Source organism: Arvicanthis niloticus, chromosome 11 (genome assembly GCF_011762505.2).
Source record: "Arvicanthis niloticus isolate mArvNil1 chromosome 11, mArvNil1.pat.X, whole genome shotgun sequence".
In the NCBI taxonomy this organism is placed as follows: domain Eukaryota; kingdom Metazoa; phylum Chordata; class Mammalia; order Rodentia; family Muridae; genus Arvicanthis; species Arvicanthis niloticus.
This window is the reverse complement of record NC_047668.1, coordinates 389,861-506,078: the sequence shown is the minus strand read 5'-3', so window position 1 is coordinate 506,078 and position 116,218 is coordinate 389,861. Positions and strand designations below refer to the sequence as shown.

The window sequence follows — 116,218 nt, the reverse complement described above, 5'->3', positions numbered from 1 at the left end:
CTTTGGTGTCTTAAAGTTTTAATTATTCTAGTCTTTCACTTGTTTGGTCATTTTTTAAAGGCTATTGTGAAAGCTATTGTTTCTCTGATTTCTTTCTCAGTTTGCCATTTGTATATAGGAAGGAAGGGAACTGATTTTGTGTGTGTGTGTGTGTGTGTGTGTGTGTGAGCGTGTGCTCACACACGTGCTATATTCTACTACTCTGCTAAAAGTGCTTATCAGCTGTAGAAGTTTCCCAATAGAGTTTTTGGGGTTATTTGTTTCTTATACAGTCATATCACCTGCAAATAAAGAGACTTTGATTTCTTCCTTTTCTATGTGTATCCCCTTGAACCTTCAGTTGTCTTATTGCTCTAGCTAAGATCCCAAGAACTTTATTGAATAGGTATAAAAAGATAGAACAACTTTGTCTTGTTCCTGATTTTTGTGGAAATTTATTGAACTTTTCTCTGTTTTCATTGATGTTGTTTTGGGTTTGCTGTAAACTGCCTTTATCATGTTGAGGTTTGTTCCTTATGTACCTTGTCTACTCAGGACTTTCAGCATAAACAGGTTTTGGCTTTTGTTAGAGGTCTTTTCTGTGTCTAATGAGATGACCATGTGGTTTTGTATTTCTGTTTATGTGGTGGATTACATTTATCCATTTACATATGTCAAACCATCTCTGCCTCTCTGAGATGAAATCTATTTGATTATGTTAGATGATCTTTTTGATGTGTTCTTGTATTTGGTTGGCAAGTATTTTATTGATAATTATTGCATCCATGTTCATAAGGGAATGTGGTCTGTAATTTTCTTTTTTGTTGGATCATTATATGGTTAAGTCAGCAGGGTAATTGTGGCCTCATTAAAAAGAATTGGGCAGTGTTCCTTCCGTTTCTATTTTGTGAAATAATTTGAGGAGTAGTAGAGTTAATTCTTTGAAAGTCTAGTAGAATTCTGAGCTGATTCCATCTGTTCCTGGCCTTTTCTGGGAGATGTATTGGAGGACTTATAATTACTGCTTCTATTTCACTATGGTGTGGTAGTTCTGTTTAAATTGCTCATCTGATCTTGATTTATCTTTGATAGGTAATACATAATCATGAAATTTATTCATTTCTTCTAGATTTTCTAATTTGGTGCCATACAGGTTTTTAAAGTGTCTGGATTTCCTTGGTGTCTGTTATGTACCCCTTTGTCTCTAATTTTATTAATTTGGATCTTCTCCCAATGTCTTTTAGTTAATTTGGCTAAGGGTTTATAAATATTACTGATTTTCTCAAAACACAACTCTTCATTTCATTGACTCTTTGTATATTTTGTGTGTGTGTTTCATTTTACTGGTTACAGCCCTGTGTTGAACTGTTTTCTACCACCAACTCCTTTTGAGTGTTATTTCTCTTCCTTGTTCTAGAGCTTCCAGGGGTGCCATTTGGTTACTAATAGGAGATCACTTCATTTTTTTTAAAATGTAGTTACTTAGTGCTGTGAGCCTGCCTCTTACAACCATCTGTGTTCCATAGCTTTGGGTACATTGTATTTTTCGTTTTCATTTAATTCTAAAAGATTCTTGTTCTCTCTTTTATTTAGTTTTAGTTTTAGTTTTAGTTTTAGTTTTAGTTTTAGTTTTAGTTTTAGTTTTAGTTTTAGTTTTAGTTTTAGATTTCCCAAAGCAAGCCATATAGGCTTGTTCCTGGCTGTCCTGGAACTTGCTTTGTAGACCAGGTTGGCCTTGAACTCAGAGATCCATCTGCCTCTGGAGTGCTGAGATTAAAGTGTGCACCATCATCCAGCTTAAATCTCTTTCCTAATTTCTGTCTCAACCCAGTTTTCATTCAATAGTGAAATGCTCATTTTCCATGAGTTTGTGGGCTGTCTGCAGTGTCTGTTATTGTTGATACCCATCTTTAATCCCTGGTAGTCAGGTAGGATGTAGGGAGTGATTTCAAATTCCTCATATCTGTTGATACTTGCTTCATGTCCATGTATGTGGTCAATTTTGGAGAAAGTTCCATGAGCCACTGGAAAAAAGGGATGTTCTTTTGTGTTTGGATGAGATGTAAATATCTGATAGGTCTATTTGACTTATGATGTCATATAGATACAGCATATCTCAGTTTAGTTTTTGTCTGTATGACCTATTGACAAGATTTGTATATTGAAGTCATCCACTATCACTGTGTGAGGGTCAACATGTGATTTTTTTTTTTTAGCTGTAATAGTGTTCCTTTTATGAAATTGGCTGCTCTTGTATTTGGTGAATAGATGTTTAGAAATACAACATTTGATGTTTTTTCCCCTTATATGAGTATGCAGTGTCCTTCCTCATCTCCCCTCATTAGTTTTTGTTGAAAGTTTAATTTGTCAAATAAAATGGCTATACTGGCTTGCTTCTTGAGTCCATTTGCTTGGAATATCTCTTTCCATCTTTTTACTCTGAAGTGACGTCTATTCTTGCCATTAAAGTGTGTTTCTTGGATGCAACAGAAGGGTGGATCTTGTTTTTGAATTGAATCTGTTAGTTTGTATCTTTTGGGGGAATTTTAGACCATTGATATTAAAAGTTATCAATTAACAGGGTTTGCAGATTCCTGTTATTTTGTTGTTATGGTATGGTTGCCCCCACCCCTTCTAATTTGCTGGTCTGGATTACTTATTTCTTGTGTTTTCTTGGGTGTGGCTAATTTATTCAGGTTGAAGCTTTGCTACTAGCATCTCCTGTAGAGCTAAATTTGCAGATAGATACTGCTTAAATTGGGTTATTGTGTGTGGTTTTTTTTTTTTTCCTTCATCTATAGTGACTGAGAATTTTGTTGGGTATTGTAGTCTGGGTGGGCATCTGGGCTGGTAGTCTCTTAAAATGTGTAGGTCATCTATCCTGACCTTCTTGGCTCTTAGCATCTCTGTTGAGAAGTCAGGTGTTATTTTAATAGGTCTGCCTTTCTATGATGCTTGTCTTTTTCTCTTGCAGCTCTAATAATCTTTCTTTGTTCTCTATAATCAATAATGCTTTGATTATTATATGACATGGGCATTTTTTTTTCTGTTCCAGACCATTTGGTATTCTGAATACATCTTATATCTTGATAGACATTCCCTTCTATAGATTTGGGGAAATTTTTTTTCTATGATTTTGTTGAAAATATTTTTGTGCCTTTGACCTGGGTTTTTCCTCCTCCCTCTCTTCCTGTCATCCATAGGGTTAGTCTTCTCTTGGCTTCCCAGATTTCCGGGATGTTTTGTGCCTGTATATTTTTTTAGATCTAACATTTTCTTTGACTGATGTATCCATTTCTTTTATCTTGTCTTCAGTGCCTGAAACTCTCTTTTTTCATTTCTTGTATTCTGGTGAGGCTTGCCTCTGAGGTTCCTGTTCAAGTGCCAACATTTTCCATTTCCAGTTTTCTTCAGTTTGGGTTTTCTTTAATGGTTCTATTTCTATTTTCATGTCTTGAACTGTTTACATAATTTCATTTTATTGTTTGTGTCTCCACAGACTTCATTAATGGATTTAATCATATCCTCTTTGGGGTCCTTGAGCATATTCACAATAGCTGTGTTGAAGTCCTGTCTTTTGCTTCAACTACATTGCATTTCTTGAGGTATACTGTAGTAGGATTGCTAGGTTCTGGTGGAAGCATATTGTCCTGGGTGTTAGTGAGGTGTTAGTGACTGTCTTTTTTTTTTTTTTTTTTTTTTTTGTTGTGGGTTTGGGATGATTCTAATTGTAGGTATTGATATCTAATCTGGTCTGTGTTGGGTGGGTATTCCAGTCCTTGGTTTCTGTTGCTCTCTTTGGATCTTAGGAATGTGTGGTGCTTGTGGGTTCCTTGGTAGGAAGTGCTTCTGAGTTCCTGCATCATGTGGGAACAGGTTTTCTGGGTAGAGTGTATCTTGGTATTGAAGACAGACTCAAAGGTATGAGGGTGGTCTAGAAGAGGGGTAGGACTAAAAGGGTCACAGGAAGGAGGAAATCTGGGTCTGCTAAAAGGTTAACTGTGGAATCCTCAGGAAGTAGAGTCAGAGAGGGAGGGCAGACCTATCAGATCACCATGGACTAAGGCTGGTCTTCAATAACGACAAAAACAATAGAAATCCCACATTCACATGGAAACTGAACAACACTCTACTCCATGATAACATGGCCAGGGGAGAAATAAAGAAAGAAATTAAAGACTTTTTAGAATTTAATGAAAATGAAGACACATCATACCAAAACTTATGGGACACAATGAAAGCAGTGCTAAGAGGAAAACTCATAGCTCTAAGTGCCTACAAAAAGAAACTGGAGAGAGCATACACTAGCAGTTTGACAACACACCTGAAAGCTCTAGAACAAAAAGAAGCAAACACACCAAAGAGGAGTAGACAGCAGGAAATAATCAATCTCAGGGCTGAAATCAACCAAGTAGAAACAAAAAGAACTATACAAAATATCAACAAAACCAGGAGCTGGTTCTTTGAGAAAATCAACGAGATAGATAAACCATTAGCCAAACTAATCAGAGGACACAGAGACAGTATCTCAATTAATAAAATCAGAACTGAAAAGGGTGACATAACAAGAGAAACTGAGGAAATTAAAAAAAAAATCAGATCCTACTACAAAAGCCTATACTCAACAAAATTGGAAAATCTGGATGAAATGGACAATTTTTTAGACAATAACCACTTACCAAACTTAAATCAGGCCCAGATAAATTATCTAAATAGTCCCATAACCCCGAAAGAAATAGCAGCAAAAAAAGTCCAGTACCAGATGGTTTTTAGTGCAGAGTTCTATCAGACATTCAAAGAAGACCTAATACCAATTCTCTATCAACTGTTCCACAAAACAAAAACAGAAGGAACACTACCCAATTGATTCTATGAAGCCACAATTATGCTCATACGTAAACCACACAAAGACCCAACAAAGAAAGAGAACTTCAGACCAACCTCCCTTATGAATATCAGTGCAAAAATACTCAATAAAATTCTCACAAACCGAATCCAAGAACACATCAAAACAATTATCCATCATGATCAAGTAGCCTTTATCCCAGGAATGCAGGGATGGTTCAATATTTGGAAACCCGTCAATGTAATCCACTATATAAACAAACTCAAAGGGAAAAAAAATCACATAATCATCTCACTAGATGCTGAGAAAGCATTTGACAAAATTCAACATCCCTTCATGTTAAAAGTCTTGGAAAGATCAGGAATCCAAGGCCCATACCTAAACATAGTAAAAGCAATATACAGCAAGCCAGTAGCCAACATCAAACTAAATGGAGAGAAGCTTGAAGCAATCCGACTAAGATCAGGGACTAGACAAGGCTGCCTACTCTCTCCCTACCTATTCAATATAGTATTGGAAGTCCTAACTAGAGCAATTAGACAAAACAAAAAGCAGTCAAAGGGATACAAATAGGAAAGGAAGAAGTCAAAATATCACTATTTGCAGATGTTATGATAGTATACTTAAGTGACCCCAAAACTTCCACCAGAGAACTACTAAACCTGATAAACAACCTCAGCAAAGTGGCTGGTTATAAAATTAACTCAAACAAATCAGTAGCCTTCCTCTACTCGAAAGATAAACAAGCTGAGAAAGAAATTAGGGAAATGACACCCTTCACAATAGTCACAAATAATATAAAATATTATTTGTAAATAATAGTCACACAAATATTATTTGTAAATAATAGTCACACAAATACCTTGGTGTGAATCTAACCAAGCAAGTGAAAGATCTGTATGACAAGAACTTCGAGTCTCTGAAGACAGAAATCAAAGAAGATCTCAGAAGATGGAAGGATCTTCCATGCTCATGGATTGGCAGGATTAATATAGTAAAAATGGCCATCTTACCAAAAGCATCTACAGATTCAATGCAATCCCCAACTCAATTCTTTACAGAGTTAGAAAGAGAAATTCTCAAATTCATTTGGAATAACAAAAAACCCAGGATATCGAAAATTATTCTCAACAATAAAAGAACTTCTGGAAGTTCCCTGACCTCAAGCTGTATTACAGAGCAATAGTGATAAAAACTGCATGGTATTGGTACAGAGACAGGCAGGAAGATCAATGGAATAGAATTGAAGACCCAGAAATGAACCCATACACCTATGATCACTTGATCTTTGACAAAGGAGCTAAAACCATTCAGTGGAAAAAGGACAGCATTTTCAACAAATGGTGCTGGTTCAACTGGAGGACAACATGTAGAAGAATGCAAATCGATCCATTCTTTACCTCCTTGTACAAAGCTCAAGTCCAAGTGGATAAAGGACCTTCACATAAAACCAGATACACTGAAACTAATAGAAGAGAAGGTGGGGAAGAACTTTGAATACTTGGGCACAGGGGAAAAGTTTCTGAACAGAACATCAATGGCTTATGCTCTAAGATCAATAATTGACAAATGGGACCTCATAAAATTGCAAAGTTTCTGTAAGGCAAAGGACACTGTCAATAAGACAAAATGGCAACCAACAGATTGGAAAATGAGCTTTACCAATCCCACATCCGATAGAGGGCTAATATCCAATATATACAAAGAACTCAAGAAATTAGACTCCAGACAACCAAATAACCTATTAAAAAATGGGGTGTAGAGCTAAACAAAGAATTATCAACCAAGGAAACTTGAATGGTGGAGAAGCACCTAAAGAAATGTTCAGCATCCTTAGTCATCAGGGAAATGCAAATCAAAACAACACTGAGATTCCATCTCACATCAGTCAGAATGGCTAAGATAAAAAACTCAGGTGATAGTAGATGCTGGCGAGGATGTGGAGAAAGAAGAACACTCCTCCATTGTTGTTGGGATTGCAAGATGGTGCAACCACTCTGGAAATCAGTCTGGCAGTTCCTCAGAAACCTGGACATAGCATTACCTGAAGACCCAGCTATACCACTCCTGGGAATGTACCCCAAAGATGCTCCAACATATAACAAGAACATATGCTCCACTATGTTCATAGCAGCCTTATTTTTAATAGCCAGAAGCTGGAAAGAACCCAGATGCCCTTCAACAGAGGAATGGGTAAAAAAAAAAAAAAAAAGTGGTACATTTACACAATGGAGTATTACTCACCTTTTAAAAACAATGAATTTGTGAAATTCTTAGGTAAATGGATGGAACTAGAAAATATCATCCTGAGTGAGATAACCCAATCACAAAAGAACACACATGGTATTCACTAACTGATAACTGGATATTAGCCCAGAAGCTTGAAATACCTAAGATTCAACTCACAGACCACATGAAACTCATGAAGAAGGAAGACCAAGTGTGGGTGCTTCGGTCCTTCTTAGAAGGAGTAACAAAATACTCAAAGGAGCAAATATGGAGACAAAGTGTGGGACAGAAACTGAAGGAGGGGCTGCCTGGAGACCATTCCATCTGGGTACCCATCCCATGTGCAGTTACCAAAGCTAGACACTGATGTGGATGTCAGGAAGTGCATGCTGACAGGAGCCTGATAAAGCTGTCTTCTTAGAGGTCTGCCAGAGTCTGATATATTCAGAGACGGATGCTCACAGCTAACCATTGAACCTATCACAGGCTCCCAATGTAGGAGTTAGAGAGAAGACTGAAGTAGCTGAAAGGGTTTGTGGCCCCATGGGGAGAGCAACAATATCAACCAACCAGAGCTCCCAGGGTCTAACCACCAGCCTGGGAGCACATAGGGAGGGACCCATGGCTCCAGCTGTGTATGTAGGGGAGGATGGCCTTGTCGGGCATAGGTGGGAAAGGAGATCCTTTGTCCCATGAAGGCAGGACGCCTAGTGTGGGGGAATTTGAGGGTGGAGAAGTGGGAGGGGGGATAGGTGGGTGGGTACATCCTCATAGGATCAGGAAGAGGGGGGATGGGATAGGGGGTTTCTGGGTGGGAGGGATATGGGGTAAGGGGATAACATCTAAAATATAAATAAAATATCTAATAAAAATTAAAAAAAGAAAGAAAAAAAAAAGAGTTCAAGTTTACAAAATAGGTATAGTTTCATTCCATTAGTTTATAATAAAAATAAGCACTTATATGATGCCAAGATATGAGAGTTAGAAGGAAATACATCAAAATAGCAGAGATGGACTTTTTTTTTTTTTGAAAAAAAAAAAAAAAGACAAGATCATATAGTATTAGGTCATACAGGGCAAAATTAATCAAAAGAAATCATAAACCCTAAATCTCTAAGAGCAATGCAGATGCTCTCAAAGGGAAGGGAGATGGCTCAGATCAGTGTTTTTCAACAAAGGACTTTTCACCGAGCCCTGGTGCTCAAACCTTGGACAGGACCAAAATAGCAATACAATACAGGCAGAGGATCAGAGTGGTGCCCCAGAACTGGGAGAATAACATCAAGATTAACAAAATGAGCTCAGCCTGGCAAAAATGCTGAAGGATGCCCAAAGGACATCTGTGATGTAAGACATCAGCAACTTGAAGAAGAGAAATTGATCCATTGCAAATGATGAGGCATGTTTTCATGTCCTCTACTCTGGAGAGTTGGCTCCATGGTTAACAACAATTATGTTCCTGCAAAGGACCCATGTTTGATTCCCAGCACCCACACAGTGACTTATAACCATCTATAACTCGAGTCCAAGGGGATCCATGGTCATATCTGACCTTTAAAGGCACAAGGCACATACATGAAAGCCAATACACTCATACATATAATAAAAAACAACTTAAAAAAAAACTGCTTTCTCCTTATAGAAAAAATACTTAAAACAGGAAGAGATAATATTGCTTTCTGAAAATATGACACTGTTCTAAGTGAATCCAGTGATGACTGATGGGGCAGGCACACTGTTGTTATGGTAGCGGCTCCGGTAGTGGTATATTTACTGCAAAGAGACATGAGGACATGAAATAGGTGTTAGGATTAGAGCCAGACAATAACCAAGGCAGTAGGTCAGGAGGAGGTCCCATTGTGAGTGACCTCTCCTGGGGAAGTGACACATCTGCAGAGAACCATCTAGTGTCTATGTCCTGGTTATATTGCTTCTTTGACAGGGAGATCACCGAGTTTATCTTCCATTCACCATTTTTTTCAGATTTTCACTACAATTCTTGGGAGCAATACAGTCAAAAAGTCTTCTCCCTAATATCACATATCCATCTGTTCAGTTCTCTCTATGGTGTGAGGCAAGTCTTACTTCAGGGTCAAAATGCAGTCAATGGAGTATTATTTGAAAAACAGAATCCAGGGCCTAGCGTATTAGAGGTTAATATAAAAACAAGATAGTTGCATTTGATTAGGTTTTGACACAGTAGGCTGTTGCTCTGCCCTCTCCAAGTTCCCCCTCCCTCATGCTTTTCTGTTGGTGTTAGCTCTCACTTCTGGATGCAAGCCTCCTTAAAGCATTTTTCATACAGTTGCTCTAGTGTTGTGAACTCCTCAGAGTTGCTTGTCTTGAAAGGATTTTACTGCTTTTGTATTTCTGCGGGATGGTCTTGAGTGAGGCTTCCTTGTAGCTGTTCTATTTCGGAGCTTGGAATGCACCTCTCTACTTCGTCCTGCCCTGCACTGCCTCTGCTTGGAAATCTTTAGTTTAATATGTCCACCCCTAGAACTTTTGTCTCGTACATTTGACAGTTTGACTATAATATGCATACTGGAGTTCCTTCTTTCACTTGCCTTGCAGTAGCTTGTTGCTGTAACGACTGTGGGTGCAGTATATGCCATGGTATAATCAATGGTATATCATACAAATGTATCTATACATTTATAAACCATGGTATAGGTCATGGTATAATCTATAATAGGAAAGACCTATTGTGTCTGGGGCCATTTGAGATAGGGGATATTGGCCAGGTGTGGTGACATAGTATGGTATTTTCTATTGGGTAATAGAGATTTCTTTAGGTACTCTTGACAGCAGCTCTGCTGGTAGTAAGGGCATCTGGCACTACTGGCATCCTTAGCAGAAGTGACAGATCCTAAAGCTCTTGCCCTGCAGACAAGTGTGTGGTCAGATGCTGCACTGGAGAGGTGGTCATACACACTTCTGACTGCAGTGTGGTCAGGCGAGGTGAGGTTGAGTGGCAGGCTGTGTGATTGCTCTGTACTGGTCGTTTTCACTCTTTTGGAGAAATGTTGAGAACTCCTGACATTTTGGATATTCTGTTCTATTGTTCCTAAAGTACTATTCAATGGTAGGTACTATACCAGCATTGATTAAATACTGTTCTGCTACAAGTATCAACTGATATTGTGGGATTTTAACAGCAGATTTTGGACCATGAATCCCGACTTCCCTATTTGTGGTCAGGGTATCCTTGAGTTTCAATTTTTGCAAGCTTCAATTTTTTTTTCATATGTAAAATGGGGATAAATAGTTCCTGTCTCATAAAAGCAGTGAGTGTGAAGTTGGTATAAAAGTTTTGACAATGAATGAAACAGGGCTTAGAGATAGGCCTAGGTCAGCCAACATTTCCCCTGTACATTTCACGGTTTGTTATATTAACAGTGTGCTCTTGGTTTACTTTTGGAGGTCTTTATCTTCTGTATCATCATTTTTGAGCAGCTCAGTTAAAACAGTCTGAACTACTCAGATGAAGATGGCCAAGTGGCTCCACTTCTGAATCATCCTGGATGCCAAGCAGGGCCTTCTAAGGTTAAGTCAGGGTTCTGTGTGAATTAACCACTGCTAGAGAGTGCAACTACCACAAGCTGGCTGGTCTGAATTACACCACTTCCTTGATGGGAAAGGAATGAATCCCTGTTCTAATTTACATCACATTTCCTGGAGGAATCTTTTAAAAGATTTACCTAATTTATGTGTATGAGTGTGTACCTGCATGAGTTTATGTGCACCACATGCATGCAAGTGCTCTTGGGGCCCACAAGAGAGCACTGGATCCCCTGGAGCAGTTTTGAGCTGTCTGATGTAGGTGCGGGGGACTGAATTCTCAACCTCTGCAAGAGTAGTAAACATTCTTAGCCACTGAACCATTTCAAGTCCCCTGGTCCAGTCTTCTTACAATGATGATTCTGACTTAGCATGGAGCATGGGACCTGGATTCTGCATTTGTAGACTTGTTTCCTGCATCATTTTCATGGTTTCACTTAAAAGTCTAATGATAAACACACTAAAACTGCTCATCAAAACTCCAAGACACAAAACCAGAGGCATGTTTGCAAAATTATTTATTTACATTTTAAGCTCACATTAAACTCTGGGATAGAATGACTAAAATGAAATTATAAAACCAATATAAACATATTTACATTAATCTTGAGCAGAAAACAATTCTGGTGTTAACTCAAGTTAATCTTGGTTTGCTTTTGGGTTTTACTTGACTTTTTGTTTGTTTTTTGTTTTGTTTTTGACCAATATTCCTTTAAGTCATGTTATGGTAATGTTCTCACAATGAAAATAAACTTATCTTACATCATGCTATTAAATAGCTGTTCAGATGCCTGAAACTGAGTCTTCACAGTGCTAAGATGTTCAAATGGGGGCAGCCATGATCTCTTGACTGACTTTCCAGTGAGTGCTTTGGTTCTTAAGCTTTGACCTGGTTTTTGGCTTTGCTTAATGACTCACTGGGATGCTATACAATTGCAGGCAATCCACTCAGAACAGAACCTGATTAACACTGTATTCAGAATTCTGTGACTAAGAATGCCTTTAAAAGATGCTGACAGCAGCAGTGTGCTCTCTTTTTCTTTACTCAGCGAAGTAAAGGGGGAATTCACAAATTTATTTTCCACACATTAAAAAAATATTTCCCATGAAGCCTTAGCTTTTTTTTTTAAAAAAAAAGTTTTTCAAATGTTTCTCCTGCCCTGAATATTGACTTATTACTGAAACACTAGACCTGTAAGATGTCTTCCTATACCTTAAAGTTTATGATTTCATGATCTGTTTATATAAAACATGCTGATAGTCAAATATACAAACAGCACATTGCAGTTTCAAGGAGGTATTTACATTTACAATGGCTTAGCTGGAATTAGAGTTTTTGAAAAGCAAATGAAAATACTGTGGTTCATCCTAAGCCACATGGACTTCTCTCCCCTCACAGACTTACTTTAAGAGTAAAGACCTTTAGATAAAATAAATCCTTTCTCCCCTTAGGGGAAACAACAGAGTAAGGCTTTAAAAACTAGAAGACAGAAAACAGGGCAATAGAGACCAGTGCTAAAAAAAAAAAAAAAAAAGAAAAGAAAAGAAAAGAAAAGTAGCTATGGTCATAAAATACCTAACTTGCGATTTTGGAAAGAGCCACTGGAAAGAAACTCCGAGAGTCGAATCTGCACATAATTCTAGGATTTTACATTTGATGCTTTTAAAACTTTAAGCTATATTCTTTTTTTAAAAAGATTCTATTTATTTATTTTATGCACATGAGTACACTGTAGCTGTCTTCAGACACACCAGATGAGGGCATTGGATCCCATTGCAGGTGGTTGTGAGCCACCATGTGGTTGCTGGGAATTGAACTCAGGACCTCTGGGAGAACAGTCAGTGTTCTTAACCACTGAGCCATCTCTCCAGTCCCTTTAAGCTACATTCTACACGGGCAGTTAAACTCCCACTCTAAAAGTCTTCTGAAAAATAAACTGCTGCATGAATGTATAAATTTGAGATATCTATAGACATTTCTCATATTGATCTTCCCCCCTATCTAGTTAGTGGGATACAGCAAGAAATTAACATTTTACTAAAGTAGCATTTTGATTTTGGGTGAGATAATTCTAAATGAGCTCTAACACTTTTCAAAAAATCATATTTACAGTCATTGTACAGCACTTTATGTACACATAAATACACATTTATAAGAAACACTAACCTACACTTTTCATAAAATAAAATTAAGAAGCACAACAAACATGGCCTCATGCCAGCCAACTGTTGGAGAAATGTGCTTACTGTTCAGTTCCAGTGAAATTAACCTTCAGAATCCGAAGCATCTCACAGAAGTACTTCATATAGACTTAGTTTACCTCTCATCTTAGCCTAGGCCTACCCACAATTTTCTGCTAAAGTTAATACCATATGTAGCTGAGTGGGAAGATTTAGAGGAGGCATAATACCAGAGGCCAAAGATTTGATGTATAATTATAGGGAAGGATTAATTCTTTCCCCAGTAGGAGATCAGAACTTTCTGATACGAACAGTAGTGCAAAACCAGTGTGAGATACTGGAGCACAGACAGTGTGCTGTGTCACACTTGGTAGAGAGAGCTCTGGGCTGGAGGCACTGGATAGTTAGGCCCTAAAGAATTCCAAAGAGTCATGATGGAAATGGCTCAAGATTTCCTCATATCATGTGACTTCTCAGCCAATCTGACTTGTCTTGTGTCTCTTCCCATACATAATGGTTTACTTTTCTCTTGTATCTCTTATAAAATGAAACACTCTGATTTCTCTCCTTTACCCCTGATAGCATGCCAATGTTCTCCACAGAATGAGATTCATAAGTTCAGATATGAAGTATCAAAAGGTCAGAAGCATGGAAATCTTGACCTGTATTAAACAAACAGTAAAAACTCTTTGTAAGTAAGAGAGAGAGGTGTTTAACTCTACAGTCAAGGCCTTTTCAGATAATTAAGTGCACTAAAACATAGAAGTAAAAAAGTCTATGGCTGTTAATATATAAGACAAATAAGGTTGTATGGTTTACAGATCTCTAGTTCTTTGAGAGGCCAGGCAGCAAGTAGTTCAGGAAGACAGTTCAAAAATCGTTCCCTGAGCTTTTGATGCAAACTCAAAGGTATGTCCATGAACTCCAGGGCTTGGGAGAGATGAAACTCCTGCATCATGCTCCACGGGTGGCTGTTTACTCCAAAGTGTTCTGTCTGTCCATGGTCTCCCTAAAGTTCAGTAATGTTAAGAGTGCAGTTTTATCAATTTGTTTAGAAGACAAGGTCCCAAACAAAAGCTTTAGGGGGAAGAGAAAGGGCTGTTTAAAGAAAGTAAAGCTTTATTCCTATTTAAGAGTGCAGCTGGGTAAGTTAGTTCTGAATCTGCTATACAGCAAGAGTAACAAGACCTGGCATCAGAAGTCAGAGTTTTACAGAACTTGGACTTCTCTGACCTTGGTTGCTACCTACTGGCCTTCTCTGAACAGAACTGCAGTCAGCCAATTAATTCAAAAAGACTAAAGTACTGTAAGCAGAATGAGTTCAATACTTAAGTGTTAAAAAAAAAGATAATAATATAATAACCACTCTAGTTAGATATCAAACTTAAAAGGAACCTGGATTGCATACACAGATAATATCAATTTAAAAACATTAAAAACTGGGATTTTAAGGTTCTTAAGTTAATTTCATTCTTGGTAGCTATCTAGAACATACTTTAAAAGTTCAGTGCTTATGAGTAGTTTAAATAGTGAAATTTAAATAGTGATTTGTGGAATCCCAGTAAGCACCCATTTGGAGCCTCCAATTCCATTGCTGGCAGACTTCGGGTAGGCTTGATTTTAAGCCATTGAAAGTTTTTGAGTTAGAGGGTTCAGAGAACCTACTAACACATTCCAATAGTGTCAGTAAAGTGCACAAATGCAAGCACATCCTTTGGTATGCATCCTTTGGGATGGCTATGACCTCAGAGGAGGCATAGAAGTCAGTGGTGCTGGTGCCAGGTTCCTGACGATGGTACTGAGGCTGGCGATCTTCTCTTCTAGGATAAAATTCTTTTTCTCTGCTGTCTTCTGTCGCTGTTCAGTCATCTCCAGAGCTTTCAACAATTGGGCGTTTTCAACATACAAATCCTTCACCATGGCATCTGTTTTTGTATTCTTGCAGAGCTAGGACAGAACCAGAAACATCTTGATTCCATTTGTGTCCACTACTCCCAATTTAAAACATAGGAGAAGTTACTTAACAATGGCAAATCAGTTCTGCTAGCTGTGTACTTTGTATCAGTAACTTTTACCAGTATATATGCAAACAGAAATGTGGACTTATTTTGCTTGTATTCCCAAATATCAAGTCTGATGCTAAAGCCATATTACAAAACAAAGGGTGGATTATTTTTTAAGGGCTCCAAAATGAATTTTCCCACCTAAATATGTGCTATTCCTTTATCCATTTTTTAAAAATACCAAAATACTTGTCCAACATAGCATTTTTGAGATGTCAACTGCATTAACATCCACTCTTAACAGACGTGCTTCACCATTCAAAACTACAACCTATAATATTTATAAACATAACAAGATAGTTCAACAGGTAGCTCAGGAATTATTTTGGCAATTGCTTCCCTTAACTCCATTTTCCTCTCTTCTCTACCAACCCTTCCCCCAAAAGTATGCCCCCTCTTATGGTTGGAGTCTGGCGTCTACATTGAAAAGGCACATTTGTTAGCCAACCTTGCTACCTTAACTCTTGCTCCTGTTCCTGCCTTCAATCTCCCTCTCACATCTTATGCTCATCATTTTTATAGCAGACTCAAGCAGGTAACAGAATAACAAGTGGCTACAGAGTGGCTGATTTACCACCATTTCCAGGATCATAATAATTTAGGCAACTGGCAGGTATAGTACACCTCAGAACTTACTTGTGACTGAAATGCCATAACTCACCATTCCTTCTTTCCCTCACTCCCTTTTCTTTCAATTAAGACATTTTAATGACCCTTAATTTCCTAGAGAACCAGATTCAAACTACTAGGCATAGAAATAAATGCTTTCTCCTTGGCTGACTCTCCTCTCTTTTCTAGTCTTTTCTCTTAGGACAGCATGAGCTAGCAGTGGCTTGCATTTATAGATGCCCACACTTGGTGTGTTTTCCCCATTCTTTGAAGTTACTGCAGCCTAGACTGCCTCCCTACATCTCTCCACCCTGCTTTCTAGAATTGCTTTAAGAGGGCTTCAGGAAGCTCTCTTTAGGCTTCTAGATCTTATGTGATCCCATAGAGTTATCTCTTGTTTATTTTTAAAGCTTCTATCTGGAAAAATTCTTGGCATCTTCTAGGCATGCTAGAATTTACATTTCACATGCTCAGGAGCTTCACTTTGTTCACAGCTGCGTTTCTAGTTCCCAGAACAGGATGTGACACATAGAAACTTGTGCAGACTGTAAGAACACACAAAAGGCTGCCTGAACAAATGCTCACAAATGGGTTTTTCCTCCCCTCTCCTCTGTTTAAGATACGGAGCAAAGGAAAGTTTCTTCATGCATCTGTTCTTGCATGCATTTGCATTCAGACCTCTCTCCTGTGATTGATGTTCTTAGGTTTTGTGTATCTAGAAAATCAGGGTTAGCAAATTCTGCTTTGTACCAGTTTGTTTCAGTCTCAGTTTTCTGGGGGAGTTTCTTGCCCACATTTTTCTTTTTCTTTTTTCTTTTTTTCTTTTGCATACACAGGCAATTTTAAACAGCGTGGTCATGTCTGTAATTAGCAGGTGAAAAGATCGAGTTGTTTAATGATCTAGAATTGGGAGTTCAGACCCTATTCAAAGCATATCCTTTTGGAGCCTGGTGATAGTAATAAGATATTTAAAATATGTATTTGTTTGCTTCATCATTTAATGTGTGTGGGGCCATGTGTATATACATGTGTGGAAGTCAAAAGACAACTTCTGGGAATTGGTTCTCTCATTCTACTGCCTGGGTTCCAGTATTGAACTCAGGTTGTCGGGCTTGGTGGCAATACCTTTACCTGCCAAGGCATTCCATCTGTCCAAGGTACTTTTTGAGGTTTCCACAGACTATTGGGAACAGGAAAGCCAACATTACATTTATTACCCAATTTTAAAAAACAAATGTATCATTTTCTGTTTACTTAGAGATGTGTATTTCATATCTTGGATTAAAAAAAAAATCTGTATTTGGTATTTGTATTTGAACTTCATTAGGAACACTTTGGATAAGAGCCACTGTTAGCAAATATACATTTATAAAATTGTAGACAATTTTATAAGGCCTCAATTGAGTTTTGAAAAAAAATTATGGAATGCAGAATTCTTATTTTGGGGCTTATATGAAAGTGATTCCTAAGTTTTCTAGACATCTCTAGTAGAATTAACTTTTATTAATAACACAAATTAACAGCAATAAAAGGATGCAAAATCTGGAGTTAAGACTGGAACACTGGGGCTAGAGAGATAGCTCAGCTAATAAAGTGTGTGCCTTGCAAGTACGGGGACCTGAGTTTGATTCCCACATGGTAGAATGAAAAAAAAAATCCCCATATAAAGAGCTGGGTACAGTGAGTGGTGTGCAGAAGGAATCCCTGTGCTGAGGAAGAGACAGGCCTAGCCTAATCAGAGAGACCCAGGTTCTCTAAAAGAACAGTGGATAGCTCCCAAGGACCAACACCTGTGCACACAAACACAAACACCCTGCATACCCATACAAACTGAAATGCCAAGACAGACAGAAGTGACAGAGGCTTACTTGTTCTTTGAGCTGATTCACTTTTTCTTGAAGAAGCCTTTTCACCAGCTTTAGTTTTTGTTCAACTTCTATCATTCGTTCTTCCATGAGATTTACAAGGTGTTCCTGGCTTCCCTAAGGAGAAGAGGGAGAAAGAAGTGTATTATCATTTGAAAAATCATGCCAACTAGAGGTACTAGTAGTGACTCTCCCCATAAGACACTTAGAAAAGGACAGTCAATGCTTTCCTTCATAGCCAGAGGATGGGTTTCTAATGTAATGGGAGTTCTGGGCACTGCACACGTTGACAATACCTTAGAAAAGTAGCACTATCATAGAAAAATCCAGGAAAAAACAAGGCTCTTACCTTGGTTCATCATTCCCTGATATCAATACTTAAAACCCTAACTGAAACCCATGTGCACTTTCAACACAGTGGCTATTCAAAGTAAATTAAAGCCGGGGACCAACCTTCCACTGTGATTTGTGTCTTTGTGATCCTGTGGGCCTCTGAACATTACAAACACTGGGTTGGTTATTTGGGGTCACCTAATGTTTCCAGTCAGCTGCAACACACACCTCTCATTTTCTTTTGAAATGACTGGTGCCCATTCAAGGGTTAGTTTTGTCTTCTTCATACTGAATTTCTTCCTGCCAGTTATCCTACTTATATGATTCCCAGTGACTTGTCAATGTGAAACAATTGACTAGATTGTGAATGTGAAACATCTGACTAGAGGATGCATTTATCATCAGAGCAGGTTAGAAGCGAAAACATCTTCTCACAGATATTCAAACCCAGATAAAACCACAGGACAGAAAGAAGCATGGCCTTTCCTCTCCTCCTCATACAACAAGGGTGAGAGTTGAGGAAGCAAAATGACCTTGAGAGAGATGACACTGCTCATACCATTGCGCTTATAAAAATGCTCACACCAGGAATTTCACATTTTAGGAGGTACTTCAAGTCCTTAAGATTATTATTATCAATTATTATTGTGGTTCAGGTATTAATGATTTGGGTGATAGATTAGTATTTTTTAAAAGGGGTATTTTGAAAAGAATGGAAGATGCTCAGATGTGAGCTGAAACCAGGTGACTGATTTGAAGACAAAAAGTTGTATTTAGTATAAGCTTAATATACAAAGTAAACTTCAATACATAGGACCATGGAAGTCTGGCCTTTTAAAAAAGGCCTATATTTTAAAAGATATAATGACTTTTTAATGTTTATGCATAATGAATAATGCTTGCTTCAGAAAACAAAACAGAAAGCCACCATGGCAATTAATTCAACAGACACTGAGTGCTACAAAGGAGAAGGCAGAAGAAAAACAAAGAAGACAGTTATACATTTAAATTTTATTTTATTGTTGAATCAAAATTTCCCTTTTTTTCTGTCAAAAAGTATGATACATCATACAAAACAGTATAAATAACCCTGATTTTCTTCAAATTCCATATATAAAAGTAGTACCTTTTTAAAAAAATAATTACAACATATGGAATGAGAAAATATATAGAATATATCCTTTTAAGAATCTTAAATCCACTCTTTAAACCATATAAATAAGCTGATTTGTAGCAATCTGAAGTTTGTGACTGATTCACAAAGGCTACATAAATAAGAGACAATACCGTGAAGGCTTTAACAGCGAAGGTAACAGTCAAATAATTTAAAAGAGCACTTGATTCCAACATGTCCCAGCTTGTATCTGTGTGTGGTGTGCATGTGTGTACATGTGTGCATGTGTGCATTTGAGACTCTGTCATGGTAACAAATGCCATCAACAGCAGCCCAGTTTTCAGAGGTGCCCAATCCTTCTGTAGGAATCTGCATGCACTGCTCGCTGCTCCGGTAGCAAGGCCTAGAGAAAGGAGGCAAGTGGGACACTTCACCCTGGTGACAAGATTACAGCTTATTTTTAGGGGAGTCTAAGTTCACACACTTGTAATACAAACACATTCTTAGAAGCACACACAGTCACACTACACGTGCAAGCAAAGCAACACAAAGGCAGAGGAAACTCCTCCCTCTGTTCACAGGCACCGTGCAGATTTGTATAAAGCGCAGTATCCTTAAAATTAGAGTCAGCTCAGCAACGAGAAAAAGGAAAAGCCTAGAAGCCATTCTCCTGTGCAACAAACAGGCTCTTTTCTGGCTGAAGGATTTTTTTCTTAATCGTTTCTGTCTAATACTGGAGTTATTGGCACAGAAATTTGTTCAATTCTCAAATATTGATGGGCAGATTAGGAAAAGCATACTTTAAAAACAACGCGTCTGGCAGAGCAGTGAGTACATCTTTGCCACATCACTAGGAGAGCCTTAAGAACAGAGGCCAAGGCTTCAGATTTCAACTACACAATGAAGAACTGAAGCTTCCCTTTCATGCTGAACCATAGCCACTTCTCTTATAAACTGTCCCCTTAATTCTGGGGAGGAGAGCAGGTCTGTGGCCAGCTGGAACACAGCTTTAGCAGTTCATCCTAGCAGTCTTCATCTTAGAAGCTGACTCTAATATTGGGAGGTGAAAATGGTACAGAGAAAGCTGCTAAAACATGGAGTTTTAAGGCACATAAAGACTTGAAGGTTTTGTTAAGAAGAATGAGTGGACAGCACGGCACGGCACGGCACGGCACGGCACGGCACGGCACGGCACGGCACGAGACAGCACAGCTATCTACCAATAAGAAGAGAAAGCAGAGTGGACTGTGGAGCATGCTAAGCTAATGTGACTTGCAAAGCTCCTCTGAGGGGGTTAAGAAACTGGAAAACTCCTTATCAGATATTAACTGGCCCTCAGTACTTCTAAACTAGAAAGAACTGACTTAGCTATAAACAAAGGAGACATTTTAATTTTTATTTCTCATTAGTAAGTATATGGGTAAGAACAAATTTAGGAAAAATGAAGATTATGGACTAAGGAGAAACAACTATTTGAACTTAAGTAGTTTTTCAAATCTGATTCTTTCAAGTACTGAGTGAAATATAACTAGAAACACAGCACTAAGGGACTGCACACTTTACATCATCAGTTATAAAGAACCCCCTGTGACTTCTCAGACCTTGGCAGGCCACACTGCACAGGAGAACTGAGATTCCTACTCCAGGATTGAGTTTGTGACAAGACAGTTGGGCCAACTCTGTACAATACACAAGTAACCTTCATCCTCTGTCAGGTGCAAGTGTGCAAAGGAGGCCCAGCATATGGAATTGCCTGACTTACAAGCAGAGAGCTTGGAAGGAAACTGTAAAACCAAAGCAAGTGCTGGCACTGCGGTTCCGTGGACTGTACTCAGGAAAGGCAGAACAATGGTGGGAGATGGAGTTCCTCATCCCCAACTTAGGACTGGTTTATTTTTCAAACAAAGGCAAAGTGGATGGGATGATGTGAGTTTCCCCATGGAGAAGAACACTCTGTACCTGTGGTGTGTTGGTTTCGGAGGTCCTGTTGTCAAGCTCCTCCTGCAGGTGCTGGCTTCTCTTTTCTGCCTGCAGCAGCTGCTGTTGAAGCTGCAGAAATTGCTCCCTGGACACCATCGGACAGGCTTGCTGCTGGAGCAACTGCAGATCCCAGTGAGACGACGGGCTATGCGTCACAGTGGACCTCAGGGGCTGCATCTGAGGGACAAGGACAAAGCTTGGTCAGTGGAGGGCCTTCTGCCAAGGAAGGTGCCAAGCAGGGAGCACTGAGCCCAGGATCCCTTCATGGCCACATAGTCTCTGATCACTTAAACAGGACAAAGCCGGTGAAGTGTGTGGGAAGAGCCCTTTTGTTGCCTCTTGGAGATAATAAATTAAGGCTTTCTTAAACATTTTAAGACATGAAAAAATAGACCTTCCTGTCTCCTGAGAGACTATAAAGTCATGAGGTCTATGATATACACAGCATATCTTAAGTGTATCTATGCTTTTATATTCTAGAACATTCAACTACCTTTCCTCCTTTCATTGAAAGTGAGACAGGAGCTGGGAAGATGAAGGGAGTACTTTTGCTTTAAGCTTTTCTCATTTTCTTTACCATCATGAAGATCTGTAAAGAAATCTCCATGAAATCCATAATCCATTGGCTATATATCTTCTGACCCCAAATTGACATTTAAGATTATTGTACCTAAAATTATTTCAATCTATCTTAGTTTATCTATTGGAAGTTATATCCTTAAATAGCAACAAGACAGGCAAATGTGGGGCATCAGGTCATTGCCCAGACCACCCAGAACTGAACTAAAAGTACTGTTGAAAATGGAAACAATATTATCAACATGCCAATGAAATTTAAGGAATGGAAAGGAATGTATTTTAACTGAAAGAACATGCTACTTTTCATCTGTCAACACATTCAGCAGACACAGGGCCCAATGGAAGGCATGCAATACACACGAGCAGGAACTGAACTCAAGAGGAAGCACCTCCAGGCCTATGGGAAGGGATAGGGACCTCTCAACTCAACTATAATGAAATGTTAGGAAGTTTCAGAGCCACTATCCATTTGTTTTTAATTCTAAGTCTCTGAGGTCATTATCCATTTTGAAATAGTAGTAGTAGCAGTGGTAGTTGTAGATATGAAAATATTACATTACTTATAATAAAGAACATGGCAGATTATGAACCCACAGGTTTCTAACAGTGGCACACACTTTTCTTCAAAATGTCTTAAATATTGAGGAAAACCCTTAAGTAAATAGATACATTCTGCATTAAAGCAAAGTGAGAAATGAATACTGGCTCTTGTCCACGTACGTATGGACTGTCATAATGAACATAAATGACTGCACGGACACAATGTCGAGACGTTCTCATGCTGTGACGGTTCACTGAAAGAATGCTCTACCTTCACACACTAGCTCGGGCACAGAAGTATGCCCCGCTCTGCTACTTCCAACCACTGAGCTCTAGGGTAGAGGTTAGCCACAGACAAAAGAAAAACAAAACAAAACAAAAATTACAGGAGCTACTGGAAAAGTAAGAAAAGTACAAATTACAAAAAGAAAGAACAGGATATTGTGTACATACACACAACAAGGTCACCTTTGCTGCATGTCAGCTTACAGTAAAGGACCTTACAAACTGCAGTTCTGCAGTGGTATCCTCACTGGCTGTAATCTGGTTGGCTGTGAACTGGTGAGGTTTACCCATACCCAGATCCAGTAAGCACAGAACCTGGGGTTAGATCCGGTGCTGAATGGCCACTCAGAAGAAAAGCATTTTTCTTCAACCCTCTAAACTGAGCTGTCAAATGATCCAGCAAAGAACAGCTAAAGTAGTGTTTGAACCTTTCTTTGAGTGTTCAAAATAAATTGCTTACTTAATATTCAACTACATATGGCTGAAAATGCCCAGGAACAGGAGTCAGTTTCAGGCCAGAATTGTTCCATTTTTCAGCTTAATTTGTAATCTTTAATTACACCGGAGTGGGTATGTGTTCACGTGTGACCCTTAAACTAGTTTGTAGAGATGAAGTAGACTTCTTCCAAGGAAGTATGTGCATCAGGTAAGAATCATCTAGAAAGATTTTCTCAAAGTTTCTGACCCCAAAGATGTGGACACAGGAACACTTCCTTGCCTGCACATCATACCTCAGCCCCACCCGTGGGAAAACTGCCAGAGAGGAAGGAATGTGTGGATCCCTCAGGTGAGTACAAAAGACAGCGAAAGCGTCTGTACACCACCCACTACAATCATACTGCAACCTGACTTGACCAGGCTGGTGGGAAGAGTGGTTACCGCTTAGGGTTAGAGCTGAGAGTGATGAAAGGTTTCAGAAACAATGGACTTGATGGAAGAAAGCCATTGGATTATAAACGTAAAGATGGGTAAAGTTGCAAAGTTGTTCTATACATGTATGTCCCCAAGGTTTAAGAAATAAAACCACACCCCAAGTTCAACTGTATAATTTAAACCTGTCAACTGTACAGGTTGTGAATTATCTCAGAAGAGCTGTCAGAAGTCCAGTCTGGAATGAGATGTGGTGATGAGTGCCAAAAGCACTCGGGAGACTAAAAAGCCAAGGAATGGTAAGTTCAAGGGCAGCCTGAGCTACATGGCTCAGAAAAGCAAAGAAGGAAAAATAAATCCAGTCTGTATAACTATAGAATTGGTAACTCAGTCTTACTTCCTAATGGGAGTTTCATTAAAATAGTATATAAAATGTTCTTTTCCGTGTTTAAATTTATGCTCTTTTCTTATTCAGTTCCAGTACCAAGAACATTCATTTTCCTTATCAGCAAATATTTACTACTAGGGAAAAAGAATGGCAGGAAATGGCTGATGCCTGTTAATAATAGAAATGAGCCTGGAAGAAGGGAGATTCCCAGGCTAGGGCAAAGAGGTGAAGCCCCAGCTTACTGGTAGAGCATGTGGACCAAGTCCAGCAGTGAATAGCATATACACCCTGTCACCCTTCAGGTTCTTACCAGAGCTCAGCTTCAGACATCTTACTCATTAGAGCCTCTTAACTATTTCATATCTACATCAAAGCACAGGCTGAACTCACAGTTCTGAATCCACTTATGGAGATTTCACCAATCTTCCCATTAGTGGATAAATCAGAGAACATAAAATTGTCAGAAACCTCAGTGGTCATTTAAATGTCATTGTGATACCTTTGCCAAATTTCACATTATTTTAAAGCTAAGCATTAAAGCCACCTTGCCATATATCCAGCTTTATAAGGAAAATACTTTGCCAGGCATGGTGGAACATGCCTTTGATCCCAGCACTTGGGAGGCAGAGGCAGGCAGATCTCTGAGTTCTAGGCCAGCCTGGTTGGTCTACAGAGTGAGTTCCAGGACAGCCAGGGCTACACAGAGAAACCTTGCCTCAAAAAACAAAAATAAAATTAAACAAACAGAAAATACTTTGAAACCTTCCTTCCTATAATCCTGCCTTGAAAAAAACAAAAAAAAAACAAAAAATGTGTGTACACAGTATTTTAAGAAGATAGCAAGATACATTCTATGTGTATTTCCTTATACAGCTTTTATAGTTCATTTTATGTTAGATTAATTTTTCATCTACCCACAGCAAAACATCTCTGTCAAGTCTTCACTTTCTGAGGGCTATGCGTTTGTTCATTTCCTATAATGGTACAAAGCACCCTGGTTGCCAGGGCTCAGTGTACACACATTGGTCAGTTTTCCAAGTCAGCTTAACATTTGTCAGTAGTACCTTTATCAAGGTACCGCTGAGTTACAAATGTAGCCATAAGCCATGGACACTGCTTTTTGATCACTAAGAATCCAACCCAAGGTTTCACACATGCAAGGGAAGTTCTGTCTGTGTAAGAAGGCAGTGCCTGGGCTGGAGAGCCTGCTCAGCAAGAGCCCTGACTGCTCTTCCATAGATCAGAGTTCAATTCCCAGCAACCACATGGTGGCTCACAACCATCTGTAATGGGATCCAATGCCCTCTTCTGGTGTGTCTGAAGACAGCAACAGTCTGTAAATAAGTAAATAAATCCTTTTTTTTTTTTTTTTTTTTGAAAAGAAAAAAGATGGCAGTTCCTGAAACCTAAATGCAGATGCTCATCTGGACAGGTAGTCAGAGAGTGATTACATCATCAAACAGTGCTGGAGAGGATACATTGGAAAACTGTTACATATATACCAATGACAAGAGAGCGCTGGACCCCTCAGGCAGAGTCCCTGTGATCCACATTTATTGGCGTATACAGGTCTTTACATTTGGGGTTAAGGTTATTCTTCATTCTGCAAAGCAGCACAGACACCTATGACTGTAAGTAACTAAGCAAACTTGTCTGTTCATTTTGGGAAGATAGACCAAAAAATCAAGCCTGACAATTAGACTTTCCCAGCAGGAATTCAATGCCATGCCTGGTCTCTCTTGATAAGAGGCTTGTAGGTATTCTCCACAGTTTAGATAATTTACTAACCTCCATTAGCTTTTCATCCAGTCTCACCTGTTTCTTCTTCAGACCTTCATTTTCCAGATGGACTGTTTCTAATTCTCGATCAAGGGAATTCATCTGACTGACCTGTAAAAAAAGAAAAAACAAAACAAAACAAAACAAAAAAAACTAAAATAATAATTTTAAAAAAACTTTTAAAAAACGAGTTGTTCTCTTTTATTTTGATAAATTTGCATTAGAAACCTTTAGTCTTGGAAGAAAGCCAAGATAATTCTGCAAAGAAAACCAACAAACAATAATTAAGTGCATATCAGTGCACAGCTGGCATTTAAGCAATCTGGATTTAACCACCATGTCTCACAAAGACCAGATTTTTCTAAGGCAGCTGGCTTTAAACTTCTCTGCCACCCACTGTAAGAAATACACATTGCCCTACAGCAAAGCGGCTGAGCCCCCAAGTGCCTGTACGCACATCCATTCCAAATGCATACTTACTTGGAAAAACCACTTAAGAAAACACAGCCCCTCCCCCTGCGTCAGCACCGCCTGGCTTGCTTCACTTACAACCTCATACCTTTTCTCACTCCCGATGCCTGTTTCCCATTAGGGTTTTATTAATAATCTCCATTTTTCAGAGACTTCCTCTTTGCTCTAACCCACTTAACTTCATAAATACGAGTGAAGATAAAAACCAAGCGCTTTTCTTTATGGATTTCTAAGTAAATTCTTTCTATTCAGATGCATATTTCTTTCCAAATACTTATCAAACATTAACTGGGAGATAAGGAATTTTCCAATTTCTTAATCCCTTCAGAGGAGCTTTGCAAGTCACACTAGCTTGGCACACCCCATGGTCCACTTTGCTTTCTCCTCTAAGAAGATAGCTGTGTGTGCCGTCTGTGCCCTGCCGTGCTGTCCACTTCTGTCACTCATTCTTAACAAAACCTTCAAACTTCAAAAAGTCATTTTTTTGTTGTTTGTTTTTTTGTTGTTTGTTTCGCTTTTGGTATTGCTTTTAAAACCTAGGTTTTAGAGGCTAGAGAGATTGCTAAGTGGTTAGTAGCACATACTGATCTTCTAGATATCCTGAGTTCCTAGAAACCATGTTGTGTGGCTTACAACAGCTAATAACTCCAGCTCCAGAGGATCTGACACTCTCTTTTGGTCTCTACACTCATGTGCACATACCCACATACAAACATGCAACTTAAAATGAATTCTTTTAAGGTGATATATGTGTGTGTGTGTGTGTGAGAGAGAGAGAGAGAGAGAGAGAGAGAGAGAGAGAGAGAGAGAGAGAGAGAGAGAACTTTCTCCTAAACGCTTAAATTGTTCTTGTTTTTTAAAAACTCTTTACTCAATAAAAAGAACGATGATACTGTTTTGACAAGATTATGAAGGCATCAAAGGATCTAAGGAAGGCTCAAAGCCTGCCACTCTTGACAAGAAGCAGACACTGGGGATACACTGGTCAGAACATAGGTACATTGTTATACCTGAGAAACCCACCTTCCTACTAGTAGGAGGTCGTTCTTTCTGAGACTGTTCACACTCTCTCTTTAAGGTCAATTTTTCTTGTTCTATGGGCTTCACAGTACATGATTGATTGAGTTGTTTTTGGTGTTTGGTGGGAAGAAGGTTGGATTCCAGTTGACAGACCTAGTAAGAACAAGGAAGAAATGCTTATATAACAAGCCAGCCAGGAAAACAAATGGCAAACGGAATGTTTTATTTACTACTTGGGTTTCATGATATTAAAAAGCACTTATTTAGCTGGTCAGGGTGGTAGGGGGCTGAGGTCTCAGTTACCAGGGAGACTGAGGCAGGGGATCATTAGAGTCCCTAAGTTCAAATCAACCTGGGCAACATAGCAAAACCTAGACTCTCAATTCTGAAGCCTATTTTTTGTTTAAAATTATTTCTAAACATCCTTTCTAGATAAACCTGGTTGAGCATACAAACTCAACATTAATGGCATGTTGAGGAGATTTCTCTGTCAGCTAGGTCTCCAGGAGCCCAGAGGGAGTGTGAAGGAGAGCTGCTGAACAAATAGGACAGCAGTCTTGGGTTCTGTGGCTCTGTCGTGGGCAGAACATTTAGAGGTGGCTGAGGCTGACTCCAGAAGAGACTGCTGTTGGACCCATGCATCTGCATCTGCCAGTCCCACGAGGACAGGGGCCACAGCTGTCCTATCCCCACTGTAGATCCAGTCACAGCAGGTTCTTCTGCACACAGTAGGTGTTCTCAAGGAAAATTCATGCTGCTTGGAATTCCACAGCAAACGTGTTGAGACACAGGTTAAGTAAACATGTGTCAGCTGCGTGGTTATCAGAAACTTTAAAAATTATTCTGGCCTTGAAATGCTAAGTCTCTACAAAGCACCAAATTTTCTCTTACAAAGAGTTAGCCTGACCCTTAAGATCTGAGTCTGATTTTGCCATTTTGTTGTTATTGGTCTGGGCAGCTAACCAGTCTGAATGAGGAATATATGGATATCATAATTTCTACCAGTTGGTACTTTTAATGTGAAGGTTGAAGTCACAGATGTATTTTAATATACAATGCTTATATAAAAATAGTTTAAATAGCCGGGCGGTGGTGGCGCATGCCTTTAATCCCAGCACTTGGGAGGCAGAGGCAGGTGGATTTCTGAGTTCGAGGCCAGCCTGGTCTACAGAGTGAGTTCCAGGACAGCCAGGACTACATGGAGAAACCCTGTCTCGAAAAACCAAAAAAAAAAAAAAAAAAAAAAAAAAAAAAAAGAAAAGAAAAAAAAAGTTTAAATATATAAATATATTTATATATTAGTAAATAAAAACTTATTCATCTCAAAATAAGTCTGCCATCACAAGGTACTCAAATCTACCCAGCAGCTCATTTTCATGTCTAAGTGGTCACTTCCAACATGCAGCTTTCAAGTTACCTTCTCCCAGGAGTGTGTGAGGTCTGCTTGGGTGTTCTGTACCACAGTCTGGAGTCTCTTGCTTTCTTGACAAAGCAGCTCTGGTTCCTCATTCATCAGATGGTCCAGTTTGTCCCAGGAGAGCCCTTTCTGCTGGCTCTGGAACCCTGAGAGATGGGGAGCTGTTTCTGAGGCCCAGTCCTGAACAGAGAATTGGAGCATTAAAACTTACTAGTGAACACTTTTCAAGCTTATGTGCATATACATAGGAAGAAAATGATACTCCTGGATTTTGATTTTTTTTAAAAAGGTTCAAGATGATCACTGGTAAAGTAGCCCAGCTGACTTCAATAGAAAGTCTGATGGATGGGTTCTGACAAGGTCTGCAAAGGATTCAAGTGTCAAGAAGTTGGTGGTTTCAAAGTTGCGCCCTTCTTGGGAAGCCAGCCCTCTTTGAACCTAGATAACACTCTTGATTCAACGGAAGACACAGAGAACTCAGAAGCACTGCATGCTTCCACAGGCTGACCCTACCCGGCTTTCACACAGGCAAGCTTGCTCCATTTTAGACTCCAAAGTACTTATTGTCCTTGCAATTGAGGCTTGAATTCAAGAATATACTTTTACGGTACCCAAGAGACTTTTTTTTAATCCTAAAAAAAAATAATGTTAGAAAATTTAAAAAGGTAGCAGAGTTAGATAAGCATCTGCCTTTTAAGTCAAACATGAAAAAGAAAGAAAAGTTTAAAAGGTTTGAGGGAAAATGTCAGACCCTTGGTATTTTTAAAATTGAAAATCCTACCTTATTTTAAATATTATCCACCAAGAGATAAAATAACCGAATCATGGGCTAGTTCTTTTATTATAGAATAAAAATTTAACATCTACTGGACATGCAGGATGCTACTAACAATTTGTGAGAGAACACTAAGCAGCTCTGTAATATTTAAAATGAGATATGTTTTTAACAGCAGGAAGGGCAGCCAGCTATTTTTTAAGCAGCTTTTCCTATACTTTCTGTTAACACAGAGGCAAGCCAATTGGCAGTGGTGACTCATAAGTCATTGCCATTGTCTTACACTAGAGGTTTCCTTTTCTGCACTTTTACTTTTTTTTTTTCGCCCCCCTGTAGATGGGTGTTCCTAGCTTAATTTCTCTTAATGTTTTTCTTGGCTGGTTTCCCATTCATGCTCTTGTTTAAAGTTTGAGAATGCTTTTGTTTTAGTATTATAAATCTCAGCTCAGCTATGTTTTTTTTTTTTTTTTTTTTTAACTTCTTTGGTCTAAAAAAAAAATACCTTTTGTACCATTATAATTCCATTTATATGTGGTTCAGAAGCAAACATCCCTGACCTATAGTGGCAGAGAATACAAAACCAGGTCCCTGGGGTTATCAACTGGAGGGGACAATATAGACAGAAATGTTTTACTATTTGGTCCAGTAGTGGCTATACAAACAAACAAACAAACAAACAAACAAAACTATATATAAAACCAGTCCAACTAAATAGACTAAAATAATTTATAGTATAATTACAAAGAAAGGGGTAACCTTGTCAATGGCATTTTGAAGCTGTCTGTGTAATGTCATCACTTCCTGCTTTAGAGCCTCCTTTTCCTGTTGAGTCACTTGGAGGTCTGATTCAATCTGGGCCATTTGAAGGTTTACATTCTGTAGGATATCTTCTAAATTCTGAACCTGTGTGTTGAGAACAATCGTATATGGTGACACAAACAACCATGGTCTTACCTCTTGCATATCCAGGAAAGGATAAACAAAGGAATACCAAGGCCCCTTCTGATATAATTTGCTATATCCAGTTCTCTTTCCAGCAATTCAGTGGAAATTCAGAATGCTACATTATTTACAGTTAAGTTATATTTAGGAAAAAGACAAAACCTTTTTGGAGCCAGGTACTGCTGATATGGGCATCCACCAGACTGTCAGGAGCTGGGGAACAGAACTGAGGAATGGCTGGTGCCATTGCCAACCAGACTTGCACTGAGTCTTGAGAAACTACATTTGAGTCTTTAGTGTTAACTTGTGAAGGACCTCTTGGTTGAAAATAATAGTTTATATCTGCAGAATTCTACTTTACACTAGTATCTAAAATGTATCTCAATTCAATTTAAGTTTGTAAAAGGCAGGTTGATATCTTGGTCTTTCAGCATTAGAGGGCATGGACTTGCTTTAGAAGTCCTGTCCTACATTAGGAACAAGCCTCTCAAAGCACTGTCCTTAATAAGGAAGTACTGCAGGGTTAATGGGCTTCAATGGATACAGTATTTTTTTTTTTAATTGTTTTGCAATATTGTAAAGATGTGTCAAATGATGTCCCATGGGATTATTTTGAGGCTCCTTGAGCCAGTCTCATCTTGAACACTCTTTCTACTGGGCCTTTCTTTGGAAGGTAAAAATACTAGAAAATACTAATTATGGAGATACAGCAAGAACTGTCTACTTGCCTTTTCCTGGGATACGGCCAGCTGTGACTTCAGGCTCTGGCTCTGCTCTTCCCAGGCCTCCTGTTCCTGCTTCATTGTAGCAATTCTGTGCTCTAAGAGGCTTGACTCAGCCAACTGTTCCAAATAGGACACAAAAGGTAGGAGAACATTTGTACAAGTAAGACTGTGTTTTCCATCACTTCCATAGAGAACCCCCCCATCTACCTTATGGAGAAGGCCAGTCAGGGGTAGGGGGAAGTGTATCTCACTATCATCAAGAACCAGTCTACCTGCCTTAAGGAGAAGGCCAGTGTGGGGAATTGGGGTGGGGTGAAAATTTCCTGGGTCTGTCCTACTTAATGTCATGCCTCTCTTCTTTGCTGGGTTTCCCCTTTTATGTCCCCCTCCCCTCAGCATATCCTATTTTGAGAACAGGAAATGGACTGAAAGGTAATTGGAAATCTCAAGACTGTATTTTAACACAAAAATAAGGCAGGAGGAGCAAGGAAAGCAACATCTTTGTATTGTTCATGAAGGTATAATAAAAAAATAGTGTTTGTCTATGATAGATTTCAGAGGATAAAAGCCATATTTCTATCATGTAATACAGTGATTTATTATTATTATTATATGGAATAGCATCATGATATAGTGAGACAAAGTCATGATCTCAATGTCACTAGTCTAGGGTCACACAACTCTATCTATAACCTTGGTCTAATATAGGAAGTCCAGGGGCCATAGCCTGTAGGGGAATGCCCACTGTGGCACAAACTGACAATGAAGGGACACTATTGTCTCTACTACCTTATCTGCACAGCTCTTTAACTCCTCACTGAGAACTTCTTTCTCCTTCAGCAGTTTTTCGTTGTAGCTTAGAATGCTAGACATTTTTTGCTGGAAGTCAGAGAGGTCAGGACATCTGTGCAGCTGTAAGAGATTAAACAAATGAGCCGTCACCTCCCTGCTATGTGTATGCTATAAACTTGAAAAGGAGGTATTTGTAAACAAGGCTCTTGCGTGGCCCTGAAATCTTCCCGTCTGGAAATATTTCAAAGGACATATAAACTCTAGAAGCCTAGAATTAACTTCAACTAACTGTTCTTAACTAGCTTCTGACGGTTCCCTAGCTGACTACTGAAATGTCTGCTTAGACCTAAAGATGCAGGCAGATGCTGCTAAATCATGGTCCTAGCTTTCAATCTTACTGTCCCAGTTACACGACACAGTGCTCTCCTGTCCTCAGTTTAACTTCTGCACGGTACATGTTACATTTTTTTTATCATGCTTTTGGGTATTCAAACTATTTTTCAAACTACTTCAGTCAAGACCATAGCTCGGCTGAGCATGGTAATCCCATGCTAGGGTGTTGGGGATGGATTTAGAGCAGCAGTTCTCAAGCTGCGGGTCGTAACTCCTTTGGCAAACCTGTATCTCCAAAATGTTTATATTATGATTCATAACAGTAGCCAAATTACAGTTATGAAGTAGCAACAGAATAATTTTATGGTTCACCATGACATGAAGAACTGTATTAAAGGGTTGTAGCATTAGGAAGGCTGAGAACCACTGATTTAGCATATCAGTAGCTCAAGGCCAGCCATGAGCTACACACATAGTTGTTTCTAGTTAAACTAGGGCTTTATAATACCCTGTCTCTAAAAAGAAAAAAGAGTTACATGGCATGTTTGTACATGTCTATAATCTTAGCACTCAGGAGGCTGAGGCAGGAAGACTGGAAGTTTGAGGATAGACCAGACTACACATCAAGATCTTGTTTCCAAAACAAAAACAAACTAGGGGGTTGGTATTTCTCACATACAAACATCAGCATGTGGTCAAGTAAAGGCTATGCCTTCCCCTGGGAAGAAACCCAATGGACTACCAGTTGGAGTGGACATGCTGGCTTCCTTCTCTCAGCTCACAGCAAAGGCAAACCAGGCTGCGTCTGGTCTTTTCGGCATCCACGTTGGTCCCAGTGTCACGCTGGATACTTTGTTGCACAGGTCTTTCTGTACATTGCAGGATGCTTCACAGCATGTCTGGCTTTATCTGCTACACTTAGTAATACTGTCTCCCCAAATTGTGAAAACCAAAAATGCCCTGGTGTTGGGGAGCAGTGCTCACCCCAACCTAGTCAGAAACCACTCCTAAGAGCCAATGGTTTCCCATGCCCTTTAATCCTTCCGGGCCTTTATCCATGTTTTAATAAGAGCATTCCTGTTTGCCTTTCACATGTTCAATCCTCTGTAACCATTATGATATAGCCATCTCCCTATCTGAAGGCCTCCCACATAACACTGGAATTAGCTATGACAAAATAGATTTTACAGGTCGGAGCTTGTTTTCAACTGATAGCAGCAAATCCAACATACCCCATAAGCCTGAACAAGTTAGAAGTATATATAGAAAAACGTCCTTCAAGTATCTGCACATCAATGTAATATGGGGCCATTTCCTTAACCCAGTACCTGGCCTCCTTAACTCTCTAACGCCTATAATGTTTGATACCACTTTGGGTATCTATCAGGGAACTTTCTGTGGACGCTATTCATGCTTCTTTTTGGCGTGATATGTAATAAATATAAAGTGTTTCCAGAGCCCTAAATCACATCATACAGAGTGGCATGCTTTCTGGGTCTGAGCTGCAGGGCAGCAAGGATGGACTGGCTACCTAACTGCACCTTACTTTAAATTCCTTGTGACAGAACGACTTCCTACCATGTGCACATAGGGACTTGTAGCTATTTCTATTTACACTAATAGTTTGGAAAAGTATGTAATAAAATGTGCCAAGTGATGCCCTCCTCAGTTGCTTTTCTCCATGTGTGCTCTTTTTCTTGTGCTCTGTAGCTGAGCAAAGCCTCACAGTATGCACATGAATTAGGCATTATCACTGATAGGGTGAGCAAGCAATGCCTTCAAAGCTACAGTGGAGATGGGACACTCTAAATGATATTTACATTATAATTAATTATAGCAATGGCTCGGAGACACTCTCACCTCACAGAAAGACTGTGAACCTTAGCTTCTGGCATGCTATATGGCACAAATGGAGTTTCTACTTGTGTCAGAAAAGATACACTCTGCACTACAGTGCCTGGCATAGAAAGTCTTATAAAATACTTGTTTGGTACCAGTCCTGAGTGAAGCATTACCACAGACACAAGTGCTCTGAGGTCTTATACCATTACTAGGTAAGGGAGTCAGTTAGAGATCAGCTCAAACAACAGTGATGGTTGAGGTGTAGTGCGAGCCTAGTCACACCTGAGCTGCTACAGCATTTGGGAAAAGGCACTTGATGCTTACAGGCCAAACAGATACAGGAAGGAACATTTTATAATGTGATAACACAAATAGGAAAGTAATCAAAGGGTGGGCAAATGAATGGAACAACAAAATTCTATTATAAAATGAGACTGGTGCAATGTGAACCTTCTTACACAAGATAAAAATAAAGAAGATTGGAAAATATCCCATCCATAGTTTTTTGAGGTAGATCCTGTTTTATATTTAAAATTAAGGACATAGGCTTCTAAAAACCAAACTTTTTTTTTCTTTTTTCTTTTTTCTTTCTTTCTTTCTTTCTTTCTTTCTTTCTTTCTTTCTTTTTTTTTTTTTTTTTTTTTTTTTTTTTTGACAGGGCCTCACTAGGTAGCCTGTACTGATCTTGAACTCACAATCCTCCTGCCTCAGTTTCCTGGATGCTGGGAGCACAAGCAGGCAACCTCATACCCATACTGAGCTCTATATGTTAAACTTGTAAATGTGAGAGAGTGTGATCTGAGGATGCTGGAGAACATGTTCTCTTAGGAGGTGCCTCCTCCCACCTGCCACAGGGAAAAGATACAGGTGGGACCAACTTCATTTGGGTCTCCAGAAATCAGAGAACAGTTCTAGAATTCATGAGCCAGAAAGTCACCCTCTTATCAGCCAAACTATTGATACTTTTTCATCTGGCCTGGAGAAATTAGAACAACAAATATTTGAACCTGAAATGATTAGGAATCATAGTAACAGAAGTTTAGAGTCTACCATACAAATAAGCTGTTTCACTAGGGAATTAGTAACAACATGCAACTCAAGTCATCAACTTGTAGCAATAAACTGGTCTAGCATCCATGGTGCAGAGGGTATTTGGTGGCTGCAGAGAAGCCACATCAGGTGGTGCTGCACCTGACTCCACTCTAGCAGCAGACTTACTTGCTTCAGTCTCTCCAGTTCATCTTTGAGAAGGAGGTTTTCCTGCTCCACAATGTGAGTCTGCAGTTTAACTTCAGAAAGTTCTGCCTCCAGAGAAGACACCAAAGTGGAAGTCTAAGAAAGATATCAGGCACATAACAGACACAGTCATTGGCTGGGGAAGCTTTACCAAACCCACAGAAGACTATCACAAGGGAACAGTAAAACCAGCTCAATGGCATTGCTTTGAGACCATTTATCCTTATAGTCAAAGAACTAACCAAATTATCTTCAAGGACTCTCCACGTGTACAGCATGGGTCTGAGGCCTGATCCATATCTTTGGCTGTTTCTCACTACTTACAAAGTTACCTTCTCCTGGGAGAGGTCCTCTGAGACTATGCAGATTCCTTCTTTGACTTTCTGCTTATTCATCCTGTGCCCACCCAGTGCATTCTGGCTACAGTAACTATCACTTGGGGTTTTCCTGAGGATGATATCTGTTTTCTTTCCTCATGTCTGCTTTTGTTAGATTTCTACAAGAAGGAGCAGTTGCTTCTCCTCTAATTGTTTATTCAGTCAATCGGTGCAAATATGTACTTAGATAGCTATTACACTTGTAATTATTTCATTTTATACTATATTTCACTGATCAAACCACTTGAGGCTATGCTAGTAGGAACTCCTTTAGGTGGGGGCCTGGGTCTTTGCAATTTGTCCTATTTTTAATATTTATTTATTTATTTATTTATTTATTAGCACCTTTTTCTGTCTGGCACTATGGGACATTTCAGGTTTGACTTGTATCTTTTCTGTTTTAACCTTGGAATCACTAAGATTTCCCAAGGTGCTTTTATAAAAGGATGATAGCTGGAAATCAAGATCTGGTTACCCCATACAAAAACACATCTACGAGTCTCTAGCTCTCTGAGACTAATGTCTCTGATTCTGGAAATATCAGAGGGTCCCCCTTAGCCCTCCACACTCTGACACTGCAAGTTTTTTCTCCAACAGCAGTGTTTCTCACCACTCTCATCCTTGGCCTATGCTCCATGCACTTATTCATTCACTTCTAGCAGACACGAAACAACCTTGTATGCCTACAGGAATCACAGTTTCTGAGTATATTATTAAAGTGTTTGTGGACTGCTCATTCTTTCTGTCCCTACTGTGGTTATACTGCACACAGTGCTGGTACCATTTGTTCGAGCTTGTGTTTTCTTTTTGTAGTCCTGCACCCGTCGTCATTGATTTGACTATCTGACGTCTGTAAAGCTTGTGTGAAACAGGGCAGGGATATAGCTCAGTGGTAGAGCTGTCAAAAAACTCCAGGTTAAATGACCAGAACTGGAGAAAACCAAACTCATGTGAAACACATAAGAGTCACAGCTTTGTATAAAGACAAAGTCAACAAAGCCCGACTCCTCAGCCTTTCTACACATTCCCATTTCCCCGTCCGCGTCTCTCCCTCCTAACCTCTCTGTAGCCATGTCTTTACTGTCTGGTTTATCGCTCTCATAGTTCCTTAATATAAACAGGCAGACACATTTCTTTTCTAATGTCTCTCATTATGTATGGAAGCACACTGCAGATACACGTTGTGGCTCCATCAACAAATGAACATCATGTCCTGGAAATCACTGCACATTGGGTGTTCTCATTCTTTTTATGTGCCTCCCTTTTTAACAGCTGTATAAGACAACACATTGTATGGCTATACCACAAGTCTTAGATCAATCACGCTTTCACACATGAGCATCATGATTGTTCCAGCAACTTTGCAAACACGAACAAAGCTGCAGTGATTATCCTCATGTGTATGACTTTTCACTCGGTTGCAGGGATACGTTGAGGCTAAAGTTCCTAGACGTGAGACTGTGGGACAAAAGGTGACTACACATGGGATGATGGCAGGTCGTGCCAAAATACCTCCACACGGATGGTAGCAGCACACAGCACCACGACGTTTGAGGATGTCTGCCAACACAGTCTTGCCAGGAGAACATGCTGCTGGGTATTTCTGAACAGACACCAATCTTTCAAGTGAGGAATTGCATGCCAGTACTGCTTATTTTACATTTCTCTAATTATGATTGATTTGGAACATGAGTTCAGAGCTTTGAGGGTCATTTATATATATATATTTTAAAAACTTCTTTGTTCCTGTTTTTTTCCACATTGCTATCAGATTTTTCTTATGTTTCTAAATTTTTTTCTACTTAAAAAAAAAAATTTCACGTTTATTGATCTTGTGTGAGTATGAGGGTGCTTGAGTGCGTATATGTGAACTACATGCATGCAGGAGTCCTCACAGAAGAGTCATGAGATCCACCGGATGTGAAGCTGTTGTCATGTGTGTTCTGGGAAACACACAAGGGTCCTGTGCAGAGTATCAGTGCTTCAAACTCCAGCATGTCTCCAGTCCAGTGCCTTCATTTCAGGTTCTTTTTGTACTGACAGAGACAGCTCTCTCTCTGTGGTTGAAGACAACCTCACCCCATGTGTTTTTCTGGTATCTGAACTGTTTTATTTATTATAAATAGTGTTGGGCTCTCACTTTATGAAATCTGAATCTATTGCTAAATATCTACACCAGGTGCTTAAAACAACAACAACAACAACAACAACAACTTTATCTCAACCCCAGCAGGTTGAGAAAACACTCTGATCATACACACTCTTGACATTTATGAGGGATTAGTTCCAGGAGTACCTCCCCCAGTCCCCCTACAAGATATCCAAATCCTCACATGCTCAAGGTCCTTTATAATTGGTTCCATATTTGCACAGAACCTACATAGTTCACTTAGAGACTTTAACTCATCTCCAGAAATACAATGTAAATGCTAAGTAAATATTTGTTACCTGTGTACTTTAGAAAATATCAACGGCAGCACCAAACAAACAAGAAATCTGTGCATATCTGGCATGAGTGTAATTATCTTTTTAAAAAAAAGATATTTTTTTTCACAGCCGAGATGAATTGGTTCACAGCTGCTTCACTGAACTCCCCATCTGTCATGAGAGAACACTCTATCCCCCTCATGCAGTAGATATATCTGGAGTATATAGTAATATGCCAGAACAATAATGATTAAATTACTAAAGTCTTATGTATAAGACATTTATTTCTTTGGATTAAGAATGAAAATCTGGGGCTGGAGAGAGAGCCCAGTGGTTAAGAGCACTGGCTGCTCTTCTAGAGGGCCTGATGTCAATTCCCAGCAACCACATGGCAGCTCATAACCATCTGTAATGGGATCTGGGGCCCTCTTCTGGCATGCAGCTATACAAGCAGACAGAGCACTCAGACATACACTGTGGCTGGAGACCTGACCTGCACTTTGTAGCGATCCAGTTCTCCTTTGAGGCTTGCATTTTCTTGTTCCCATTTCTCAGAGGTGCAAGTTCCTGGCTCGTCCTTCTGGCTCAGCATCTCTGCCAGACGTTGATTAAGGGTTTTCAGTTCTTCCTTGTTTTGGGAGTTCTTTTGGCTGAGTTCTATATTTTCTGAATCCAACTGTTGGTTTTTGAGTTTTAAATCTGAAACCTAATTAAAATTGAAATAAGTTTTAAAGAATATTGCTGCCCTACTTTTGCTAACAACAACAACACAAATTTAGAGTCTTTTCTCCTCTCTCAGTGTAGTTTAAAGAAATCTCTGTAAGAGACTACTCTGCCACAGGGCAGCCTTGCTTCTAGCCGTGGCCACTCTGCCTATGGAGCAGGGGTTCTCAACCTTCCTAATGCTACGACCCTTTACTACAGTTCCTCATATGGTGGTGAGCCCCAACCATACATTATTTTCGCTGCTACTTCATAACTGTAATTTTGCTACTGTTATGAATCATAATGTAAATATGTGTTTTCTTATGGTCTTAGGTGATACATGTAAAATACTCATTCAACCCCAAAGGGGTCAGGACCCACAGGTTGAAAACTACTGCAGTGAAGGAAGAGCCTACTATATGTCTTTTTTGTAATAAATTTAATTTCCCTTTGTACACTCGCTCTTACCTACACATACAAAAATAAAATATGCTCCTTATTACAAATTCTACCAATTCAGAAGTATATAAAAAGTTAGACACAGGTTAGTCTCAGGCCACAGAGTGCCTGGTTCTTTACTGTTGGATCTGCATACCACTAGATCATTTTCTATGCATATATACTACCATCTTTCTTTTAGCCAAAAAAAAAAAAAAAAAAAAAAAAAAAAAAAAAAGATAAGGATAAAAAGTATCATTGCATATTTTAACAGCCTGCTTTTTCCATTCCTGATATGGTATAGATGTTATCTTTCCAAGCTAGTGTGCCTAGATGTCACCATATGTTACATATTTTAACGAATGCAGGACATTTTATGTAAAAAGATTCCCCATATTGTCGTTTTCCATTCCTGCATAGATAAGAGATATACATTTGTCTTATCGTTTCATTATTAAGCAATAAAATGGTAGCAATTCTGGGTTCTGGGTTCTGGGTTCATTTGTTTTTGTTTGTTCCTTTGTGTAGTATGGCCCTGCTGAGTTAGAAAGGATGGACACACACACACACACACACACACACACACACACACACACACACACGTTGGTGCTTTGGCAGAAGGCCCCTAAAAGTCTCCCTGTAGGTGCTATCAGCTTACTCTTGACAGTGTAGATTTATTTATTTGTACACATTTATTTATTTACTATTATAATATCAATGCTTAACTTTTGTTTAGTAGGTAAAAAAAATTAACCTATTCAAGTTTCCCTAATACCTGGAAGCTAGCCTTTGGGTATGCTCTGTCAGGTCTGTCTGTGATTTGAGCCTCCTTGTTGCCTGTTTTCCAACTGAGTCCCGCCCCTTACTTAAAATAGTACAAGATATTGTTACCTTGGCTATTTCAGATACTAAGACTATTTCCTTCCCAAGTATTTCCTTGCCTTGTGACTATTTCAGATATGTTCTTAAATAGTCTTCCCATACTTGAGTATATGTTGTAAGATTTATACAAAATGAGCATTGAATGGCATAAGCCATCTGAATGAGCTACATGTCTAAGAAATACTATGCAGATCTGCTGGCATTCTGTATCTGTGAATTCTGTATAACATGTTCCACTTTGAATCAAAAAATATAGGCGCTGACATAAGTCAAAATCATTAAGGACTAGAACCAGTACAGGTGAGGCTCAAAGGCATTAGCTTCCCACATGGACTAGACAGAGAGCTTGTATTAAACACTTAGGGTCTGCAGACAGACTGTATATTGCTTTCTAGGCAGGAACCTAGTTTAGAGTCACTATGAGGTGGGTTTCCATGGTCATCCTCAAAATTTACAACCTTACCATCATGTTCAATATATTATTCTAATAAATTATTTATTATTCAATTTGTAAATTTCAAATAAAAAAAAGGAAAATGTCTGAGTCAAGAATCACTGGGGAATTTAAAGTATTTCTTACCTGTTTCTTTAATTTTTCAACCATCTTCTGAATCGAAGCCTTTTCCTGTTCTATGGTTTCTATTTTCTGCCTAAAGGAGTAATGAAGACATGAGTCAGGAGTGAAGCTTTTAAACTTGGACGTTAAATAGTTCCTAGTCCTGGTAAAATCTAACTAAACTATGTCTTACCACAATTCTTCCTGAGATCCATTTAATTCCTCCAATTTCAGGTTTGAGATGCTATCTTCTTCATTTAAAGTAGTAATTTCATTTCTCAAAATAGAATTTTCCTCTTGAAGCTTTTCAGATTCATATCTGAAGTGTAGAGATTTTTTTTTAAAAAAAGTTACAACATGGCAGTCATCTGGCATCTTTGGAAAATATTTTCTAGTAACTTCCAATATAGAAAGAATTTCATGCCAGTTAAAGTAGAAGTTTAAATTAGTAGTCTCTTGTTACTTGGAAATCAAGTTGTAACATATTGATTCGATACTTTTGGAAAATGAGAATCTCACTAAAAGACATCGGGAGGTGTGGGTAGAAACCCTGGAGCGTGGGGACAGGGATCAAAACTCAAAGCCAACTCGGGGTGTTGACTTCTCAATGGCAGGCAGGATGCTTTTAACAACTGGCTTCACTTATCTCAGTCTCAAGTCTTCCCTGCTCTGAACAGACAAAAGCCACATTACTTAGCTGTTGGAGCTTTCATTTAGGTCCCCAGGGAAAATGTACCACATAAAACAGGCACACCAAAATACTCAGTTTACTCTTCTCACTCAATTCTGAAGTTAAAGTAGTCTGAGGAAGAGGAAACTCAATATTTACAGCTGAATTCTTTTGCTTTCTACCACTAAGATACTTTAGACACAATGTAATATTTTGCAAATTAAAGAAAAACCTAACTTTGATTAAAATACTGAAATGCAGTCTTAGTTCACAAAGTCAGGTTGGTAGTTTTTCGAAGTAGTTAACGTTATCTTCATCCTCAAACATTTATTACAACTCCTTGGTAACAGATACTCTATTGCAAAAATGCACTGTTTCTAGGACACTGGCATATACATCAAGTATGGTAGGAAAAATTATGGTCCATTCAATAAGTTTCCTATATTAGTATAGGAAGAGCATTGTTATCTACCAAGTGAGTTAATACTACATAAGAGGAATACATTCCATATAACATGCTTCATTAAAATGACGACAGTAACTAACATTGAGCAAAAGGGTATCTATTCCTCCAAAATGACGTCAGAGCCAGAAGAGGGCTAAGAACCAAGTTAAACAGCAGACACTCGCCATTTTGTGAGTCAACACTCCACGTGGATGACACTAACTTGCTATGAGGAAGGGGATGCCGCCTAGACAAGGTTACTCTAGTTGTTAATACACACAGAAGCAGAAGGTGGCTACAACACTGCTCTTCAAGACTAATAGGTTAGTGTCTCTAGGCATGGCAAGCAGCAGTTAGGTGTGATCAGTTGCTCTGCAGGCTTCCATGAGGTCTAGAAGGCACATACATTACCTCAGAAGCTCAACCTTCTGCTGCATCTCACTGCACGTGATCTGCAAGTCATGCATCATTGCCTTCAGCTCTTCCTCCTTCTCTCCTTGAGAAGGAGTATCTTTTTGCTTAACTAATGTAGTGACTCGCTCTCTCAAACTTCTAGTCAGCTCCTGTAGCTTTTGTTTCTCCACTTCCAACTCTGCGATCATGGCCTCATGTTGAAGATGTGTGTCTTGGAGGCCTAGGAGAGCATCATTTCCCTCCAGGACAACTCGATTCTGCACGCTAGGCTTTTCCTGATGTGTCTGAATTGTTCTGCGGAACCAGGCAATTTCGTGTGCTTTTATTCTAGCTAGGAGCCGGGTGCTTCCCTGTTCACAGCACTGGGCTTCTTGTCTACACTCTTCTATGACATGGTGCATGCTCATGACCTTGGGTGTACACTCTTCTGGAGTCTGATGGAGTTCAAACATCTTTTCATCAGAGGTGACCTCCAGGTTTTCTGAAGGAGCTCCCCACAGGGAGTAGCTGTCACCCTGCAGGGTGGCCCTTTCCAGTACCTTCTCCATCTTCCCCTGAAGTCTCAACACCAGAGCACTGAGCTCCTCGTTTTCCAGTTTGACCTCATCGTAACTCTTCTCCAGGCTGATGAACGTCTCCATCACCTCCTCCATTTTCTTCATCTCATCTTGCAACCTGTAGACCTCAGCGGTGAGCTCTTTGTTGCTGTCTAGCGACTCCTCATAGCGAGTCTCTATGAGTCTTAACTCTTCCTGGAGGCAGGTGTTTTCTCTGGCTGCATCCTCATATAATACCTTATACCTGGAAGACGCCTCAGGGAGTCTCTCCAGCATCTTTAGTTTCTTTTTAAGCACAGAAATATCGAAGAGCAGGTCCTGCTTCCTCTCAGAAGCCCGCTCACAGTCTGCACGCAAGACCGTCAGTTGCTCCTGAAGCTGGATGATCTGACTCTTCAGGTCACAGGATCCAGTCCTGGTGTCTTCACTGTTTTCAAGCTCAGAAAAGCACTCCAGGGAAGCTTCTGACTCCTCGGTTTTACACTCCTGCCTCTGAACAGAGCTTGTCCCTGTACTTCCCAGGTCCCGGGCCTCATGGTCTCCTAGGTCGCTCAGGAAGTGCTTGGTGGTTGTACCTTGTTTCATTATGGGTTCTGCTTGTTCCCTGGAACTTCCAGAAATCTCAGATGTCTGCTCCTCCAAACAGGATGAGATCACTGACCCAGGCTCTAACTTTTTCAGCCTCTGTTGCAATCTAGAAATTTCCATAGCCATTTTTGCATTTTCCTTCACTGCACGCTCGTGAGCTCTCTGCAGGCTGATGAGGACATCTCCATTTTCTTCCAACAGCTGTTCCCCTTGCTGAAGCAGAGACATGGCTCCATTTCCTTCTGCCTCCTCCCCTGCAATTGCCTGGCAGCCACCCTGAAGCACCAAGAGAGAGGCTGCCTGCTGCATGTCCTTGACCGTATTCCGAAGCCTGCGGATTTCTGCACTCATCTCTGCCTTCTCTTGATCTGTTCTCTCACAGTTCATTCTGTGGGCGCTCTCCAGGACGGCAAGCTTGCCCATCATTTCCTGCTTCTCTTGCTCATGTTCTACCTGGAGCCTTTCAAGCTGCTGGCTAGCCAGCTGTTCAGAGACCCCTGTCTGGCATAGCACCTGCCCTTGCTCCCTCAGCTCTCTCTCCTGACTTCTCTTTAACTCAATTATCTGGTCAGACAGGAGGCTGTGCTGGCTCTCAGATGCGTTCCGTAGGTCTTTCAGGTCTTGCAACAGCTTCTCTCTTTCCATGTTGAGAATATTCAAATGTTCCTTGTATGTCTTCTCCAGCATCTCCTGTTCCTGGTTCATGGCCAGAGAGGTTGCCTTCTCCCTCTGGAGCACCTCCTTCAGCTGCTCCTGGGCTTCTGTGCACTCTTGAGCAAGCTCATCCTTCTCAAACTCCCACTGAGATTTCTCCTCCAGGTGCTGGTCCAAGAGGTCCTTCAGCTCTTGGCGGTAGCGACCCTCAAGAGTTTGCAGAGTCTGTTCACAGTGCTCAGTGACTTTCTCACAGTCAGCCTGAAACTGGGCTTCTATCTGAGAGACTCTTCTATTACACTCTGTTTCCATTTTTTCCCTAAATGTGGTCAACATACAGCATTACTGAAACTGCTGCCAACTCCGGAAGCAAACCCAACATTTTCCCATACAAAAAGGAGGCTGCCGGGCAGACAATGGAACCACACTCTACAATGCTCTGATTCCTATGCCATTCACATGTATGGGGGAAGGATCTTTCTTCTGGAGACCATAAATCTTGGAGACTTATCTTTCTCTGAAGCACAAGAGCTTACAAAACCAAATCCTTTCATATGCTTCCTGAATGGACCCATGTGGTTTAATGGATGTCTTAAACTTGGCATTTCACAGAAAATGGCCAAAGACGTGGTGACCTCACTTCTCATCTGGGAAAAATGCTTTCATTTGAATGAAACAAGGCACTATAGGATTTCAGTTGCATAAAACAGGCATATTAATAACTGTCTTCTGTTTTTGCTTAATTAATAAAAGAGCGCCATATTAAACAGAGTGGGAAACTTGAAATCACTCAGTTATACCTGGGATTTCACATAGTAAACACAACATGCCGTTTCGTAGGAGGGAGGAAATTTGAGTATGTCCAGAATCCAGTTTATAAATGGGTTTTCTCAGAAAGCAACAGCATTGCAGTAGGAAGGGTCTAGTCCTCATCTCAGCACAGGAAGACAGTGTCACATAGGAATAGTTCCTCTGACTGCCCACCCTCCCCTGAATACACACACACCAGAACAGTTCCAATGACCAAGGGAGACTTCCTGGTGAACAAGACAAAACTGGTTGGATTAATTTTTAAGGAACCTACTCAATCTGTGGGCTGCTCTGCTCCTCCCCTCCCCATTCCTGACTGGCAGGAACTCCTGAGAAGCAGTGCCCAGTTTTTCACGTTCCCCTCGATTTCTTACCTTCCCTCCTGGAGTTCCCTTTGGTGACATTCTGAGAGCTCTTTCTTCAGCTCTTCTTTCTCAAGAGCATGCTTCTCCATCAGGCTCCTCAGCTGCTCCTGGTAAGATTGTTCCAGGTCCCGAGTCAAGTCTCTCACCTTCTCTTCAGTCCAGGCAGCAGCCTGAGCGAGCCCCTCTCTCTCCTGGAGAAAGCTTTCCTCTGCCTGCTGCAGCCTGGCCTTGAGCTCCCTCTCATGCTCCTGCCGCAGCTCCTCCTGAAGCTGAGTCTTTTCCTCATCAAACACCATTTGCAGTTGTTTCTTTTCCTCCTCGTGCCTGCAGCTGGCCTTGTGGTGGGCCTCCCTCAGCACGGCCGCCTGCCCTTGAAGGTCTGCAATCTCACTCCGAAGGTCACTGATTTGCTTCTCCAAGGTGTGCACTCCTTGCTCATACTTTTGCTTCATGGCCACCTGCTCCTTTTCACAGGCAACCCTGGTGTCAGCCAGCTGCTTTTCATAGTGGCGCACCTAGGACCAGACAGTGAAGCCATAGGGTGACTGGGTTCTGAGCTATGGGAAAGGAATGTGGGCGCAACAAGTGCTTCTGTCCCAAAGGACATTCTCATCTTCTCGCTCTGATTGAAAGTGCAAACTTAGTTCAAAATTACCTAAAGTAATTTTACCACCTTTTTTTTTTCAGATATCTTTCTGGCTCAGAACATACCAAATAGTCTAGGCTGCCTGGCCAGTGAGTTCTAGGCTCTCACTGAACTAACAGTTTCTTCTCCAATTTTGTGTTTCATATGGCACTCTGCATAACTTAACAGAATTCAAGAAACATTTGAAGACTTAAACTACATATTTTAAGATCCTAAGTCTGTAGTAGGAAAGGAGAGTGGGAAGGCGAAAGGGGCACATGTGGAGATCAGTGCTCAGTGAAGTTATTCATAAGCCAGGAAAAGTCAAGTGCACAAGAAAAGTAGAGGCTGGGGAGTGGCACTGAGTAAAGGGGACCTCGGCTTGATCCCCCAAATCTATATAAACTGGGCATGATGGCTCTTTACCTGTGATGACAATGCTAGGGGAGAGGCAGAGATAGAGGGTCCCTGGGCAAGGTAGCTAGCTAGACCAATGGGGGAACTCTGGGTTTAGTGGGGACCAATCAAGGAAGATACTGGATGTTGCTCTCCAGCCTACACACTCATATGTTCTCATTTACAGCATGAACATGCATATCCATGTAACCATGTAAACACATGTAACCATACATATACACATAACCATGCACCCACATGTAAACATGCATACACATAACATGCATACACACATAACCATGTATACATACATAGCCATACATACACATAGAACTAAGCATACAGAAAATATGCATATACATGTGACCATGCATACATACATAACCATGCATACACACATGACCATGCATACACACATAACCATGAAAACACATGTAACCATGCATATACATGAACATGTATACACATGTAACCATGCATACACATATAAACATGCAAACACAATATAACCATACATACACATGAACATACACACATATGTTACCATACATAACAAACTACATGCAGGAAAAAAAAGAAAACCAAAAACATGGTGAAGGTGAGTGGAAGCCACACAGTGAAGGGCTGAGAGGCCAAGGATCAGAACTTGTATATAATCTAGTATGTGATACTACATAAAAGAAAGGCTTTTTGTTTTTCTTTTTCTTTTTTTCTTTTTTTGGTTTTTTTATTTTTTTCGAGACAGGGTTTCTCTGTGTAGCCCTGGCTGTCCTGGAACTCACTCTGTAGACCAGGCTGGCCTCGAACTCAGAAATCTGCCTGCCTCTGCCTCCCAAGTGCTGGGATTAAAGGCGTGCGCCACCACCGCCTGGCCGGGTTTTTGTTTTTCAATTGGGATAATTTTTAACAAGTTAAAAAGACCATAATTAATATATTACAATATGAGGGACTAAGCACATATCACATTCTGGAGACTGGAGAAGAACAAGCCTCAACCTCAGCCTGAGGAAGTGGGTTCCTGGCAGCCTCTGAACTCCAGAAGAAATGCACAGGAAGTGCTGGTCTGTGAGGAAAGAGCGGCAGGAATGCCCACATGCTGACAGGACTCAGGGTCAGGACTTACTTTGTCTTCCAGCTCCAGTCTCAGGTGACACAGGTCCCTGTGGTGCTGTTCTTTCATCTGTTCTATGACCAGCTCGGCTTCAATGCTCATATTCAGTGGGTTGCATTCTTCAGAACCAGGCCCTGAAAACACACAGAACCCACTGAGCCTGCAGTCACTGGCATACTCTGGCATCTGGCCAGGGACATGGCTTCACTAAGGAATCCTTTTCAGCCTGATTTCCCAGGTATGAAGCACTTGGAAACAACAGAGGCCCCATAAGATTCTCTTCAAGCATTAGGACAACAAGAGGAAGAAGGTGAGGAAAGCCTCCTAAATACAGGCAGTATGCCAACCCTTAGTTGAATCCACCATTCTGAATGATAAATGGGTGTGTGCCATGAGGTAGTCTGCTACCCAGTGACAAATTCAGAGGGATGATATGGCAGGGGAACAAGTGAGTGGCTGGCACCCCTACTGCTGTGTATTATGGGGCTAACTTCATGGGCCAGAATCCCTAGTCCATCCCTCATTACTGCACATGGTTTACTGTTGTGAACTTACGGGTGTCTAAGTGAGGGACATGGGTGCAGACAACTGGGAGGAAATTCTCAATGCCTTCATATGGTTTACTTTTCCCACTGCCCACAATAAGCATTAAGGGAAAATTGAAATTATGAGCAGAAGGTGAGGGCTGAGCTAGCACAAAGTCAACTATATTTACTGCTGGATAGAAATCTCTTAAGGCAGCGAGACTCAAAAAAATACTTTTTTCATTTGGAGATACAGAGGCAGACGGAGAATGTTCATGGGCAGAGTTCCAGCAACTGGGATTGACAGGTCTGCTTTGGGCTTTCTCCTCATATATTTGGCTTATTCCCCCTACACCTCCTCCCGAACATCTGGTGATTCCACAGTGGAGAGGGGAGGGAAGGAAAAAGCTACCTTCTTAAAAACACCACAAGGAACAGCAGAACCCACAGGAACCTTGCTCAAATTAAAAACTGAGGAAAGAGGCGGGACCCAGGCAAGAAGCTGGGATTGCATGATGGCTCCCAGGCAGGCCTGCCCAACAGCCTCCCTCCACTTTATCAAAGCTACAAGCATGAGCTTTCTGCTCTTACAGAGGCAAATAAGGCATTGGGCCTAGGCAGCCTATGAAAATCAGCTATGGGTTCTGTGGTGTGTGACTGGCTAACTCTTCCAAACCATCTTCATACCAGGCAGCCATGGTGGGGAAAGAAAAGTCAGCAATATCAGAATCACAAATATATTTTATAAAGACAAATGAAAAACTCAGCCACAAGTAGCCACAAGTAGCTCAATAAATGAGACTGCCAAAGTCTCTCCCTCCCTGAACTCCAGGATGCTAGTGTTGTGCAGGGCTCCACTCAGCCACTGTTCTACAAACTAGGTCAAATGCAGACATCAAAAAGATTGTGTGCAAATGTGTTTACCTTGGTTGGGCTCAATACCACCACTGTGACCTTCGAGCTCTTCTGACAGGGAGTTCTTCAAGGGGAGTCTAAGCACTCTGCCTTGGGCCTGATATTCTTCCAGCTCAGACTGGAGCTCATCCACTTGGTCTTGTAGTAGCTGGAGTTTAAAAAACACCAGTCTTACATGTGGCACCAAGAAAGCAACAAGAAAAACAGTGGATAAAAGCAGATACAGGCTTCTGTGCTTCAAAAGACACCAAGAAAGTTAAAAAGAAAAAAAAAAAGATGGACACTGAAGAGAGAACTTGGAAGTTAAGAGCCTGTCTCACTCACGCACAGGATCTGAGTTCGGTTCCCAGCACCCATGTCAGGTGGCTCACAATCACCTGTGACTCCCAGTCCAGTGTATCTGATTCCTTCCTGTGACCTCTGTGGGGCCGTACTCATGTGCATAAACAACACAGACAAATACATAAACATAATAAAAAAATAAAACAAATTAAAGTAAAAAGTCTATGTAATTGGAGGAAAGTTTGGTCAGTATCAGATAAGGGCCTTGTAACTAGAATTTATAAATATTATTAGAAGTCAAAGTTATGGAATTCAACTTAAAAACGGCCAAAGCCTATATCAGAATGTTCATCAAAGAAGATATGCAAACAATCAATAAGTGTATTATAAGACCTTCAGCAGTTACCCACTGGGGGAATGATAAAAATCTATAATGGGATAGGACAACAATTGTAGATAACAATGTTGTGGATGACGACGCTTGTATGGTAGGGAATAACCTTGGAGGGGGTCTGCCAGTTCTTAAAAGTTAAACATTGGTTTATCTTGTGGTCTAGCAGAATGCATCCTGGTATAAACCTCAAGAGAAATAAAGCATATGTTCCCGCAAAAATCTGCTTAGAGCTATAATTCATGATAGCTCCTGAAACCCTAAATGTCTATCAACCGATTTTAAAATGTAGGACACCTATATGATGGGACTTTATTCAGCCACTGCAAGGAACAGAAAACAGATACATGCAACATCATGATGAACCTGGACGGTATCACCAAGTGAAAGGAGCCCTTCGCAAAAGACCAGTTGTTAGCAGACAGAAAGCTCTAATTGCATTTTGAGAGAAAAGTTTCATTTTAACAGGAAGGGTGACGTGTAGGAGGAGCTAAGGTAGGAGGAGTACTGAGAGGAAGAAAAAGAGTAAGAAGAGGAGAAGAAGAAGGAGAGGAGAAGCTAGGTGATGAAAGAGAGAAAGAGGGGGGAGACAGGGAGGCAGATATTCATGTATCTCCACCAGTCAAAGATAGTTGTTATATCTAGGTTGGTCAGTGGGTTACACCTCTGATTGAACAATTCCAAACTTATAAAGCTTATGATTAACATTATTTTTAAAAAATGTATAAATGCAAAAAGGAAAAGGGGGCATGGGATAGGGGTTTTCTAAGGGGGGGGATGGGGAAAGGGGATGGCATCTAAAGTGTAAATAAAATATCTAATAAAAAAAAAATCAAAAAAAAAAAAAAAAGAAAGAAAGAAAATAGACCAGTGGTTGCCTGTGGCAGGGTTAGGGATAAAGAGGAGGTGGGAATAGAGATTGGAAGAGGGGGAGACTTGGGAGTGGGGTGGGAGTGGAGGTGGGGAAAGGAAGGACAGGATGAACGGGGAAGGGCGGGGAATGATGCTGTGAAGGGGACGGAGACAATAGGAGAAGCTGGCTGAAGTGGAGCAGGGTTTTCTTGGAGTGATGACATCACTCACATTGTGTTGTGGTCAGGGCTCTTTAGCTGTTTGAATATGTATGATTAAAGACATGGAACTGTATACGTTGAACACACACAATGTATGGTATATAAAGTGGTTTTAAAAAGATGACCTGGGGGAACTTACTGATGAGTTCATTCAATTTAGAGACAATTAAAACAAAAACTACATGATTAGACCTAAGAGCTAAAACTTAATCATGAAGGCAGCAGGGAAGCTCCTGATAAGGCAGGCTAGAAGCCATCTCTTGAGGATTTCCTCATCTCTGCAAAAGTATAAACTGCATCTAAAACTAGAACTCAGTTCTACTTACCTTGCTAAATAAGTATGTTCAGCTTAAGCAAAAGAAAAAAAAATCAAATTCCTAAGTTTGGGGAGCTAATTTAAGAAACAGAGAACAGGCAGATAATGGTGCATGTCTTTAAACCCAGCATTTGGGGGCAGAGGCAGGTGCATCTCTGAGTGCTAGGCCAGCCTGATCTACAGAGTGAGTTCTAGGACAGCCAGGGATACATAGTGAGACCCTGTCTCAAACAAAACAAAACCAAAAAAACCAAAAAAAAAACCCCAAAAAACAAACAAACAAACAACAACAACAACAACAACAAAAAAAACAAAACAAAGAAATAAACAGACTCATACTATTCATAAGAACAGGGGTATCTGGTAGATACTGGAAATGGCTTCCAACTAAAAGTCTGAGTGGTTTTGTTTCTGCTCCTAGTTCTTGCATTTCTCAAATAAAAGAATATGTTCAGGAAAATGGCATGCAATGACATCAGATAATACAGAGTTTGCAGTGATCAGCTAGGGAAGCTAATTTTGGGATAAGAACATTAATACAGCCACATTAATTCTTCAATCAGCAAAAAACTGGATAGTCATCTATACAGTAGCAAGATAAGGTAGACCTGAATGGGATTGGCTTGACTGCTTACAGCCCAGGATACTGAGTCATATTAATAACGGGATTGCTTAGTTCTCATGAGCTACGCACCCTGCACTGTTGCTCGTATTCATTTCTCATCTGCGCCAGCCTCTCCTCTTGAAGGAAGAATTCAGCACTGCTGGGATCGAGGTCACCAAACTAGAAAAGACAAATAAACCAAAGCTGCCATTATTCCCAAGGGCCCTTCTTTGACCTATCACATTCCAAAGATCCCAGTTTCTGGTGTCATCCAAGCTCCCAAATATGACAGGAATGAGGCACTGAAGCAGAGACACCACCAACCAGAAGAGGAGGAAACCATCCGAGAACGCTGTGTTCAGCTTTGGGGAGGGGGAGCCCACTCAGTGCCAAGATGGTTCCCTCACAGTCACCATCCTAAGTTATATCCTGAGAAGTTACAACTTCCTTCCAGCACCCAAACAGTTCCCTAATAAAAATGTTCCTGGCATTGCTTCTGCTCTTTGGGGTGAGTGACATTTTGGGCAACTCACCAGGAAATCGGAAGTAGACAGATTTACCTTCTCTGCTAACACATTTTCCAAATTGCGCTGAAGTTTGTTTGTCAGGCTCTCGTACTCTGCCAACTTCTCTGCATTTTCCAGAAGCTCATTCTCCAGGCGATTGTTTTCCTTGAGAAAGTTGGGAAAATAAACATGGCACAAGTCAGAAATCAGGAAACTGTTCTGTCACTTTATATGAAGTATAATTATGCCAAGGGTTTGGGAAACCTGTATCTACTGTAAAAACTAGAGAGAATCGAAACCAAACAATTATTAAAAGGTTAATACCTGGCTCATGATTCCAAAAGTCTGCCTTTAACAAGAACCTTATAGGGGCTGAAGAGATGTCTCAGTGGTTAACAGCACTGGCTGATCTTCCAAAGGACCTGGGTTCAATTCTCAACACCCACATGGCAGCTCACACCTCCCTGTCCAGTTTCAGGACTTCTGATACCCTCACACAGACATATGTACAGGGAAAACACCAATGCACATAAAATAAAGGTAAATCATTTAAAAAATGAAAACCTTATAAAATTGCGATGTCCCAATGAGGGTACTGGGCACTTGAAATATATCTAGAACCAACTGAGACATACACTGTCAGAGAAAAATACACACTGGATCTCATAAGGTAAGTTACAAATACAGAAGACAGCACAGAGTTATTTGTGCACACTGGTTCTATTTTGAAATGATAATGCCTTGTAGATTCTGAGTTAAATGATTCAAAATTAATCTCACCTTTTAATTGGATATTATTTTTTTAATACCAAAATTTTACTTTGATAACAAATTATTTTTTTTTAAAAAAAAGATAGTACATATATAGCTTTATTTTATGTCTACACAGCATTCTCTACATATATTCTCCATGTATTGTTCAATGTGAGAAGTCTGGCAATAAAGTAGCATTTCTAGAATGAACATGAGCTGGTTTACAGGGTCAAGGCACTCTTTACCTGATGTGACTCCCCAGGACCAAGTTGTCCTCTGATCTTCACATGCTCACCCCAGTGTGTGCCCCACCCAACAAACTCGTGTTAATAGAAAGACAGGAAGGAAGGTGGGAAGAATAATCTTGACTAGCTGTAGCAAGAGACTCAGAAGGACTATAAAAAGAATAAATCCAGAACTGATTATAATTCATGGGCTTTACAGTTTATAATTAACTTACAATTTTGGTTTAAGGATATAGAAGGTACACATAAATGGTTCATAACTTTTATGTATAAACTAAAATAACAAACCAACTGAAACTCACAAATTTTTTTTTCATTAAAAAAAAGATTTTCTAAAGTACTCTAGGAAGATTTCACCCACATTTGTTTAAAAAAAAAACAAAAAAAACCCAGACTTGCCATTGACATATTTCCTTTCTTCTCCAGTGTTAAGGGCTGACTGAAAGAATGCTACTTTCAAAGTACATTTTGCCAAAAGCATGGAGAGCCAGTATGTCTTTATATATTCTGGTTCACACTCTAACATAGCAATATGGAGTTTTAAAAAATGTACTTAAAGCCTTCAAAAAAAAAAAAAAAATACTACCTTCTCCTCTAACACCAACTCTAGGACTTATGCTTCTCAAAGAATACCCACACTGCCTGCCTCACAGAGACTTCAGATGCCAGGGTGGGGGATACCCAGTGGGCCCCCACCTGCTCAGAGGAGAAGGAGGCGGGATGGGCGAAGGCCTGTGGGAGGGGGTGATGAGGGCAATGAGCAGAATGTAAGGTGGGTAAGTAAAAAAGTAAAGTTAAGTTTAAGAAAAAAGGACTCATGCTGAACTGACAGGAGCAAACCCTGCCTTCCAGACACTCGCTTGCTGCCCTGGAAGCTAAATCAGATATCACTATTTAGCATACAGGGCAATGTGGCCAGCAAGAAGTAGGTGCACATAGCCACAACAGTAAAGTAGATCTCCTGACAACAAGACAGGGGGTGTAATGGGAATGGAAAGGGAATATGACCTGTGGCGTTGGGGACATGGCAAAGGAGCATACAGGAGAAACAGGGGGCTCATGGAAGACGCAGTGGGGGGAGGGGTCACCAGGAGGGGCAGGGCACCAGAAGGAGCTGAGGTTAGAGCAGCGGTTCTCAATCTGTGGGTCATGACCACTTTGAGAATTGAATGACCCGTTCACAGGAGCCACCTAAAAACATTGGAAAACACAGATATGTGCATTATTTCAGAATACCAATATGACTTAAAGAGTGGTGATGAGTGCAGATGGCTAAGAATTTTAACTTCTGGGACATTCAGCAATTGCTGCTGTTGCTGTTGCTGTTGCTGTTGCTGTTGCTGTTGCTGATTAGGAGAATCCAGGAGATGGCAGAAACTGCTCATTGCCTTGGTCTTGCTTTCCTCAGTTGTTGTGTGGACCCGGGGGCACATAAGAGCAAACATTTTCCATGTAGCTGCTGTTCTGTAGACAGCTTACTTGTACCGTCTGGTATGATAACCACACAAGGTAACAAGTAAGAAGTACACATTAGGAAACAGGCTTGGGTAACATCATCAAGGTTTCCCTGTAGGCAGTGGGCTCCAAAGGCCCAGTACTGTGCTATCTGGTATGCGAGCCCAGAAAAGAGAAGGTTACCTTCTTCTACTGGGACAGAGGGAGGAAGGGAAGATCACAAGAGGAAAGTCATGTTTGGAGATGTCCAGAGAAGAATAATAGGGGGCAGACAGGAAGGGGAAGGAGAAGCCAAGGATGAGGACAAACTTAGGGGAGCAATACTTCTGGTATTGAAGTTTTCAGCCAAGTTCTACCCAGTCCTGAGGAGCAAGTGCAAAGGCTGCTGTGAAGACCAGGATACACTCATCAACACTGTCCATACACACCCCGAGGCCACCACCACACCTAGGCCATAACCGGGGAGAATCCTTGGATTTACCCCTATGCAGACCTGTGCCCTCAAGGAACTACAGTGTTCTGTGTCGATACCTAGCATGGACCCAGGCCACGGAGCTACCAAGAAGATTACCTTCAGGGAGAGAGCAAGGCGGTCCCGGATGTAATTCTCTTCTGTCTTGGCCTTTTCAATTTCCTGCTCGAGCTCTACCCGCTGCTTGCCCACTTGCTGCAGGATCTGTTCCCTCTCTTGGCGGAGTTCATTCTTTAAGGCTGCTATGCGCTCCTTGTATTCCTCATCCAGTTTCCTGTGAGGAAGGACAATAGGAAAATCAATAGGTGGCCTGTAGGTCCCTTGGAGGACAGTATATGACATTCCAAAACTGGAGACAGAAGCACAGAGAAAATGCCTAAAGTATCCTGCCTTCCAGGTGGCTGGGCCTTAGTTAGACCTCTTCAGTCAGCTCTGTTCTCACCTTGTTATAAGCAGGGGGATGGGGGAATAGGGACACAGAGGAGAAGCAGGGGTCTGAGAGGGATGAGGGAGGACCCTGAACCTCGCCCCCCCCTGGCCACACCTGAGGTTGTATTCATTCCTCCGCTCAATGGCCGCGTGGTGATCGTCTACCTCGGAAGCCATGAGAGACTTCAGCTTTTCTGCTTTGTCTAGGTCTGACCGGAGCTTCTCCTTTTCTCTGACTACTTGGTCAACTCGTTCTCTAGAATTAGAAATAAAGTGAGTTAGTAGGAAGCTGTTTCCAAGCAACCAGGAAACCCCTCCAAAAAAAAACAACAACAAAAAATACAAAACAAAAAAACAAAAAAACCCTCTCATCTGGCTTGCTTCAGTACAAACACAAAACCAAGACAACCAAAACCCTCTCCAAACAAAAAGGCTTTCCAGGGTTCCCCTCACATGCTGCGGCCAATCAGAGCCCCAGTGCACTTCCCTTCAACTGAGGAGGGTAACACTGTTTAACAGTTAGAGGCGGCCACACTGGCTTGTGGGTGGGTAAAGATGCCTGGTGACAACAAGGGAGACAAGGGAGACAAGTATAAAGGAAATGGACCAGGCAAACCTTCTGCTCAACTTACAACAAATGCCGGATCTCAGCCTTGAAGCTAGCTAGAGCTGCCTGGTGAATGCCATTCTTGGTAACCAAGAGTTCATTCTCAAGAGCCAGTGTCAGCTCTGTCAGGTTGACGTTTCCATCCAGGCTGAAATCCAAGGCCTGGGAATCAGAACATGACGGAGAGTCAGAACAAAAGACAGGCCCAGCTTCAGAAAGCAGAAAGTGTGGAGGCAGCCTGAGGCCAGGCTAAAGCCCAGGCTGGCCCACTCCTGAGGGGCAGCTTTCATCTGGAAACCTGTTTTCTTAAGGAAATCAAGGTCGGCTGCTTGTATCTTACGGCATCCCATCTGATGTCGTAAAGAAACGCAGGAGGGTAGTTTCAAACACTGCCACCCAAAGGTGAGTTAAGAGCTTTCCTATGTCAACAACTTGAGGTGAAAAAACATGGAAATACTCAGCCACAGGCTTCTGACTAAAGCAGGCAGGAAAATTTACCTCATTTCTGAGATCTCACAAACATTAAGTCTTTAAGGATAAATCAAGTCAAATCAGTTTCAAAAGATAAACTGATACCCCCACCCACCCCTTCCTGGGATTGCTATTCTGGCTGCCACACCTTCAGGATCTCCTGACTGTTCTCAATGCCTTCTTCCTGCCAGGCATCCAGTATCCTCTCCACAGATGCCTGGCCCATCCCATTATCCAGGCAGGAGAAGACCCGGAAGCCAATGGTACTTGTCATTGCTGACGAGGTTGTGGTCCGCCGTCCACTCTCATCGAAAGACTGGAAGAAGAAAAGAGCCTTAAGTAAAGTGAGTTGGACCCCAGAATTTCAGCTAGATGCTGATCAAGACTGGGACTGCCCAGTCCTGGCCACAGAGAGAAGTTAATTTACACTGTTAGAGGGAGAAAGCCATGCTGTGCCTTTGATCTCTGGTTCCCAGTGAGTCAAGCTTACAACCTGATCAGAACAAACTGTTCTAGGAGATTCTTCACAACAGATGAGATGTATGTCTACTTGACACCAGGTTTCTTCTATCCCCCATCCTCGCCTCCACTGTCATCAACAGGCATAATTAGCGGTCTTCACACTCTGTAATTATGGCCATTTTCCAAACCATCCTTTCCTTTTAAACAGCTTAGTCTCTCATTCTCTGAATACTTTTTCATGGCATTTTGCTTTAAACAACAGATTAATTCATTCTGTTTTAAACACTTATTCTGAAAGAAAATGTTCTGTTGGTTCTTCTGTTCTAAGACAGGGTCTCACTATGTAGCCCAAGCTAACCTCCAGCTTGTATTGCTGCTGTTCTCCCCTCTGCCCACTGTGCTGGGATCATAGGCGTGTTCCACCACACTGGACTCTGCACACTGATCTCTTACCTGCATAGAGAGATGCCGTTTTAATTGTCTATAGGGAGTAGATGCTGATGGTGTGAGGGATTTTCCAGTCTTAAACAGACCATAGAAAAAGTCTTCAAGACTCATTGTACCATCAGGATCAAGGCTGAGAAACACCTCTTCCAGCATCTAAGAAACAGCAATCACGTGTCTTAAACACACACAAATACTACATGCACAGCACACTTCTGGTCAGCAGAAATTCATATCAGACATAGAATCTTGTCTCTATTCTTATTTAAAAGAATTTTCTTCTCTAGAAATGATGACCTCCCCTCTCACTCAAACGAAATGAAACCCCATTTCTAACATCTCAAACATCTCCATAATCTTAAGCAGCTTTGCAACCAATTGCTTTTTTTTTTTTTTTTTTTTTTAATTCATTCTTCCATGTCTGGCAGCCTTAAATGTCACAAGTATTATTATTATAAATGTTTTTTAAAATTACTTTAAAAACATACAGCTTCTCACAATCTTAACAAGACGTTAGTTAAAATGTAGTGGTTCTAAGTGATAACTGGCTCATACTGAAGTTTTCGAATTGGCATGTGTGATGGTTTCTGCTAATTGATGGTTTGACAGGATTTAGCATCACTGGCAGACTTCCAGCCATGTCTGTGGAGGACTATCTTGACTGCCTTAACTGAAATGGGAAGCTCTGCCCACTGTGGCTGAGATCCTGGACTATCCAAGTGGAGAAAGTGAGCAGGCTGGCAGCTTGCATTCATCATTACCTGCTCCTGAATATGAGTGTGATAACCAGCTGATTCAAGGGCCTGCTGCCTTAACTCCCACACCATGATGGGCTGTGCTTTGCATGGTGAAACAGAGTAAGTCTGTGGTGCTTTAAATGAGAATATCTACCCATATACTTGAATGCTTGGTCCACTGAGGAAATGTTGAGGAAGAGTTAGGAAGTGTGGCCTTGTGGGAGGAGGTGTGTCACTGGGGGTGGGCTTTAGGTTTCAAAAGCCCATGGCAGGCATAGACTTTCTCCTTTCTCTGTCTCTCTCTGTGTCTCTGACTGTCTCTGACTCTCTCTCCTTCTTTTCCTCCCTTTCTTCTTCCCTCCATCCCTCCCTTCCTCCCTCCCTCTTTCTGCCCTCTGCCAGCAGATTAAGATATAAGCTCTTAGCTGCTGCTTCAATCCTATGCCTGCCTGCCTGCCTACCTACCTGCCACCACAATTGTAGATTCACCCTCTAAAGCTATAAACAAACCTCCAATTAAATACTCCTCTAAGTGGCCTTGGTCACAGCCCTTCATCATGGCAATTGAACAGCAACTAAGATTTAAAAAAACCCTTCTCCCTTGCTTTTGTCAGAGTATTTTATTCCAGCAACAGGAGAAGAAACTCAAAAAGCATGCGAGCACAGCAAATATTGACTGGGGCAGATTGCAGTGATGTTCCTTGGAACATGCTGAAGTTATATTTTAATGTGCAGCCCAGGAAAGAGCAAGAGTGGGTGACAACGATCTTGTGTGTGTGCAAAAGGAGGTCTCAAGATATAGAAAAAGGAGAGAGTTTGACTCTCCATTTTGTGCTGATAGCCATCCTATAATTTTCATCATATGACAGCGAACAGGGAGCTTGGACCACAGCCTGCATGGAGGCTTGTCAGGGAGACGGATTGTTCCTTAGTCCCACAGGAATGGGGTAGGAGAAAGAGTAGTATGAATCACAGAAGCCACAGACAGGAGGAAAAGCACAGACATCCTACTGAGACTCTTCCCTCTGTGTGATAAGTTTATTGTGGAACAGGTCTCCAAGAACAGATCAGAAATCAATCAGAGACCTTACTATACACACTGCTTCTTCGGTAGGCTAAGGGAAGGGCCTGAGACTGCATAGCTAACCAGCTCCCCCGTGATGCCTAGACCACTGAGAAGCAAGAAGACAGAAGACTAACAAATTTTATTCCAAGTGCTTTATGCCAATTCATAGGAAACATATGTCTTGTTTAGGAGAGGATTCTGAAGTAAGGAAATTTCTAGAAGTTGGAAATCTGGGGAAGAAACAGATTCTGACAGAATCCTGTGATCAGTGGTATTTGGGGCAAGATGCTGGGGTTGCCAAAAAGCCTTCAACTTTTCTGTCTCATTCTCACCAATCAAAAGAATGATGTCCCAGAGGAAATGGCTTTCAGGACCATCCAACCAGAAATGTCCACAGAATCCAAACAAAGCAATGGATTATGTCCTTACTGCTTGCATGACCTTAGCCAAATCAGTGTAGTTCCTATGTGGCCTGAACACCCATTGCTTAATCCATTCAGATTGCCATAGTAGACCCTTGCCAGTTATTTTAAGTTATTTTAAGTCAGAGCTTGGGATGAGAAGTATTGGGTAAAAAGGTGTAAATTCAGAAAGGACTGAGTGGTTGGGACCAGTCTCAAGAGAATGCAGGTTACCTGAGCAAACTGAGGCACCTGCCCTCTTTGGGAACAAGGGCATTTTCATTTCTCACACTGGCCAGGTCTGTGAGTGGCTGACTTCCCAGTGTGTAGGGTATGAAACATGTACCAGAATAGGGTCCAGGAACTGGGACACTCACAGTGACCTGGGAGGTGATGGGAGTGACCAAGGTTTGGAGGCTTCAGACATTAGAAAGCAAGCAAGCGGTGAGGTGAGGACCAAGCTAGCTCAGCACATGGCTGCCTGTGGTCTCTGGAGGAGACGTCTGTGGGTTGCTGTTACCAAATTATTTAGGAAAATTTTCCAATTTCAAAGAGTGTACCTCAAAGTTCAGCTTTTAAAATACTGAACGAGTCAAAGTCATCCTTAGGTTTGGTGTGGCCTGGAGGAAGCTAACCTGCCCATCCTGCCTTCTTAGTTGTCTTCACTTAGTGGGGTGTGGATGGCTGCCAGAAAGAGCTCATCTAGTTTTCCCTCATAAAATTGGGGCAGCAGTGATCTCACAGGCGTCCTCTGCAAAAGGCAGACTGAGTTCAAACTGCTTTCAGGTATAACATTCCAGGATCCCAAGTCCTATGCTAATCACCAAGTCCTAGGAGGAGTTAACTCAGCTCCCCTAGGTTCAGAGTTCAGGACATGAAGTGCAGGGCATCTCCTCACTCCTGGTGGGAGGGGGTGGAAACACTAAGCAGGAGCATGATGAGCAATGCCTTCCTAATTCGAATAGCACAGGGGAAGAACTGAATGTGCAAATTGTCTCCAGTTTTAGGAGCTCCCTGCAGAAGAAGCCAGCTCCCTGTAAGTGACTGTAGTTTATATTCCAAAAATTGTTCTCAGATCAGTAACTCAAGTTTGTGCAATGTTTCTTGGGAAAACACAAAACAGAAAACAACCCAAGACTCTTTGTACTGGTTCAGAAATTAGGATAATTAATGTTATGACTCAATAGTCACCACTGAGAAATAAACGGGGCTCTGGGATATTCCAAGGTTGTCAGGAGGCTTATATAATGGTCACATCATATGAGAACAAGAAAAAAAGAAACCCAAAACTAAAAACCAAATTTTTCTGCAAGTCAGGCTACTTGGCAGGTTTTAAAGATCTGCCTCTTTCTTGGTTAGGAATATGCTACCACTTTCTTTCTCCTAAGAAGGCAGCCAGCGTGGTTTCAGATGTTGTTATAATCAAGGATTCTGGAGCAATGACTGTATTCCTAACCTCTAACTTCCCCTAATCTTTATTTGTAGTTTTCTGAAAGATGCGTCCTAGAATTACAGGTTTTTCTGTAGAGCTTCCTGGCTATTCATATACTGATCCTGAAGACCCTCTCATGATTCTTCAGCAAAGAAGGAAAACAGAATCTTACATCATAAACTCTCTGGGGCTTGAAGACTCTTCGTGGTATCAAAACTACCAAGCTGCCTGACCCCATTTCCTCGTGGCCAGAATCTGGCTGTTCTATAGGGCTAAGGCTCTCCTCACAACAGCATGCAAACTTCAAACCAGGGCTAGAGAGGCAGCCTGTCCTGTGCACTATTCTAGCCTACCCAAGGGCCCAGGAATGACACTAGAACTTTCCAGAACTGAACATGCAGCAGCCTGGCTTTCAAAGTTCTCCTAACTAAAACAAGAGGCTCTCTTAATTTCTCCTCTGTGTTCCCCCACATTTATTGTCTGGTTGATACATCTTATATGGGGTAACATACTTAGCACAGTAGGTGACTACACTATACATTCAGGAAGTTCAGGCACATTAGCTTTGATTTATGCTGCACAACATGACTTTCCCAAATACAAAAATCTTGTAGAATTTCATTTTAGGATAAAAAGAAAACTGTGTCTCTAATAAGGAGGTCACAGTACAGCTCTTCCCAGCCTGGGGGCAGACAAAGCTTTTCTCATTATTCTCAAATCAGAACACAGCGATGGACCTACCGCTCCATCCACATTCTGTAATCCATACTGTTCGCAGATGGAAACCAGCTTCTTCCGGTTCAGGTGACCATCTCGTGTGATCCCCAGATCTTCACAAACCTCTTGCAGTTTCTCTTCTATCCAGTCTGGAGGAGGGCAAGACCCACCATGTGAAGCATTCAGGTCATCTGGGTTCCAAAACCTTAGCTGGCCTAAAATCAAAGCAGAAACTGTGCTGTCTCCAAAGGAATCGCACAGAGACAATGCCTGCTACAGAAATGTACCCTTGGAAAGTAATTCTTTCCTTTGCTTTTTATTCTTTTGCATGGATGAGTGTTTTGCTTGCACGCCTGTCTGTGTACTACATACATGTAGTGCCCATGGAGGAACTAGAGTTACAGATGGTTGTGAGCTTCTGTGTGGTCTCAGGAATCGAACCTGGGTCCTCTGGACAAACAATTAATACTCATAGCTGCTAAGCTATCTCTCCAGCCCCATAAGAATATTGTATGAGATGATTATAAATGTTGACCCCACTCTGATTTGGCACTGAAGCCCAAATGTAAAATTGAAGCTAGTTTTTACTCTGGGACAATCACCCATGAGAAAGAAACACTATCTCATACACATGAGGTCAGATGCCTCAACTGAAGCTTTCAGAATGTCTCATTTCTGCTTTCTTTCTGGGCTAAGTATTACAGCATCTTTTCCTGGGAATGAGCCTCTAAAGTTCATCTATTTCCCAAATCAGAAACCCAAGACTCACTTGAAAGAAAAGGTTGCAAAGTGTACGTCTGTTAGCATTTGTAGACGTATGCTAAGTTCTGTTTAAAGACAAGGTCAAACTACTTATTGAAATGCCAAGACGATGTATCCTGTATTAGCCACCTTGCTTCTAAACTGACAATGTAAATGTGAGCCCGTGGAGTCATCGCTTAGATATGGGATAATCACAGGCATGATTTCATGTATCTGGAAGAACCATGGAAGACTGGAAGGGGCACTCAGTGTCATTCCTGCTATTTATTGACAGAATTTAAACCCATTACTGTACTATTATTCCAGGCTGGAGAGCCAGAGAACACATTGTTTTAATTATACTTATCCACACTTCATCTGGGGTCAGGCAGGAAAGTGAGCTGAACCACAGTGCCATCTGGTGGCCATGTGATTGTGTTCTGCTTCATAGTCTATAGATACTGAACATTTGGCATGTTGAGGATGTGCAAAAACCCCTTTGACAGTCTGCACTACAGCAGTCCTCTATAGTGGACTGCTACATATTAGCTGCCATCTTTCCTACAATGTTAATATCCAGGGTTTGAAGAGTGTGAAGTGTAACTTAAAAATGATTTTTTTTTTTTTCCTGTTGCTGTTTGTCCTAATGTTAGGTCGTAGCTTCCTTCCGGTGCAAGGAGGAGGAAAGCGGGTGCACACAGTGCCTTAGCCATAGCAGCCAGGGCTTTCCCTCCTCAACGGTCCCCCCCAACCCCACTGCTTTCTCTTACCTTCTGCTTCATACTCCTCACTGCGTTGTGTCTTCCAGTGCTAGAGAAGGCAAGAGACAATTAGTGTACGTTTGAACCCAGCCTCTAGACCAGATTTCTCTCTAGCTCCCAAGTCACCATATAGGTTAGTCACATGACTTTAGGCATTGAATCAGTACGGGCTCTTTTCAGTTAACCAGAACACCAATCAAGAGGTTGAAACCTCTTGAAATAGACTGGTCTCTGCCAACTTCAGCAGCACAAAGTGCTGTCTTTGCATGACACTGGGGATTTGTCTTGTCACTTTTAAGGTTACTTACTCAATAACAGAACCTATTATAACCCATTAAACCAGCCTAAAAGGAATATGCAGAGTTCACCAGCCAGCAAATGTGTATACAAATTTATAAATTTGTTCTTCAGTGGTTGTGCACTGAGTGCTACATGCTACATCTTAGGAATACACACAAGAGCAGAACACACTTATTTCTTGTCCAACAAAGTACATATATGGAAGAGGGGGCAGAATCATTGTAAGGACCAGAGGATCAGGAAGTTTACTGTGAGATTGTGTCTTCTAGTAAGGTCAGAAGCTACACTCATGATGCCTCACCAACATGACCACTTAAACATGAGCTGAACACAGAGGATAGTAATTCACATGCTTCAACCCTACACAAAGAATTACAGGCATCCAAGGAAAGCTGAGAGAAGACATTGCCTTCCCTAGGGAAGAGCACACCAAACAATTACTCAATACCAAATGCTCAGCCCTGAAAACACACATGAGTAACACATATATAGATATTCCTAAATATAACCGTCTCAGTCTTTAATATGCATGTACCAATGATTAATAAAAAAGAGGGCTACAAATTTGAAAGAGAGCAAGGAAGGATATATGGGAGGACTTGGATCACAAAGGGGAAGGGAAATTGTAATTATATTGTAATATATATTATAATATATAATTATATTATAATCTCAATAAAGTTCACATGCCAATGAAGACCCAGGGACCAGAAGAGAGGAGGTAAGACAGAATGGTGATTGAGAAGGACACATCAGACTAGGAAGGTGAAGGATGATGTCCTAACAGCAGCAATGGATAAACTGAGTCCTGAGGGTCATCTGAACTACAGACAGCAAAGAGAACAGGAGTCCTTAATAATCACTGAAGTAAGAACAGGTCGAGTGTACCTGTCAATGAACAAATACAGACGCAGTCTGCACAGGTAGGCCAGAAAGCTGAATTCAATGCACTGTGCAGGTAGTAAGCTTCATTGACCATAATGGAATTTATTTGAACTAGAACCCTTAGCATGGTTAAGTTATGAGTGAGGCTCTTCCGAGGTCAGAGCATGTGGTTTTTGTACTGCTAACCTCCTCCTCATCACAAGACAGGAAAAAATTCAGCCCTTGCTTCAGTGGCCAAGTTCTGTATCAATATTCCTTGGACCAGTTATAACACGTAGCTTTTGTTCTCAAGCAAGCTGCCTGTTGCTCCTGTCCCTCAAGGGAGGACCTACACCAGTGAAGGAAGTCCTGCTGAGAAGACAGGACCACTTAACAAACACTCAACTCTAATCCACAGGAGTGGTGGCCCTTGCCACACTAGCATCCAGGAGGCAGAAGGAAGGGGACTAGGAGTTTTGGGTTAGCCTGGACTTCATAATAACAATGGGTAGACTGGACTATCTGAGAACAGTGAGAGGGCAAATAAGAGCAAAGCATGACACACAAAAATGAAACCCAGGTCTTTGCACACAGCCTCCAAATAACAAAATACTAAAAGGGTAGGAAATGTGTGTGTGTGTGTGTGTGTGTGTATAATTTAATGAATAAAGTTGCATCTTATACCAAATAACCAGCCCGTTCACTGGGATGGTTGTACTGTATGATGCTAGTTAATTTCTTAGACTCCTGAAATAAAACAGCAGGAAGATGGGCCTAATTAACTCCAGTCTGCAGAGCCTGGATTCCGAATCACAGCAGATGGTGTGCTGTGAAAAAAAACATGTTTAACATTGTCTTCAGTAGTTCAAGATGGCATGACTTAACATTCGGGCTACCTTGGCTTGTCTCCTCCACTCCCCACATTCACTTTAGGTACCTGACAGAAGCGACTGAAGGATGGAAGGGTTTGTTTCAATTTATAGTTCTCAGGGACACAGTCATCAAGGAAGGGATAGTACAACACAGGAGGAGGAGACAGCTAGCCACACTATGTCCCCAGTCAGGAAGCAGAGAGCAATGGATATTTCCTTCCATTCATGCCGGTGAGCTTTTTGCTCAGTCTAGGTTTCCAGCTCATGGGATGGTACTGCCCACAGTTAACATGGCTCTCCTCACTTTACTTAACCTAATCTAGATAATCCCTCACTGCATGCTGTCTTAGTTAGTGTTTTACTGCTGTGCACAGACACCATGACCAAGGCAACTCTTATAAGGACAACATTTCATTGGGGCTGGCTTACACGTTCAAAGGTTCAGTCCATTATCATCCAAGCAAGAACATGGCAGCATCCAGGGAGGTATGGTGCAGGTGGAGCTGAGAGTTCTATTTCTTCATCTGAAGCCAGCTAGTGGAAGACTGACTTCCAGGCAGGTAGGATGAAGGTCTTAAGGCCCACACCCACAGTGACACAAGGTCACAATCTCCTAATAGTGCCACTCCCTGGGCCAAACATATCCAAACCATGATGCATGCCCAGAGCCTTGCCTCCAAGTGAATCTAGATTCCATCAAGTTGACAATACTAACCATCACATTCATGGTAGTTAGCTCCTCTACAAGGAGAGACAAATATCTACTAAGATTCACAGCTCCTTAGTCCATAGGGACGCTTATGATGTTGTGGACTCAGCTAAACTGAAACCTGCAAGTGAAATCCCAAAACAGACTCTGCTGAAATGGAGATGGCTGAAGGTCATGTCTCAAGATGACTAAGCTAACTGAAAGTGCCAAACGGACAGAGTATGGCTGGGACTGACTCACCTGACCCACGGGGGCCCCCGGTGATTTCTCTGTATTTCCTTGGAGTTATAATTTCATCACCTCACTTATTCTGCATTTCTAGATGGTGCTCTAAGCTTCCAGATGTGTGTGGCCAGGTGAAGCAGAGGGGAGTGCTGTCAACAGTCCTTCATGGATCTCCTCAATTACTGTCTCTGATCAGAATTAAACTGCTATTATATATAATCCATAGAGGCACTGTAAGAGCATTCTGGCTACCAACAGACTGAGTCAAATGCTCACCCTACTTTGGCATCTGAAATTATGCAAATTCATTATACAGTATCTCAGTACCTTAAGATTAAATCCACTAAATCTACCTATAACATATAAAATGGAGTTTATGACCTCAGAACCACTGGTCCAAATGAAACTATTAAACACGAGTTGTTCTTGACCTTTTAAACAGTAGACACCAATGGGGAAAAGGGAGGAAAAGTACCCTCATTGGGCTCAAATCTTAAAGAGCCTAAGCTCAGACAGAGCATCTTGGGACAAAATCGAAGTGGCAACATACAACTTCAAAATGTCTTCACCAACAATTCCTAAAGCGGCAGGGTATGTGTGGCTTCTCGCATTTGCTCACATATTTCTCCATGCTGTTAAAATCATGAGCAAAGCCTTCAAAGAACAAAGATGTTCTCGCATAGTTCCCAGGTGTCACAGGTCTACCAGGATTCCCTTACTTTGCCATTTCTTACCCCTAATTAATGGTCCAGCAAGGAGGCTACTGCACAGATTTGGAGCTAGACTGCCTGGTACTGAACCCTCACTTACTGATGGGGTTAGCTTTATGTAAGTTGTTTGACCTCTTGGCCTTACTTTATCTGTGAAATGGAATAACATAGTATGAATTTACTGTGGGAATAGAAAAGTGTTTAGCACTGTGCCTGGCACAGACACACTATAAAGTCCTGTTATTTTCGTATTGCACATGAGTATACAATACATATGAAACTCGTATTTGTGGAGTTCTTTCTACCTCTGTATTCAAAATTAAACCATTCATTTGGGTATGCCTCTGCAAGTATCTGTACATTTTTTTAAAGGGGGCATTTAAAAAGTATATGTTCAAGTGTATCAGTGTTAGATATAAGCATGTGAGGTTGGAAGGAGGTGTCAGATCTCCTGCAGTTGGAGCTACAGCAGGCAGTGGTGAGCAGCCTAACTGAACTGACAGTGGGGTAGGGGTGTTCTCTAACCACTGAGCTCCCGCAGGGATGCACACCACACTGATGGCAACTCACTACAGTACCGTTGATTCCGCACCACACAAGGTCACAGGAACTAAAACTGGGGCCATAATCACCGCTGCTGAACTGTTGCTATTGACTTATCTAAGTATTTAAGTTACAGCTTCCAACAAGACTATAGTCTGAAGCAGGCTTGTGCATGTGTGGCAGCAATGTTTGTGGGTATTATTTTTATGATGAAAATGGCTTTATGTATCAAAATAAAAAAATCTTCAACCCAATAATTTTACTTGTTATCTAAAGGCAATTAAAAAAAGAGAGAGGAGATGGTGAAGGGTTGGGGGAGGGGGTGACCAGAAGGAGGGATATAAAGTGAATGAATAGAGACAGAGAGAGCCATGTGCACAAATATGTATGCTGTGGCATATTTATGACGATCAAGTGTTTAAAACAACTTAAATCTTAAATAATGGGGCATAAAGCACAATGATACAACATAATGTAGTCATTAAAAGTAATTTAAAAACCACGTAGAACCATGGAAAGTCATTTTAACAAATGTTAAGTGAAAGAGCGTAACAAAAAACGTGATCTGTGCTATGGTTGATGCTGGCAACAAATATTTATACAGCCAGACAAAGACTGGAAGGAAACAATAAAAATAAAACACGTTTTAGCTGAGGGTCTATAAGAGAAGGTATTTTATTCCCTCCACTGTTATAAATGATCTTCTGCAGGAGGAGTAGACAGAACTCTCACTGTTCCTTATGCCCTCGAGTCCTCACTAAACTGCAGTGTCCCAGGGTCTCTCCCTTTGGTAAGTAACCTTCAGCTGCAGACTGTGCTGGGTGCAGGCTTGGAGGGAAGCCAATGTTGCTTAGGCAGGCAAATGCTACTGATGCCTCCTGAGTTCAGCAGAGCATGGGACAATCAGAGACCCTCGGTTAAGACCTGCTGTGGGGAACCAAACCATCACAAAGAGCAGTCTCTAGGAGTCCAACACCAGGCATGCTATGGGCGCAGCACTGGCACTCACAGCAGCTCTGATCATTTTCACAAGATCAGTCACACAAGACTCGTCTTGAGACTACCGATAGTCTGTCATGAGGGGGAGGGGCTCATAAGGCCTCATCCTTCCCCGAGACTTTACTCGGGGAAGTTAATGGTTATTTTAGGTGAGGAAGATATTTTCTCCAGTGGTATAGCCAGCCACTGGTCAGTTGTCCATTCTCCAATAAGTAACTCCTATAAACAATATGAATTAAGTAGAAGAGGGGGTTAGTTAGGAGACCGGCAGTGAGTATAATAAAAACACAGTGTATATGTATATGCAAATGTCTGAATGAAACCCATTATTATGTACAATATACGCTAGTAAATAATTAAATAGTAGCCTAAAACAGCCATGGCTTTTAAAACCCAGGCATCATTTAGCAGAAATGGCTTCTTATAACCAAAAAATAATGGGTGGGCAGGGTGAGGGATAACAAGCAGAGCTGAACTCTGGGGTGATGATCTCCCTGGCACTCCTCCATGATTTTTGGTAAATTCTGATGGAGCTGAGATCATCCTGGGGAGAGCAACAAACTCAGCCCAACTGTTCCATCTCATTCCAAGATCACCTCTGCTGGAGACTGGACTTCCTCAACCTAACATGGCAGGAGCTCTGCCTCTCTCTAGTCTAAAGAAAGGATCTGTCCCTTTAAGAGGAAGAGAAGCACATAAAAGCTGAAATGTTTGTTATTAAATTGCAATTTTGGAGGGGGTGGGATGGGTAAGGGAAAATTCAATTCATTCACACTTCATTTATTTTCATTCTTGCTGCCTGGAGCCATGGAGTCCAATTAAAAAAGATGGGGGAGGGGCAGTTTAGGAGGTTGGGGGATTAGGTCATTCAGCTACTGAAACAGCCCCAATAAAAGGATGCATCATTGTGGAACAGGGTCCTTTAATTGCTGATGGTAACAACACAGAAGTGGGAGCTGGCTGGTGGCCTCTAGACACAGGTTCCTCTAGAGCCCTGGAAAGGGTAACCAGGGAAGTCTCTGGAGGGCAGGAGCAGGGAGGCACAAAAGATGGATGCTGTCAGGAAGCTGAATTCACCAGAAGAGACTGCTACTGGTCCCTGTGAAGCTAGGGGTCCTCTGAGTGGGTGGGTGCATGTAAACACTCCATGGAGGGGCTGTTGTTGTCACATGTGAGCTGAGCATCTTTCTGCGCACTTCAGTCACTCAGGACACAGGAAGAAAAGCCATAGAGAGGATAAAAAGGAAGCAGAGACTGTTCTCTGTTCAGTCCTGTTACTGCTCAGGAAGTTATTTCACCTACAAAGTGGGACCATCACACCACCCTGTGAGCAGGACACAGAAACACGAGTGTCTTAGAGATGGCCAACTCTGGCTATTGCTTCTTCCAGAATAACAGTTTGGCCAGGAACTCCAAAGTTGGATAGCTGAGGTACATTGCCCTTTAGTGGCATGGGCATCATGGTCAAACCACTTAACTTCTGCATGCCTCAGTTTCCTCATGGTAAGTCACAGCAGCTGTGAAGGCATGCTCCATACCAGAAAGCACTGGCCAATACCAAGGACTAAGTGCTCCTTGAGAGGTCCCTGCTTTTAACTAAATGAAGTAGCAGTTAGTTATTCTCTCTGCTACTCGAATGCTCAAGGCGACAAGGACAGAAAAAGCAGCACAGCCCAACATGAGCTTTAGGAGTAACCTGGAAAAGATTAGCAGCTACAGCTCAGAACTGACTCGTATTTCATACTGTAAACATCTAACATAATATTCTCAGATATAAAATATCTTTGTGACTATAATAATACAATTGTTGCCAATTATGCCTTAAGAAGACTGGGGGTGGGGGACACGAAGGGACAAGTGTGGTATGGTAACTGTGATGAGGCAATCAACTGGGAGTCAATGTGGGGTGGGGGTCTCCCCCTGGACCTTCCACTCCACAGAGGCCCCTGGATGGTACATCTGGCAAGGGTGACCCTGTGATTCCTTGTTTACAGAAGAGGGGGTCAGAGGTTGCTTGGCCCCCAAATGGCTGCTGCAGCAAGTGGCCCTCACCCTTCTCAGTTAGACAAAGGATGTCCTTGCACTCATCTCAAGGGCCACACATCTTAACGTCACACTGGCCATTGTAGCCGGCTTGATTGCTTTACAGCTGGCTGAAGTACCCTGGACACAGCAGCCACACAGGCTGCTTTGATTTCAGGAATGCTTTCTTTGGAGAGACACCTGCTTTGGGGGACTGCAGAGCAGATGGCCAGAGTCTCTTGGATCCTAGCTTCAAGCCCCAAAGTAGTGCCAGTATCTGCAGCCTTCAGACTGCGTGGGCCCTGCCTATAATAGGCCAGCCATTGCTTCCACTAGCCATCTGCTCCAGCTAAGACCTTTGTGCCCTACAGAATGTATGGCTAATTAAATGATTATGGGCATACATGAGGCTATTCTACCGAGACAGAGGTTGCTGAGCCGATCTCTGCAGCCTGGGAGACTGCACCACATTAATTTTGAAAAGGGAAGGCCTTGTAAGCCCAGAGGAAGAGCAACGCAGTTTCCTAGGTCAACAAAGCTCCTTTAAAAGGGGGAAACGTATTTAGCATGGGGTATCTCTGAAGAGATCCAGAAATCTGTTTAGGTAGCATGCATATGATTCAAAGCACAGCATCCACAGTGTGTTGGGTTAGTCTTAAATGTTTAGAAGCCTGAATATTGGAAGCCTCAATGTGCTTGGGGGTCTGCTTTTGCTTCTGCAGGGACACATTTCCTAGGATGCAGGGAAGGCTAAGGCAGTGGAGAATCTGACAGCCCCAGCTTCCTGTCTATTTTGAACTAGGGACAAGCAACTGGAGTGGAATGCAAATTGGTGCCTTCATCTCTAAAGGCAATTAAATGCTGCAAGTAAGAGCTGGGAATAACAAGAATTAATGTATGGTTTTAAAATGCATGCACAATCACATGAGTCCTAGTGTACGGCCAAAAAGCCTTCAAGTGCTGCCAATGCAAAGATACGCTCAGTGTAAGCCTCCCCCCTTAGTAAGGGCGGGCGTTGCTGGATTCTAAAGTCCTGAAAGGGGGAAAGTCTCCCCACTCCTTTTGGAGGAACTTTAGATTAAACCTAAATATCGACAAACGCTACCTCCAAGGCAAAGTCTCATTAAGTAGAATGGGCAGATTTTATACTTCTAGTCACTTCAGTTGCTGAATGGGTCATAAGCAACTTGTCTATGGAAGATACTTAATAGTGTGGTTGGAAAGGGTTACAGTCATCATCAGAATATGGTCATCGTTAGCTTGGTTTTGATTGGCTGTGTGTCTTAAGTTTCCAGTGAAAAGTGAGTATCAGAAATTACTCATCTGTAAGGCTATGGAGTAGAGATGGAGTCTTTTAATGATTTCTCTATTTTTATTTCCTGTGAATTGGTGTTTTAGTTAAATGTATGTCTGTGTGAGGGTATCAGATCCCCTAGAACTGGAGTTACAGATGGTTGTGAGCTCCCATGTAGGTGCTAGGAATTGAACACAGGTTATCTGAAAGAGCAGCCAGTGTTCATAACCACTGAGCCATCCTCTAGCCCCTAGAGATGGACTTTAAGGTCCAATATCTTGGTGTAATTTAGGAAGACTAACCAGGGCACCAAGATCTGCAAGCCTTGTAAGAACAAGAGTTGTCTTGTTAGCTTTGAAGAGGATTCTGAGGTCTTAGGTCACACTCAAAGGATCTACAATCCCATACTGGAGTAGCCATGTAATCTACCAAGACTGAAGACACATGAAGGGAAGACTGGAATACAACTAGCAAAAGTGTCTGTCTTGAGGACATCATCCCTCAATGAGGGGAAAGATGGACAAAGGATATCAAGGGGATCACGAAAAAGTAATGTGTGTGTTTCAGCTATAAAAGATCTGAGTAGAGCTTCTCTCAGTTAGTTAAAAAAAAAAGTGTCTGTGCCACAATTAAACATTAACCCATACAATGGAAAAATTCATTGTTTCAACGCTAAGTTATGTGTATGTGGAAATATCATCATAAGGGAAGAGTCAATCTCAGACGTTTCAAAGCAGTTTGGATTGATGTGGGCAGCAAGGTCAGTTTTTTGTTTTAGGGTTTTGTTTTGTTTTGCAGGGGGGCAGGGCTAACCAAGTACTACCCTGCCCTCTCACCCGCACAGACCCAACATAAAGCCTGGACTCCACTGAGCATCCTAGGGCCAGTGTGCCTGTCAGATTTAACTTTTCTCTCGGGTTCTCACTGAACTGCAACGTGTGAACTAATGGTTTTGACTTACATTATTATTGTCTACAGTTGAAGAAATAATTGTTGAAATCCCCTTGTTCTTGATAAGGATCTTATAGACCCAATTTATTCCCTGTAGAGGGAATCAGTTAACAAGCTGTGCCCTGTTCTTCAACTAGGCCAGAAAGCAAAGTGGCCCTGCCCCAATTGTATTAATTACACAAACTTTTCTACCACGCCTAAAGAACAGAGAATAGAATTAAAATGTGTGTGGCTTTTCTCCTGCTAGCTACCTGTGACGAAGCACAGGCCTGAAGCCCACGGTTCTTTAGTAGCTATTCATCAAAGGGGATAAAAATGTACTCTTAAAATCCTGAAGTTTCACTTCTGTTTTTTATTGAAGTAAAGAACAAACAGTGTCAACCACAACTCCCTGGTTAGTCACACCTTACGCTGGGACCAAGAATGTTCCCTTTGTTGGCTGAGATTCACTCAAGAGTAGAATGTCCTCCTGAATTGACCTGGTTGAAAACGATCCCATAAAAAAAAGAAAAAAAAAAATCTCCATCCCTTTCAACTTCAGCAGAGAGGAGAGGTCAGGCTCCCAAGGGATCCAACTGCCAGATAAACACAGTAAATCAGAGGTCTGACACAACACTGGCTGCTGGTGGGCTCTACCTGTCCTGTGAATTAGCACCTTGGTTTTTTTTGTTTGTTTGTTTGGTTTTTTTTTTTTTTTTTGGTTTTTCGAGACAGGGTTTCTCTGTGTAGCCCTGGCTGTCCTGGAACTCACTCTGTAGACCAGGCTGGCCTTGAACTCAGAAATCCTCCTGCCTCTGCCTCCCAAGTGCTGGGATTAAAGGCGTGTGCCACCACTGCCCAGCGAATTAGCACCTTGTATGCCCTGCTTTCCAGATGAAGTTTTGAAGGACTTACACAGTGCTGCAGAATTCACAGAGGTTTCTCCCTACAGAACGGCTCTGTTGCCTTGTAAACTACACTTGGTAGGGGAGACACGATTAATAGCTATGTTAGACATTTTCACCTTCAGCAGGAAAGAATCAAATTGCCTGATAAAATCCCAAGGGAGTAGGGAAGGGCTAGAGACGATGAAATGTTTGCAGTTTCTTGGGCTTTGAACACAGGCAAACAGAAACAAAAGCCAAGCAATGACCAAAGTCGTGGCAAAGTTTATTTATCTTATTTTATGTGTATTAGTGTTTTGCCTGCATGTATATCTATGCAAGAGTGATCACAGACAATAGTGTGTTACCATGAGGAGGCTGGGAATTGAACCTTCGTCCTCTGGAAGAGTGGCCAATTCTTTTAACTGCCAAGCCATCATCTCTGCAGTCCCAATATAGTTTATTTTCATACACTCTGTACAAGGGGAAGCAGAGTAGCTATGACCTGTGACCTTGTTGGTCCTCACCCACGGCTCATGACATAGACACACTGCAAGCACCAACTATGTGAGCTTCCAAATTGCTGGTGCCTAAAGAAGCCTGAAGCATCACAGGGGGCATATATTAAACATAAATTTAGATGCTTCAGAGCAATCTCTACAGTAGCTTTGCTCACACTTGTCTACATTTGTGGACATTCCCATGAGTGTGAGGAAAAAGGTGGAGTTACAGGTAAACTGCAGAGAATTACTGTTGAGAATTATCAATTGTTTGGGTGGCGTTTATGGGAGAAGGGCTTTGTTTCAAAAAAAAGACACTGAACTATTCTGCCCCAGAGCCTGGAAATGATAGCCTTCAGACAGAGTGGGAGGCTGCAGCAACCTCCCCTTTGATTGGATAACCCCCCAGAGGGGAGAGATGGATTCTTACTTTACCTTTTCAGATACAGTTTGCTCATTGGTCCTGAGAGGGTGAGTTCCTAATGGGGACAGCTTTGATAGGTGAGTGGGACACTGTTCCATCCTGCTGGTAACCCATGCCTCCACAGGACTTCAGTAAAATCATGATTTGACTTAACCTTGGAGCTAAAATTAGTTTCCCATTAGGGAACACAGCCAGACCACCCTCTGCTCAACTCCCAATAACATGTTCTGATGTTTTTATTGTCTCCAACGAGAAACTCTGAAGCCACCTTGGGAATGGAAAAAAATCAGACCTGTTGAAAGCAGGAGGCACAGCAGACCTAGAAAGCTGGCTTAGTGTTACTATCTTGCAAATGTAATAAGTCTGTCTTTGGCTCCCCCCGCCCCACCCCTTCTCCTTCAATATTGACAGGTAGCCCCATGATGAAGTATGATTCCAGAGAATAGATTCTCAACACCTCCAAAGACATGAAATATCAGATTCTCAGGTGGCAAGAAAGGAGACAGGAATGAATGCCGCAGCAGAGTACAGAAGATTTGAGATTTGGACTCCCTAGTCAGGCAAGGAGAAGCTCTTCCTCCTAATAGGAAGATACCTTCACCTCCTCACCACCTCAGAGGCATGAACATCGTCTGTAGAAAGGATGATGATTCTAGAACAAGCCTCTTGGACAGGTAGCTGAGGCTAGACCAGAAACTGACAGCAAACAGAGACACTATGTGGACACAAGACTGACATGTTCATAAAACCATACCCCAAGAGAGCAAGACCTTGGGCAGGGTTGCAGCTGCACAGGAACATCCAAAGCTTGAAGAGAGAAGCTGCTCTGAAAAATGACAGGATTGGAGGCATAGTGGAAGACCACTTTGAACAAGACCAAGTGTTGGGTTCAGCTACAGTACTAAAAAACAAAACGGCAATTTTCTGGGCAGGAAGCAGCTGTGACCATCTCAACAGGCAGGGCAAGGGTGTGTCATCTGGTACCCCTGGGGGTGCTTTGGTGTGGGATGCAGCACACTGTGACAGTGGGGAGAGTCTCTGCTGGGAGCAGACACCCAGAGAAAGGACCCTGCTCAAGCCTCTGCCTGCAGCTCTTTTAGAGGGTGGTGAACAGGGCAGATTCTGACTGCTGTGTTCAAAGGGCCTAGCTGAGGTTTCTGGTGCATCTGCAGGAAGCTGTAATGCACTGTGTGAGGTGATCTCTCCATAACATCCTTTACCATCAGCAAGCTTTCTCCTGCCTCAGGCTTCAACTCATGTTGACTTATACATAAAACCAAAGGCTCATTTTTAAAAATAGTTACCCCAGTAGAGTAAATAAGCTACCCAGCAAGTCGGCAACTGAACTAATAAAGGGGCAAGAAATGCATTGCCAGGAAGAGCTGACTCTACTCAGAGGCTCTCTGGGTATCCCTGGAGTGTAAATAGAAACTACTGTGTCAAAAATAAACAATTATTGGGTTCCTTGGCACCATGTAATAATATCTTGAGACCAGTTCAAGAGATAAGACACTAGACTTAAAAAGAGTCTCTGAATAATTAAGCTTACCTCCTAAAGCGTCCAGACTCTTTTCAAGATGTATATCCCAATTAAATTTCACGATGAAACAGATTTTACATAGTAACAGGATACCCTCTCCAACAGCAAGGAAAAACACGGTGTTATGAATATTCAATTACATAATGTATGCAGATCCTTGCCCTCTTAAAACTGTCTGTGTAATGTGTTTTTGCATGTAAGTATGAGTGTTTTCCTAGGCAAAGGTCCCTGTCTGAATGTTTGTAAAGAACCAAGAAAGGAAGGGACCACTGAACTGAGCATCTGGGGTAGCCAGCATCCCTGCCCTAGGCTAACCTGCTTGGGGCACCAGGGGACCCCAGGCCATACTCTCCTTCAAATTTAGTGGCCACATGTCACCCACATTATTCTTACACCATTTTGTAAGCTTTCTGTCTCTCTTTTAGCTGTTTTTCTTTTCCTTATATTTCTGCCACTGAACCTTCATTTCTAGGGAACAGATAAATAACATTTGATTTTCCTTTTCTTTTTTGAGAAGCAAAGGTATTTATCGTGTGTGTGTGTGTGTGTATGTGTGTGTATGTGTGTGTGTGTGTGTGTGTGTGTTCCCTCCTTTATTTTTCAGTATTTATTGCCAGTTCCATTTCCTATGGGGAATCTTCCCCACACCTGGGTTTGTCCTTGTTTCCTGTAGGTTTGCAGGTATTCAGATGTTTGATTGCTAAGGACATCCTTGGGAGCACGTCTCCTATAGATTCTGCCTAGGGATGCTAGGCAGCCATGACTACAAAAGCTCACACGGACACAAGCACAAACACCCAGTTGGCCTGCAGTCTACAAACACATGCATATGCATGCATGCACGCACACACACACACACACACACACACACACACACACACACATACACACACACACACACACAGAGTCAGCCTGCAGTCTGCAGACCTGTCCAGAAAGTAGAGGTGCTTTGTCTCTTTTCCAGCTCATATTCATGTCTGGAATATTTACAGCTCCAATCTGAGCTGAGATTTGCAAGAAATATTTAGTTTGCTCAGCAAGGCATTCTTGATCATGTTCTATAAATGGGATGTTGGTAAATGAGCCAGAAAGAAAGACTAAAGAAAATGTTACCGCTTCTTCTTTACTGGCAGATTACAGTGGTGTGCAGAATGAAATGAAGGGCACCAAGGAAGAAGAGGAACCAGTGTGTTAGGCTGGTTTATCACATCCCAAAAGATCAAAGTGCAGGTGATTTTAAAACATCAAAACATGGAGCTGGGGAGATGGCTCTGCAGTTAAGTGCACTGACTGTTTTGCAGAGGATCCAGGTTCAAATCCCAGGCACATCCATGGTGGCACACAACCATCCATAAATCCAGTTCTGGAGGATTTGATGCTGCCTTCTGATCTCCCTAGGCAACAGGCATGTATATACATGGCACACATATAAAAAAGCAGGCAAAACATTCAAACACATAAAATAAATCTTAAAAAAAAAAAAAAAAAAAAACCCTGAAAAAATATGAAGCACAAGACTTCCATTCTTCTGTCATGGAAGTTGCTTCATGATTTGAGGTTGGAGACAATGAAAGATTTAGATTTAAACTTGTTTTGTTTTGTTTTTTTAATTCATGTATATGTATGTGCATGAGATGTGTGTGGGTAGTGTGTGTGCACATGTGTGTGCATAGATGCTTGTACCCATGCCTGTGTTGAGACCAGGAGGATGCTGTGTGTCCTGTCTTAGCATTCTTCATCTTATTCCCGTAAGACAGGGACTAGGCTGACCACCAGCAAAACCCAGCAATCTTGTCTCCAGTCCTCCAACTTCCTCCCTACCCTTCTACTGCCCCTACCATGGATCTCCCTGCCTCTCTCCCCACTCCCAAGTCCAGTGGCATGTGTCAACCACACCCAGCTTTTCATACAAGTTCTAGGGATTTGAATTGGGTCTTCAAGCTTATGCGGCATGTGTTCTTACCTGCTGAACCCTTGGTTAGCTTTTTAAATCATAAAAAAATTAAAATAAAATAAAAAGTGCCATAGCAGGGAAAGATACAATTCCAAGGAGAGCTAAGAGAATAGAAGACAATATAAAAATAACTGAAATCTAGGTAGATACATATAAACAAGGCACAGACATAATCAACTTTCTGAAAACTGAGACAAAACTGGAAGGCTAGCATCTATGTCCAAGAGGCAAGAGAGGGAAAACTAGCAAGGGGCCATATCTGAGTGGAGCCTGTTGCTCTGTGGATGCCTAACTTCTGCCTCATGCTACCAAGGGCTGATGCCCACAATCGATGACTGCGCCTGTGACCGTGATCGTCCTGTGACTGGGACTGAGCTCCTTACCTCACTGCAGTCACCATCTGGGATATGTGATGGCCTCGCTTCTTCCTCTAGAGGCTCAAGCACTGTCACCTCCGTGAACTCCTCCCCAGACTCTTGAAACTCGGGCAGCGATCTTCTTCCATAACGCTTCCCACCTCTAACATATTTGGGCTGAGCTTCTGGTGAGCAGTCTGGACAAGGGGACAAGAGTAAAAGCCACATTACGTGAGAAATAGCCCCAAGCCACGTGGGGCACAGCTTCTTGTATGATCCCCCTAATAAACCAGCCCTGTGGGTACGTGAGTCCTTGGGTCAGATGCAGAGCAGCTTGTACTTCTGATGGTCCAAGGATCTGCTTCTATATATCCGTAAGTTATAGAGACTAGGATGCCAGGAAGGAAGTTAATTCAAAAGCTAAGTAGTAAGATCGGGGGGGGGGGGGGGGGGGGGCTGGGGATGTAGCTTGAACTGGACATGGTGATCACGCCTATGATCCTGAACTCAGGAAGCAGAAGCAGAAAGATTCAAAGGCTCGGTGTTATCCTTAGTTACACAGTGAGGTCGGGGCCAGCTGGGGCTATAGGGAACTCCCTATCAAAAAGGGGGTACAGTTGGTCATAGATTATCTGTTTAGTAAGCTGGTGCCTTTTAAGTGTGGGAGGGCAAAAGAAGTAGACAGGGGGAAAATTCTAGCCAAGAGAAACCTTGCAGGAAGTCCTGGACCCTGTACAGTTCTGAAGAACACAATGGTCTAAGCACATTTTAGCACTCAGAGGTAAACACCCTCCCTCACCTCAGGGACCCCCTTCTTAACTGCTCCATTTTCTGATGTACCAGATAAGCAGAGGAATACAAATATGAAACTAATACCGAGAATTCTAGTTAATTAAGGACAGCTCCTCGCTTCTGTAAAAGCTGGCATCACGATCCCATTTATAAAAATGATAACGTATAAAGCTGTGGGATAAAATAATAAGTGGAAAGCCATATTAAGAAACATGATATATAGCGCTTCCTCTCTTTTCAACATCGGTGGTAAGCAAGCAAAAGGGGGCGTGGCCAGGGTAGAGTCGCCTCTGACTCTGAAGAACTCTGGCTTTCTGGAATGGATTCGAAGTTACCAGTTTCATCCGCACTGCCATTAGCCCACCCACCAAGCACCATGTCTACAACTACCACCTCTGCCACTGCCACAGCATCACCTCCTCCACGCCACCTCCACCAGCAGGCTTCCCACTACTCTGAATGCTTTGGAGCAATAGAGATAAATACTCCACTCCAGGGCCATCCTTACGATTTGTAAGCACTTTGCATACTATCAGGGCAATAAGATATTCTATTAAAATAGAAAAGAGGAACAGTGATTTGTTCTCTGTTGCCTTATTGTCTGTCTGTATAGACACACTGACTCTCTGGGTCCTGTTTGACAACGGTCTAAGCACATTTCAGAACTCAGACACAAGTGTTTTAATTGAGGTGTATACATCTATCATCAGGGCAAGTCTGAAGGAACAAAACCCCTTTATCCTCGATGGAAGAATAGTTGGGTTGGTGGACTCTGACTTCAGCATCCCCGGGAGGGCAGATGACCCTGCTTACCTGTCCACCTTATCCCTATACCACCTCCTTGGGCACAAATTTAGATTCTGTGATGCCCACAGATGTAGCTGCAGCATTCTGAAATGCCCAGGAAAGCCAGGAGTGAAGTATTTATGAAAACTATGCGATTTCCAGTGATTAATACGCAGCTCTTTGTAAGTCTCAGCCAAGTCATTTTATTAGATGGAGCGATTCTCTTACAGGAAGTGTTTAAGCACACACAATTTACATTGAGAGTGGCATGCATACTTGAAGGTACCTTTCTTCAGGAGTGAGTGTGTCAGTCTGTGGGTACCCAGGAGCGGTACAGATACTCGAGCTACTTGCTGGCAGCTGACACCCACAGATGCTGGTCAGACAAGAAGCAATGCAGAAGCATCCTTAATTTATTAGATGTTCTTAAATTTTAGTGCCAGACAACAGGATACATCATTAGTAACTAAGAGGGCTTAGAAAGGATTCAAAGGAAAACACAAAAGCCAGGATTTTCCAAGTATGAGAATAGGGTTTGTCTGGGGATATAACTGGCAAAGGAGTTCTAACCGTGTTTTGCACTGCTTCCAAAAGGAAAAATGGATAAAAAGGGAAGGCAACTAAATCTACAGGCTCTCCTGGGGATGGGATTCTAAGTCTATCTGCGTCAGAAGTGGCCTCTGGCTAGGTATCGTTAACTTTCCTGTCACAGAGTAGGGAATGTTGGTGGAATCTAAACATCTCTTCTTCTATACAAAAAAGTGGCCAGTTAAGAACCACTGGGGATGTTGCGGATTTGGAGGTTACTTGTTTGTTTGTTTCAGGAACTTTAAAACCTCTTAAATTACAGTTTACTATAATAACTAATTGTAAGCAAGTGTTAAGTTAATATCTTCTATAGTACGTATATGTATATACAGCACACACACATATATATCAAACATATATATAATCAGCCTCTGTGTGTGTATGCGAGTGCACATGTTTCTGGTTCCTACAAAAATCTTACTAAAATGAAGATGTTAGCATGTACAAAAGAAAGGTGGATTAAGGCTTCCTTGTCAGAGTTTCTAGAACCATCCACATGAGCAACAAAAATTAGGCCCTCCACAGCAGTTAGAAATGACTACCTAAATCATGTGCTCACACCTCCCTGTTCTTCTGAGAACATCAGCATCAATGAATTTATATGAGGAAAGGAGAGACTCCCATGAGTGAGGAGGTCCAGAGAGAACACTCATGGTCAACAGCTGTGGACAGCATTTGTAGGGTATGAATCTCCCCAGCCACCTCAGCAGGACTTCCCAAGAGCAGGAGCAGTCCAACCAGAAGGCCCCTGTGGAAACTTTAATATATTCTAACTTTATCACATCTAACGAAGAAACTGCCACCCTGGGGAAAAGTGGATTTACTTTAGGAGTGTACAATTTCTCCGAGTTTCATTCTGGAACAATTTCACTGATGTTGGATAACACAGGGTTCTTTGGTTTATGGGGAAATAAAGCTCTTTACATCGCAGGGCTTCCCTCAGCATAGACCAGAGCTCCAAGGAGGTGCATGAAATGAGGCATGAAGGACTGTTCTGTCTCGGACGGCTCCCGCCTTCCAAGGATATTCACGAGTCATTTTCTTTTCCTGCCCATTTCTATTAGTTGGTATCAAGCATAAAAATAAAACTGGGGGGGGGGAGGTGCGTTGGGGAAACGGTTCAGTTGGCAAAAATGCCTGCAGCACAAGCACGGGGCCCAAGTTTGGTCCTCAGCACTCACATCAAAGCTAGACCTACAATCCCAGCTCTAGGTGGAATCCACAGCTTTGCTGGTCAGCCAGCCTCTTCTCAGAGCCACGCCCCTGTAAAGGAACTGCTCAGGTTCAGTGAGAGCCCTGTCTCAAAAAAAAAAAAAAAAAAAAAAAAAAAAAAAAAAAAAAAAAAAAAAAAAAAAAAAAAAACCAGTGAGGTGGAACTGTTAGAGGAAGACCCTCGACCCTCAATGACAATCTCAGGCCTCCATGCTCATATGTGTGCACCCAGAAACAGACACATGTCACTCATCAAATAAATAAATAATGATGAAAGAAGACAATTAAATAAAAATAGGTGTCAAGCCTGGTCTCTGTGAGGGGGTGGTCTCTTCTAGCCTGGAAAAGCTTAGGTCTGGAACATGGCTTCGAGGCAGTCCTACCTGGCCTAATTTAGATATCTGGTTTACTCCATACACCAAACACCTGGTTAGACATAGAGGACTAAAAAGAAACCTGGAAACCTGGGTTCAGTCCTCTTAAGATGCTAGAGCAAGTGAGGGAACTCAACAGCTCTACAAAGCAGGTAGAAAAAAAAATGATGTAAGTAGGGAATGAATTCAAAAGGTAAAAAAGAAAGAAAACCATTTATTTCTTTTCCTCTTAGGAGACCAACAAAGCATAGGTGCTCCTGTATTCTGTACCTCATCTGCCCCAAGAAGAGACACTTCAGAGCTGTGACAGGTGCATATGTGGCATGACAAAAAGACCCAGAAAAATTAAAGTGGAAATACAGTGAGTGCCACAGACAATGGTAGCCTGAGTGGATGAGCCAATGGCAGGCAGAGGAACAAGACAAGCACCTTGACTCCTTTCTCAGCTCCTCCCAGCTTTGGGGTGCAGAAGGAATCGCCCTCCTGTGTGCTGCCCTTGTTCTTGCTGTCTCATAATCCATTGCACAGCTGACCAAAAGCAGAGAGCACACACAGAGCCTCTGCAGGGAGTCTGGATGGTTACCCAAGTCTAACCATGACTTCATCACGAAAAACTCTCCCTATACAAATACAAGCTCAAGACCTAAGAGACACCAAGGCACACAAGAAAGAACCCAAGCAGACTTTCAGGGCTGCCTTCAGTGTGAGACAAACTCCTTCAACACCTACTGACAGGACATCAGAGGGGTTACCTCATGTTTGTTGAGGGATATGGTGGACCTTTTATCAAACTTCTCTGAATAGCTTTAGACTTTTTCCAAGGGTGAAGAAGAAAGCCCAGCCATTATGGTACCAACATTCTTTTTCTGGACTGGCTCTTGCAGATCCTTGTTTCCTGTCTCCCTTTCTGACCCTTTAGTAAGCCAAGGACATCATCGCCAGAGACACCGGGAACAATGGCATCTTGGTCAATCTGTAACTATGCCTCTCTTGTGGCATTTCTACACTAGACACATCTGTTCAGGGGGTCTTTGTCAAGCCACTCTGGGTACAGTGACAGGATCATAGAGTCCTCACACCCCACTTTCAAAGACTTCAGAAGGGGGGGGGAATCCTATTTGAGGTCCTTCAAAGTGCATTTTTGTTCGGCTCCCAGGATTCTTAAACTCAACTCAAAAATAAGAAATGATAAAAAGAAAAAAGAAATGTGTGTAAATCTCAAGACAAACAACCCCACAAGGCTTTCTTGGGAAGGCTGTCATATAGCCTAAGAGGACACATGGTCCTTACTGCATGGTCTGACCTGCATCACACCACACCAACCCTGCTCCTGTTAGAAGGCTCTGGGAAGTACAGAACCACAACTGAGTCTAAATATGAACAAAACAATCAGCTAGAGTCCAAGAGCAGCCAAGCTAGAATGATAGACAGACAGATGTGGAGGTGGCAATGCCCTCGGCTGACTGAGCCAGTTCTATGGTCTATCTCAGGGTTAGAGCAGACAAGGATCAGTGGACAGAAAAAGACCTGTACCAATAACAATGACAGTGCTTCCCGGCCTTTGCCTGGGAGGACTGATGGACTGGCTGACCTGTGAAGATGCTCTGCATTTGCCATCACTTTGTGGGTCACATCTCCCTGACTGAACCTTCCCTGCTATTCAAGGCTCAGCTCAAAGCATTAGCCTTCAAGGAACTTCTTGGGCACAACTTTCATGGTGCCTTTTCTCCTATGCTGTTGCATAACTCATACTGTCTGCAGCTTCTGTATTGATAATGGCCACAGTCACATTTTCCTAAAAGTCACCTTTGCATGTGAGAATTTCCTATCCATTTTCAACTGTAACACTTCCTGGGGCATCAGGACTTTATGGGAAAAACCCAGGCCAAATGGACCTGGAGCAAGATACTCCATCAGGGCCTTGGGGGTTAGGAGTTCTTAACCTCATGAAGGCTTTCTTTCCTCCTTAACGATGCCAGGGAGCAAGGTCATGGTCCTGTCTAGCAGCTCCTGTCACAGGAGCTCCTCCCTGACTTTTATCCTACCACCCAGGCTGCTGTGCAGCCCAAAGCCATCAGCGTAAGATGTGCCCAGCAGTAGGCACCTGGAGGGGCACAGCCAGGAAGAATGTCCCAACCTTCAAATCATAGCGTATTGTCTCGTTTCTTCTAACACGTCAGACTAGTGGCAAATGTAAAGAAACCAGAGCTGCCCTGATCTTCATCTTGCCATAACTGTCTCTCCTGTTAGTTGCTTTTGCCTCCATGTATTCATGGCTGCTGTGAGGGAGATGAACAAAGTCTCTAAGGCTCCCGAGTGTCCTTTGTGTCCCCCGTGTGAGAGCCTTACACACTCACTGTGACTGAAATAAAATATACTAGTCCCAAGTACATCATCTCATTATCGAGATTCTCAGCACCCTATTTACTAATTTTAAGTAGCATGAGTATTTGTGGAATACTGCATGGATTTTGAAGATTCCCTTTTATTTTTAGTAAAATTTTCCTAACAATAAGCAACCCTCTATGGCACTTTAATAACTGCTTAGCCTCTAATTACACACATAAGCCACAGTTTGCCTACTGAGACACTGCCAACTTTTTACTCCACTGCACACACTATCCAAAGTGAGCGTCCTGCTATACACATGATCATTTACGCTACATAGAAATCTGAGAGAGGCATGCACTAACTGGCCAAGAGCATCATTACGGCTCTTGACAAGGTTCTAACACTTTACCTGACCACCAGCAGGCACAAGTGTTCCCAATTTCACGTCTTGCAAATACCTCCTCCTTTTTTTTTTTTTTTTTTTTTTTTTTTATTTAAGTCAGAATCTCACTTATAGGCCAGGTTGACCTTGAACTTGTGATCCTGACCCCCCACATGCTGAGATTACAGGTGTGTACCACCATGTGCAGATATAATAACACTCTAATACCCACTTATATGGTTGATTTTGGTGATGGTGATTTGGAGAAAACTTCTGGTTTGCAATCCTCATGCTACTAACATCAGAAGAAAAGCATGCTATGTTTTTATCTTAGCCAGATCAAAGACACAAACAATCTTCTTGAGCTATACGTGTGACAATGTACCAAGTACAGACAGTGGCCAGACTCCAGAGCTTGGCTCAATACCTCTGCATGGAGTTGCAAACGTGTCCTTCTTTGATGGCTGTAAATCAGAATCTAGTCCAGTGCCCAAGGAATTCACTCTGCTGCATGCTTGCTAAGTGAACGAAAGGGCATGGTTTTTATTTATGGCTTTTTTTGAACGTATAAGGAAAACAACTACAATGAAATGAGACAGAATGGCCCTTGGAATTAAAGTTCTGGAACAGAAACCACCACCTGCCAGAACAATGTCTCTTCCTGTTTTCCTAGCTGAGTTGGCTTTTCCAAAACAGCTCTCCCAGTTCCATCAACAAAGGAAAAGCATTTTCAGTGGGCTTCTTGCATTATGCTATCATTTACTCCACAACAGAAACCCAGGGCAAGGTGCATCAAAGGAAAACTAACATCTCTAGAGACTGGAGCCAGGAGCATGTTGACACCATGCACTGCAGCATCTCCACTACAAAATCACAGCAATCCAATGCCATTACAAATTGAATAAATAGTTAATAAGTTGGTGCTTCTCTCTGATCCCACAAATAACTTAAAAATTAAATAGCACATGCAGCTATTAGGGAGTCAGACCACTGTCATAGTTAATTAGGTTGGAAGCTACAAAGGACATCCTACCACCTCCAGCCCATTGTCCTGTCCTTATCTAAATTTCACTGTGTCTCTATTGTTACTGCTTTTTTACAGGAAAAACTCTTAGTCTTCAAAAGTCGGTGTTATAAAGATGCTAAAAATGGCATGAGAGAAGTTATAAAGGGCAGAACCCAAGACTAGGATGTAAAAATAATGAATTAATTCTGCATCCTCTCAAATCCCCTTAGAGCTTTACTTTGTATTATTTATGTACAACTGCCTTTTATTGGAAGACTAAGAGAGCATGGAATACAGTGAATATCTGCCCTTCAGAGAACTTTACAGTTAGGCTAGTTAACATAGTTATGTTAGGTACAGTCTTACAGAAAGAGAATGCTAGTGTTTGTGGCTTTTCCTGTACATTTAAATAATGCTATTGGGGCATTAAGAGACAACAACACAAGCTGAAAGGGTTCCAACCATTTTTAGATGTCAGCTGGTGCTGGGCAGTGGTGGCGCACGCCTTTAATCCCAGCACTTGGGAGGCAGAAGCAGGTGGATTTCTGAGTTCGAGGCCAGCCTGGTCTACAGAGTGAGTTCCAGGATAGCCAGTGCTACACAGAGAAACCCTGTCTTGAAAAAACAAAAAAGATGTCAGCTGGTCAAAGACCATAAAGGAGAGATGTATGAAGTCACACCAAACTAAAGAGGTTGAGCCAGTGGTTTTTGGCTCTAGGCTTTTCCTATCATATCAAGAAAATTTTTCGAGACTTTGCTTGGTCAGCTGCTATAATGCTTGGTTGGGTTGTCAACTTGAGTGGATTAGGAAGTGTCTCTAACTGATGAAACACACTTGTATGTCTATGGGAGCATTTCTGGAGAAGATGGACATGTAAGAGGGTGACAGGAAGTGGTCCTCACCCTTGATGTGGGTTGTACAGCCCTCCAAGGGCAGCCAGGATTTAAAAGTCCAATGAAAGAGCCGAGAATGCATGTGATACCAGCTTGGCTTCTTTGTGAACGAGTGGGTCCATGGCTGCTGCTGCTCTCCTCCATAAACATCAGACTCCAGTATGTTTGACCTTTCAAGGGGTACCTGGTACCAGTGGCTCTCCAGGAATGGGCACCTGTGAGTTTCCAATGCTAACTGGGGACTTCTGGGATCTCTGGTTCTTCCCTTTCTAACATACAGACACCCATTTTGGGTTGTTCAGGGACCATATCACGTAAGCCAATCTAAAAAACTCCATTTTATAACCAGTATATCTATATGCACATATAGATACAATTCCTTTGGTCCTGTTCCTTTAGAGCGCCTACCTAATACAGACACAGAATGTTTGTCTTACAGAAACCTTACTGTTATCACTTCATGACCCTCTGGATTCCTCACACTATATACTATAGTCCTGTCTGTTTAGTTACCTTCCTACTTTTATCTTTTCTCAAAGCCCACTAGGATTTCAAAAGGCATGACAAACACATCACAATATAGGTCCATATGGTGAGAGAGGAATTAAGTTCTGAGCATCCCAATGATGCAAGGACACCAACAGTTCTGTCACCAGCTGTGAGGCATGACCTGCTGCAGTTCCCTCTCTCTTGTCACCTAAAACATCTTGGCAGACTCTGAAACAGGCTGCACAGATTGAGGACCAGCCCATCTATCTGAAGACTAAAAGTTTTTAAACTAGGAGCTGGAGAGATAACTCAGCAGTTAAGAGCACTTACTGCTCCTTCAGAGGACTGGATTTGGTTACCAGCACCCACATGGTAGCCTGTAACTCTAATCCCAGGGGATCAGATGCCTTCTTCTGGCCTCTTTGGACACTGGCACATACATATAAGCTAAAAATAAATGAATCTTTAAAAAAATACTTAAAACTAGGTTCTATACATGTGCTAGAGACACAGTATTAATGTCAATTATTCATGGGGCTGCCCTGGCCCTGCTTTATGCCTCCACTTGGTTCTTTATGCTACAGAGTCTATCATTTAAGGATGGTTCTTATCATGAAGCTCCGGAGAGGTAGGGCTGAACTCAGTTTGTGCTTGAGTCCCTTCCATCTCTGCACACACAAACCAGTCAGTCTGAGTGGGTAAAAGAACCAGATTTAGAGTGAGTGTGTTGTAGTAAATATTTAAACAGTCAAGCCAACTGTCTAGGCTGCAGCATCTCTGCCTAGATCAGACGCCATGATCCAAGGTCATGAGGCCACATGCACTCTGCAGCTAGAAACAGCCAGCCAGAAACACAAGCCCTGCCACTCAGGAGACACCAGCGTGGGAGATAGCTCTGCCAATCTTCCACACTGTCTCTGCAAGGCTGGGCATTGCCCAGACCATCCCGCCAACCACACGGGCCCAGTAGAAAAATGAAACTCTAATGCTTAGATTATGTAAAGGCTTATATATTTGGTAATGATCAATAACAAGATGCCCATACAATCAGAAGTGTAACCCAATACCCAACCTAGATATACCAACTACCTTTGACTGGCATGTGAACATCCTCCTCCATGTTTGCCTCCCTCTCCTTCTCTTCTCTCTTCTCAACTCCACCTCTTCCTCTTCCTCCCTTACTCTTCTTCTTCTTCCCTTACTCCTCCCACTTTAGCTCCTCCTACATGAGTGGGTGCATGTTTTAGTAGGAAAAATGGCTTGATAGCCATGAGCAACTTCAGGGACCAGGGAGACAGAGGCCAACGACAGACAAAGCAGGGAGTGTGGGAGTCATGGGCCATGATGCCTGCTTCCTAGTAGATAAAATACTCAAGGCACTGGTTCCATTCTGGACTTGTATCCTGTTAAGACAAGGGTTAGCAGTATCATTGAAACATTGGCTGAAATGCTGTCCTGTCCATAGGGATCTTACTGCTCCATGATACTGGTTTGGGGATAGTTCTGGAACATGATGGAATGATAATGCCTTCTGGGTGTAGTCCTGGAAGACTGGTCCAAATGGCAGCCTCTGCCTGCACAGTAGTGCGGCCCACATGCAGTAATAAAACCACCATCTGCAGCTCACTTTGTCAGCCTGGTGTCCTGGCAGACCCGAGCTCATCTCTTCCAAGTGTTGGTCTCCAACTCTGTACAACCCCAGGGGCAGCCTCCACATGTATGGTCACCACAAACCTGTATTTCTACAGTGACACTTCCTGTCAGACAATAGTATGTGTTTTCAGGAAAGGAAGGTGAAAGTGTCATGCAGATTAATGTCAAGGCTACCCCTTCCCAGGGCACTGGGAAAGCACAGGAAGACAATGGAAATATGTTTAAATTGCCTGTGTTCATATCATCCAAAATCTACTGCTCTATCCAGGGTCCCTGGATCTTGTATAATTGTTCTCAAGATGACAAACTTTTTAAAAGCAAAAATACGAATAAAATGTGAGATCCTCAAAGTAACGAAAGCCCTTGTTCCCACAGTAGTAACCTATGGACATTCTGTTATCAGCCTAGAAAAGTCTGAAGCATATAAGCACCGCTCCTGAGGTTAGTAAGGAGCTACCAGGAAGCTACGTGAAGCCCTGGGCCCACACACAGCCTTACTAATGATAGATACCATTAGCAAAAAGGGGGAGACTCAAGCCAGAACCCAAAATATTAATAAAGGTAAAGCCCAGACGCATGATCCAAATCTGAAACACTTTACAGTCCAGTGGAGACTAGACCACCAATGAAAATAAGAAATGAGTTCCCATTTGTGTTCTATGTAAAGGGTCGCACCGAAGAACTCCACAAAATGCCGACCGCCTCTGTTCACACTGCCCTATACTTTCCTGTTTTGTTTTCTTTTTAAAAATCAGTTTTATTGAGGTGTATGGGTAGGAAAAGCTCACGTGATACTGGAACTCCCATTATATTACAAGAGACCAAAGTTATAGCACCCTCACAATTTCCTGATGCCCCTTTGCAGTCAGCCCTTATCCCTAGCCCATGTCAATCAAATGACCTCATATTTTTCTATACTTAAATACAGGTTTCTACACTTCAAAATTTCCCTTAAATATTTCTCATATTTTTCTGATTTTCAGACATACCAATACCAGGGCCAGATTTGACCACATTTGGATTAGAATATATGTTATCATCAAAAACATTTTAGATTATATTTGACAGTACTTTTCTGTTTTGAGATGTGTAACTGTATAGCTTATAATATATGGCACTTTCTTTTAAAAAAAATCCAGTGAGATACAGGACAGCTACTTCATATTTACTAATGCTAGGTGTTCCAAGACCATAGACACTTGAGAGTGGGGTAGGGGTCATGCAGAAGTCACCACACTGCCATGCAGTCATGTCTACAAGTAGAGGGTTTTCTACTCATTGAGACCACACAGAACTCTCTCTTGTCCACATTTCTTCTTTCAGGAAAATCTCCCCTAGACCAAATGCCACACCGACAGGAAGCAAGGCTGAAGGAGCTACCATCAGTCATTCATTCCTATGAATCATTGCTAGGTCATCAATCCTTACATAGGAATAATCCAATCATTTCTTCCATAATGAGCTGCTGTGGTGAAGAAGCCTCATTTAAAAACCATTGCAGTTTAACAGCGACAAGGCTGTTACCAAAAGAGAAGTCTCAGAAAGAAAATTCAATCTACGGAGAACAGACATCCCAAATCCTGTACACACACACTTCAAGCTCCTCACATTTTTCTCCAGGAAACTTTTCAAACTTTTTTGGGGGGAAGGGGAGGGAGGAAAAAAGAGCTGGGGATTGAACTCAGGGTCTTGTGCATGTCAGGCAAACACTCTACCACTGAGCTACAAGCCCAGCCCTTCCCTTGATACAATTTTAAAGTGGAATATAAAGTAGAAGAAATGGTAGTGCTCTTACCTGACTCCTCAAAGTGCTCCTCACTGGATAGAGTTCTAGACAAGATAAGTATTAATGCTTCTTTAAATTGGTCAAAATGTACCTAAAAAGCAATTAAAAATACATTTAAAATCATTTTCCACAGCCCTAAGAAGGTAAACCCATCTGCAGGGCATCTGCACTGTTCGCTCCCATCCTGACAGCCTTGAGGAATCATCACCCATGTTTGTTCTCATCCTTCATCTCTCTAAAGCACGGAAGGAAAAACAGGATGCTCCTTGCTGACATTTGGTGCCATGAACACACTGGTGTTTATAAGAATACAAGTATCTATTCAGCTTTCTAGGAGAAAAGCTAGCTGGCAAACCCTCTGTAAACTCAGGAAGATACATTATGGACTCTCAACCCCTTTTACCTTTTATACAAGATCAAAAGAGAAGGACATTAGGCTGGGCTTTAGGAAAAACCTCCTGAGTAAATGACCTATTGTCAAGCTGCTTCCCGGATGCTTTCACCTCTTAGAATAGTCTAGAAGGAAGTCAGCTCTTTCAAGGAAGACTTTAATACAGGTTTTGCCTGGGGCAAGTATATAATATTTATCTTCCAGGTCCCCATAAGTATAGAAAAAAAAATCAATGGCAAACACATAGAATGCAAGAAGTCTGAGAAGTAAATCCATCAGTTCATAAAATATAACTGCCTTGACTAGCATAGGATTCCAGTCTGACTTCAGAAACACTCGTCAGAAGCACTTACAAGGGTAAAAGTTGTTCTTCTCCTCCTTTATGTAACCTCGGCCTGGGACAGCAGGGAGAAGTAGCATTTCTAGTCAACATAATTCTAGTTTGATTTGTGTGGCACTTATTTATTTACCTGGACAGAGGTTTCAATTATAAATGATAAGTTAAAAAAATCACTTCCAAATTAAAATTGGAAAAATTAATCATCTTATTATTGGAAAAATGTCCTATCTGCACAAATCAAACATAGCAGAGGTATCCTTCTTGACACATGAGCCAGGCTTAGTGGTTGCAGCCTGTAATTCCAACTACCAAAGAGCCAAGGCACCAGGGCCACAAATTTGAAGCTTGCCAAAGTAAGAGTAAGTTCTAGGCCAACCCAAGCAACTTAATAAGATCTTGTCTCAAAATCAAATAAATGAAAAATTAAAAATGGGCTTGTGATATAGCTCAATGGTAGCACACTGTCCTACCATGTTCAAGGCCTAATTTCCTAATATAAAACAAACAAACAAACAAAAAACAACACACACACACACACACACACACACACACACACACACGCCAGGTATGACTTTAATTCTAGCACTTCAGGGGTAGAGGCAGGTGGATCTCTGAGTTTAATCCCATCCTTATCTACAGAGCAAATTCTAGCACAGCGAGAGAGAGCCACACAGAGGCTAAGTTTTAGAAGCTATGCTTTGTGCTTCCCACAATTATAGTTAACTCAGTCATTCTGGATTTCTGACGGGGTTGAAAACTTATAGCCTCATAGCCAATCCTGGCTATTTACCTTGAGAGAAAAGATTTGAGTAGGTGGTCATCAGCTGACATTTATCCTAAAGCCAAGGAAAAAGCCAGGTTCAGAACTAAGTGTTTTAGTTAGGATAGATGACAGAGGTTCTGGTTAGTCAACAAAATGATGGACTGGGTATTAGGACTATCTTGTACCTCACTGGTACAAACTGGCATAATTATGCTCTAATTGTATTTTGAGAGAAAAGTTTCATTTTAACAGGAAGGGTGATATGTAGGAGGAACTAAGGTGGGAGGAGTACTGAGAGGAAGAGAAGGAGTAAGGAGAGGAGGAGAAGAAGGAGAGGAGAAGCTAGGTGATGAGAGAGAAAGAGGGGGGAGACAGGGAGGCAGATGTTCACGTATCTCTACCAGTCAAAGATAGTTGATATATCTAGGTTGGGTAGTGGGTTACACCTCTGATTGAGCATTACCAAACTTATAAAGCCTTTGATTAACATTTTTTTTTAAAAATGTATAAGTGCAAAAAGGAAAAGGGGGCATGGGATAGGGGTTTTCTAAGGGGGGGAATGCGGAAAGGAGATGGCATCTGAAGTGTAAATAAAATATCCAATAAAAAAATGGAAAAAAAAATTGTGTCTGACAAATCACCTTAAAATCTGGGGAAGAAGAAAGCACACAGTCCTGACTTCAGAAATAGGCTCAGGTAGGCATGGTGCTACCCAGGTAAACTGGAGTTCACATGGCTGAGACCACTTACCCCAACAGCCAGTTCACAGCATCACATACTGAGAGCCTGGCCCAGCTGACAGGTGTCTCTTAAGGTCAAAAACCATTCCTCCTCATCAGAGCAGGCAGCAGAGTGGCTGGGAAGATGCACCTAGGCTCTGAAGGCCAGGCCACTCTGCTGTTCAGTTCCCACTGTGACCTGGCTAGCTTGCCTAACTGCCCTGAGCTTTCATCTGCTGATCTGCAACTACTGTGACTGTCTAGCAAATATCCGTAGGATTCATTTGACAGGTATGTATTGAACAGCAGCTATGTGCCAGACACTAAGTCCTGGTAACACAGCAGAGATGGGAATGACACAAGCCACGGTCTTCATGGAACTCAAACTCAGGGAATGTCATAAGGTGTCCAGCAGGCACTGTGCCAAGAGCACCTTATGATTTCATAACATCCTTCCCTAAGCAGTGCTAGAGAGGGAAAAATGAAAGTTATGTAAAATGTCCAGAATACTCTAAGACTTACTAGGCACCCATAAGTGGCAGTTAATATTAACATGTATAGGGCTGGAGAGATGGCTCAGTGGTTAAGAGCACTGACTGCTCTTCCAAAGGTCCTGAGTTCAATTCCCAGCAACCACATGGTGGCTCACAGCCATCTGTAATGGGATCTGATGCCCTCTTCTGGTGTGTCTGAAGAGACAGCTACAGTGTACTTGTCATATATATAAAATAAATAAAATCTTTAAAAAAAAACCAAACACAAAGAAACAAAAAAAACATAAAAAAAAAATATTAACATGTATAATCCTGGGTTGACTGTTTCCAACACAGAGAAATGGGGCCGAATTTTGAACCACGGCAGTGACCACAGGAGCGACATAGTCAAGTTCCAAGAGGGTAGGGTAGCAGTTGGGAGATCCTGGGGCCAGCCTACTCCAGAGATCTGTGGAGTTGCTCAGAATCAGAGAAACTGAGCTGGTCTGTTGTAGATGGAGACCCCTAACTCTGAGTTTCCCCAACTTGAGTCATTCACAGAGGCCCTGAGTGAAGCCTCTCTCCCCTACCTGCAGTGATAAGCTAAACAGGGGGGCCTCATTTAAAAAGAAAGCATTTGTCCTGAGAAATTCAAGCCCTTTATACCTGACTATACAGATCTCCGCAGGGTTTCTAAAGGTCTATGTTTTGATAGTCATAGATGAGAGTCTTTCTGAGAACTGGGCGTGGTGGTGCCTGCCTGTAATCACACTTGGGAGGTGGAGAAGGATTGAGAGTTTAAGGTCAGTCTCAAACAACACAGCAATATCCAGGCCAGCCAGAGTTATTTGAGACTCTACCTTTAAGAGAAAGAAAGGAGAGAGAGAGAAAAAAAAAACCTTCAGTGTTGAGTTTGGTCCAAACTAATTCAGTTCAGCAAATAGAAGTTATAAAGCTCACCCTAGGGTCTAGAAACTTCCCTTGACACAAGGTACAAGCATCTATAACCCGGAATTACTTCCAGCCAACATTAAAGGCTTTCTATGGGGCTGAAATCTCCTTGACTAAGATGTTACAAGTAGAAGCATTTGGGATGGTAGGTCCCTAATCTCAAAGCCTCGATTATCTGATTATCTAGCATATGGCAGACAATGAGGGAACCAATGGGGGAGACTTTGTGCCTACATACAGCTTAAGGCACATCTGCCAAGATGCAGGATAGATAGGAGTACTGCAGGAGTTCCCAACTGTTGTTATTCTAAGATTAATTTACTTTATATGTATGTTGAACCCACGTGTGCTTGGTGCCTTTGGAAGTCAGGAAAGAGTGCTGGGTCCCATGGAACTGGAGTTATGGATGGTTTGTGAACTACTATGTGTGCTAGGAATTGAACCCAGATTCTCTGCAAGAGCATAGTGTTCTTAACTACTGAGACATCTCTGCAGTATCAACACACACACACACACACACACACACACACACACACACACACACACTTTTTAAAATAGTTGTTATACAGCATCTCACTACCTGGCCTCCAGCTTACAGAGATCCATCAGCCTTGCCCTCTGGAGTGCTGGCATTAAAGGTTCCCCACCACATCTGGCTTCACTACTTTAACACAAAGGTCATCCTGCTGCAATCCCCACACCACAGCCCAGAAAGAGCAAGCAAAAGACAGATGCCCCCACAGTAAGGATAAGAAGTAACTTTATACACAAATAATGGATGATTCTTTTATTAAAAATTTTAAAAATAATTCTATGTAACCTATTTTTAAGATTAAAAAAATGCACTCAAAACCTAACAGGATGTAGCTAAACGAAGCCTGACATATATTGAAAGCCTTTTCTACTATATTGAAAAAGCTAATAGGGCAAAAATGATTAAGTAAGTCTAATTATGTGTAAAATATACTATTTGATCAAATAAAACAAACTGATTTTTGGACTATCTAATGGTTAATCTCGTCTTCTCCTAGTGTGTTAGTACATGGGGTAAAGGATTTAGTTACTGGAAATGTTATTCATGTATGTCTTGGATAATCCAAGGTAAGTGAAATATTCTTGAAGGTTTTCTCATAGACAGCTTGTCTTTGAACTTTACAATACCCATCTGAGATGCCACCTTTAAGTTTAGAAGATAAAGGTTGTTGGGAGAAGTTCCTTGCTCCAGGCCATGTCTTAGAAGTGGCGGGGTTACCTGGGGAACCAGGCTTTCTGATGTTGCTCTACCAGAACCAGCCATTCTGCCAGACTCAGGCCCTCTTCAATCATGACCTGACCTCTCAAGAGAGCCCCCATGGAGCCAAGTGAAACCTTGGGCTTCATGGCGAGCTGCCAGGTGCCCACTGCACAGCAGAAGTAAGGCGGCAACAGGCAGAGGACTTGAACTCAAGACACCTGACCTCTGCTCTTAAGGAGTTTATCAGATCCACTCTAGGGAGAAGGAGAACGGAATGTGGAAGAGAGGAGAGTGTATTAGTGGCAAGAAGATAGAATCTGGTGTACCTGGAAAGAGACAAAGCAAGCTGGCAGGTGCCTCTGATCAGTCAGTATGTCCTACTTGGCCAGTGGGAAGGAAAATAGGGCCTGGCTTGTCATCTTGCCGTCTCAAAGCAGGCAGAGTTAAAGGCGTCCATACAGAATAGGAAAACAGTCTCATTTTAGCACGTAAAGCATCTATGATTGTTAAGTCAGAGGTTCTTCATGGTCTAATGTCACATATCTAAGTTGGTCCCTTCCTTCCAACAAACCTCAGACAGCACCTGGCAGCTGAGCTAAACAGCGCAGCTTCAAGCCGGTTTCTCTCTTTATTTCCTTCTTGCAAGGGCACGCAGACCCTGGGCCCCAGGATTTAAACAGCAGTAAATGCCACATCTTTGATTCAAGGAGACCATTCTCTAAGGGAGGTGATTGCATTTTTTTTCCATCAATGTTCATGAATACTGATGTGGTAAAAAGCCCCTCAGGGTTCAACCCAGAACCAAAATGCTGGTAAATGGCCCCTATTGTTAAGAATCATATTAATAGCAAGCTCACCATGTTCAGTAACTAAGAAGATTTAGCACCCCCCTTTTCCCTCCAAGGAGGCTTTACTATTGTAGTATGTCAAAATTTAGACATATACAACTATACAAGGCAATTCAGTCTTACAAGGTAATGAGCTTCCAGGTTGTGGGTACCTTGGCTGGTACTTCCCCGTTTGAATAAAAATTGCTGCCATTCATTTAATAAGCATCTCTCTATGCCTCAAAGGGCAGTTTGCAGCCCTTTGCAATGCAGAAATTACATGCCTGACTAAAAACACACATGACATTTAAACTAAATTAATAGGAAGGCTAGTCAAGTCTCAGTCTCTGTCTCTCTCTCTCTCTGTCTCTCTCTGTCTCTCTCTGTCTCTCTCTCTCTCTCTCTGTCATGTGTCACCACCTCTTGACAGATTTTACCTCATCACTATTCCCTGCCACATTCTGTATGGATGCTGTTTTAGGGAAACAATTTGCCCTTCTGGAAGAGTGTAAAGTGCTACACAAGAACTGAGTGCTAGCTCAGCACAACAGCCATGATGAATCTAACACTGCACAGTCACCATGTGCAGCCACAGAGATCAAATGCACAGACCCAAACTTAGAGCATTGAAACCAGTGTTTAACAAGACAAAGTTCTATGTTGCTGTCATTAAATTTAGTTGGTTTGTGTCTGCTTACACAAAAGGAAATCAGTGACACAAACTTCAGGACATGGTTAATTGAGGTGGGTATAGAAATACGGACCAATCAGAAAATGGTCTCTGCGAGCGAGGAGAAACCTCATAGACTAGCAAACAGGTTGTGTTTTGCCACAAAAGACCAGGCTGTGAAATGTTTTCATCTAAATATAAAAGACACACAATCCATGTATTTTATTTACAAGATGTAAATAAAATAAGCCTACACAGAGCAGGTTTTGTAGCTATTTTAACTCATATCCCAGCCATAGGTCTCTTGTTCCTTGCTGTTTCTCCTAGCCACGTGCTCATGGCCCATTTCCTCTCATGGTGGTTTCTTCCTCCCTCCCTGTCCTTTCTTCTCCCTCTTCTCTGTACCTGCAACCCCCAGCCAGGTAACTGAAAACCTGCCTACATCTATCTACTGTCCAACCACTATCTATCTACTGACCAATTAGCTTGGGGAGCAAGGTTACAAAGCATCATTTGATATACATGAGGATCTCTTCCTTGACAGGGCAACTAGATCTTGGGGGCCAGTACTTAGCATTTCCAATAAGAAAGTCATTATTTATCAAAGACTCATTCATGTAGAGGGGGAATATTCAGCCAGGCCCTTCTTTCTGGCTCTCTTTAAGGTCCTTAGTGTCCATACTCTCAGTCAGTGCCCATCAGCCTTGTAAGGAAACTATTGTTTTTCCCATTCTGCAGATGAAGGATTTGAGATGACATAGTTGAAAAGTGGCAGGAGTCGGTATTTGAATTGAGGTCTGACATCAGGAACTGTACTATATTATAGTGTATTGTCCCTATGTACTTGATGCTGTGGTAGCGGTGGGGGCAGTCATGTTTAGAGGGAATGAAAAGGAATGAGATTCACCTTTGCACAGTTAGTGTAGAAGACACTGGGGACACATGAACTTAAATGCAAAGGCTGGGGTCTCTAGCATCCCATGCTGGCACAGCCTCAAATGAGTCATCTGACCTTGAACAAGCCTTACTATGTACTAGGTTTCTTTGTCACACAGATGAGCCCTGATGACTAACACCTGTGATGGACACTGAAGGACATGAAATACCCTTTAGAAGACAAGAAGCCACTCATAAAAAGTATCACAAAATATGGGCAAATCTTACTGAGCCTTCCCAATCAGACATTATTTAAATAATTTGGTCAGATGAAAATGGCCATCCACAGCTTGTCTTACTTGCTTTTCCAGAGTCCAGGGTCACCCCTTTACCTCTGTTTCCTGTCACACTAAATAAATACTCTGAAACTTAAGGAGTCACGCGATTAGAAATGGGAGTTCATTTTGTAGTGAGTTTGACATTAAATCCTCAATATAAAATAGAAGCACTCTGATCAGGTGAAACACAGGGAAGGTAGAGTTCAAAGCAACCACAAAGGAGAATCTTGTAGAGAAGGGCAATCTACCCAGAGTCACAAAAGCAGCACAAATAACAGTCCTAACTACAGGTTACATAGAAGGAGACTGAGCACGCTTCCCACCCCACCACTGTCAGTCTGTGGGGAGTCCGCTCCGTGAAATCCACAGGAGCGTGATTGCAGATGGTTATAAATAGGCAGAAGCTGATGATCAAGTGTAATTGCATACACTCAGAATGAGAATGAGTCCAAATAACCACTGCCAGAAAGTCTTTCTCAATGTCAGATTTACTCTTCAAATAGCTAAGTATGTGTAAGAGAAAAAAAAAAAAAAAAACCCATAAGAAGATTTTAATGACCTGGAAACAAAGGCAAATCTACCATTCCAACTTAATAGTGGTATTCCTGAAAGAGCCCCAAGCACTTTGAAATAAATAGTAAAGGGAGATAAATTATATGTTTGCACAGGTATCAAAATTTAATATTAAATCTTTCTCTCCTTTTTTGGGGGAGGGGTGGGGGGGGCTTCTTTCAAGATAAGGTTTCTCTGTCCTGGCTGTCCTGGAACTCACTCTGTAGACCAGGTTGGCCTCAAACTCAGAGATCTGCCTGCCCCTGCCTTCTGAGTGTTGGGATTAAAGGTGTGTACCATTACACTGGCTTAAAAGGTCAGGTACCCAAGGGACTCTGGAGCCATGAGTTCTGCTTGTTCTCATTTGAATAGGTGTGTCAAGAACACAGGGTATTTTAGGTTTTTAACAAGGAACACAGTGACAGAAACCTTCAAAACTTCAGGGAACTGTCTTGTCTCAAAGTTGTCATATTGAATAAGGAAGGGAAAATCCATTATGTAACATGAATGTAGTCCGAGGGTTTCCAGGCAGATCAACTAAATCTAAGCTATCTATCAACTCTAAACTGAATTGATGCTACCTATCAAACCAAAGCAAGCTATCTCCTTTCCATCCTAACTGCATATAAAAGAGAAAGAAGCTCAAGGGAACACCTATCATAATGGGAGCTGGAGATGCTCAGCAGTTGAGAGCACTGGCTGCTCTTCCAGAGGTCTTGAGTTCATTTCCCAGCAACCACATGGTGGTTCACAACCACCTGTATGTAATGGGATCTCATGCCTGCTTCTGTACATGCAGATGAAGCACACATATACATAAAATAAACAAATCTTAAAATTAAAAACAGTGTCATAATGAAACCTATTGCTTTATATGCTGATTTTTAAAACTGATACAAATTTAAAAAAAAATAAGGTCACAAGTAACAGGAAGCATCTATTATCAGGTTACTAGCTTGGTAAAAGCTTGGCCCAGCAAAGAGTTAACATAGCATTCTGCCCTGTGTAAGCATTCAATCACTTTACCAATCACCCACCAGATGTGTCACCCAATCAACCTACAGTGCTTCCATACCTCGAGGTACCCCTAGGGTGGGGCTTCACATGTGTGGTGTGTAGCTGATGACAGGGACTGGACACATGCACTTGATCCTTTCTTTTAAATCAAGGGTCCTAAACTTACACTTTTTAAACATCTGAACAGTAACCAACAGGATCAGGGAAATACTGACTTAAGTTATGAATCCAGACAGATCAACTAACTCTAACCTGAAGGGAAATGATCTATTAACAAGTGCACAAAAAATGCACACATACACACATACACATTGATATAATAACCGTTATATTCAATTAAGGTGTTTATTATTCAAAAGGTAAAAATTAAAGCCAGAAGCATCTTGGAAGATGATGGATCCTAATATATCCAAAACCCAATTTTATGAACTACTATAGTATATAGTAAGCATTAATAAATTACACCAATACAATGAGACTAATTGAATGACTGTCACATATGACCCACAATTATATTAATTATACAATTAGTGAATTGATGAATGTATCAAGATTTGTCATGCTACTTTTTCTACTTATTAAATCAAGCTTCTAGTCCTTATAACCCATCCCCCACCCTTTGATGGTGATAGTACCAGAGACTGAACCTGGGGCCTTACACACTCCAGATAAGCACACTCCAGATAAGCACTTTACCATCTGAGTTATATCTTGTCTTTAACTTTTTCTATACACTTCTGACAAGAAGAAAGGTAGTTGACATAAAAAAAAAAAAAAAGTCAGCTTAGGACTGGTATGGAGGCCCACTTCTTTACTTCCAGCAAATAGGAAACAGAAGCAGGAAGAACTTGTGAGATTGAGGCCAGCCTGGTCTATATAAGCAGTCCTAGGCCAGCCAGGGCTACATAGTGAGACCCTATCTCAAAATAAAATAATCAAACAAACAAACAAAACTTGTAAAAAAGCCTTGCTGCCAAGGACTGCCAAGGACTGAGCTTAGTCCCCAGGTCTCAAATGGTGGAAGGAGAGAACCTATTACCTCAAGTTATCTGCTCTCAATGCTGCTGTTGTCTCTCTGTCCCTGTCTGTCTGTCTGTCTCTCTCATACACACTCACAATCTCACACACACACACTCACACACACACACACACTCGCACACAATAAGTAAAATGAAAACAAAATAACTATAGTTGGTAATGATTAAGGAAATATTTCAAAAAAGATAATGGAAAAGATTTCCAATGCTCCCTACACAAGAAAATGACAGTCAGCTGATCTTATCATGATGCATCAGTACACAGTTACTATGTGTTATCTAAAATTAAGTCAATTTTTAACACACCTTAACAATGTATGATCCCTACTCAGTGTATAGTGAAGGTGGTACATAGAATGGCTCCAGTAAACTCTAAGAGATTTACTGCTTTACAACTGAAAATTATAAACTGTGCATGAGACATCTTCACAGCATATGGCCAATGCGATCAACCGAGGAGAATAATTCAGTTTCATAAAGATGCAGATTTAACTGTAGTGTGTTAGTTCATGACAATGCTGTCTCTCAAGACAATCACCAGGGACCTCCCACATAAAATCAATATGCAGACATCTATTTAACTTTATCACCGGCTCACTAAGTAAATATCACACTGTAGACCACTTAGGTACTCACTATTCAGGCAAATAGCCAAGGTAAAAAGCAGGCTGATGGTGTCAAGCCATTAACAAATCAATCGATAGTTGTTCCCTGGTTTGGGCTAACATCTGGAGAGCAAGTTGTTAGCCAGCTGCTGGGGCAGAATCTGTGCAGTGGAGGATTCCCGTGTACTCTGAGAGAGGGTCTCAGGGACACCATCAGCCAGAATATGGCTCCTTGTGCTTTTTGAAGCACTAAAAGCAACTACTTCTTCATCCCAGAGGCCTGCAACCTGAGGACCACACTGGGAGATGCTACTCTGCTCTCCACTGTGCCTAAAACCCTGAAGCACATGAAATAGAGTAAATGGTTTGACCTTCCCTATTGCTATTTTTACTACCTTCCGAATGAGTCTCTTTTAGCATTTTCTAGGTACCACATATACTCACAAACATCTAATCTTGCTCAAAGTGACCAAGAATGGCCCTACTTTTTGCAACAAAATCAACTTGTTTTTCCTGAAGTGTGAACTATTTGGCCTCACATCATGTCAAGCCCCAATATCATTTTTTTTTTACACTAACTTCACAGTTAGTGCTGTGCCTGCCTCCTTCATGTGACATGCATCCAATACTTCTATGCCTTGGGACACTTATCCATGCGTTCGTTGGAAGTTGGAAGACAGTGAACAAGGAAGAAGGAGGAGGTATATCTAGCAAAACCAAACTAAACTTCAGGACTGCTTCCTGGAGTTACAGCACAGGACAAACCTGTGTACTGAGTGTCACAATTAGCAACACGACTCGGAAGTAACCTCCTCTTTCATTTTGCCTGCCCTAGAGGGCGGGGAAACTCTACACAAAGCTTGGAAAGGAGGCTATTGATTATGAATGGGTGAACCGAGGGCATTCTCAGACTGCAACAGACCAAATGTCCTTCTCACTGCCAGGAGCTTGGGACAAGGGGGACCTCTTTCCTCTTTCTCTTTCTGCTTCTCTTGCCTGAGATTTGATCTACAGGGAAAACATGACCAGGTCAAATGTGCAAGTTAACTGGTTTTCACACACATACCCAGTGCATGCTGGGCTGGACCGGAGATGCTTACACTTTGGGTACTTTCCTGTCTTACTTCCTGGAGGGAAGGTTCAATCTTCAACCTCAAAATGACCCACATGAAAACTAGCTTTTTAAAAGTCACGCTAGAGCCGGGCAGTGGTGAAGCACACCTTTAATCCCAGCACTTGGGAGGCAGAGGCAGGTGGATTTCTGAGTTCGAGGCCAGCCTGGTCTACAGAGTGAGTTCCAGGACAGCCAGGACACAGAGAAACCCTCTCCCAAAAAAACAAAAAAAGTCATGCTAGAAATCTACTTCTTCCTGTGAATGGCAGCTCTTTTCCTGCCTTTCCTTCTTTTCCATGGAAATCTCACCCCTCTGTTCTCTGTCCCAATGATGAATAGGGATTCAATAAAATGACCCACAAAGAACAAGGGGGAAAGTCTGGAAAACAATCTATTTCTCTTGTTACCTATAATGCTGAGTATACAACTTAATTCCAAGCACAGACTAAATTTATCATGCCCTTATCACGAGAGCAAACTACACACCCCAGGTTAACGGCCAGGTTGCAAGAGACAAGTTACAACATACCTGTGGCTTGCCACCAACTCTAGTACCCTGACAGAAACTGCATCCCACTTCCAACAAACTCTGTTCTTCCCCAGATCTTACCCTGCCCAAGAGGTTGTCCTGGAGTAGCGTCTGTTGAAGCACCGGGCCCACGTCCTCCAAACACAGCACATGGCAGAGGTCAGTGAGCTCCTCTTGACCCAGAGACCCAGTTCCCAGGGTGTCAAAACTGTCAAACAGCTCCTTGAGTCGGGCCTCATGTTGGTCCTGCTCCACCTCATCCATCCCATAGCCCACAGCGCTCACCTGTATGGGACATTAAGGAAGACAGGTTGGGGCAAGTCTCTTATGGACACATGAATCTCCTCCTGCCCTACCTGAACACACACATCTCCCCCAGCCCCATCAGCCACTTGGAACACTTTGCAGCAAGGCCCTGCCTGGCCAGTGGTATTTGTACACACACCAGCACCAGGACACAACTGTAAGGCTACAATGGAGTAACATTAGGCAGGCAGTCCTCCTTCCTGACAGGCAAATGGCTGTCTGTTAGACTCTGTACCTGAAAGGGTTTCTCACCTATCAGCCTGGGAACTCAGGAAAGTGAAAGGCCAGTCAGGTCAGACGAGATAACTATTAGTACTCAGTCACTACAGGGTCAGAGCTGCCAGACAAGTCAGCAAGCTGTAGACAAAATTCCTGGATGCTGGGATCTGAGGTGTGGCCAAACTTTCGCTCCATTCAGCATAGGTATTCCACATCCCAGCTACATCAGGGGCACTGGCTGAGACATCTCCCAATTTATATGGCCCAGATGCCTTTAATTCAAAAAAGCAACTCAATTAGCCTTGCTGGTGCAATTACACACAGCAGGACAGAAAGTACTCCCTGAGGCCTCTCTTGTCCCAGGGTGCGCTAGGTAATGCTTAGTTGCCTAGAGAACGGGCAAAACACTGCAGACATTTCCTAAGGAGCTGCTGGTTGTTTTGGGAGAGTTGAACAGCATCTCTGAACTCCCTGTTTTCCATTACTGATTCCCCACCGCCCAGCAAACCCGGGTCCCATTTCGCTCTCCCTAGGATCAGTAAAAACCTGATGGCATCAAAGGCTTTCAGTCATCTTTCGCTAAAACTAAAACCACACAATTCCAGGTATTTTACTTCAAGAATAAGATGTTCCCAGGCCAGGTGTGGTGGCACACACCTTTAATCCCAGGGCTTGAAAGACAGAAACAGATGGATCTCTTGTGAGTTCAGAGCAGCATGATATACAGAGCAAGTTCCACAACAACCAGGGCTACACAGAAAAATTCTGTTCCAATTTTAAAAAGAAAAGAAAAAAGAAAGAAAATGAAAACGATCTTTCCTTCTCCTTGTATACAATAATCAATTTGTAATGTGCTAGATCCAGCCCAAATGCTGCACACCTGGAAGCAGCTTCATGATGCAATCAGTGGTGCCAAACATACACAGACCCTTGGGATGGTGACCTCAGGCGTCTGCAATCAGGCTTTCTGCCAAGCCCATGACTACAAAACACAGCACCTTCCCCAGGGCTTGGGGGTGTAGCTCAGTGAAACATCATATATGCTTAGCATGTGCAATGCCCTGGGTCCAACCCTTAAAGTACTGACAGTAAGAACAGCCCCTTTAACTAAAACCCGGAGTCAGAACTCAGAGCAGCTCTCAGTAACGCAGAGACAGTGTAATTTAAGCTGCTGCACACAGCTCAGGCCCAAGGCAATGGAGTTTTCTGAAACAATACAAGGCCACTCTAGGCTGCTGTCTTTCTTTCTTCCTACTCCAAAATATGACAGGCCCGGACAAATAGCCAGGTATAATGGTGGATGCCTTTAATACCAGCATTTGAGAGGCAAAGACAGACAAATCTCTGTGAGTTCAAGGCCAGCCTGGTCTACAGAGTGAGTTCCAGAACAGATGGCTACATAGTGAGACCCTGTCTTTTGTGTGTGTGTGTGTGTGAAACCAACAAAAAAAGCAACCAAACAAAAAACAAAAGACAAGCCATGACCCCACAACTGGATGACGTCAGATGAGCTGGAAAGAAGCTGCAGCACAGCTGGATGTTTAGGGCCCCCGTGAAAGCAACATGATAGAGTGTAGGTCCAGGCTCCCAGGCCTGGGAAGGTCTCTCCCATCAGCAGCTAACCACTGGGTGCAGCAGGCTCTGGCTGCCTTCCCAGGGTTGGTCGGCTGGGTTAACTAATCAGTATGTAAATGTTTTCAAAATATGTTGGGAGTGCTACATAAACATCAAAGCTTCAGAAAAGAAACACCAAGGTGTTAAACCAAACCACAAAAAGAAGGAACACAGACAAGGCCAAGCTTGGCTAATGAGATTCGCCAGAGTAGGCCAGTTAATTGTCAACTAAGGTCTGCTGGGAACCCCCATGGGCTCTGGGATTTTCACAGCTATGAAGCTCTTTCTTAAGAGTTCTCTGGGTTGTAATCTGACCAACTTCAGAAAAGCCAGACAATTCTACTTTCACTTGATTTCTGTATACGGGTTTCTAAACTCAGAAAGAATCCTAACACTTTCCCCTTCAAATGTTACTTTCTGTCTTAGCCAATAGTTCTCAACCCATGGGTCGTGTTCCCCTTGGGGGTAGAACAACCCTTTCACAGGCGTCACATCAGATCTCCTGTCTATTATATATTTGCATTATTATTCATAACAATAGCAAAATTACAGTCATGAAGTAGCAATGAAAATGATTTTATGGTCGGGGTGAGGGGGGGAGTGTCACCACAACATGAGGAGCTGTATTAAAGGGTCGAGGCATTAGGAGGGTTGAGAACCACAGGTCTAAGACAATGAAAGAGAATGAAACTCGCTCAGTGCCAAGCAAGAACACCTGGCCTTATCTACTGTTTTGAATCTGGTTAGCTAGCATGTCTGATTTAGGGAGGCCATTGGATTTTCATTAGATCAGACTTCTTTCATTTGAAAGCTTTTTTTTTTTTTTCCTTATCCCTGAGCTTCATCTTCTAGGTTCCACAGACTACAAGCTTAGGAGAAAGTTCCTTTGACTGAAGGTAGGGGTTGGGGTAGAAGATGAAGGTACATGGGAGTAGATGGAGGTGGAAGGTGAGGGGTATGGGGTGTGGGGGTAGGAGATGAGGGTGCATGGGATGGGGTGGGGGTGATACGGGAGAAGGGGGGGCTGCACCCCAGTGAAGCAAATGTTCCAACTGCGACATCCAGGAAATGTTACACACGGTGACAAGCTGTCAGTTCTCATCTGGCACCAAATGCATTTTTGCTCGTTGACACAATTCTCCAAACGTTCATCTGTAATTTCCTGTGCAAGAAATGTTTCCCCTCCCCACTTGCCAGAAAGGTAAGAGTAAGGGCCACAGTTTCTCCTTCGTTATCGACTTCCCTTCCCCCCAGCTGAAGAGTACAATCCATGCTTTGGGCCAGGGACTCAGTAAATGAACTGACTTTGTGTTATGGAGGCTCCAGGGAGGGATATTCACCCCAGTGAAGATGCCAGAGTCCACAGAGACAGTTCCTGCCCTGACTTCTTCCAGACAAACCTCTTCATTTCTCAAAGGCATTCTCAGTGTTAGGCAAAACCAAGAAGACACCGCACCAACAATGGGTACCAAACTACAGCAGAGTCATTGAAGTGTAATCCAGTACATAGTGCAGTCACAAGCTATACCTCTGGTTCTCTGTTAGGAGACCAGGCTTTGGAGGAGACAAAACACTTGTCAAGCTCTCTTGTTTAGACAACAAGGATAACAACAGCCATCATCTGGGAGGGTTGTTCTAGAACTAAGTAGGGCAAGCTAGTGGCTAGGCTCAAGGAAACAGGTCCAGGAGAGGCAACTGAAATATCAAGCAAGAAAACACCTGAGGCCTGGAAAGGACGCCAGAGGAGAGTAATTTAAATCAATCAGGCAGAAGTCTGCCTGCAGAGCCGTGAAGCAGCTTGTGGAATGATACTGAATAATGAATGGGCAATTGACATTACCCCGTAAACATCATTATATTAATAAGTGATGATAATAATAGATAATGCTTGGCTACCTGAGCCTAAAAAGGCAGATTATTGACAACTTTAATGCCAGATAACTGCAGAAAAACTGAGACATAGCAGGAAATTCAGAAGGCATTATGTTCTTCTCAGCATTTGGCCTATGCCAAGTACTTTATGTATACCACCTCATACATATAATTTAACCTTCCTAACTCAGGGGTATAGATAGTATCACTTCCTCATTTCAAATGTAGAAATTGGGGTTAGGCAGAATTAAGCAACCTGTTCAAGGCCACAGCACTACAGTGGAGGAGGGGTCAAGATTCTACTAGTGTGACCATACTGTCCCTCAGCCTTATACATGCTCAGAGGACGTAATGATGATGGGGCTGAACAACTTATGTTCTCCTTTCTGTGTCACCTGGCTGGACATTACTGAGAAAAACTTGGACAGTCTCAAGTCACACACTGTTCCAAGTTGGAATGCAGAATGGTGGGGGATCCCAGTTACCTTGGTCCACGGACCAAATGAATACAGACAAGGCTCTAGGAATACACAGGTATGATAGGCTCTTCTCCTAAAGCAGCTTTGGGATTTGAGGCTGAGAAGAAATACATATACATGAGACAACCATAAGAGCCCCAGACCTTCAGGAATGGATACAGCTCAGGAATCACACACCATTTGATGTCTTTCCCCCAATGAATATGTAAGGTCTAAGGTCTAATCTGAGAAAGCAATGCTTTCCCGAGTCAAGGCTCAGCAGGCGCCCATCAGCATCAGGAAACTTACAAAGCTGAATGAGAGTAGTAAATCCTTCTTGAAGTTGCAAAGAACAATTCCAGTTTAAGGATGACAGCCATAACCTCAGGGAAAACCCCACCAATGACAGCTAGCCAGAAGCCATTAAGACTCCTTTGAAATAAAAGGGCTGGTGTGGGCAATATGTTGGCATTCTAACTAGGGGCAGTTAAATACAGGGCAGATGCAGAGAGCGAGCAATCAAAACATTTACTACCCAATAGCTGGCCAAAATGACAATTACTCGGAGCATCTTCCTCCCAATGCACCCAAAACAAGGCTGTCACTAGGCCATAGAGTGACATCCCTCACGTCTGTGCTGTATGCACTCTTTACTCAATCCCCCAGCTGATGAAAGCATGATACCAACGGGGACTTTCAAAAACTAGGTGGAGGTAGAGCTGGAGTAATGTTCCCCAGATCAGTGTGAAGCATGTGTGTGAACTTCCCCACACCAGGTTATAGAAAGGAGCCCCAGCCAGGGTGGGTATCTGTTCTGGGCTGGAGGGAATAAAAGGGGAAAAGTCTGGCAAACGCAAACCAAATAATAAATAAACACAGTGCCACAGCCCCCAGCCCAGGCCTTTTATTTCCCTTCCAGATGGCCCAGCAGCTGAACAGCTCTGCGGAATGTCTGCATGGCCCTCTAGGCTCAGCCTCTTCCCTTTCAAGAGAGTATCATAATAGATGCTTTTGGACCTGTGTTCAGACACAGCTGTTGCGGGTCCACAGCCCAGGCTGTGACCACCAAGTGAGTAATTTCATTACTTTGGGACTGCAGCGATAAACACAGAAAAACCCTGTCTGCTAAGGCTTTTTCACCTATGCCTTTATTAGACCCTATTAATGAACCATGATCAAATTAAAGTGTTCCTTTTTCTTCCCCCCTTTTTTTTCCCTACAAACATTTTTTACCAGCTGCGAAATTTTCCAGGCTTAATCTTATACTAATTTTATTATAAAAGGAAATAACAAGGAGAAGAAACTCAAGTACAGCACCACTCCAGAATAAGCCATGCCCTGCCTACCCCATCCCCCAATTTTTACCTAAAACACTCTTTCAAAGTACTGTTTGCTGCTCAGCCGCAAACTGCTAAATGCCTTCTCCCAACTCAAACAGTGTTTCCTGCCTTCAAGCTGGAAACCAAAAGCAATACAGAATCAGCAGGAACAGAACTGATGTAGAAAAAATAATACATACATACATACATTCCTACATGCCACTGAACAGGGAAAATTCACATTCAGATGAGTCTGAAGGAACACTTGTTTTGCTAAGCACACTCTAAACTGTAATTGTGCCAAAGGCACCCTGTTAGTATTTATTCTCAACCTAAACATACATTAGGATTTTACTGCCCTGCAGGTTGATGTGAATCCAGGCTTTTGTTACACCTAATAGCAGATGAATTACCTAATCAACTAAGGAAAAACAACAGCTTCACACAACAGATCCAGTAATCTATATTCAACTACTAACAAAACTACAGGAGCCATACACAAAGCCAAAAACAAAACAGTTTTGTGTTTGCTACCAAAAAAAAAAAAAAAAACGAAGAAGAAGAAGGAAGGAAGGAAAGAAGGAAGGGAGGAAGGAATTCTGAAATAACTTTCATTTCTTGATCTGTATTTACATAAATTAATTTAGGATGTCTGAAGCTGTGAGCTCCCTAGGGCCTGAGTGGAAAACGCCTGTTCTCACATCTATAGATGATATTTCCCCAACTGTGTTGAGGTATTAGGATATCAACACTCTGAGCACTTTCCATGTAGAGCAAGTGTCTAATTGCTCATACAAATTGCAGTTAAGAAGTGAGCTAATTTATAACGATGTTCCTCATTTGCATAATTCCATAATATTTTACATTATCTTATTTCTGCATATAATCAAATATATATCTGATTATATATATATATATGTGAGGTTCAGTGAGCCCGCCCCACAAGCCTCTGCCCAATAGATGTAAGATCAATAGCCAGAATTCAAACTGTATTATTTATTGGCTTACAAATGAGTTGGCATTTATAAAAGTAGCCTGAAAGGCTCAGGCTGTCTGAATCCCTCTAAGATGTCCTGATGTAACTGCCAAGCCTCTATCAGGGTAAGACTTATGTATTTTCATTATCAACATAAAATGGAAGCATCAAGACTGGTAAAACGTTAGTTTAAAAAGCCATTTACAGTGACATTTAAAACAATTTATTTGAACAACATTTGACTCATGATAAGAACACTGACTATATTAAGATTGACTGTGCAGAGTTCTGTGGAACCCTCTTCTTGTCCTGTTAACATCTTCTGATATGAAGGGCCATTACATTATCTAAAATGAAAAGGGAATAAGAAAAAAAAAAGAAAGAAAGAACTTGTGACATTCAGAGCAAGCACCTATTAAAATGACTGGACCATGACATTTCAACAAGAGGACCACATAGAGGGTGGGTGGCTTCCTCTTCCTTGCCCCAGTATCTATAAATTGGCAAGGCCTTTGCTTATGGCAATCATTTTGCTTTCAACACTGCAGTTCGGAATGCTTCCCTCTAAAACATCAGAGAGCCTTGAAAATAGGCAGGTTGCCAATACCCGCTGCCCAGATCACCTCCCTATGAACACCAACCACCGCTGAAGAGACAGCACAAACTCCCCGTTTAGCCTGTCCGTGACGTTACTGATGATCAGCCAGGGTATTTTATAACTTCTTTCAATTCCACAGCAAGACACACTGATATTCCAGGTCAGCCCCCAATAGCTATGCTCACCACTGCAGAAGACCCTAGAAGAAGCTACACTCGTGCCAGGAAAGTCTTTCCTTATGGTTTGTTAAGCCTTGGGAAGCATGCAAATAGATAACATTGATACCCATTGATACCCAGATGACACATCAGAGCGAACCCAACTGAAAGATACAGTTCATGGTCCCAAGAGCCTAGCTCAGGTGCTATCATGAGATTAATTGGGGTGAGCACCCTAAAAGCTACTGTGGCAGCCATGTAGACAACCACAGTCTGTTTTGGTTAAACTGCAAGGAAAGCCTTCTCAGGACTTCCTCACCGCCTGGAAAGGGTCTGTCCCAGGTAAGAGATGATGAGACCGTCTCAAAATAACAAAGTTGCATGGATTCCAGCTCCCCTTTCATTTGTACCTTCGGAGCTGAGGCTAGGGGCATCATCCTTTCCAATCTCAAACTCACAGAGCTTAAGTGGAGGCTGGTTTGCATCAGCCTTGTCTTTTTAGGGGAAGTGGGGGTGGTACTGCAGTTCAGACCTGAGTCTTGGATACTTCTCTCCCACCTACAGCCTCTCCTCACTTCATTCCACACTCCTCTGCTCTGGAGATCGCGGTTTTCAGAGCAACTGTCATGATGTATTGCCACCCTTTCCAGCTAGCTGTACCCAAAAGTCTCTACCTGCACGGATCCCACGCACCTTCTAAAATCTCCACTTTCAGGACTCGAAGCAGCTCTGCGCTCCCAAGAGGTTCAGATCGACACCTAGGGGCTCCCCACGCAGGCTCCCCCTTCAGCTTCTGGATCTCAAGGCTGCCTGGGTGGCCTCGACCCACAGAACAAGAACCCTTTCTGCTCGCTCCGGCTCCTGCCCGCTGCTGGAGCGAGGCACAGTAGCAGCTTTCAGCTCGGGGCGCCGCAGGTCTGGGAGGCAGAGGTATGGCGGGAGGGCGGGCCAGCCCAGGTTCCTAGCAACCCGAGCGGCGTCCCCACTCCACCTGTCCCCCTCGCGGGTCGAAGAGCTCACACACCAGACCCGTGGTCCGGCCCCGCTGGCCTCGCCTACCTTCCGTCGGCCTCTGGGGAGCACCCACGCCGGCCGCCTCCGGAGGTCTGCAAGGAAAGGGCGCTTTGTTAGGGCCCCGCGAGCGCCGCGACACCAAGCAGCCCGCGCCGCCGATCCGGGCACGCGTCCTTCCAGAGGACACGACTAGGGACCCGCGCGGGCGTCATTTCCATATGTAAGGGGCCAGCGCTCACAAAAGCGCGCCGGCGCATCCTCCGCCCCCGCCGTCGCCCCTCCCCCCCCCACGCCGCCGCCACCCGCCCGTGACAGAGCCCCTCCGGGCCCGCACCGCGTACTGGACCAGGATCTGCGGGCTTGCGCTGCTCAAGGCGCTTAGGGTCTCTCGTAGACGGCGCACTGGCAGCCAAGGCCTCCTCTAGCTCCCGGGCCGCGCAACCCCCGGGGCTCCCCAGCTTGTCGCTTACCGCGTCCCGGGCTCAGGCGCCCCGCACCACCGCACAGACCATGACCGCGGGACTCTCCGGCTTGGCCCGCCGGCACGGGACGGCCGCGCCCAGCGCGCTCGCTCCCGGCTCAGCGGCTGCCACCCAGAGATCGGGCCGCGGGGGAGGAAGAGCCTAGCCGCGCAGGGAGGAGTCAAGGGGACGCCGGCCAGGGCGCGGCTCCTCCTCCCGCCGCAGCCGAGGGAGGAGCGGGTAGCCGCTGAGAGTCCGCGGGTGCAAGCCCCTGCAAGGGAGATTTGAATTTGGGAACGCCCTGGCTCCGCGTGTCCGTCCTGCACCCAGAGGTCGCCTCGGCGCACCAACTGGCACTGCCACCACGAGGTCCCTTGCCCACCACCTCCTTTTCCTCTCAAAGGCATCTACTAGCACCTGGCGCTTGGCACAGGGCCCACAACGTTTCTGGAGAGACTAGATGGACATTACTTAAGTAGAAGCGGGTACCTATGTCACTTGCAGGTGACCCGGGATTTCCCAGCTCCAGAGAACCTTTTGAAGGTCATGGGAAAGGACCTTAAAGAGCAAAGAACCCTAGAGAGCATAGAGCCCTCTGGGCGTCCCACCTTTTCTAGAAGCATCAGTAGCTACCAACCTCATTCTCATAGGTGCTCTGCCCCTTGTATAAACTTCGGAGGGTGCAGTCAACACTCTGTGACAGCCACGCAGAACAGAAAGTCATTGGAATTGGTGGTCCTTCTGCCATCAAGGTTGTTGGGTGGGTCCCCGTCCTGCTGCTTTCCCCCATGCCTGCTCTATGTGCTACCCTCAAAAAAATGATATATGCTAACTATATCTCAGTGCCCCCCCCCTTCCCTATGCTTCCTAATACAAAGAAGTCAAACAGGATCTCAGATCCAGGCTAGAGGTGGAGGGAGGTATGGGCCTGAGGCAACGTCTTTGCAGGATCCATGAGTAGCCCTTGTGGAAGGAAAGATATGTCTTGATTCATTACATTCATAAGTTATTTCCACAAGAACGCTGAACAAAGCCCCCTTGCCACTGAGAGTAGTAGGCAACAGAAAGGAAACTGGGAAGTTCAGGCTCCTGGAACCAACAAATGTGACCTCTTTATGACAGTCTCCCTGAGGAGGTAGACACCATAGCATTTCGAAAGCAGGAAGCTGGAAGGCCCGGAAGCAAGAGCGTCACACAGAAAGCTCTTCATAAACTAAGATTCAGAAGAAGATCACATGTGTGTCAAAACTGCCTAGAATTTAACGCTTGCAAAGCAGAACTAGTGAAAGGGATTTTCCTGGGGCCCCCAGCTGACCAAGGCCTGGTTTATTATTTTTTGGTTGTATTGTGCTACAGTTCTGCAGTGTGGAAAAGCTGCATAAAGCATTATTTAAAGAGTCTCTCCGTATTGTTCCTTACAACTTACAGGAATCCACTTATCTCAAAATGTAGGAAACAAATATCAAAGACAGTTATTTAAAAACTCCAAACCTTTCTCCAATACAGAGAGCATCTGGGAGAATAAGAAAGAGGCATTTCATACCCCCATCCCCTTCTAGCACACAGAAATGTACAAACTGTAAGCACAGCTTACAGCTTACACCATTTATCAACCCTCTACTAGGATACTTACAGAGATGTCATGAACGAGAGAATGATGTTCCGTGGGCACTCAAACCACTGATAGCCTCCGAGAGCAAGGGTGAGGAAGCAGCTTCTTTGTTTTGCCCAGATTCTGCCATGTCAGATCCATCATGCTGGGTATCTCTCCATATGCTCCCTCTTTTAACCACCAAGAATCCTTGAGGATGAAATAGTGCCTTAGTTGGAAGCTGTGCTCCTTGGGGCAAGGGATATTGGTTGCAATTTCACTACTTGTGGAGGAGGCACAGATTGCTAGAGATGGTGTAATTAGAAAAACACAAAACTGGTTTTTGAAATGATGGGAAAGGTGGAGTTAGTGCTGGGACTGCCTCCAGCCTTGCCACAGAGGAGGGAACAGCAGGGAGCCAGGCAGTTTGATGTTGGGTGCTGCTGGGTGGTACAGGGTTGGTGAGAGTTTGTCGGAGGCAATTTCTTTCTTTCTCTCTCTCTCTCTCTCTCTCTCTCTCTCTCTCTCTCTCTTTCTTTTCTTTCTTTTTTTTGAGACAGGGGTTCTTTGTGTATCCCTGCTCATCCTAGAACTCACTCTGTAAACCAGGCTGGCCGGGAGCTCAAGAGATCCGCCTGTCTCTGCCTCCCAGTGTTGGGATTAAAGGTGTAAAACACTACAACCCTGTCTGAGGCAGATTTTTTAACACTGTGTGCCTGCATGTTAGTTTGCACAGGGCCAGGCAGGTCTTAGTCCAGACGAAAACTGAGACTTCTCTCAGAATCAGCCTATTGTTTGGCAGAAATAGTTTTAATTCTACTCTACACATCATATAAAGAAAAATGAAATGTGAGCCTTTGCCTAGTGGTAATACTCACTGCAAGCCAATTTTCACCTTTTATTTGTTGTAGTTTAATAACTTATTCATAGTGCAGAAGTGTTTTGCCTGCACATATGTCTGTGTGAAGGTGTCAGATCTTAGAGTTACACAGAGTTGTGAGCTTTCATGTAGATGCTGGGAATTGAACCCCAGTCTTCTGAAAGAACAGGCAGTGCTCTTATCTGCTGAGCCATCTCTTTAGCCCTCTGCTTCTGATTTTAATTCTCATTTTACAGAACCTTGTTAAGGGAGCCAGGATTCTTCAAGTACTTACTTGTATCTATTGTTTTTGGGATTGTTTTCTGCTATGTTCTACAGTATAGGACTGGAGTTGTCAGATGGTTAAAAACTTTAAAGTTTACTGAAGCACGGGACATTGGAAGAATACATTGCTCTATTTCTTCCTGGGGAAACTATGTTTTTGTTTGTTTGTTTTGCTTGAGAGGATCTCTGTACCAAGTCCTGGGTATTCTGGAACTCACTCTGTAGATCAGGCTGGCCTCAAACTCACAGAGCTCTGCCTACTTCTGCCTTCTGTTGCTGGGATTAAAGGAGTACACTACCATACCTAGCTTTAATTTGTAGCCTAGGTTGTCCTTGATCCTCCTGCTACCAAAATGGGTGGGAAACTTTGTAAATGATCAGAATCCGGACAGTTAAGATGAACTGGAGAAAGATGAAGAAAGTAGAAGTGGGAGATGTGATTGAGGGAAGAAAAAGATAAAATTAATCAAGGCATGGAGGCACACACCTTTAATCCCAGCACTTGGGAGGCAAAGCAGGCAGATCTCTGTGAGTTTGAGACCAGCCTGGTCTATAGAGTAAGTTCTAGGGCAGCCAGGGCTACACAGAGAAACCATCTCCAAAAACAGAAAGAGAGAGAGAGAGAGAGAGAGTTAGTTTAGGAATGTGTTTGTTTGTTTTCTGGCTAGCCCAGGAACTGAGAAAAGATTTCTGCTTTCTCCATGAGGAGATTGGGCAGATGGAAAAAAGGAGAAAAACATAGTCTGTATCCCAGAGATGATGCCAGAGATTGGGAGACTCAACAGCCAGGCAGGAAGGAAGAACACAGGCAGAGAGAAGGGAGTGGATGGAAGTGGCCTTTAGCCTTTGCCCCTGGGAACTCTCCTTAGGACTTGCTCCTTTCACTCTCCTCTGTGAGAGGGGAGGAGATGGCTCTGCTCAGATCCTGAAAGTACCCAGGAAGCACTCTCAGTTCTTGCCCTGAGGGAAGGAAAAACACCCACATGTGAGGGAGTACTGGACGGCTTGGAGACAGCACTGGATTTGAACAAGTTGGGCAGCTTACACAGACCCTAGCAGTGCAGAGGGCAAGGACATCATTACTTTATGGCTGCTACTCGGACTAGTGCATTTCACACGCTGTCCTAGGAGCCTGTTCAGTCATTGTGAAAGTGTGTATTCTCATGGAAGCCGACCTCTGTCTACTGCTCTGCACATGTACCTCCATGACTCTCCTTTCCATCCAGATCACCAGTCCTGTGACACAGTCGGTGCTTTTGCCTCTGTACCATGTTATTTGTGTTTATTTGGTGCAGAAGTTAAACCACAGTGGAAATCAGTCCTTGAGTCTTTCCTGTTGAGCATTCAGTTGCATTTCAGATACTTGACCCTCACACTGAGAGGATGGTGCATTCTTGTGCTGGAGTAGGACTGGTTTTCATTACAGAACCACCCTGTTCCTTGAGTCCGGAATCTGGAAATGGTCTACTGTTCTAAAATGCCAGTCACTGAGACTTTATTCAAAGAAGAAGAAAATGGAATTTTAGTTTAAAAAGTGGTAATGTTTCTTCCATAAGCACCTGACCAATGTGATGTGAAATCTTCATTTAAAATAAAAGATTTTTGAATGGAAAAAGATGGTCTTCCAAATGGAACTACTCTTGAGTTTTTGTAAGAATTGGGAACCTACTTGAAGCAGCTCTGTCCAGTAGAATTAAATGTAAGCCGTACGTGTAGCTCAAGCTTTTGCTGATGGCCATATTTTAAAATGTGAAATGAACACATAAAATTAATAGTTTAATATATTATCTGATCCAATATGTCCCAAATATTATCTTTTCAACATTTTATCGGTATTAAAACCCAATGAAGTATTTTGCATTTGTGTTTGTGTGAGTCTTTGGCTCCTGCTGTGTAGTTTTGCCTGTAGCTAAGCTCTCTTCAGACTGGTTGTATAGACTGATAGCTACCACTGGGCTAAGATCACAAAGTGGATGCATCTGACGCCAAGCCTGGGCCTATCTCCATAGCATGTGCTTCCTGGGACTGGTTATAGATGACCCAAATGGCTACATT

The 116,218-nt window shown here is 42.3% G+C and overlaps 1 protein-coding gene across 14 annotated transcripts; it reads right to left on the bottom strand.

The window, feature by feature from the left end:
* Window positions 1–11,118: 11,118 nt before the first annotated feature.
* Nin (ninein) lies at window positions 11,119–111,591 on the bottom strand. 14 transcript variants are annotated; one of them, XM_076941797.1, is made up of 33 exons: window positions 111,438–111,590; window positions 111,013–111,059; window positions 110,647–110,870; window positions 102,515–102,718; window positions 90,007–90,088; window positions 79,569–79,658; window positions 77,732–77,901; window positions 62,588–62,627; window positions 61,101–61,291; window positions 56,733–56,879; window positions 55,966–56,133; window positions 55,372–55,508; window positions 54,855–54,995; window positions 54,410–54,584; window positions 51,440–51,550; window positions 50,970–51,059; window positions 48,223–48,361; window positions 46,787–46,908; window positions 44,652–45,157; window positions 41,666–43,786; window positions 40,333–40,458; window positions 40,164–40,233; window positions 38,052–38,264; window positions 34,737–34,850; window positions 31,341–31,463; window positions 30,555–30,668; window positions 29,641–29,787; window positions 28,110–28,289; window positions 26,696–26,845; window positions 25,211–25,312; window positions 20,740–20,937; window positions 17,337–17,450; window positions 11,119–14,743 (listed from the first exon to the last, which is right to left on the bottom strand). In XM_076941797.1, the coding sequence occupies exons 4-33, from the start codon at window positions 102,695–102,697 to the stop codon at window positions 14,534–14,536; spliced, it is 6,474 nt and encodes a 2,157-aa protein (XP_076797912.1). In that variant the 5' UTR covers window positions 102,698–102,718; window positions 110,647–110,870; window positions 111,013–111,059; window positions 111,438–111,590; the 3' UTR covers window positions 11,119–14,533. The 14 variants fall into 14 exon arrangements, with proteins under 14 accessions (XP_076797912.1, XP_076797914.1, XP_076797917.1 ...); XM_076941799.1 differs by lacking the exon at window positions 110,647–110,870; XM_076941802.1 differs by lacking the exon at window positions 79,569–79,658 and having other exon boundaries at window positions 110,647–111,059.
* Window positions 111,592–116,218: the final 4,627 nt, after the last annotated feature.

Coding starts and splice junctions, on each gene's coding strand:
- Nin (XM_076941797.1), bottom strand. CDS start 102,697: ATGGATGAGGTGGAGCAGGACCAACATGAGGCCCGACTCAAGGAGCTG. Junction 38,265..40,163: donor TTGAAAAATTAAAGAAACAG/GTAAGAAATACT, acceptor AATTTTAATTAG/GTTTCAGATTTAAAACTCAA. Junction 20,938..25,210: donor TGGATGAAAAGCTAATGGAG/GTTAGTAAATTA, acceptor CTTGTCCCTCAG/ATGCAGCCCCTGAGGTCCAC.